At 40.0% G+C, this 124,374-nt stretch overlaps 7 protein-coding genes across 10 annotated transcripts; 4 read left to right on the top strand and 3 right to left on the bottom strand.

The window, feature by feature from the left end:
* Positions 1–8,422: 8,422 nt before the first annotated feature.
* LOC306833295 (alsin-like) lies at positions 8,423–39,674 on the bottom strand. Of its 4 annotated transcripts, XR_013780337.1 has the most exons (40): positions 39,450–39,674; positions 38,577–38,749; positions 36,934–37,094; positions 36,453–36,689; positions 34,619–34,809; positions 33,276–33,308; positions 32,988–33,173; positions 32,448–32,730; positions 32,195–32,282; positions 31,227–31,405; positions 30,083–30,239; positions 29,769–29,865; positions 29,620–29,697; positions 28,748–28,969; positions 28,165–28,336; positions 27,773–27,968; positions 27,184–27,249; positions 26,646–26,805; positions 25,552–25,683; positions 25,034–25,162; positions 23,176–23,246; positions 22,420–22,486; positions 21,610–21,788; positions 21,073–21,138; positions 20,765–20,863; positions 19,993–20,157; positions 19,190–19,301; positions 17,652–17,729; positions 17,351–17,487; positions 16,928–17,083; positions 16,704–16,818; positions 15,345–15,502; positions 14,509–14,607; positions 14,244–14,426; positions 13,600–13,645; positions 13,334–13,395; positions 12,989–13,138; positions 12,611–12,707; positions 11,624–11,820; positions 8,423–9,443 (listed from the first exon to the last, which is right to left on the bottom strand). XR_013780337.1 is itself a non-coding variant. In XM_079358454.1 (39 exons), exons 2-39 carry the CDS (start codon positions 38,591–38,593, stop codon positions 11,782–11,784), a joined length of 4,860 nt encoding a protein of 1,619 aa, XP_079214580.1. In that variant the 5' UTR covers positions 38,594–38,749; positions 39,450–39,674; the 3' UTR covers positions 8,423–11,781. The 4 variants fall into 4 exon arrangements, 3 of the variants coding, with proteins under 3 accessions (XP_079214580.1, XP_079214578.1, XP_079214579.1); XM_079358454.1 differs by having other exon boundaries at positions 8,423–11,820; positions 16,928–17,080; XM_079358452.1 differs by having other exon boundaries at positions 8,423–11,820.
* A 10,105-nt stretch (positions 39,675–49,779) lies between these two features.
* On the top strand, positions 49,780–54,383 carry LOC306833105 (frizzled-7-like). The gene has a single exon (XM_079358186.1). It carries the CDS (start codon positions 50,362–50,364, stop codon positions 52,066–52,068), a length of 1,707 nt encoding a protein of 568 aa, XP_079214312.1. The 5' UTR covers positions 49,780–50,361; the 3' UTR covers positions 52,069–54,383.
* Positions 54,384–57,525: 3,142 nt separating this feature from the next.
* Positions 57,526–58,730, bottom strand: LOC306832905 (olfactory receptor 5G9-like; the record flags this gene model as incomplete). Its single annotated transcript, XM_079357925.1, has 1 exon — positions 57,526–58,730. Exon 1 carries the CDS (start codon positions 58,450–58,452, stop codon positions 57,526–57,528), a length of 927 nt encoding a protein of 308 aa, XP_079214051.1. The 5' UTR covers positions 58,453–58,730.
* A 5,671-nt stretch (positions 58,731–64,401) lies between these two features.
* Positions 64,402–65,340, bottom strand: LOC306832906 (olfactory receptor-like protein DTMT; the record flags this gene model as incomplete). Its single annotated transcript, XM_079357926.1, has 1 exon — positions 64,402–65,340. The coding sequence occupies one exon, from the start codon at positions 65,338–65,340 to the stop codon at positions 64,402–64,404; it is 939 nt and encodes a 312-aa protein (XP_079214052.1).
* Positions 65,341–81,091: 15,751 nt separating this feature from the next.
* On the top strand, positions 81,092–90,769 carry LOC306832907 (olfactory receptor 4M1-like; the record flags this gene model as incomplete). Its single annotated transcript, XM_079357927.1, has 3 exons — positions 81,092–81,985; positions 89,677–89,743; positions 90,042–90,769. The coding sequence occupies 3 exons, from the start codon at positions 81,092–81,094 to the stop codon at positions 90,767–90,769; spliced, it is 1,689 nt and encodes a 562-aa protein (XP_079214053.1).
* An 8,346-nt stretch (positions 90,770–99,115) lies between these two features.
* LOC306832908 (olfactory receptor 10A3-like) lies at positions 99,116–100,081 on the top strand (the record flags this gene model as incomplete). The annotated part of the gene is made up of 1 exon (XM_079357928.1): positions 99,116–100,081. The coding sequence occupies one exon, from the start codon at positions 99,116–99,118 to the stop codon at positions 100,079–100,081; it is 966 nt and encodes a 321-aa protein (XP_079214054.1).
* A 7,896-nt stretch (positions 100,082–107,977) lies between these two features.
* On the top strand, positions 107,978–109,008 carry LOC306833302 (olfactory receptor 10A3-like; the record flags this gene model as incomplete). The annotated part of the gene is made up of 1 exon (XM_079358466.1): positions 107,978–109,008. One exon carries the CDS (start codon positions 107,978–107,980, stop codon positions 108,941–108,943), a length of 966 nt encoding a protein of 321 aa, XP_079214592.1. The 3' UTR covers positions 108,944–109,008.
* Between the last annotated feature and the right edge of the window lie 15,366 nt (positions 109,009–124,374).

Below are 124,374 nucleotides of genomic sequence, written 5' to 3' on the forward strand. Positions count from 1 at the left end.
CTTGTGATGTTTTACATCAAGAAAAGAAATTTTAAAAAGTTGAAGGGACTAATAAAACCATCCATTTGTGTCCAAATTCAACTAAATCATATTTGCAGTGTTTACTGTATTCAGTTAGAAACAGCAAAAGTGGCAGGAATGTGAGGGGGGGAAAGGATGTGTTGACAGGAAAGAAACAGGCAGTGCCAAATGCACAACACATTCAATCCAGTCTAAATATGTACACACCAGACATTCAGAAGTTCTACATCTGTTCAAACACTGTTTTTAAATGTACACATGAATGTGCCAGTATAGTAACACTGTTGTAAGTACAGAGAGACCTATATGTTCTCACTCTGAGTGAGACCAAAATGAATAGAGGCAGGGGTCTCTGAGGTAGTTTACTACTGCTCTGGGTGATAATTATGGAAAAGTCTTGAGGGCGACAGACAGAAAAGGTATGTGAACATGAACACATATGCACGTGCATCACAGCAGCAGTAACAGGAAATATCTGAGATGGAATTACGCCTGAGGAAAAATGCAGAGATACATCCATGAGACACCAAAACATAATGCACCCGAGCAGCCGTCTCCCATTGTTACATCAAAGGACGTCTATTCTTGGAAACCCAAACCTACAGTAGCCTCGTTATAGATCTGTTTTCGGGCTGACATTTAGAACTTCTGACCTAAATTCTGACTTGTTTACCATCAAGCTGCTGTCTTCACGCACCATGCAGAGCAGAAACATGCAGTCCAACACCGCACTAGAGGAAGGTAAACAGTAGTTAACTTTAAGAAAATAAACCAGAAACGTGAGAGATGAATTCAGGTAAAGAGAGACGAGGGTGGAGTGGTCGGAGAGGGAAGAAAATGTTTGATGTCTGCATGTGAGGGTGTGACATGAACAGAAATAAGCCCTGCAAGAAAAAATATTTTCATGGTGCTGGGTTGAAACTCATTACATCCTAACAAAACCTGATGTGTTTCTTTTTTGATTGCCAGGCTCATTTGCCTGCTGACCAACTCCCTGTGGCCTTCACACTGCTGTGCCAGTCTGAGCTGAATATACAGTAGCTCAAACATATCCAAAACTACACATCTCCGCACCAGCAGCTCTGCTGTGAGGTTTATTTTTATCTCAGAAAACAAAGATGTTCAATGTCATTGCTTTCAGAATCCAATTTCTGCTCACTCTCTGAAAGCCCAGTGCCGCTGTCATCACTGGGAAACAACACTGACACGTTTCCTGCCACATAAGCACAGGTCTTTAACAGCAGCCTGGAAAGGCAAACAGGCTTTCAGATGTATGACTGTGCACAGGCAGGACTTCCACTCCCCAAAAAACAGAAACGTTCCAATAAAAATATTGACTAATCGCTGCAACCCAAATACTCCAACATTTCAGAAATGATTGTCAGCAGTATTTTATCATCTTTAGGATAGGTCAGCTTAGCTAAGAATCTTTTGTAAGATGTAAGTTTGTACATCTGTCAGGTATAGAGACGGCATGAGTATTAACATTTCACACCATCTTAAAGGGTTTTAAACTCATATTTTTTATTTTATTTTACTGCACATCTCATTTTTTTTTTTTATAAAATGTGGAACAGGTTACTTTAATGTTGATAGCAGGTCACAAAACGGTTGCCACTCCATTACCTACACATGTTTCTTTATAATTGGGCCATGAAGAATTTCAATGCATACTGAAGGAGGAAAAAAGAAAGAAAAAAATCTCTCCGTTATTCAAAAGTTTGCTTTGAAGAAACTTTAGGGTCTTTTTTTAGTGAGAAGTTCAGACTGTGTTAGTGAAAACAATGCTATTGAAAATATGGAGGGACTACTTCTTTGTTCAGGATTTTAACTTCAACAGCACTCGAAGTCACTGCTTCTGCCAAAGAAAAATAGTCACTATTTGTTTCAACCTTCTTGTGCATATCACAAACCAACCAAATATGAAATGTAAGAAAGTATTTGGATGTAACTGTTACCTTTGCCCAGAACCTGGCTAACTTTTCTTTCTTTTTCCAATCTTTAAGCTCTGTTTACTATTAGGGTTGTAGCTTGAAATGCCATGAAGAGATATGAATGAGTTAATGAGATATGAGTGCTGCAGTTGAAAAAAAAAGCTGCCTGTTATTTTAATAATTGCTCATAACTTTATAAATTGTATTGTTTTTATTGCCAAAGTAATTAAACCAAAATGTTCACCTCCCTATGAGAAGAGAAGAGAAAACTCACTGTAAAGCGCTTCACTGTAGAGTTTAAAGGGATACCGGGTACTTCACCCATTTACATGAAGCTGGTAATTCCTCTCTTTGGGGACAACCGCTTGTCCTGCAGGGGCCAGGAGCTGTGTTTTTAGTTTCTGCTGCTGAAGAGGAAGGTCATCCCTCTTTGTTTGGATGATTAGGGCTCCCAGCCTTTCTTTGTTAGGGTCTTCTGGTGGTTATGTAGCTCAAGCTCGCGTCATATTGTTCTGCTGTATTGAGAAACAAAACCAGTGTGCTGCTTTAACAGCTAACCTGCTGTTGCTTTACTGACCGCACATTAGTTAAACAAAGCAGCTGCAGACAAAAAGAAGCACAATGACAGCAGGCTTCAAAACCGAGAGAAGAACAGGAGGAAAAAACATACATATGTACTTACAGTACTCGTGTTGTAAAGGCAAAGATGTACTATCACATGCTGTCACACGTGGGGAAGAGCCAACTGTGTAAGCGCAGCAGCCAGTAGACCAACACATTGAATGAGCCACATAGAGTCATGACAACACTTTCAATTCATACCTTCACTGATAATGTATTATCAGTTCAAACTGATATGAAAGACATTTTACAGTAAACTGTCTCAGCAAATACATTGAAAAAAAGGATATCCTCTGTCTTTCCCTCCCTGGTCTAGTGGTTTGAAGATTTTATTTTCACATGAAGCCTAAACCCATGTGCAAACTTTTCAGGAATGCATTGCATGTGACGAAGGGGCTAATTTGTGACACGTGAGAATGTTTTTTGACATGCGATAACAGGGGTTGCTACGAGAGATACATGGTTACTTTTCCAAAGATATTTTTCCTTTGCTCCTTTGCACAAAACCACTGTTAACACTCTAAAGTAAAGCTCACATCTGTAATTATAAGGTGTAACATCTTTACACGCACACTTGAAACTTGCTGCTTTTTGGCTAGTTTGTGTTTGCAGATGTGTGAGTGGCATTACTCTCTTTTCACTCAAGGGGTTTCTGGTGATGCCAACCCACAGCATCACCACCATAGGAGGGTCATCCTCCCGGTGAAAGTAGATTGGGACAAACACAAACACACACATTTGAAAAGGAGAAGTATTGTTGAATTAGAGTTTAGATTTTCCAGTTTTATTTAGTATTATCTCCTGTGCTTCTCTGTGTTTTCTCACATTCTTCAATTCCCTGCGTTTCTTCAGTGTTTCATGTTTTACTTTGTAGTTTTCAGTATTGTCTGGTTTCCTGCTCCTTGTGGTTCCCACCTGTCTGATTGTCCTCACCTGTGTAACCAGTCTCACCTGCGTTTGATTACCCCTGGCTGTGTCTATTTAGTCTGTGTTTTCTCCCCTCTGTGTCAGTTCATTGTGTGTAGTTTGTTGGTTGAGTGTCATGTGCTTGTCTTTGGTTTAGTGTGTGTGTTTTTGGTACTTTTCTCTTGTACCCTGTCTCCTCAGGTCATTTGGATTTTCACTGTTCCTTGTTTTGGATTTGGGTTTTTGAACAGTAAACTCCACTTGTCCTTGGTCTTTTTAGTTTAAATAAATCATTCTTTGTTTTACATGCAATTGGATCCTCCTCCCAGTCTTTCTACCCTTGTCCGTGACAAGGACACAGTCACTAACCCTCAACTAAATGCTCTCTCCTAATCTTGTGAAAATTGGCCAAAACACTTTCCTTTTCTTTTTAAGCAGAATTTCAAGAGTTATGAAAACATCTCTGTATGTCTCTCTATTGTGTTATTAGAAATCCTTGATTCACACTTGTAGACTATTAACATGGACAAAGTAAGCTTTTGGTATCTGAAGAGCTGGAGACGAGGTCAACCTAACAGGCAAAGCTCTGGCTGATTGCAGATAGTCCTTACATTGTGTACTATTAAAGACACTTTCTAATCAGACCAAAATTGTACTTTGTACCAGGCTGTAAACAAGTTTATTTCTGATGTCAAAACTGACATTGTAATATGTTAATGGGACTCCTGGGTCTTCCCCTTTAGCATAATTTTTTAGCATCTGAAGTGGCTGCTTGATCTGGCCTGGTGGTATTGATTATTTTCACAATTTCACCTGATTTAATGGTTTGCCATAGAAGTTCTCAATACTTTCTTTTTCTTCTTACTTTCTCTCTTTCTTTCACTGGATTGGTACTGCATCATGTTGATTTTTTAAATAAGACTTGTTATTCTCGACACCATCAATCGCTGTATAAAGTGGAAAGATACAAAAAGAAACATGCTTAAAGATAGTGACTTTGCTTATTTTTTCAAATAGAAAACTTAATGAGGAACCGCCATGGACAGGCAGAGGACATCATGTGGGAGCACGGCAATGGACTCCTTTTACAAATGACTGTACAATGTAACATTTCTGAATAGTAACTGACATCATACAAGCAAAACCACTTAAAAGTGCATTTACATGAAGGCCACACCTACCCTTGCTCACACTGATTGCACTGTATGCTAAGTAACCATCAGAGACAACTCATCCCATTCAAGTTAAAATCGTGCTAGCAGTTCTTGAGATGTCTACACTTGACTATAATTTTGATCACAGCTAAAGAACAGAAAGTTTTACTGAAGCATCGTCTTTAAAAACAAAACAAAAAAAACAGTCACAATAAGCAGCCCACCTGCACATACACAGGCTAAAAACACAGGGAGCTCTGAAGGGCCATCTCGGGCTAAGCTTGCGTTTCGTGTGAGGTTTGGGGTATCTTTGGTTTCACAAAAAGCTACTATGACTGCAGACTGTAGTGTAGGTGACTGAGAAGCTCATATGGCTGGCGTGTTTTCATGAGCTCATGTGTATGCATGCTAAAGAGTGATACAAGACACCCTGAGTATTCAATGAAAGGAGAGGTTAATGAGCGCATGGCGTGGGAACAGCTAGTTAACAGCTAATCGACTTGCTGACAGAAATCTCTTTGTCTTCAATCTTGTTCTTATGTTACTGGTGTCTTGAAAGCGACCAGATAACAAGTGGAGCAAACTTACAGGAAATAAAAGTAACTCAATTAGAAAATCATTAACAATTGAAATTAACATCACTATTGTGATAAAATATCAGAAAACAGCCTAGAGAATACAGATGAAAGAGTGGAAGAAGCAAACTAGTCTATTTGATTACAAAGTAGCTCCAACAGCAGCTGCAGAGTGTCTGTCTCACAGAGATTCTAATGTTTAGAGATATTTATATTCAGCTTCTTTTTAAATGTAGGTATCTTTCTGTTTGACTTGATAACAGTTAGCACAAAAGCTAACCCTAACCCCCCATAGCAGCAAAGTGCTGTCTATTGTCTAAGAGAGAGGAGGGAAATCTTTCTTTCTTCCTGTTACCCTTATTTTGTATTCTGGTCTGTGCTCCTCCTGTCTGTCTCACTTTCGCCTACATTTATCTCATCCACTCAGGAGTCATGAAGCTGAAGAATGGGCAAAAGATCAAACTGCGTGTGTGTGTGTGTTTGAAGCTCTGCCAACAAGAACCTGCTGACCTGCAGTTCTGACAGGCCCTCAGCTTCCTCTTTGGAGAGAAGCTGAGAGTCAGCTTTCAATGTAAGATACAACCAAAACATAACAAGTATGTTTGTTTTCAACACAATTCATGGCAACTTGGTGTAAAAAGTGCAGTTTTAAATCTACCAATCAAACCTGACTGTTGTGCCAAAACATGGTGTGTCAAGTTTTTTTTTAATGTGGCAGAATGTTGTCTTTAAATCATTAAAAGTACAACTCGATTAGAGATAATTAAATTCAATGTAAATAACTGAATACTTTAACGTCTAACAGGCAACCACACTTCTGGGAGGACAAACTAAGTAGATGAAGAGGATTAGATACAGTAGCAATGAATTAAGATGTAGAGAAGTATTTAGCCTCAGCAATAAAATCAGTGATCCCACACTAATTAATGAAATCAAAACAGAATCACTTCAGAGTTTTCTGAATTGGTGCCTCTGCCTCACTTACCTCAGTGGGAGCTGTGCCAGATGTGATGTGGACAGTCTCACTCTGAATAAAGCAAATGACTCCCTCTTGTGTCCAGATTACAACATTGCCACTTCTGCAGTTATCCAGATGCATGGTGTAATAAATATCAAACGCATTTTTTTTTTTTTTTAAAGGTCATCATTCACACACTGATTTACTTTACAAACTTGAGGGATAGTTGCACATTTTATTCTTATGTAATAATTAGATTAATATACCGTAAATTCCGTACTATTGAGCGCACCTGGATATTAGCCGCACCGGCTAAAAATAAGTAAATAAATGTATTTGTACATATATAAGCCGCACTTGATTATAAGCCGCAGGTGTCCACGCTATAACAAGAGCTATTTACACAGACGTAGGCTACCGGTAACATCCGCAAATACTGTAGCGTCCGTACGGACGTTAAAGGACGACGAGAGCGTTCAAATAATAACTTAATAACCCGATCACTGTCGGCCGTGACCACGCCGTTTACAGCAGAGAACAACACATAACTTGCCGTAACAATCCAACTCTCTCCCCCAGCGTTCTCTCATACAGCCACTCAACACGTTCTCGCTGGTGCATTCACTGACTCTCCACATAATCGGAATTATGAACACATTATCAACTACTGACTTTACAACATGAACCGTTACAATACGAAGCCTAGCCGACGGTGTCTGTAACACGGCTGATGAAAAAGATGACCGTAATATATTTCACAAGAAAAAGTCCATCCATTCACTGCCTCAGAATGACTTCATTACTCACTTCCTCAGTCTCTGTTGTCGCTGTCAGTGTCATCTTAACGTGCAGCAGCTCTGTTAGCTTCTTTGACAGCCAGGTCGATCGCCTTTAACTTGAAAGCTGCATCATATGTATTTCTCCGTGTGTTTTCCATCATGAGGGTGCGTGCATGAAGCGCAAAATGACTGATATTAAGATCCGACGTGACGAAGTCAAATGTTTTTGCGGCAGAAGCTCATTGTCCCCCATAAAAAATCCATGCATTAGCCGCACCGGAGTAGAAGCCGCAGTGCTCGAAGTGTGAGAAAAAAGTAGCGGCTTATAGTCCGGAATTTACGGTACTTAAAATCCACTCAGCTATTAAAATACTGACACACGTGGTGTTTGTATAATGAGATATTCTGTAGCTCATGAGCCAACATGTATTTACACATCTTTAAGGTAATGTAGCTCTGATACTAATTGGGTTTTCTTTCAGAGACTGTATTGCTGCATTTTAACAATGAGGTGAGTTGATGAAATCTAAGGCTAAAAAAAACAAAAGCTGTGATTTACAAACAAACAGGATTCATTATAGAAGCTCAGCTGACAGTCTGATGAACAACATAGTCATAATTTAAGTGTCCAAAACTATTTGTGTTTTGCCATGTTTAAAGATAGTGACGTGTAGCTGAACACCAAATCAAAGGCAATATAACTTGGATTAAATGTCTTCTGGGAAAAGAGACCAATTTAACTAAACTATCATGACAGGCAGTGACCATCCAGAAAGATGCTTTTGTTTTAGTGGATCACTGGATTATAGTTAATTATCCTTATATTTCCCTCAAGGTTCAATAAAGTATCTATCTATCTATGTTATTTTACCATACTTTATACTTTATTCAAGGTTAAGATTAAGGAGACTTCCTGTTCCTGTTTAGGTCACTACTCTGTCTTGAAGTTTGTCAGTCCTCAGGGGCCCCCTACTGGTCTGGTGCTCCAAGCATTTGGCTGCCTTGCCGGTTGACAAGCAGCGCCTCTGACTACAGTTCACGCTTACTGGCGGCTTCAAACATTAAAACACCCAAGCTGTTGTTTATTAAGCTTCAAAGTCACATACTTGGTAAGTCCTATAAATAACTCTATTATTTCCCTGAAATCCTATAACTGAAATAAAACACGCTGAAATACAATTGGCAACAGTGTAAAGCTTCTGTATGTGCATATATTACCACAATACTAAAATTCCCACAGTTTAAGTTATTTTCTTCTTTCTGCTTTCTGCTTTAAGTTTAGGCTCCTGGGATTGTGCGTACTGATCACTGATGTTTGGATGTACTTATTGTAATTTGAATTAGTGATTTTGAACTTAGCCGTGTCGGCTAACAGCACAGAGAAGACACAAGTAACTGTTGATGTTACTAACATTTGTGTCTCTTAAAATTATGGGTCAACATATTAACAAAAACAGTCCCATCATGCTGGAGCAGTAGTCTGAGTGTTTTATGTGAAGAATTTGTTCACAAAAGGGTAATTAATACAATCCATTAAAAACTAGAGATTTAAAGAAGAGTCAACATTTTTTGTTCAGAATTGATGTATTACCCCTTTTTTTAAATGAATAATTACAACACTTAATTACATTTCAGTGCTTAACTTATACATCAAAGCTGATGAACATTCTGTCCTCGCTGGTGCCGATCTTTTCTTTTTGTGTATGAAGTCACAAAAATATGCACATAGAAAAATATCACCATTCATTAATTCAGTTTATAACCTCAAATTCTCAAACCTCCAAGAAGTGTAAGAACAACATGACATGTTTTACTTGGCCCAGAAACTAACCACGATAAGTGTGAGGAGAAGTGCAGTTCACTCCCATGTGTATGCTGATAAAGAAACAGAATCTTCTAAGTTTCTATACAAATTACTTCTGACTATTTCAGATTTCATGTTTTTTGGATTGTATCTAAGGTTTGTATGTTTTGAATTTCCTTGCTTAGAAGTGCATAACACCATGTTGAAGGTACAAAAACATCAATAATGAACACTAATGACCAGGCTGCTCTCAAATGATGTAAAAACCTGTGACTGCCGAGAGGTAAGAAAACAATTGAACACTGTGTGTGACAGAGAATGGTTGGCAGTGCTGAAAATGTGTTTGATCATATAATAGTGAGCTGTAGACATGCAAATCATCCCTACTGTCCTTAAATCTACTGAACACTGTTGTGACATCTCTCCTTGTACCTTACCCTTATATTTCACTTTAGTTGATCTAAATGCAAAAAAACCCAAATATGACAGTTTTTCCCAACAAACACAAAACAACTCTGTCAGACTGTTTACATTCCACTAAATGTAAATTCAGTGTAAAAAAATTGTAGCAATGTTGCAAAAGGAAAAGGTCCTTATTTTCATTTCAATCCAGCTGCTGTGTTTCTGTCAGTTTGGCAAGCTTGTCGTTGGAATCTGAACTTCTGTTCGTCTGTATAAATTTGTTTAATTCCTGAGAATATAGAAACTGTGCATCAATAGTCAGTAACAACACAGCAAACATGTTGTGCTCCGAGTATGGCTCCTATCAAACAATCTAATTTTTAAAAAAAAAATTTTTTTATATACTTTATTAATCCCTCGAGGGGAAATTCGGTGTTCACTCTGCATTAATGGAGAGATCTCAGAGTGAGGTTGCTGCACACAGCGTGCGCTCCAGAGCAGTTTTTGGGGTTCGGTGCCTTGCTCAGGGGCACCTCGGCAGTGCTCAGGAAATGGACTGGCACCTCTCCAGCTACCAGACCAGTTTCCGGACTTGGTCCGTGCCGGGACTTGAACCGGCGACCCTCCGGTTCCCAACCCAAGTCCCTACAGACTGAGCTACTGCCGCCCCAATATAATGTAATAATGTAATTCTCAAGATACATTCATATTTGATCTGTAACACATCAGTGTTCGTTGATTTTGAACTAATGCTTCTTTAATCACAATCAATTATGCTTATTCCAGAATCTAGGAGTGAGACTCTGTGCAGTTTTCTGATACAAGAAAAAAGATGTTTAATAAATCTTATATTAATAATAATAAGTAACGATTAAAAAAAGTTAAACAATTCCCTTACAAGTGAGACTCCCTAGGAAACTTAGAATAATTACTTTGAAATGAAATAGACATATCAAGTAAACATAAATTAATCTAAAGTACCCGTTTACAATCCTTTTTTTTGAATAAATCTGCCATCAAATACATATAAGGTGACACGTGTTGCATAGAAATTTCCTATTTCTTCTTTACTGTGAGTGCAATAGCTCATGAGAAAATAAAGTGTTTAAAATGTTTATCTCCCAAAGTTAGGGAGTCCTTTAATTTCATTTCATTTTAATCTGGCGACAGGTTTAAAAAAAGATCCCACTCATCCCCATGTGTGGAGGCTATGGTCCTCAACAAGGGGCGGCCCGGGTTCAAATCCAGACTGTGGGTCCTTTCCTGCATGTCAATCCCCACTATCTCTCCTCCTATCTCTCCAACAAAGGAAAAAAAACGCCCAAAAATAGATCTTAAAATACGACAGACTGTCCTGACAAACAGGACTGTCATTGAAGTGAGAAGAGAAAGAAGTCTAACATTCAGCTGGTGGGCTGGTGGAGGGAGGCTAAACTATAAAATAAAAACTGTCAGTGCAACAATCAGCGGTCCCTCATCAGACTTGTTGATAAATGCTTGTTCACAAAAATCATAATCGCAATAGTACAACGAAGTATGTGACATATATGCTACATATGCATAGCTAATCAGTGTTTCCTCAATTTCTATATCTTAAGTACCTAAGTATGTCTCTCTGTGGTGACATATAATTCCCCTACATGTCAGTTTTAGACCTGAGACAAACTGCATCGTGAGTTGAAGCAGCATCAGGCAGTTTGATCTGTTGTTTAGGAAAGGGTCAACTTTAAACAGACCTAAAACTTCAATAAATAAAAATAACTCAAACCATCTCATCAAAATATTTAGTAGCGACGTTTTGAAGTCATATTCTGTAATTGCTTTTATTCCCTTTCATTACCTGAACTTGGTCAGCTCTTACTGATATTTTCCGCATTGAGATTAATGTGCTTGTAGAATTTCTCCCAAACTCTGCGATTGAGAAAATTCATGTTTTTCCTATTTGTCTTAATGTTCTGAAGTTCTGTCTAGTTAAACAAGTCAGTGCTAAAATCACGTCTTTAAAACTGCTAAAGGATGCCTAAAGTCTAAAAAAACCCCCACTATTACTTTCATCGTAATATTAAGCTATCATCCCTTTCTTCACTTTGTAAACTAAAAGCTTCTCAGACTCCACCATGGAAGTGTTTGGTCAGGTTTCTTTGTGTGGAGTGACTGAAGATCCGGACACAAAGTAAGCAGTACATGTTACTGAATGTGTGTGTGGATCATTCTTCAGATAAATGTAACTCAAACCTCTCTGGTGTTAAAACTAAAACATATGTGATTTTCAACACAAACTTTGATAATCACAAACCCGAGCTGATGTATCATTACAAAGACGAAGTATAAAATCTAAAGAAAACATACCACCAAACACATCGGTGAATAAGACATACCAGCTATCTAACATGTCCAGGTGAGGGTGATGCGTCTTCGAGAATATTCTTTTTTTTATAGAAAAGAGAACTTTGGCGTGTTTTAACAAACCAAATGGATATGCTGGGCGAGGATCACACACTCCTCCTGCCTTCCATTTGTGTATCCTCGCTGCAGCATCCTTCTTCTACGTGTGAGGAGACGTCTGGTTCCTGGCAGTGCTGGCAGTTCCTTTTTTTGTTGACAGTGTTCAGTCTCCCATTCTGCTCTTATGTCGTCGACTCCTGCTGAATCTGGATGAAGCAGGCCTGCAGCAGATTCATTTAATGATCATTTAAAAAAAGATGCAACAAGATTGTAAGACGTTTTAAGGCTTTCCACTCCTTAAAGCCCCGTTTCCAACAAGCAGTCCAATTTGGTTCAGTTTGGTAAGGTAAACTCTGATCTTGCTTGCTTTTTCACAGTCAACCGTAGCCTTACTTGATAAGTGGAGTTTAAGCCAGATGGAGATAGCCGAAAAATAGTGTGACATCATAGCAGCCCCACACAGTGCAGCCAGCTATTAATTTAAGTTCAATGAAGAAGAACGGGATAAATAAAAAGGAACCGTTTAGGGCCAGATCGGCACCATTGGCACCCCAACAGAAGGGTACCAAAAAAGTAGGAAGGTACGGCTCCCATATTTTGGTACCATTCCCAACTTGTGATGGTGGAAACGCAGATAAAAGAGAACCGAACCAAACTGACCCGGACCTACATTTGTCATTTTTAACTGCTGCCATTTGTTTGTTTGAAGGTCGGCAGGTACTTTATTGATCCCGAGGGAAATTTAAGGAGGAGGGGAGGAGGAGTTTTGTAAAGTTTTGTGAGCGCTAAGTGAATACAACTTACAATCACAGTGTTGCTTTGGTGTCAAATATGGGCAGAATGCCAGCACATGTTTTATAGCCAGCACGTTTTATCCCTACCTGGTTCTGTACCTCGGCAGCATTACAAATGAGGGTTCTCCCTCAATGTGTTTTCCGAGGATTTAAAATAAAATAAATGATGATGATGACATTTTGAAGTGGGGCTATGAGTGTGTTTGAGAAGGCCTACCTTCAGCGTGGTGAACATCAGTCCCAGCTCTCCATGCTGAACGTTGGAGTCCATCAAGTCATCTATCAGACTGATCTCAGCTCCCAGGTTCTTGACCCTGTGGAACAGAGCAGCGGAAACACAGAGGCAGCTAACTGTAGTCTATGATTAAATAAACAAACACTGTCCAAATAGTTCAACATGTCATCAAATCTGACCAAAACACATTGAGTTTAACAGTTGCTAAATGTGAGTGCAAATGAGCTACATTTGCTTTATAGAGAATAATTACTGACTTTAAATAATGAATGAATCAGGTTAGAATAAGTGTGTGTGTGTGTGTGTGTGTGTGTGTGTGTGTGTGTGTGTGTGTGTGTGAGAGTGTGTATTGTAACACACCTCGCCCTGAGCACTACATAGAGGAAGAGGGGCAGCAGATCGTCCATGCACCACATGAAGTTGTCTTTCAACATGGGTTTTATTTCCTGGGTCAACTCTTCAAACGTCTTCTGGATGACGAGGAGTTTGTCTGATGGAGTGAACGTGGTGCTGCATGTGGAGGGAGACATACATTTGTATTCAGTATAATAAAACAAACAGTCTTGGTAATGCAATGCAGGGTTCACGCGACACAGCACAATTTGAGTTTCAGGTTTTAATAAGGGCAGAGAGTATATTTAAAATGTGAGCAGAAGTTGTTAATCAGACAGATTTAGTGAGACGCCAGGTCACACGGATTGTTACCTGATTTGTTGGAGTGTCTCAAAGGCAGAAACAAAGCAGGCATCTTTACTGCTGGACACAATCTAGGATAAAAGTCAACAAAATCATTGAGACAGGACAACACAAAAGATGCAACTGCAAACTCGAAGCTTGTGTTGGCGTCATCAAAAAATCTAGAAGTCATGTGGGTGCTGCATGGTTGGAATGAAGGAAACTGCTGAAATGTAGTGCAGAAAATAAACATTGTTATTTATTATTGTTAGAAAAAGGTACTTTCTAAGCCTAACCTGCTTTTTCTCTCCCAGAATTGACATCCAGACAGGCCAGAACTTCCTACAGAGGAAAAAAATTAAAGGAAAAGAATGAGGCTTTGTACAACAAGATCCACCTAACACCAATTAGAGACTTAGGGATTAGGATTTGTCACTATAAAAACTGCAGCTGTCATCACATATGCACAACTGAAAATGACTGGAAAATTCAAGGAAGGCTGCCCTTGAAATCTTTCAGAGTTGCTTTTGAGATGCACACATTTATCTCACAGCGAGAGGCTCTACCTGATGTGATCAACGTGGAAGTTTCACGGGATTCAAGGACAGAGCAGAACATGTGTGTGTGTGTGTGTGTGTGTGTGTGTGTGTGTGTGTGTGTGTGTGTGTGTGTGTATGTGTGTGTGTGTATGTGCCCCGAACCCAGGATATAAACAACCTCTCACTTTTCATGGTGTACTACCCGAATACTTTTTTGCTGCGTTCTAATATCGACTTACCTGGAAATGTACCAGGGAGTAGGCGGGATAAATTCCCGTTACTGTAAGTCACAGTTAAAAATGTAGCTGTTTGCGTTCACACACGCAGATCAACTCAACATTTTCAGGAAGATTTCGGGAGTTTGGTGTTTATATGTGAAAACCCCACGTGTGTGTACTCACTCTTGCACGCCCAGGAAGCTCAGCAGAGACTGATCGGGCTGTTTGTTGAGTCTGAGGATGCGCTCCCAGTATCGGGCCTCCTCCTGCTCCTCCTGAAGGCAGTACAGGGTAAAGAGAGGAGGGTAGAGCTGAGGGAGCAGCAGAGGGAGGAGCAAAGAGGAGCAGCTCACCACCAAGACGCCGCTGGAGACAAAAAGAGCGAGATGAAGGTTTCATCGAGTGTGTCCGTGTGTGTTTGTGTGGTTATGTGTGTTCGGACACTCACCTCTGCTCTTCAAAGCTTAAGTTGTGTCTGCTTTCAGATTGAGAGGCAGGGGATTCTGGGATAGCACAGCCGTCAGCAGGTAACCCAGGAAATAAAAACCTGTTGGCAAGTACGATGTGGTTTAGTTAAATAATTAAAATGTTATTTTATACATACATTCATAATTAAACTGTGTAATTCTCTCATCGACAGAATGCTGTGTTAAGGTTGGGCTGTATCTATGCGTTTGCATACAATGTTGACAGTGAGTGCAGAAGTAGTCAGCAGCACCAGGCCAAAGACTACAAATCAGAATAAAATTGAAACCAAACCATAAAATATACAGTGGGGTAAAGCAGAGAGGGTTGATGGAAAGAGAGGGCGGGACACCAGCACCACTTGCCTTTATGTTACAACCTGCTCTTCCACTGTCCTTTATATTTCACAGACAGACCGTCAGCAGGGGATACACTAAAAATGTTCTCTTCTGATTTTTTGTTGTTTTGTTTTAATGGCGTTGAGCCGAACGGGGATGTTAAGACTGTATCTTTATACGCCTCACACTACAAGGTAATCTGGTAAGATAATTGATTCCGAGCAGCCTTGATTCGGAAACGGCCTCCCGATTGTCCGGCGGGAATCGAACCGCGCCCGATTATCCTGCAGCCTGACCCTGGCTTTAAACGTCATGCTGCCACAATGCGGTAACGCATTCACAGACAGGTAGACCTATTTTACTCCATTGCAAAATCAATGACAATGTACAAAGACGTAATGACTGCGGATTCACGGCGCTGTCGCGGAATAGAACCATCTGTCAAAAAGCTGTAAAGGGATGAAAGAACTTGAACACCTACCTCACAATGACGTAGAAATGTGTAAGGAAGGCCTGAAGTTCGTGGACGGCTTGCCTGAGCATCCTGCGGTTGGAACCCACTCCAATGTAACTCATCCTAAAAACGGTAACCAACGTCTCCACCAGCCAGCCCAGGGGGTGGTGAGGGGTTTCACAAGCCTGCCGCACGAAGAGGGACAAAAAACAAAGAGAATATTTTAACATTTCAGTAACCAAAAATCCTCGTCAATTATTTTTAAAACAAAACATGGGATGGTCTATTCCTGAACTGCTTTCATTCCACTCTATAGACTGGTATAGTTTTAAGTCCTAAAACCAGAAGGTGAGTTAGCATTTTAGCACCATGGGTTCCTAACTCTAAAAGTCAATGAGGATTTTGAATGGGTTTGTGTTTAGATGCCTGAAATAAGGTCTGTGATTAACACATGCTGAAGACATGTTGATGTTTTGTTAGACAAGATAAACTACGTTAGCTAAGACTCCACTATTGAATTTTTAAGTTTTTACGCGAACGTTAAACGGCGGATGCTAACGAGTAGCTAACTGAAACTACAGTGGTTGTCGCAGACATTACACGTCATCCCGCTGGGAACTCTCTCCCTAATACTCCTTACAGCCTCTAGTCATGTTTTTCAGTGTTCTTGCAAATACTAGGTTAATAAACAACTTATTAAGATAACATTTAGCTATCTTATCAAATCTGCTGATTAGATCAATGAAGCATAACTGTCGTGACATCATAAATAAACCCCACTATTACTTTCATCGTAATATTAAGCTATCATCCCTTTCTTCACTTTGTAAACTAAAAGCTTCTCAGACTCCACCATGGAAGTGTTTGGTCAGGTTTCTTTGTGTGGAGTGACTGAAGATCCTGACACAATCATAATAAACTGGCCGCAGTGTAGTTTGCTAGAGCATAACGTTAGCTTTTTACTTCTCTCGGCTGCATTAACTCTTTAAACTTCATATAAATTATGTTCATCTGTAAAGATTATCCCGCTGAACAAAACAGCTACGCATCAGAAATGTGTGTTTGACACAGAGCTTATTTTCTGCAATGATCCAAAATCCAACGCAAAAATCCCAGAGGCGAATTTTCGTAGGAACCACCGGCGCCATTTTTTTTGGGTTGGCCTATAAAAATACGTCATTACTATACCAGTCTATTAGGAATGTCACTGATTATAACTCCTTATGACACTATTGTCAAATCAGACTGCACTGATCAACTGTTATTTGTGTCCAAGTCATTATCAATCTATATGTAATACTGTATGTTTGACCCAAAACAATGCAGAGATGATTGAAAAGACAGAGAAATACACACAAACAGAGTCCATGTCACAGCCACTTGTACCTTGAGGAGGTATCTTCGTATGTTGTCATAGTTGGCGGCAGTGACCTGTTCTCCATACTGAGGAATAAACTCCAAAGACTCCAATACTTTGCGCTGAGACCTGCTGAGTGTTGTGCTACAAACACACACATCACTTATTGTTCAATATAGCTGCATGTGAAAGTATGGTATGACACCATTTCTGTTGTCCTGTTTGTGTTTGTACTGTATGCTATTCCGTCTACCTCTGTCTTCGTGCAGTTGTAATGGTAACAGCAATGTTCTCCCAGGCTGTAGACCTCTCTCCTGTCCCAGCAGCATCACAGCCGAGACGACGCCAGCATTCATCGAACACGCAGACCCACCGCTGCTCTGCAGGCACCACATACTGACCCAGCCTGCTTTATATCCACAAATAAACATTTTCAAACTCCAAACCAAGCCTAGCACTAGACAATACAAACACACTGTCTCTGTTTTAAAAAAAAATAAATTAAATTCCCAAAACAATATGCACAAGAGATGGGCAAACAGTTGGAAAAATAATACACGTTAAAAAAGATGATTAGACTCAAAGAAATGAGGAACAACAAACAGCTTTCTGATCTGGGTACTGGTTGCTGAATATGAGTCCTTCACCATGTTATTTGAGACCAAATTTAACTCACAGCATGCGGCTTCTCTCTCTAGTTTCAGGTTCTTCGTTGGCTGGTTTGGTGTACGTTCCAACGACCTTCAGACCTGTGGTCCATTCTCCACTGAACAAGCCCTCCAGGTTGTCCCCATTAGCAAGAGATAAAACACCCTAAAGAAGAACGATGGGGGGGTGATGAATATGTATGAATATTTACTCTACTGCATAAAGACTGAATGACACGACACAATACAGTAAGATAACTCAAATGAAGAAAAGAATGCTAGAGAACATAAAAAAAAACACAATTAAGAAGAGACAAAGATTCATTCTACCTTCCCATTGACTGTCCAGTCGTCAGAGAACTCCCCATGGAGAGCTGTGTCGTCATCTGACACCAACATACCTGGGCCCTGGTAATACACATAAACGCATCATTAAAGGAAGAATATGCAACATTTTACATATAAAGATGGCAGAAATCTAGAACCGTAATTTCTATTGAGCGCACCTGGATATAAGCTGCACGGGCTAAAAATAAGCAAATAAATGTATTTGTACATATATAGGCCGCACTTGTTTCTAAGCTGCAGGTGTCCATGTTGTAACATGGGCTATTTACACAGAAAGACGTTACACTTTTTAAAAACTTTTAATTAAATACGTAGGCTACCGGTAACATCAACAAATACGAAGCCTACTGGAAATCCTTTACTGAATAGTGCCTGTAACACGGCTGATGAAAAAGATTACCGTAATACAGTAATACATTTCACAAGAAAAAGTGCATCCATTCACTGCCTCAGAATTACTTCATCACTTATTTCCTCAGTCTCTTTTTTGTTGTTGCAGTCAGTGTGAACCTTACGTGGAGCAGCTCTATTTCCTTCTTTGAAAGCCAGGTCGATCGCCTTTAACTTGAGAGCTGCATCATATGCATTTCTCTGTGTGTTTTCCATAATGAGGGTGCGTGCATGAAGTGCAAAATGACTGATATTAAGATCCTATGTGACGAGGTCAAATGTGTTTGCGGCAGAAGCTCATTGTCCGCCCCCCAAAAATCCATAAATTACCTGCATCATTGTAAGAGCCGCAGTGTTCAAAACGTGAGAAAGAAGTAGCGCCATATAGTCCAGAAATAACAGTATATCCTTTGTAAATATCTCTCTGAGTCATGACTGTCGACAAAGCGTGAGTCCCACCAGCTGTACTGTTGTTGCAGCCGTGTTTTCGTTGTTTTACATGGATGGGACGAACGTGCATTACGCTGTTTTAGTCAATGACTAGAGAAGAATAACATAGCCTACTCACTGCTTATTTCAATGTCACAAAAGTGTCTTTGGAACACGGTCATTCTGTGTCAATGTATGTGCATTATGAAGCTATGAGTTATCCAAAGTGTTCCCACAGTGTACCACAGGAAATTGCAGCTCGAGCTAGGAAACATTTAGGCTGCTGCTTGCGCTAAATTGTGCTTGATTATGCTGTGTTCTAATTGATAACTTTAGAGCGGACGCTTCAGAATAGCGGAGGTGTCGCCAAACATTAATGCTGGTGCTCAACGGTGACATCTACTGGATCCGAAAGTTGCACATTCTTCCTTTAATTCAAACATGCAAAGTCATTTAATGTGGAAGCACTGTCACTGAAGCCATTCATTTTGTCTCTGACAAAGCAGGTGTGCAGATGTGATTACAGCTGGGGAAGAGAAAAGCACGACTTCCTCAGTGCTGCTGTGCATCAAAGCCATGGCACAAAAAGGTGACGTGATTCACCTTCTGTCATTTCGTGTCGTGAGTTTATTTCCCCACATTAAAAGACACGCCAGTAGTTCCTTTTCAATCTCTGTCGTGTACAGTCAGTATGAACTTACGCTCATCTTGTTTTCTCTGAAGGTCCCTTCAAAGTAAACACCATGCTGGGTGAGCACCACAGCGCTGCCATGCCGCTGTTCGTCCAACCACAGGCCCATGTACTTCTCACCTCTGGGAAGAACACAAGAGAGCAGTGACTCATGGCTGTCCTGTCTCTACTTTTATACTCACATTACATTCGGTACGGCCAGTGTAACAATGATGGAATATGCCCATTTTTTCATTTCATTTCAAATTTTAATTTGCCAGGAGGACATAAAGTCTAAGATAGAAAGATGCTGCATTACCCACCCAGGCTCAATGACCTCGGCATATTGATTAAACTGAGTTCTAGTCTTTGGCTCACACAAAATGTGAAGAGATGCAGGGAGATGTACACTTCCTTTATATTTGTCAAATTTAGCATGTTTGCTGGTTTTCATGTTCTGTACCTTTCTTCTATTGATTAAATATGTACTGATTAATTTATTATTGCTGTCTCCTAACTAAATACAAAAACTGACTTCCTGTTGAATTTCTTTAGAAATCTATGATATAATACTTTGTTTATATTCCATAACAGTCATGTTGAAGCTGAGTTTTTTTCACGTTTATATCATGAAAATAAAAATATTGACCTGAATTTTCTTTACTATTACAGAAAAATAAGAATACTCTTGGGTTTCCATGGTTACAGGCCAGCACAGAAAGCCATAAAGGAAAGTTGAGAACTACAAAAAACAAATTAACAAATTAAAAAAAAAAAAGAAGAAGATGTTAATCGAAATATTTCTGGTGGTTCAAACTCATTTCTTAAACGTACTTTGTGATGTCATCGTAGACGCCATAGCCTGTCTTCTTGTTGTGGACCCACTGGCCAATAAAAACGCCTGAGGAATTCTTGTTCAGTCTGCCGGAATTCAGCATCCCGTAACCGTGTCGTTGCCCATCGCAGAAACAGCCCTCATATACTTCGCCACTGGCATACCTAGGAAGTCCCCACAGAGAAGTGGCCTCAAACAGCATTTATGTTCATGTCCAGGCAAATCATTTCGAATACAGGTAAAAAAGATCTGTACCTCCAAAACAGCTCTGAACAAAATAACGAATGTTATTCTGTGATTATCAAATTAAAATAAATTGCTGCCATGATGCATTTAATTACTATATTTGACAATGTTGGATGTGGAGTAAGTGAGGAAATGACACTGCATTTTAAATCTCATTAAAATCACTCGTGGATTGGATATTTACAAAAGTCCATATTCCTGTCTTTCAACACTTCATGCCATCTGGATGAAATTCAAGCATTTAAACACTTTGATTTGAAGTTTGGCCAAATGAAAACACTGACAGCGTTGTGAGTTTATTTCCCCACATTCCACTGAATGATAACTTAACACTAAGGTTTGTTGATGTAGGACTCTGTCACCAGTTTCAGTCAAGTGTTGCTCAAGTGTTGCTGAGATCAAATCACCGTTTCAATCAACTGTTTCTCCATATCAGACATGACCTCAGTGACTCTGATTTGTTATCTTTCACACAAGATATTTCAAACTTCCTTCTTCACTCTTATTAAAAAGCAGCATACTGACTTGTACTTGCCGAAGCCATGGATCTTGCCATCTTTCCAGTTTCCTTGGTAGATGTCTGGCTTATTCAGCACTTTGTTGGGCATAATATAATGTCCAAAGCTTTAAAGAAAAGAAATGTACTTCAATGTTTGAACAAAGATTTCATCTCACCTGGTAAATCACGATGTCATTGGGTTAAAATATGATCAACTGATTTCACTGTTTACGTTCAATGCTGCCAGGACCGAGAGGCCACCACTGTTTCCAACAACTTTCAAATATTGAAATATTTTCTCCTGATCACAGGTACATATTTGGAAAGTACTTACCCATCCTCCAGTCCATTCTTGAAGTTCCCACTATAGACCCGTCCATCTGGCCACTTCATGGTACCTCTGTAAAGGCAATTTCGTTATTTAAACTGAACTCATTTTACACTCAAGTGGTTTTTATTTAGACATTACCATGTTGAGTCAAATTGAGTCTTATAAAGTCTGAATTTTCTAAATGTTGCAAACTGCCTGCTCGCATCCAGGCTGAACTCATTTACTCGCACAGTCCATCTTTGTCCCACAAGCTCCAGTGATTTGAGCTTATTTGGTAGAATGATGTCTGACTTTTGTCGTCTTATTTGAATAACTGTACTGGTGTTCTAATTGCTGCCATGATACATTCAAGAACACTCAGATGTCCAGGGGTTTACAGCAGTTTACTGAAAAACAATGTACGTACACTCTTCAACTCAAGAACACACAACAACACTAAACACACACAAATGTTCATTGTTAGGCACATGGTGTAGCAGCACACATGAGCATACAAGCATACACATAGACAAAAGAAGAAGCACAAACTTGTGTTCTAACCTGCCATGCACTCGTCCTGACTGCCAGGCCCCGCTATACTGGGCGTCTTTAAACCGTCCCTCTCCAGTGAACAGGTAGGAGGCCGTACGAGACATTGCTGTCAACCCTGGCGATGACCCCTGACCTCCACCGCCTACCACCTGATCCATCGCCTGGTTCAGAGATCGCAGCCACTTGTTCTGAAGAGAGAGAGAGAGAGAGAGAGAGAGAGAGAGAGAGAGAGAGAGAGAGAGAGAGAGAGAGAGAGAGAGAGAGAGAGAGAGAGAGAGAGAGAGAGAGAGAGAGAGAGAGAGAGAGAGAGAGAGAGAGAGAGAGAGAGAGAGAGATGACAAGTATGCATTTTTCAAGAAAGAATGGCGATGTGGGAAAGAAAATAAAAATGAGCAGAGAATGTGGAGAGAACACAAACTAATCATTTTGCATATAAAGAACTGAAGTTCCTCATGACCAAGCGATCTTTGGATCTTAGGTTCCAAATCGAGGGTGAGCCTAGGGTTGGCTCTTACCCCTGGACGAAGAGCTGGCTTGCTTTCTGTTCGACAGACAGGTGCCAACCAACAGCGGTTAGTTCGTGCTTGCTTGCTAGATAATCGTCCATTTCAACCGCTGTAATATTCTCAGGTAGGCCCAATCTGAGTATTCTGTCTACAAGCTGCAAAAAAAACATTGCCTCTGACTCTGGTCCCCAATTATAATAAGAATGTGAAGTCACATATAACATGATTGATCACAACATTTCATCAAGTAAGCTTGACATCTTTTCTCCAGTTGAAGAAAAGTGAGAAGTAAATGTGTCAAGAATAAATGTACCTTCTCCTCTGGTGTCGATGCTACCAGGGTGAAACTCTCCTCTGGACATGTGATTTTAATCGCATAGCTGCAGACACACAACACAAACAACAACAAACTTTATCTGAATGAAACCTGTCATACTTTCATCAGTCTTTTCAAGACTGACAAGACTCGACCTCTGTCGAGTGGAGATTTGAGCTTAAAATATATTATTTTATCAAACTTTCTTTAAATCCGTTTTTATACAAAATATAAAAAAGATCTCATTGTTAGATATTATCATAGTTTATATCTAGATCATGTGAAGAAAAACGATGCATTGTTTAAATTAGAAAATAAAAAAGGAGTAGTAGTAGTAAAAATAATATTCTGCCTTTTTATCAACAAAGAATTGAAATAATAAAATCATATTTCTTCACAAATTGATGTCAGTCTCATCATGAGATGATGTTGTATCAGAAGTTCAGTGTATCACTGGATCTCTAGTTCAAAGAGTGGATTGTTCCCATCGATGTTTTCTGTTTTCCTCATCTGCTTCAGCTATGACGCGGTTATTCTGCGTGTTTGACTCAAACGCCAGGACTCTAACATCTCCCTGCATACCTGAATGTTACTTACTGAAAAACAGGAGGGAGGTCTTATTGGTATTTGTGATCATAATTCATTGTGGCCAATAACATTAATGGCTTCACTGACTTCACAGTCACATCCAAGTGTTTACTAGTCACACTACTTTTGTCATTCGGTTTGGATTTTACAAAGCAACACACTCACAGTCCACTGCTGTCGTCTGTGACGGGTTTCACCCACAGGCAGGTCAGAGGGTAGACGTGATGTGTGGAGAACTGCAAGATACACACAGATCAAAAGTTTGTGTATTTAATGAACACCTCTCTGCATGCACAGGAAGATCATCCCTGTTACTTTAAAAAAAATATAAAACCTGCTGAGATAGAGTAGAAGAGAGGTTTTTTTTAAAAAGTTTGTTCCCAACAAATTATTTTATGTTTTTTTTATTTAATCTATGATGCAAAACATACATGTAGAGTGCTGGATTAACAATTTATCAGGGGTCTTGAACACACAGGGCACAAACCCAAAACCACAAGAGGGGAAAAAGAGGACATGTTTAATCACTTTGTGTTACCACACCACACCACACCGAGGAAGATTAACTATGACAGATGGAATACATTTGATTAATGAAATAAAGCACAAACGAGGGGACAGAGAAAGAGGTTTCTTTGTTCTGCTTTAAGAATAATAAAGTTGTCAAAGAGCTGGCCAATGTTTCTTTTGGATCAAATGTTTCTAAAGGAAGGAATGTAGCGGTGAGTTGCAGCCCTTCACACAAGCATCTTTACGGATCCAAGCTACTGCCTCTATGAGCTCGTTTATTTGAACCACCGATGCATCGAAACCGATACCCACATACACAGCAACCTTGTCTGTAGCAGCTAAAGCTCCGAATAAGCCATCAGGACAACATGAAAACATTTTTTAACACAGGACAGCAATGTTAACATAAAATAAAACAGCATTTTACACCTCAACACTAAAACAAAGTTTAAAGTTTGACTTTGTTCAGGTCCCTTATACTGATAAATAATGTTTAAGCCAACCTAAATAAATTGTGTGTGTAATACGTTTTTTAACCAGCAGAGGGTGTTATCCGCTTTAAGCGTCCCCTAACATGATTTAACAGTTAAAACCATTAATAACATGCTTACATCTACACCTGCATTGGTGTTTTAAGGGTTTGGGCTGATGATTCAAGTTTTTATAGCCAATTTTTCAATTTTAAAAAATGGGAATGAAAGAGCGAATTAGGTTAAAGATAAAAGTGTTTCGCTCTTCAATGCCACAAACACAGGATCCAACATTATACCACATACAGTGTGCATTTATTTGATTTAAGATTTGTTTTAAAAATGTTCTTCAGTCTCGCCTTCATATAAAGAAAAAATGTGCATTTTTCTTTCAGTAACTATAAAACATAAGTGTAACATTTACGAGTCTAAATAAGGAACAATAATGTGCATTTCTCATGTCTATATCAACATAAGAAATGTATAAATCATCCTGATAATATCATAAAGTGAACACATTATCATACTGAGCAGAGCAGAAAGTTTCCCTGAGCTTGGACTTCTACAAAAGTAAACAAAAACCTTTAACAGCCTTTTAACAAAATAAAGTCCTGTGTTAAAATATATTTGTACATGCATTGTCCTTGAAAAGGTATCAGCGTGAAAAAAGACGGACCCTGAATGCTGCAAGGCTCAGTGCAGGTTGGCTTGTTGGAGAGGGAATAAGGTAAGCTAATGTCAGATATACTCACAAGGCTCTGTGAGGGAATGGCCCCCTGGATGATTGAAAGACACATTCAATATTTAATATATACTTAATCTGCAGATATGGACGATATCCAGTAGCAGCAGGAAGACAGAGATGAACACAAAAACCTGTGGAAGCTTTGTCTGCTATTAAAAAGTCAGTATTTGTGTTAGATGGAAGTCCACTTATGGTTTAAAAAAAAAGCTTTTGTTGAGAAATGATGTACAACGTATAAAACAAACATACAATCATTTAGCTTAAAGTGCACAGATTATTAGGTCATCTGTGTGTGTACCTGTGTGTGCACCAGAGCGTCGTTGAACAGCATGAACCAGTGGTTAGAGAACCGCCCAGCATTCTGCAGAGTCAGGGATCTGTTGCTGCTCTCACACACCACACGACGTTTTGGCAGACGCAGAAGCTCCTAATGAACAATTATATACATATTGTAAAAAATAATAATAATAAAAAATAAAATAAAACTTGAGTACATTCTGAACTGCTAGCAAAGAACACTATTATGAACGAGCTGCCAGATAAATGTAATTTAGACAATGTACGCTTCATGAAATATCACAGTAATTAAAACAGACAGGAAAATATGACGAGTCATACCTCACCCTCTACACCACCTACAATATACAACACTTCTAACATTTTAGAGACCAAATTCTAACCAAAACGGGCGTTTGTTAGCAAGGAGCGCACAGACAAAACCTAAAGGGTATCAGAACTAAAACTCTTCCAGCTGTTTCTCATTGACACAGTTGAGTGGTAGCTTGTTCAAATAAGTCAAGACAGAGTTGTGCTCACAGTAGTTTTTCCTGGATGGGTCTTCCAGAAGAGGAGGGTGGCTTCAGCCACTTTTTTCCTCCGGGTCAGAGACAAAGACAGGGATTCATACTGACTACAGCCGTGTTGGAGGGACTGATACTCAGCAGTTAACTGCAGGAGAGAGAAAGAGAGAGCATAGGTGAGAAACTGGTCTGCTGTTTTGTTCCTTTTTACAAATGTTTATTTCCTCTGACCATACACAGTTCAACACAGATATACTTGAATACGTTTTCAACAGTCTGATTCTGTTTCAAGACACCAAAACATTTCAATCTCTTTCAATTTAAAAATTCAATTTTGAAAAAGTACCAAAGCCTAAGAAGGCCAACATCGAGATTTTGACCCCAGCTAAGAAGAGCAGGTGAAGAGAAAGAGTGTCGACATCAAACAAAGAGCAGAGAAGGAGGAGAGGATTTGTGGTTTCCTAACAAACTAAATAAAGAGAACCAATCAGCATGCACACAACTCCAGAGAAGGCTATGATTTAGTAACATATGCAGCTAAAGCCTTTCTTTTTACTTTATGCTAAGTGTCTGCTAAGTGACAAGCCGACATTACAGAAAGCCTACTGACCACTCTTACAAAGCTGTCAATTGTCATCCAGATTATTATGGGAGAAAGGAGACATTAGATTGTATATTTATTAGATAGAGCAATGACTTCTTAGATATAAAATAAAATAAACGAGTGATGACCTCTGCCAAGACTACAAAGTTGTTATTATGGAAGTAGAATTAGAATTGATGGTGTAGGAGCCATGTTCAGGAGTTATAAATGGTTTATCTATCTATCTATCTATCTATCTGTATTGTATAATGTATTTTTAATGCTAAATGTTTCAGATTGTTTTATCTAGTTACTTTTTTAAATATGACTTCATACATAAAATCTTGATTATATTTAAAAACCTGCTTATGTCATACTGTTTATGCTGCATCTTCATAAGCTCCTATCAAAAACCATGTCATGGAAAATGCTGCCTAACACTCAAGCCAACACAAAAACAGAAACATGAGCGTTTGAGGGAAAATACAGAAAGACGCACAATGACACAGGAGAGAGTTTCGCCTCACCACATCATAACAAGCTGCCAGTTTGAGCAGAACCCGGCTGTAGTGGTGGAGCTGCTGCAGAGGCCAGTATAACAGTGACAGCAGATCAAGATCCCGGCTGACGGACTGGTCTGATACACACAGCTGAGCCAGCATGGTCTGCTGAGAGCCTAAACACTCACTGAACAGAAACAAACACAGAGCTCAGGGTAGAAAACACTCGTAGCACTCACTCAAATCATCTTTTCAGTTGAAGGAAGCTAAACCAATCGGCATCTATTCTTTTCTTTTTTTTTCTCTGCGGAGCATGAAGTGACACACCGCTGCTCCAGCCCCTTTATATAGGTATTGGTAATGTCTCATTCATGTGCACTGTTAGGATAAAACCAAGTTAGGTATTTAAAACGTTTGCTATTTGAGCTTTATTTCCTTTGTTGACTGTCATGTACCAAAACACAAAGTCAAATTCATTGTATGTGTAAATGCGCATGGCAATTAAAAAACATTCTGATTCTGAGGTATGCCAACCCCTTAAGTGAAAACCCAAAAATAAACTTACCGAGACAGTTTCTGTAGTGAGTGGAATCCACCCATCACATGGAAGTTCCCGACTGAAGAACAGTACCTGAAGGCACAACAAAAAAAGATAAAGTTATTATAATAATAACTTTTCCCGGTTCAATTTTATTTGTAACCTTTGTTGCTTAGTGTCATGACACCATGCAACAGACATTCATGGAAATTAAACTAAATTCTAGATTTGGTTGTTAAATAAAAATGGTACACAGATACAGCAGGCTATTATGTGTCTTTGAGTTTATATGGCTTTGATACTGCGAGAAATACAATAAAATAAGATGTTAATTAACCAGACATTATGTGTAACTGTTAACTATGATGGCATATCAAGAATAATTTGAACCTTTTGAAACAAAGGTTGTATGAGAGAACTGTGGTTTCAGGAGAACTAAAGTGAACACAGTGCAGATGAGAGGGACCAAAAAATAAGATAAAAAGAAAAAAGACAGGGCGTATACACATACAAAAATAATCAGCAAAAAAATAGTAAAGAAGTAGTGTTGTAGTTGCAATTCATAAAATAAAAATGTATGGGTTAAAAAAACAAACCTTAACAAAGTTGGACTTACTCTTTATAAATCTCCACAAAGTGCTCAGTGTGTGTCAACAGAAGAAGAGAGGTGACATCCTGTTTTTGCACATCATGTAGAAAGTAGCTGAGTGAGGTTGAATGGCGAGCGATCAGGACGCTCAAACGAACGAAACTCTCACAGAGAGAGAAGAAGAGATGAGTGCATGGCTCACTTAGCGATGGAATGACACTCTCTGTGGAGGAGAGCGCACAAACATTCAATTTAACAGCACTGATAAGTTGATCAACTCATGCCTGTACACAACTCTGTTTACATTAAAGATAAAAAATATGAAACCCTCATTTTCAAAACCACGGCTGAAGCTCAGGTGGCGAAGCAGATTACACAGTGAGATATTTTGGAAAGGAGCCAGCAAGCACAGCTCTGACCTCTGTTGCGTAGTGGTGTGAGGAGGAGCTTCCTGGTGTCGCTCAACCAGCAGAAGAACTGTCTCTCTCTGGAGGCAAGTTCATGGATGGCTGAAATAAAACCCATTACGTTCTGGTCTGCCAACGCTGCACAGCTTGGACCACCACAACACACACTGCTAATGTAACCCATCTATAAACACAGACGTACCCAAAAGACAGATGTTAGGGTTATACAGTATGTTGTTTATTCAAAGTTAGTCATACAAGAACTACATGGGAATGTTGTTTCTCTGACAGTCCAGTATGTTTTAGTTTGGCCCTGTTGCTCTTAAAGTTTTTTTTTTTTTTAAAGATTTTGCTGCTTCACATTGATCATCACCTTCTGTTTTGATGCACAGCATGCCAACCCAAACAAAAAGAGTTAGCTGAAATGGACTGTTGTCTGTCTTTGCATGCATGTGCCGTGCTATCTGATTTCTGTTGATGACACAGATGTAACTGTGTAAGCATACCATAGAAAACATCATTTAGATAAGTGCTCCACCCATTTAACAGTCCTGTTCAAGGACAACAACTAGAAGTTATGATTTTAATAACAAACCTCCATGCAAAAGGGCAACAGGGTGGGTCTGACGGTGTAACTCTCTGCCTTGTTGGGTGACCTCTGGCTTGACCTTTGACCTTCGTGTGACGTCTCTTGCTGCACTGACACAAGCTGCTGACCGCAGTGCAACAGGACAGGCTGGACACAGTCTCCATCCGCCAAGAGGAGGGAGTGACTCTGACCAGCTGATATGTCCCAAACTCGAAGACCATAAGGTAGCTAAAGTTTCAGGTTTGGGACAAAACACATAATGCCATTACAGGCTATGTTGTTATTTCTTATTAAAACCAGTCAATTCAAACATTTCTTTATTGTGTATTCTCAAATAATACATGAAATAGAACATACATAATAGTGTCTTTCTTTCTGTTATTTTCTCATATGTGCTTTGATATTCATGTGGATTTGCCTATGTTTGCACAAGCAGAGTAGGGTTTTCCGGCACAGCTTCAACAACTACCAAGGTGCACGGATGAGGGTGACAGGCTTGAAGAGGTCAAAAAGCTCCAGCTACACTTCACTAACTTATCAAGACCGGCATGTTTTGGGCTTGTGACCTTCCTTCATCAAGGTCATCCAAACCTCAGGATCCTGATGGAAGCCACAGCCAAACGTGTCAGCTTGATTACATTTTACAGTACCGCAACGATCTTTATCCACAATGAAGAAGGATTATTTTTTCCGTCATCATTTTCAATATTTATTTATTCACCAACTTATTTGCAGCGTAAATAACTGACTCTATGTCAGTGAATAAAAAAGGAAGAAATAAGGACATTAAGAGATACAAATCAAGACAGCCAAATAAGAATATGGTAAATTTAATGCACTAATGACTGAAAAAATAAATAAATATGAGTATTCTGTACCTTGGTAAGTTGAGGAACAGTGACAGGACTGTTAACATGTCCAAGCTGTCCACACATATTGCTGCCCCATGAGTACACCTGCAAAATACAAGGTTATGGTTAGAACAAGGCCTTTGAGCACGTGCCTGTGCGTGATCTGTGTCGGTTACCTGACAGTGAGCAGTGACCGCCAAGGAATGGTGTGAGCCAGCAGCCACTTTGATTACCTCCTCACCAATTAAAGGCTTGACACATAAAGGCTGGAGTCTGAACACAAAAGTAAAAACACACATCTGTCAACTTAGTAATATTAATTCATTCCTGAAATATTTCGAGTTAAGACAGGGAATTTTAATCACAGTAAAACCTACTTGATAAAAAAAAAAAACAGTTTCAATTAAATGTTAAATCTAATGTTTTGAGGTAATTTTAGGTAAATTACTTTGTCTATTATTGTAAAACAGTTTCTGCATATTTATGAGACCTGGCAAGCTGATCACCGTGGCCCAGTTGCCCTTCAGACCCGCGGCCCCAGCTCCACACTTCAGTCTCCAGAGATGGAAGCCCATCTTTAGCATCCTCCGGTGCCGCAGCCTGGCTCCGACAAACAGAGGCACAAGGCCGGTGTCGTCTCGGAGACCCTTAAAGAACACCATGTCACCTTATGAGTTAACCCCAGAAAACAGTTCTGTCAATCAACTCAACAGTCGCCTACAGATGACATGCATATTGAAGAGTGTGAATGAACATCACCTATGATGTGAAACAACAGCCAACAGAAACTACAAATAACAGAGCAGCTGCCGGCAGAGAGAGTGTGAATCTGACAAAGTGAGGTGAGCTGGCACAGAATAGAAAATAAAAAAATAAATAAAAATCAGTGTTGCTTTCTCCTGTCAAGCAGTTTAATGCTATCTCAAAAAGAATGTTAGTATCTCAAGATAAGCATGATTGGCCTCTAATGCTGTGATCTTGACTTTTATAATATTTGAATTGAGCTGATAAGATAAGACTTAGAACACATGGTCAGTGTGTCAAACTAAGCGACAAACAGAGGCTGAGACCGTATCCACTGCTTCTGTTTGAGATAACATATATACTTTCCTTTCCTGTAAGTCAGACTGAAACTTCACATCGCAATTCGACGGATGCATGTTTCATTCTTTGGGGTCACAGTGAGCATTGTGGATAACATAACTAATTTTGTTTTAGAAGCTGCATAGCCCCCTTAAAAACTCCATAGCAGTAAGACATCAATATCCAGTGAGTATTTAATAAACATTAGGTGTTGGTGTCCACTCCATTTGAGTGGGAAAAGTTTTAAGTTTGCTTAAAAGCCAAGAGGAAGATGAGAAGAAAATCAGCATTATATACTGTACCTGTGCAATTAATATGAAGATATGGCCAACAGCCTTACTAAAAACAGAGGGACAAAGATGGCAGGCTCGGTCCAAAGAAGGAAAAGCGAAATAGTATTTTGCGCAAAAATCTTTAATGCATAAATGCTCTAAGTGCAGTTTTTGCATTACGTTAAGCTGATAACCTCCTCAATACTTTTGGTGGAGACATTAATATTCCCAAAATGAGCTGAAAGCTCTGCCCAGTTGTTCACACTCAACCATTCCTACCTCGAGTGGGTGTTCCAGGCAGCGAGCGTCTTCTGCTTGCAGCACTCCCCTTCTGATTTATATTTGTGAGACTTGAGCTCTTCTGCCCCTGCAGTCCCTTGTTCTCTCCTGCAAGGAAAAGGCGAACTTCTTCCAAACACACTGGGGAGGAGGAGTATGGTATGGCAACGCCGCTGTTGCTGTAGGATTTCAGATGAGAGAAGCAGACGCAGTATACTGCAGGTGAGTCTGCCTGTGCATCTGCATTCTTTGAATACCTCGAACAATATTCTTCTTCACCGCCTTGATTTAACATACCGTGATAGGAAATTACTTGAAATAAATTTTGAACAGCAACTTTAACCTTCTTTTTATACATTTTTTACACTTTTTTCTTAAATTATTTTTGGGCCTTTATTGCACAATTTACCAGTTTTGGATGAATAAAGTACATCCATCCATCTTTATTAAACATAACAGCTGAAGAGAGACAAGAAATGTTGGGATGAGAGAAAATGGGGGAGAACATACAGCAAAGGGCCGTATAGATTGTTGCGAGGGCTATAGACTCCATACATGGGGCACTTGACGTGACCACTAGGTTCTGGGGCTTATACATTTTATACACTTTGTTAAGACCTGAGAGAAACTGAACTTTTCACTACGTTATTGTGAGACATGTAGGTCGGAAATAGGGAAGGGGCTTCACAGGAACTGGTGACCTGAAGTTGAAGGTTCGATGCCTTTTTTGAGGGCATCTACTACCTCTGAAGAAGTTCAGAAAGAGAACTGGCACCTCTCCAGCAAAGCAGGCCTAAATTGTACAAGTCCATACCAGGACCTGAACCAGCTACCCACCAGTTCCCTACAGACTGAGCTACTACTGCCCTGTGTTTTTCTGAACAATTTTACAAAACCATGGATTAATTGCACTAACTAAAATTCTCAGCCCAACAATGTACTTAAATGATTATCAATCCAAGTCCTACCTGTTGGTTTGGCTTTTAATTTGTAAGTCTTCCTTGAAACTGGAAGATAAAAGATCAGTGGATGGAGTTGAAGAAACACAGCTGTCATCTGGAGAGAATTATGGGGGAGGGGGAGAATAAGACATAAGACACAAAGGATAAGAGAAAACATAAAGAAAACAGGCAAAGTCCGCTTGGAGAAGTCACAAATAGCAACAAACATTACAAGCACAAAATTACTAAAAAATACAATTAATATGACTGCATTTCTCACCCGAAGTGTAACTGCTTAATGAGTCTGTATCTCCTGGCCCTGTAATGTGGTCCCATGAATAACTTGAGTTTTTCTGGACACATTTCTGAAGCTCCATTTCTTCAAGGAGAGAAGAGTCCTTATTCCCGCTCCAGACAGGCAGGGAGCGAGATAAGTGGCTGCCATCTACTTCAGTGAGAGACTCAATGTGCTCATGGGGCTTAAGCTGGATGCAAGGGCTACTGCTTGCCGTCCTTCCACCATGTTGAGGCTTGGGTCTGGGGCTGCTTCTCCGTGGAGTGGTCTATAATTGCAAACCAAAAGGGATGTCAACACACCACAAAGGAAATTAATTTAGCAGATATACTTCCAGAGAGCAATGATCTGACGGCTGAAAAGCTAATAAAGCAACTAGATCACAGACATGACTGGTTGGAAAGTCGCCATCATAAATTCTACAGCTTATACATGCTGAAATGTTGCATCCTCTGGAAGGACACGGCACTGTTGAAGCCCTCATACACATTTTCCTTATTTACGTTATTTTTGGACTTTGCTTACCTCTCCTGACAGCTCCACCCCCAGGGGACAGTAGTGACTAGTTTCAGCTGTCAACAACTCCTCCCTCTCTGTCACAAAGGACTGAGTTGACTGGCCCTGCTCCCCTTTCTCGGGATTCAGGGAGTTGTAGTTCTTTGGAGGTAAACTACGAACCAGGGCCAGGCTGTGGTAGGCTCCACAAGCCACCTGTGAGATATAAGATAGATAAGACTGTTTTTCTGGAAACAGGACTAAGTATTTTTTGGATATTTTTGATATGTAGTCAAGGTCTCAAAAAAGTTTAACTACCTGAAGTACATGTCTGCCTGCCAAGTGCTCCACCTATGTAATAGCATGAATATGATTAGTAAATCCAAATATAGAGATTCTGTATATCTTATCCAAACACATTTCTATGAACCTCCATCCTGTCCCACCCACAGCACAACTTAAAAAGTTTCTATGGGTAGTTTAAAAAAGGGTAAAAGACAAGAGAGACGTAATGTTAGCAATTCAGACTTATTCAGCTGAATAATGCTGCATCAATTCTGATAAAATATTCAAACCTGATATAGGCCTTGGTATGCAAGTAGTAAATGGACTTGAGTTTGTAAAGTGTTTGTCTAGTCTTAACCTTGGGGAGAAAGTTCAGAATCGATGGTAATGAGCCATTCGGTAGGCCTACTTGTAGCACCTTGAGATTTTCTACAAATAAAATGTATTATTATTATAAAACTAAAACATACAGTCTTTCATCATGAGGGAGACTTCACTATCTGCAAACTGAGAGACACAGAAAAATGAGATACCCGAAACTCGCTAAGCTCCAAATATGTATGTGTGCCAGCAGACTTTATTCGTCGGCAGGTCATAACGTAAATTTAACAACCGAGAGACAGATTTGTGCTTCTGGTAAATAATATTAAAAAGTAAGTGTGTCCTTTAAAACTGTCAACAGGTTTAATATTGCTATGTTCAAGTGATGTAATGAAAACCTTTTGTGTCCGTGTGGCAGCGGCAGCAGGGGGGGTCAAATGTGTTCAGACTTTCACAGTAAGTTCTTTTATTTTAAAAAACAAAGCCATTCACTAACGGCAAGAGGCGGCTATTTTAAGTGTCCATCAGTATTAACTAGGGCTGTCAAGCAATTACAATTTTAATAAGGATTAATCTCTAAATCCCACTAGTAAACCCTGATTCTGATTAATCACAGTTTTAATCATGATTACAATTCCATTATTTGAAATTTATATTATTTTTGTACTGCCTTAAGTTGAGCGTACTTAACTTGCTGTTTGAATTCAACGTTACTTCAACATCAACATGTGACTGCAGGAGCTAGGACACAAACGCCTGACCTTCCAGTTGAGAGACGACCGACTATGCCACTGAACAACATCTGCATAGGGTCCATATGGGTCAAGTAGGGTTGCCAGATATTTAAATAGGACTTGCTGTCATTTCTGGGAGTATAAGTGATCTTTTCGAGTGAAATGTAGCCATTAATTTCCCAGAACCATTAAGTTATGAGAAGATGGGGAAACCATTTTCAGAGTTTGTGAGTTTCCCCAATAAGCAGATTTATGGACCCAGTTGGAAGTTAAAACCCGTTTGTTTTCATTTTACGTCAGAAGTCATGCGAGACAACTCACCTTCTGTGGTTTCCATACAGGGAAAGTACTGGTGACCAGGCCAAGCTGGCAGCCACTTCCCCACGCCCAAAGCTCGTTCTGAGCAGACAGAGCAAGGCTGTGCTCCCGTCCAAAGGCCAGGTCCAGCACCTTAACCACTGCTGGAGGAATGACCTCACTATCCACCACAGGGACATGGCAAGGCTCTGAAACTGACACAAGATATGTTTCTTCTACATAAGCTGGAGAAGTTCAGATACCATATTGTTTTATTATTATATCAATTCCAATAGCAAGATTTGAGGACTGGTCTATGCCCAGTACTGCTCCAATACCAGTACAAAACGACACATGTCGAGATATGTTTTACTTATGTCTGACATTGTGCTAGATATTACAGAAATTAAACTTTTGAAAAGCACAACACTGTTGTTGTTTTTTTGTCATATGGTTATTTACCTACAAACAATGTTATATTTAGGGGGTTCACAAATGATGGAAAAAAAAAAAAAGACCGCAATCCACTTGCATAACTGCAGATACAGGAGCTCATATTTGTGGCTATATAACTATCAGTGGCAAATACCAATGCTTTTTTTTTTGCAGCGCTGCAGACAGCGGACAGTGCCTCATACTAAAACAGTGTCACGGTTAACCCCAGAATCACCTCCTCTTTAGCCCTTTGTCCATAAAACTGGTTTATTTGTTTTTTTAAATACCTACACAGTATGATTTGGCTACAGAATATATTATGTGTTGAGCGAAGGAGGAGAAAGAAATAAAAAGAGAGAGCTGACACGTTGCACGGATATTGACAATGTCTGGACCTCACTGAGCACACAGATTTGAAACATAGTTTACATAAACCGTCCCATCAGGTTAGAGTTTCGTGTGCACTGATATACAAACCGTGGGCACCGATTTGCAATCAAAGTTATACTTTTTTTCTTCTAAGACACACAACAAAACTCCTGTATTAATGTTTCCCTTGTAACTCCGTTATCACAACGGGTGAGCCTAATGTGTTGTTATCAAAACGCAGCAAAAGAGTGAGAGAGATGGGTAATCCCAGTTTTCACATTAAGTACTAAGCCTGTTGTTGTGTCTTCTTAGCTCAATCATTATCTTGTACTTTGTAGGCAAAGGGCTATTAGAGGAGGTGATTCTGATTGACAACTGCTGCTGTCATGACGTTTCTTTGATTCAGCATAAGGCGCTGCCCACTTCATCCAGCACTGGTCGCAAACTGTTCCGTGGCGAAAAAATACTTGTGCCGGTATTGTTGTTTAAACTACTGTAAAGCATCCTTGGGTTTCTTTTAAAGGTGCTATATAAATCTAAACTATTATTATTATTATTATTATTATCATCATCAAAAATAATAAAATCAATAAAAGTCACAACTAAAATAATATTGTAGGTCAGATACTCTTTGCGAGGTGAGAGCTCAAATTCAATCTGTTTCCAGGGAACTTTTTGGAAAATATTTTACAAATTGCCTCATCTTAAAGAGCTGATCTCATTTTTCATTTGGCTGAAAGGTTCCCAAAGGGGTGAAGTCACATTCGGTTTAGATTCCAGTGCAGTTAGTTGCCTTTGTTTCCATATACATGAGGTGGACTGAGGCTATACTATCCAGCCTGGTGGGAAATAAATTCCCTGGTCTGACCTAAGAATATGGCCTGACAGACATGACTTACTGACTTGACTTGATAAGAAACTTCATGATAATAAATCAGAAGTGACACTGAGGCAACTATGCTTTGTGTTTGACATCTAAGTATTGTGGTCTTTTTTTTTTTTTTTTTTAAGGTTAACACGACAGTCTTAGCGAGGAGATCTGAAGTTAACCAACCTGTGATGTTTGATGTGAGCTCTGATGTCGCACAACTCTTATTCAGGCCACACTGTCCTGCAGTGTTCTCCCCCCACATATAGATGTTGCCCTGGTCACTTAAGGCTCCACAATGAAAACCACCAGCAGCCACACGGACCATCGTCTTTTCCAGCAATGAGACTTCCAGCACAGGAGCAGACACTGGGACACTTAGATCCCTCCAAAACAGCTCCCCAAAAGAATACACCTGACCACCTGCTAGACAATAACGACTGAGTAACAGCAAACATTTTTTTTTTTTTGTAACAACGACTTTAAATCATTAAAAACAAAAAATATAAAAATCAATAATCAAATGGAGAAATAAAACATTAGATGATTGAGCAGACTTTTCATACATTTTGTGAAGTTTAATTCAGCATTTAAATACCACTGTGATAATAAACTTAAACAACTTAGCACTCCTGTTGGCACTGAAAAGGTTTTGTAAACGACTCACCCTGTGTAAGCAGGAGTCCATGATGTTCACCCAGGGCAGTCTGCAGGACAGGCCTGGATAGAAACACTCTCTCTGGACACAGCTGCAAGGTGGGGCCCGCTGACTGCCAGATGTAGAGGAGTCCTCTCTTTTGAAGTGTTTGGGCCTGCTCTTCCACAGGGCTGACATTAACAAACACAAATCTATTGCTATCTTCTCTGGTTTTAACCTATTAAGATGTTACAATCCCTTCAACTACTAATTTCTGTGCAAAGCCAAAAGAGTAAAAAAAAAAAAAAATCTTGTAGTTTTAGTTTAGCTTTAGAAGCATATGTTCTTTGAAAGTTAAATCCCAAGTCATTTATTCATCAACCAATAAATGTTTGCACAGCACCAGCAGGCCCTGACATGCAGTTATATTTCCAGGGAGGAGAGAAACAGCTGCAAATGACTGAGCAGCAGCTGTCTACAAAACACTCCCACTACTAAGCTGGACGCATCCTGAAGAACTCCAAAGCAGAGGTACAACACTTAAAAGTCACTCTCACTATTTGGGTCTAATATTGCCAAAGTTAATGCAAAAGCCTCTGAAAACTTTAGCCAACTTATGTGGAACAGGTGAGCAAATATGTAATATGCAGAAAATCAGATTAACTTGAGCTTTAATTTCCAAATATAAGTAAAAAAATTAAAGGTAACATATTACTCTAATTTTCGAGCAGCTTAAATGGGTCCAAGAGCTTCCAAAACATGTGAAGTTTCTTGCTAAAACTCTACTCTGGTCTTGTATGTGAACGTCTTTAGTTCCAGTGTCTGTAGCTTTAAATGCAGGTAACCTGTATTTAAACCTGTTTTTGGCTTTGTTGCTTCATGTCCAGTCATTTCAGGTTAGAAGGCAGACTGAGAGAGCAGAACAAACAGCTATCTGTGGGAGTGTCAACAACCTGGGGGAGGGGTTACTGCCCTCTGTGATGTCATAAAGGGAAAATATCCAAATGGCCTGTTAGGGCACACATTTTCTGAAACGTGGAGCAGCCACATGATGGAAAGGATGGACTTTTCTCATAATTGGGAGGGTTTGAAGACAGACTACGGAGAGACCAATGATTTCTTTACATATCCGTATAAAACTTGCTTTGACAAAAGTTTTTGTAGCTGCTTAATGAGTTTGAATTGCTCATTCAAATCACAGTTGCTATATATACCAATATAAACTAGAGCTGTACCTTTTGTGAAAATCAGAGTCAATACCCATACAGACGTTTAAAATAGCAATTTAGCAGACTATTGATACCTTTTTTTTTTTTTAAATTCTCCTGCAACTGCCATAATTTTCTCCCATGTATGATTATGAAAACACATCAGTGTTTCTTAGTGGTGCCTTCTTTTGCCCTATAAATAACACTCTTCTAGGTTAAATTGATCAAACCCAACAGATAAACATCCACTAGAAACATCAATTCATGCCACATTGTTCGCAGATGGGCGAATGGTTTTCAATAGGGTGGGTAGGATACTGACTGAAACAGATGATAAACCAATGCATCAGTGCACCACAATAATCTAACATCTTAAATTACATTTAACAGAAACAATTAAATGAGCATCTGATTCAGTGATGTGTGTGTGTGTGTGTGTGTGTGTGTGTGTGTGTGTGTGTGTACCTCTCTCTGTTCTCCATCACTTCAGATTCTCCATTTCACAGGGCATGGAAGACATCTTTATAAACACGTTTCTCTCTTCTGTTCACTCCCAACAATTATTGTACTGAAGAACGCTCAGTCCTCTGCCCTGCTTTGACACATCTTTGGTCCATCGGGCTGCAGGTGCCTTCTAACTATAAAATAACAGGCTCACATTAAGCGTGATGTACATTACAAATGACCTATTAATGTCCATATACTGTATTCTCTAGCTCAGTATCAGCATAATACATGTTATTATTTTTGCATTTATACAGTAGATGTACCTAGAAGAGACAGTTCTTAAACCATTTAAAAACATATTTGACTAATTACTGTAAACTTATGATCCACACCTGTGATCCTAATTAAATTATTTATCAGCATTAAGTTAGCATTATTTTGTCAGACTATTTCTAATTTTAAGGAACTTTAATCTTCATTTGATAGTAATTTCATCCCATTTGTCTTAATACTATTTTGTAGTTTGGAAAGTTTTGTAATTGGACCCATGCTTTTGTGCTTAAGGTCACATTTAAAATGCATTTGTCTGTAGAGACCTCACATTAAACTTATGATGGTACACACGTATGGAGCTGATAGATTATCTACTCTTCTAGTCAAACAGAAGACATGTTGAGACAGTGAAAATATGCATACCTGCTGTAACTTAAGGGTCAAGAACAAATGTTTCAACGTTTTACATGAAACGTTTGCGAATTGTATTTGCCTCTGACATACAGTATATCCCTTCAGTGCCGAGTATAATCAAAACATCTAATGTTACGGCTAACGTCATAAACTGACGAACGCTAGCTCAATGCTAAAACTGCTAAAGAAGCTAACTAAACTTACCGATTGCATTTTTTTAACTTGGAAAAACGTGGGGAAAAATTAACGATGCCGAATCTCTCAATGGATCCCGACCACTGTGTGTTGCTGCCACGGTAGAAAACCAAATCTATGGCATGTTTTCGATATGTCAATCAGTGCCGCGGAATGAAAGCAGAAGTTGGTTTTGACAGTTCTGTGTTGTTCTGGGGTACAAGCTGTTCGATGGCAGCCGAGCAGGGACAAACCGTACGGCCGTGACTCACCTGTTGCTGCAGTGAGGCGTTTGTAGGCATACACTCTTAATATTTATAGTCTACACACTACAGTTCTGAGTACACACATCTGTTACCGTGTATTCCTACATGAAAACCTACTTTTTCTTAATTTGCATTCCTTCACACATACAAGCTAAGGCTTCATAGAAAACAGTATGTGTGTCCAAACATTTCAATGTTTGGTCTCAGTACAGGCCTTTTCAACTATCCTTCTTATTCTTTAAAAGGGGAAAATTTAAAGAACAAGTGAAGCGTAGGTGCCATTCTTATGTCTAACCTAAGCCTAATATTTCCATGGATTTAACACTCAACTTTTCACAAGAGGAGGAGTTTTGTTTTGTACAATGGTTCCTTAAAATAATTTTTATTCGATGTGAGTCTCACTATAAAGTGGCCTGCGTGTCTGGCAGTCCCTGTTTTGATTTTGCTTTACGTTTGTTTCTGTTTTGTGCATTAAACTACCACAAAAGGGATAGCTTTATTGTAAGACATGGTGTGTCTGCTTTCACATATAGGCTAGGTTTTAAGGTAGGTTCTGTTTTTTTTATTTTATTTTATTGTGAATCTATAGGCTGAAAGGTTCAACTTTTTTGAAGTCGTACACCAGTATATTGACCAGTAGATGTCTCTCTTTCTGAGCTCCATTACCTCTACCTTGAGTAATAGGGTCTAAACTACACTTTAGACCTAGTCACATGATTAGGCCTACTTACTGTAGGAATGCTTTTGTGTAGATAAAACATTAACATAACACAGCATGCACAACATAACATCCTTAGTATATTGTTTGATAATGTGCAGTTTATTTAGTCTCTCAATAAACATTCTTTATCTAAAGGCCTTTTTTTATTGTTGTCTAATATGGTGGTTTGCAGTCCTTGAGAGATCTACCTTTATGATGGTCTGTGTCTTCAGGCACTTTTAAGCCTGAGTGTTTGTTTGTGAACATGTTATTCGCATCACGTGCGATCATCACAGCACCTCTTGACCCTATAGTCTGGGCTTATTTAACCTTACGCTCCCTTTGGCATCACACTCTGTATCTCCTCTCTATAGGCTATATAGGCTTTATTTAGAACAATACAAAACATTGTAAGTCTATATACTTAACTATCCTTTTTGGTGTGCCATTTTTTCTTTCCGTATACCCTTCCCTTCACCCATGTTCGTGATCAGCTCTTGTTTGCTGTTTTAGTGTTTCTGCCCAGCAGGTTTTGGCTTCACCTTTTACTGCTTGCAGTAAAAAAGGAAAAGAGAAAAAAAGGGAAAAGAAGAGCAGGGAATCCAGAGAAATTGGCTCTTATATATTTGCCTTTGTTGAGCTGAAAATGAGACATTAAAACTTATAGCTGCTGGCAGTAGTTCTGTGGTTTTACTTAAAGCAAGCTTTTTCTTGCTAATCTGTGTTTATCAATCAGAACGTCAGAGGCATCATTTGTAGCCTCGAGATACATTGTTGATGTCATATTTTCGCATGAATTTTTAAATTCTTAAGCATTATATGATGACAGACAGTTCTTAAGTCTTAAGTAATATGTTGATCTCTTTTAATTACAGTCGTCAGGAACACAAAAATAGTGAGAAGCTATATTAAGAAAATGTGGCCCCTCATTTGTTAGCTTTGATTTAGAACAATAATAAAACAAGGACAAAATGATTCTGTGAAACTAGAAACTGTTACTGTTAACCTGGAAGCCTGCAAAGGTGACTGTAGCCAACACTCTCATAAATGGAGACACCAAAATATGAATCCATTTTATCATCACACTGGACACGTAGGGAAGTACATAAATGAAAAAAGGGTAAAACCTATGCAGGTACTGAGTAAGAGGTGAAAATGAAACATAAAATCCCTAATAACTGGCATTCAATAAATCGGTTTAATCCTTTAAATGTAAAATGCCTGTGTGCACACATGCACATGACTATACAAACACATGCAGAGCAACCCCATGTCGTGACCTGAGCAGCCAGTTTTCCCTGGTCCAAACCCTCATAAACTTCAATTGCTGCTGGAAACAACACACCCTGGATTTACAAGGCTGCAAGCAGTATGTGTGTGCATGTTTTTTAAGGGGGGTAAAACTGAGCAGATTTTCAACCAGGCTACAGCTACACAGCAAGTCTGAGAGAGAGAGAGCGGTTTGTAAGACCACAATGTCGTGAGGAGTGGAGGAATAAGTTACACACAGAGAGCACTCTTTGGCTCAAAGCTTCTAATGTATGTATAGAGAAAAAACAAACCGATAATAAAATTATTTTTTTTTACAAAGATAGCAATAACTTAAACAAACTAAATATTTTCTTCAAATCCTGGTACAGGATCTCTAGGAGCAAACAAATTTATAAAAACAAAAACCTTTACATGTGTCTTATATAAGAAATATATAACACAGTTGGCTTAAGTGTTACGTATCTAGATACAGACTAAAATACTTAGATTGAACTTTTGATGTCTAATTCACATTATTTAGGCACATTTTTACATTTACAGGTATTTACTTTATTCCAACAGCTGCAGAGTAAACACTCCAGCTGCCTTCAGGGTAATTTCCAACACAGTGTATAAACTGCATCAGGAAAGTGCAATTTATGCCAAACAAATGTCATCATTTCCCTGGTGTGCTCTCCACATGTGATTTCTCCAAAGTTTGCTTTTAGAACCTGTGAAAGTAAAGATATATGGCTTGCTGGCTGGATTTATAAAAATCAACAGTTATGGATCTATTTTCCTGCCTATAAGACTCACATATCTTCTAATGCAAGAGAAACAAAAATGATGTCTGACAAACAACAAGGGAGGGTTTTTTTTATGTATTTGTTTGTGGGGCGAATGTGTGTGTGTGTGTGTGTGTGTGTGTGTGTTTGCGTGACTGTAGGGAGCATATTTAAAGAACATTGAAAACACATGTCTGGAGCCTGATAAAAACATCTGAAGCACAGGGTGATTTGGCATGATCTTTAGAAACACACAATCACGCAAGCATGCTCTCTTGGACTGAAGAATTTTGACCCTCTGGGAAACTGAATAACACACGATGAGGAACTTTATTATAAAAGGTATGTTTTTTTGAGGCCTTCGTAATCTACATTGTCAAAATTGTTTTGCAAATTATAATAAATAGTTTGTTTTATTATATATAGTATCATGCAAATTGAACATTCACAGTGATCCAACTAAATGTACTGCACACATTCTCAAACCCAGCCAGAAAGCTGTTTTTTTGTTTAGTAATATAACAGAAAAAGATTGACATATGACAACTCTGCAGTAGATTATGTGATGAAAACTATTGTTATTATCCCTCTGTGCAGGTGTATGAAGACTGATGTTTCTGTCCTTCACAAGCAGTTATATATGGGAGTTATGCAGTGGCAGACTACTGAACTAGGATAATGATACAAAGTAGCCTTTTCATTTCAATTGAAGTTATTTTACTTTCTAAATAATACGAGTTTAGAGGGAGGATACTCAGAAAATTACATTGCATGTTCTCAATCAGCATTCACAATCAGCCATCTCAGGAGTTTGAGGTTACAGAAATATTCTTCTTAATTCACAACTCCCTTTGAAAGAATGTTAGGGATTCATATTTGGTTTGGCATCACATGTTTTTTTAAGTGTATCCTCCCTGAATGGTGTGATTCAAAGCGCAGTTATTAGGTGTGAAAAACATTGGCTTAGCATGGACATGACAGAAGAGGGAGTCGTAAAAAGAGACAGCAGTGACCATCTGGCTCAGGTCAAACTCCCACAGAGAGAGATGATCACAGTTGAGTGTGTGCATGTCTGTGTGTGTGTTTGTGTGCTTGAGTCTGTGTCACTGATTCCCCCCGCAGAGAAAGGTGACGAACACAGCTGTAAGTTTGACCTCAAACTGCAGGAGGCCTTCCCCCCTCCTGATCCTCTTCCTTAACCATGCTCCATGTTCCTCTCATGTAGCCATTTAGCTTTCTTTTTTTCCCTCTATTTTTTATTCCAGTCCCTTTAATAAACTCTCAATCGAAAAGTTACCTTGTGATGAAAACAAGCCATACACGGAAAATTCCTAGCAAAGCTTAGCACAGCAGCCATTGTTGTGTCACCTCCTCCATTACTTTGCATCAATTAGCACTTCAACTCAAAGACCTGTGTGTGTGTGTGTGTATGTGTGTGTGTGTGTGTGTGTGAGAGAGAGAGAAAGAGAGATGGGGGTGGGGCTGCTGGGCAGTGGGAGGGGAGTAATGGTTTATTGTGAACTGAAGTAAAGAAAGTAAAAGAGATTTAATGGGTGCTGAACTTAATCAATCAAATTTAGTTTTTACTGTGTCATAGTAAGGGTCCATAACATCTACTTTAGGTCTAGTCACCTTGTGTTCTATTGTATGAAAACTAAAACTAAATATGTGGTATGGTTTTTCTTTTGTCTATGTTAACCAAAAAACCCATAGTGTGATTGTTAAAAACTTAGTATACACACTTTTACCTCATAAATCACAATACACGCAACAACTACAACTACACATTTGTCATTTGTTTGACATGTGTGGTTATTAAGCTTCTCAGCATTAAGCTTCTCAGGTGCATATTTTTGTAGACCATTGGACTTGTCAACACCCAGAAAAGTTTTTAAATTTGCTTTTTGAAATCTAATTTGATAGGGGAAACCAAAAGGCAGCAAAGAGCCCAGGCAGGAATAAGGATTAGAGCTCATCATGCCATGTGAGAAACCAAGGTGCCTACAAATTCTGACAGACGCACCATTGATAGCATCAGAAAGGGCTACATCTCTGGTTTGGCAGCTCTCTGCTAACAATTGCAAGACCCTTGTCTAGAGAGTGATGACAACCACTGAGCAGACTACTGTAAGGGATCTCCATGCCTTTCAGGAGACTTGCAACACACGTCTCATCCCACCCAGTGCACAAACTGTTTACCCTGTGGCCATCTGGCAGAGAGTATCAGTGTCAGTGCAAGAGCTTGCAGGCTGGAGGAAGTGTTTTACTGTCAGTTCTTTACACTACAAACCATCTAAGGCCTGCACTAAAGCACCTAAGGACAACTGTGGCTCAGTGGTAGAGTCAGTTGTCTCTTAGCCACAAGATTGGGGGTTCGATCCCCAGCTCCCGCAGCCACGTGTCCTTGGGCAAGACATTCACTGTAATGTGCTCCCACTGCTTCGTCGCAGCGTGTCAATGTGTATGAATAGTTTGGTTAGTTTATACTGGTTGACACCTCTGTTCGCAGTGTGTGAATGGGTAGGTGTAACCTGTGGTGTGAAAGAGCTTTGAGTAGTCAGAAGATTAGAAAAGGGCTACACGGTACAAACTCAATAGTTCATGCTCAATTCTATTTACCGGTACCTAATTAGAAATCATCTGCTTTTATCTTTTTGCCATTATTCACAAAATCTGCTACAAAATACTACAGTTATTTTTTTTTTCATATTTTTTTTATATGCCCACTAGAGGGATTAGCCATAATTGAATGAAGTTTACGTGCATGCTGTTATATGTTCTGTTATAGTTATAAAGGTTCTGTGGGAGGTAATATGAGACCGCCTTTATGTTTGCCCCAACACTTTTCCTATTAAAAATCTATTTACAGCAGACATCACTTGCTCCGTTTAATCTTTCATCATGATCTCTGCTCTTCGCTGGTGCTATACACTTTGTTTACTTTACTGATTCTACTTGGCAAACTACGGAAAAGGAACCTACTTCCCCAGTGACAGAGGTAGTTAAACAACGGTTTTATTGAACTACTAATGTGGTTTACCTTGCTATTCATATGTTTGAAATGTTTCTGTGACAGCCAAAACAATGTTTCGTGAAATAAAGTCTCTCATACTCTTTAGATTGCAAACATGAAACAAGTTGGTTACTCAACTTACTTCCCTGGCCCATCTTGTCCTTTTCTACCCCAATAATATCAAACTTCTACATAATTACTTATGTATTATTGCACACATCTTACCTCCTTCATGTATAGTTAGCTTCTGACAAGTTGCACGCTGTGTGTTTATGTTTAACTGCATAAGGGTTTGTTACCTGTGAAAGAATTTATAGGCCTTCCACCAGTAAAAAAACAAAACAAAAAACTAAGATTTGTTGACAAAGACGAAGTCATAAATAATGAAGTCATAAGTAATTTAGAATCTATCAGCGAAAGCGCTTGTGCAATGAGGATAAATGCACTGAACAGATGTCTCGATAATTGTCCTTTCACGTAGACCGCTGTTTGACCGCCACTGCTCCATTGCTTTTTCCAATATGTTTCATATTTGATATTGTTTTTCTTTTAGGAGCATCACACACATACAGATCTTTTCATGTACCCACATATTAATTTCTCCATCTCTGATCACAGCTGTGAGGGTGGGGTTGTCATATTATTAAGATAATCTTCCACGCAAAATAAGGAGGACAAGCATCCTCATTAGCAATGACTTTTTTCTCATAATTATATGTTTTTATCATGATTACATGTTTTTTTGTCGTGATCATATTATTGAAATATTTGTGTTCTTGCATACAGCCCCTTCAAGTAATATCCAAACATTTTGGAGGGTTTAAGTACATTTTTGAAAGTGGCTAATGTGTCTATTTCCAGTCAATAGTTTGCAGCAACATTGAGTCATTGAGTATAAGAACTCCATTTATCTGTGTGAGAAGCATAATAAACATTACCGACATCCTCCTAATTCTAACCTTGATAAGATTTTTTCCTTTGTATAGTCCAACAACTTTTGCTGAATTAACTGCATGGAATTTTATGTCCTGACAGTTTTGTATGTAGTTTTGTAGTTGAGATGTCAGTCAGTGGGCTGCTTTTGGTATGTAAGTACGTACGTATCATTTATGTATGTACGTATATATGTATGGGTACTGGTCTGTGTGAGTGAGAGATTAGACCAGGACTGTAGGCTCTCTGTATAGCATTGACAGACACAAACCAGCTGCCTGCATTCCTCTCTCCCTCTCTCTCTCTCTCTCTCTCTCTCTTTCTGGCAACTTTTTAAGGTTGATGTCCCCTCCCCCTATTCAGAAATGTCCCACACATTCTTCTGTAATGCTATATATATACTGACCTGTAAGTCTGAAACATAAACACATGAAAGAAAACAGGTAGGTCTGGCTTAATAAAGACACATTAAAACAATTGAGTAAGCTTTTTCCTTTGCGTCACTGAAAATGTTGCACCTTTTACAGCTTGTTATGTTTAACACAAATGACTTTTGTGATGTCATCTAACCTCAGTCAGTCAAAGATGAAAGACATCCTTTATTCCCCACAGTAAACCACATCCCCCTCGCACAATGTGTATGTATGCTTTCTCCGTTATTGTTGCCATGACTAAGTGGATGCTGGTTTCACATTAAAGGCATATTTTTTCTTTAACATTATCGAAGAGAACTGGGTTAAGAAGAAGAACTGGTGTAGAGCAATGCATTTCACAGGCAAAGGAGGACCGAAGGCTGGTGGGGCTAGCACTGCTAATGTTAGCCACACAACACAACCAATTTGACATTGTTTACCCGCTGACGCTGTGTTAATTGATTTGAGCAGAATTGTAATCTTTGTTGTAAATATATGAACGTTAGACTTGTTAATTAGATTACATTTTAATTAGTCTGTAACTGGTTTAATATGAGCCTCTACATACCTAGTTTTTACTTGATAGCACAAAAATCAAACCCTTCCACTCTCAATAGGCCTTTTTACTTTCACACTGTATTCACAACAGCATAATATTGTTAGTGTCCCATGGCATGGCACTGGCATGGTGGCATCTGAACCCTAGAGATTAAGGACATGTAAACATAAAGCAAGAGTTTCATTACATATTGCCACCGCCAACCCATAACCTCTGATCATGGATCAGGGGCGGAACTACTTTACCCTACCTTTCTGCCACCGTACATTGCAGATGAGGTATAACATGGGTAAAATATTTGCCTTGAACTGACAACATGTAAGTGCCAAGTGTCTCAAGTACACCTGCCCAGGCTGAATCTGTTCTCTTGAAAATAGAGTAGTTCTGTTTGGTAAAATAAAATACCACTACAAAAACTGCTGAACACATAAACTGTGACCAACTCAAATAACTTCCATTTTTATATACAATTTAGTCCATGTAGATTTCAGCAAGATCATGAACTGACAAGGTGGCTTAAAATATTTAGCTCACACCTGAAAAACACTTTACCGTGGTTAGACCAACTTGGCCAGCCAACGTCCTCTAAACCTTCTTCAAATTTAAAAACCTCCTAGACCAAACAAAAAATCTTGTGTTTTTCCACCTCTACTCCACATTCAAATAGTTACTCAGTTTTGGGTTTCACGCGAGCTGAAATGCTTGGTGGTCACACTTTTGGCTATCCTTGAACTGAGCAAGCACAGTCAAAGCCTTCAAAATCTTTATTTTTTTTATTTTTTTATCTTGGTCTACTGTAAATATACTTGATGTTTGTGTTACACTTTTTTTTTCTTGAGCAGATGTCCAGATGCATCAGACTGCAGTTAAAACACTGACTGACTGTCTGAAAACCACCTAGGCTGCACACATCTGCTTGACTAGAGCAGACATTATTTACATAAATACACAGACACACAAACAAATAGCTACAGTTAAAATGGTGAAGTGCAACCATTTGACCTGTTGTGGCCACTAACTGCTGCACTATAGACTGCAGGAAAGGAGGAGGTTAAGAGGGATTCGAACCAATTTTAAACACCATCAAATATTTTAACCATTTTTTTCTTTAAATTAAAATAAATTGTTTTAATGTTCATGTAAGCATTGAATGTTGCAGAACAATGTCAAAACAATTTGATAAGAGTTTACTCATCTGAACCCTAGAGATCCTCTCGTAACCTGCAGTTTGTCTTGGTTTTTCAAACATTTTCAGTCTGCTCTTTTTGTTACTTTCCTGTCTGCAAAAAAATGTTTTGATCAGTTTCACTGCACTCATATTGAATGTAATCACTGTTAGCAGCTATTCTTTTGTTCAAAGCTCTTTAAACGTGAAGCTCCCACTGCCTATATCCCGATACAAAAATGTGAATATATATACTTCCCGAATAAAAGACAGTTTTGCTCTAAAATACCTAAACATAATGAACAACAAGAATATTTATTGTAATTTGTTGCTGTGCTTGTAGTATCACAATTCATTACTTTTTAAATTGACTTTAAATTAGAATTGAAATCTAATAACAAGTCGGATTTAATGTAGAACATATTTGATGAGTATACCATAGCCGTTAGTCTTAACCTGGGCTTGCACCATCCGGGTGTGATTTTATTTTGCAGAATATGAACCAATTTCTATATGACAGCGCAGGCCTACCATAGAACATAAGGATTTGGGAAATTAAACGTTTTATTTATGCTTAAAAACTTCTGATTAATCCACTGGTTAATTTTGATCAAACGTGTCCTTTTTTTGAGAGGCCATTTGGGAACTTTTCTGACTTTTCCCTTTAGTTCGATTCTCCTTACAGCTCTCTCTACTCCTCTGTTCCCCCCTGCCCTTTTCAACTTCTCTGTTCTTCCTGTCCCTTCCCCCACCCCCCTTTTATCCAAACTGGGTGGAAACAAGCCAAATGCTGCAGGGCCACCAAAGGAACCTCCTACAACCTCACACAAGGTTGTCTATGGTTAGATCGATCATGCTGTCAATCCAGATTACTGTGGCTTTAGTTGTTGATGCTTTTATTCTCTCCATGATCACCAGTGGTTGCATCTGATTCTTTGCCATAAAACTCTTAAAATTGCATTTAAAACAACAACAAAGAAAAACAGCTACTTTCTGCGGTCGAATGGTTAAGAAAATTAAATTTTTGCTTTTTATATTTCGTGATTACTCAGTGTTAACATGTTCTGCCCACTGAGTGACTGCGTTTAGAGATTCGGTGTGGTAAGGGAGAGAGCTCAACCTCACAGCTGCTGTGTTTTTTTGTTCGTTGTGTTATACAGGGCAAATAAAAAGAAAAAAGTAGTATATTGTTCCGTAAGTAATAAGTGTAATACAGCATTCTTTAAGGCTATATGAAGTAAAGACCAATCAAGAACGATTCCTGTAGGAAAACAAACGCTGGGATAGGCTGAGACGTGGCTCGGTTTCAAGGCGCCCTGCGTGCTGTCGAAGGGTCTTGTGAATGGAGGGGGTGCCTGGAAACCGGTGGAATCTGCGCTGAGTAAGGAGAGCGAGCCTCTGGTCCTGCAGCCGCTCAGCATGTGAATCGACGCTCTATGTAAAGTCAAGTCGAAATCGATGGAAATATATAATTTCTTTGAGCTCACGATGTTTCTTGTTTGGCTCAGAAGAAACAACGCTTAAATCTTAGTCGCACGGAACATTCGGAGTTTGAATTCATTCGCGCAGATGGGATTTTAAGTTTTTTCCCCCAAACGGATTGGACGTGAGAGCGGACTGCTTGGAGTCACTTACAAAGACCATGAAGAAGTCATGACACAGCGAACGTTTAACTTGAAGTTATTTTCGTGAAAAAAAGACAAAAGACGATTAAGGTAACTCCAACTTGATGAACTGGGACTAAAAACCAAAGTTGAGACAGTTCGTGTAGTTTTTTGTGTGCGTTTTTCGGTCGTTTTCAACTCGCCCTACTTGGATCAAAGTTTTTCTTTCCCTCCCCCCTCCTCCTCCTCAACTATGGCGTCGGCCAGGTCCACCGCTGGCTCTGTGTTCCTGCGGATCATGTGGCTGCTGTGCGGGCTCTTGCCCTCAACCACTTCTGCTCAGCATTACAACAGCGAGAGTGGAATATCTGTCCCTGAACACGGGTTTTGCCAACCCATTTCCATTCCGCTTTGTACCGACATCGCTTACAACCAGACCATCATGCCGAACCTACTGGGCCACACGAACCAGGAGGACGCCGGACTAGAGGTACACCAGTTTTACCCCCTGGTAAAGGTCCAGTGCTCTGCCGACCTGAAGTTCTTCTTGTGCTCCATGTATGCTCCGGTCTGCACGGTGCTGGAGCAGGCCATACCCCCTTGTCGGTCGCTGTGTGAGCGTGCACGACAGGGATGTGAAGCCCTGATGAATAAATTTGGCTTCCAGTGGCCGGAGCGGCTTCGCTGTGAGGCTTTTCCTGTCCACGGAGCCGGTGAGATCTGCGTGGGTCAGAACACATCCGAACCCAGCGGCCCGGTCTCATCGTCTTCCCCTTACGCGCCCGACCCCGTGACCCTCCCCCCAAACATCGGCCGACCCAACCAGCGCCCGCCTCAGCACAACCAGTACCACCAGTTTTCCTGTCCTCTGCAGCTGGAGGTGCCTTCCTACCTGGGCTACCGTTTCATGGGTGTGAAAGACTGCGGGGCCCCATGTGAGCCCACTAAACCCACCGGGATCATGTATTTTAGAGAGGATGAAGTCAAATTTGGCCGATTGTGGGTTGGCATTTGGTCTATCTTGTGCTGTGTGAGCACACTATTCACGGTTCTGACCTATTTGGTGGACATGAGGCGGTTCAGATACCCCGAGAGGCCGATCATCTTCTTGTCCGGGTGTTACTTCATGGTTGCCGTAGCCTACGCTGCAGGGTTTTTCCTGGAGGATAAAGTTGTTTGCGTGGATAAATTCAAGGATGACGGATACAGGACTGTTGCTCAGGGTACTAAAAAGGAGGGCTGCACCATCCTCTTCATGGTGTTGTACTTTTTTGGTATGGCCAGCTCCATCTGGTGGGTCATTTTGTCCCTGACTTGGTTCCTCTCTGCCGGGATGAAATGGGGCCATGAGGCAATAGAAGCAAACTCCCAGTACTTTCACCTGGCAGCATGGGCCGTCCCAGCTATTAAAACCATCACCATCCTCGCAATGGGCCAAGTGGACGGCGACGTGCTTACCGGGGTTTGTTTTGTTGGAATTTTCAACGTAGACTCTCTCCGGGGCTTCGTACTGGCTCCGCTTTTTGTCTACCTGTTTATCGGTACTTCCTTCCTGCTCGCTGGCTTTGTGTCCCTCTTTCGCATCCGCACCATCATGAAGCACGACGGCACAAAGACGGAGAAGCTGGAGAAGTTGATGGTGCGCATAGGCGTGTTCAGTGTGCTCTACACGGTACCGGCCACCATAGTTATCGCGTGTTACTTCTACGAGCAGGCCTTCAGGGAGCACTGGGAGCGGACCTGGCACATGCAAACATGTAAGCGGTTTGCAGTTCCCTGTCCGGTTCACAACTTCGCCCCCATGACCCCGGACTTCACCGTTTTCATGATCAAATACCTTATGACGATGATAGTCGGCATCACGTCGGGCTTTTGGGTCTGGTCCGGGAAAACTCTTCAATCATGGCGGAGGTTCTACAAGCGCCTTAGCAACGGTAACCATGGAGAGACAACCGTCTAACGTTGAATTGATGAAAAAGTTACTGAGCAACGGAGTTTGGATAAAACAACCTTGTAAATGAGGTCTATAGCTTTCATTTTTAATATTATTTTGGACACTTTTTCCAGTTGGATTTTTATGTTTTCCTGTTGTGACAACAATTCTAGCTTTGGACTAACAACTACAGTTGTCCTTTTTTTGTTCGTCTTGGACTGGCTGCACTCCTGGCTTTTTCATTTGGGTTATGAACTGGTCTGAATGGCCATACTGGTCTCTGGACTGTAACCCAAAGCCGGGCTTTTAATGTTGATTTGTTACTTTTGATATGAAACTGCCTACACATAAACTTCAATATTACAATTTGAATGTACTTTATTCTACTTCTTGTAAGGACATTTGTGGATTGGGGGGGATGAGCAGTACAGATATCACAGCTGAAGAAAAGAAGAGGCTTGTTTTCGAAACGAGCCCATTTGACTCTTGATTTATAAGGGATGCCTAGAATATTCATTGAACTTTAAGTTACTATTCGTTCCTTTTTCTTTTTTTTTGCTAAATACTCATTCGTCAATAACTGTCCCAATTGCAGTAAACAATCGTGGCTCTTCTAATAGGGACTAATGCATCGCAGTGCAGCTGTTGTGCCAAGTTGATGCCCCAAAAATGATCTTACTGTTTTTAAAGGGTTTCAGAAGTTTGCAGACTGTTGAGTAGTCGCTCCTGTATAAAATGATCTCTCCAAAGGTTGATGAAGTTATGTTTTGGTTTGCACAGCCATCCTTAAGGTTATACATGTGATTGTTTGATTCACCACTTAGTGACCTGTTTTAAATAGTGAGACCACACACTCTCTCTCACTCACACACGGACCTATCTGCATTGAAGAACAACAGCTCATTGTTTGTCTCTGTGTGTGGTCTCCAAAATGTTGGATCCCTTATCAAAAAGACTTTGAAGCTTTTAAGACATCCACTGCACTGTTTCAAGGATCCTGAATAAATCCATATGGGATGGAAGTGGTTACACAGGACTTCAGATGTTATTCTATCCTATCCTTTAAAGAGATGACTGTACATGTTCAAGCCTGTATTCTACCCTTCAATTTCACTTTAAGCAGACTTGACATTTAAAGTGTAATTTTTCTGTTTCTGTAAACAGGATTTATGTTTTTGGTCCTTAAAAGTAAAACATCAGGAAGGAGTATAAAGGTCAAAACTGAGCGGTGCTATTCTTTCACTTAGAAAGTAGTGGAGAAACGCTATGCAGTGTAAATCAGAGGTGGAGTGCTTATTCTAGGACTGTAGCTTTAAATTGAAAACAGAACATTACAACAAAACATTTATCATGTGTGTAGGTACAATTGAACATCCCTATTAGGATATTGTCTTGAGTTGTCAAGGAGTATTATTGTTTAAAATAATTAGAAAACTTAAACTTATTTCTCAATAAAAACAGGTTTTACCATAATCCTATTACAGCATAGCTCCAAGGGTAAATGTCCGCCGGCTTGTTCTGAATGAACAGAAATTTGAGTAGTTTTGATGTATACAGTAACTCTAAAGTATACGGCCATTTAATTGAGAAAACACTACATTTAAAATATGTGGTTTATTTTCCATTTTTAATCCAGTGTTATTTTTTTTGATGTGCTGGTATTTTAAATGCGTTTGACATTTTCATTTCTCTATGCTGATTTTATAGGGGAAAACTTAGCAGTTAATGTTTTAAAGTTGAAGACAGCATCTGATTGGCTTGAGCCTTTTCATAAACTATTTTCTTTACCAACACCATAAGGACAAATGGAAACAGACTGTAACAATGGAAAACTCGTAACATGATGACCTTTTAAACCTGGTTTTAAAGTGGTCAACATACTTATATTGTAAAAAGCACACTATGCTCCAACCTTTATAGGAAACTGTCAGCACAATTTCTGTTTAAGGAATGTTACATTTTCCATGCAATCGTACTATGTAGCTCAAGCCCTGGTTATAACTAGTATGTAGGATTGTGTCTGGGTACAGGGGAATACTTCATTATCCAATGATTCATCTGTCATTCATTTTGTTTATTCCTAACACCATGGTGAAATCATCTTCCAGGAGCAGAGGACGACAAAACTACACTACCAGACTGATTTGTTTGACTTGTAAATTGGTTTCAGAAGGAATATGTGTGTGTGTTATTGGAACTTATGCAACCCACCAAGTAAACACAATCTGTTTTTAAGACATTTTGTATTTATGGGTATTCTCATTTTTGTCTCCTTTTAACCCTTTTTTATGAGATAAACCTGTTGTATGTGTACAGTTTTAATAAAAGCAATGCGGTTTGTAGTGTTTGGTTCTGTGATTTGTGTTTACAACCCCTAGTGTATATTGAGTTTGATAGTACATTTTCCAGAACCAGTAGTTGACAAAACAAGACCTATCAGTACACATTCAAAACAAGTAGTTATTCTTGTAGGGTGAGACTGTTTTGTCAAAATATAAGCTGTTGTGAAATAATATCAGTAAAGCTAATAGCAGGGCTCCCCTACACATTAGACATTGCAAAGAGTTTTTTTTTTGATGGACACTTGCACAAATTTGTCCCTCAATGCTTTCAATTACCACCTAACACTGATTGGAATGACGGTGAAAATACTTGACACATGACTAAAGACCCAGAGCACACAGACGTCATTGTGATGCTGGTCAGCAGGGCGCTTGACCAACAAGTAAACAACAGAAGTACGAAAAACCATTTAATGTGACTGATAATAACGTCAGACCCTCTATTGGCTTCACTATTCTGGATCTAAATATATGTGGAAAATTGTCCACAGGTTTGCTTCTTTCATCATTAAAGAACAAGCCATTTTTGTAATGATAAAATTGGCTTGTACTTCACTTTGATTTTGGTCTGTCCTGTATTTTTTGAAAGTTAATCACCTAAAACATTTTAGCTCTAAATAGAAAACCGTTACTTATTAGAATAGTTTAAGGTCATGCTCTTCATTTACTATTAAAGCTTAAACCTGATAAAGGTTGCACATATTCACATGTTTACAAAGAAAAAATACATACCATAATTTAAAAGTATTTGCTATACTGTATTTTTAGTCCACAAACATGTCTGTTGAAATCCCACTGTAGATGAATGTTGTGAATTCATTTTTTATACTGCACTGCCCTCTGCAGGTATAGTACACACATTGTACAATTGTACACTTAAATACTAAGAAAGGAAAAGACTGAGAACAGGAAGGATGATGTCATCTTTTCCTAGTTTATCTAATGAAGTAAAAACACAGCGTTAAAAGAGGTTCAAGAGGGTTTTTTTTTTAATAAATAAGTCTTGTGTCTTTGAGACTATTGATATGACATTCACTATATTATACAAGCATGGCAAATGCTTGTATAATATACAAACAAAATAGTACTCTGGTTGACCTCAGATCACTTTTGAATACGTAGCTTTCACGAATGAACCATAGAAGTTATGTATGCAGCATCACATGCTATAATAAATGTAGACCGTGTGGCGACTTTTAATTGAGTGTTTTATAAATTAACCCAGTAAGCAGTATTCACTTTAACTAGGATTAAGTGTTTCCCATCTTTGGGATAGGAAAAGCAGCTTTACTTATTATTATTTCTGACATCCTAGATTTTTACATTACATGCAAAAAAAAAATAAAATTTAAACCGACCAAATTCTGATGTAAAAACATCAGAATTTGGTCGGTTTATTTATTTTTTTTAGATTTAGTGCCTTAAAAACCTTGGTTGTCACTTGATTTTTGTACTTTTACATTGAGCCCCACAGCAGTGTTTTATATAGCTAAAAGCAAACTCTAAGTACAGTTTTAGATCCTAAAAGAAAAAGATACAATCCCCAAACAGTCTTTCAGTTATTCAATTCTTTATTCTAAAAGTAAAAGCATAAAAGTATTGTAACATGTCAGTAAGCTCTAGTCAAAATCTCTTTAGTGCTATTTATGTTTACTATGATGTAAAATACAAAATATTTTAGGGCTTGGTGGTAGACTTGAAATGTTGGTGGATTCATCCAGTCTTCTTTGTCCAAATGTAGATGTATCTGTTGGCAAGAAATCGCCCCAAATTGCATAACCAGATGCATGTGAATGTAACCTACATGAATGAAATTAGTTAATAATGATGGGCACTCAACATTGCTTCCTCGACCACCAATGTGTGAATGGAGGAATGCAACATGCTAATGCTTTTTTTGAAAACTATAAAAGTGCCATGATAGTCCAGACCATTTACATTTGTAATAGGCCTATATTGTAATGTCGGCCGAGTTAACCAAACAAAAGACTATGATTTAACTGTTTAGATCTTCATCAAAGCAAAAAATGTTCAAAAAGCCTACCAGACAATGATAGCAAGTACAAGTGATTACAAAAACCTGTGGTTTGGTTTGTCTTGAAGTATAAACATTATGTGGAGGGTGAGCGCAAATCTCAGATTAACAGCACCATCTTGTGGCCTTTCTTTGGAAGAGGGAGTTAATCAGCTGGTGTTCTTCTTCAACATAAATGGATTAATAGATTAATTCTTCATTTATGATCTTTATTTGTGTTTTTTTTGTCTCGGAATATGGATAATTTTGAATATAAGTGTTCAATTGACCTAAATAAATTTCAAAAAAAGTTTTGTTTGTTTATGTGCATTATCAAAAGTAAACATCATCATCATCAGCATCATCATCTCCATAACACATAAAAAGCTGCTGCAGATTGCCAAGTGATAGATCCAATATGAAAATTAATTAATTTGAACAAAAACCAATTCACCTTTCAACCAAAATAAATTCGGAGACAACAGAAAATAAGTTGTTTAAAAAGTTTCATAGTTTCTTTGTCAATGTCAATAATGTTTAAAATCTTTTTTAAAAGTTAAAGTAAATCACTGCTTCTGATCAACTTTAGGTGATTGTTCAGTTTGTGTAATACCAAATACTGACCATACGCTATATTAAGATATTGACTTTTATTTGTATTTAAAGTTCAGTTTTTAAGACCGTTAACTTTTCGTCACAAAAAAATATGAAAAAATGTAAAAATTACACAAGATACTTCTGTTTTTAAAACACAATAATGTTAGCAGTTGCTTCTGTCGCCATCTTTAGAAAAACGTATGTGTTCTGTTCCTGCCTTTTACTGTTACTAACTCTCTTTTTAAATAGGCTACTTTACCATTTTAGCAGCTGCGTCTGTCACAATGTGCTCACATATCAAAATGAATCTTCTCTACTCTAAATATGAGTCAACATCTTGTACTGTAGCTATAAAGTTTTGTAAGAATCATTGCAATCTTTGATTCATTTTAGCCCAAAGAGCCCCTTACAATCTGTTCAACATAAAACATACATAAACATAAAAGAACTGTATACCAACTTTATTTAAATTATAATAATGAACTATTTAAAAACAATATTATCAAAAACAATGTATTTCTTCATACATTTTCAATATCTATTAAACAAAAATCCTTTGCAAGATTCTTTAATCTTCGGTAGCTTGAAACCATACATAAATGGTGTGACAATTGGTTGACAGAGGAGGAGATACACAGATAACACAACGCGTACATTATTTGGGAAATCTATCGCAATAAACCGAGATTCAACAAAGTGAAAAAGTGTGCCAAGAAACATGTTTGACAGTGAGATTATCTGAGGTGTGCAGGTATTTAGAGCTTTTTGCTTGTTTTCTTTAGAGGTATGCAGACACACAACTAAAATCTTCATATAGGAAACTGAAATCAGACTAAATGGGATGACAACAGTTAGAAAGGCAAAAAACAGGTCAGATATGCTGTTAAATACTGAAACAGAGCATGCCTGCTTAATTATTAAGTGGTAGTCACAAAACACTTTGTTAATGTCATTCCCACAAAATTTCAAACGGAAGGTGAATGAAAATGTGAAAATCAAATTAAAAAAGCAATACATCCATATAACAAGAATGATCAAAAACACTCTGTCAGTGTTCATAATCACATTGTAACGTAGAGGAAAGCAGATAGCAACATATCTATCATAGGCCATGGCTGCCAAATTGCAAAACTCAACAGCTGCACATATGTAAATGTAAGACATTTGCAGAAAACACCACGGCAGGGTTACTTCATGTGTATCTGATAACATCTGTGAGAGCATGAGAGGGTACAATGATGTACTGCCAGCTATTTCATTCGCAAATAAATTACATAGAAATATATACATCGGCTCATGCAATTTTCGGTCTACATATATAACAACAATAAGAACTGTGTTAGCTGCACATATGGAGATGTACCACAACAGCATGATGCTGAAATACAGGTATTTTAACTCTCCAATGTTACCATAGGCAGTGAGCACAAAAGACCGAATCTCAGTGGAGTTCTCCATCTCTTTCTGGTTTGATACAACTGCTCAAAGACGAAACAAAGAAGTTAGTAACAAAACCAATTCAGTAAAAGGATTAATTATTATTCTGGATCTATCTACTGTTGTTGTGTTTTTTTTAACTGCATTTAAGTTCTTTTTAAATCTTGATGGTCAACTGGTACACAAATGAAGATGTTGTTTCTCGGCTACTAATAAAAAAAAAAAAAATCAGCAATACAAAAACAAAGAACAACAAAGAAACCCAAGATTGTAATTTCAGTTTCACGCGGTTTAAGAAGTTGAACGTTTTTTCCCAATCTTAAAGATTAGATCAGTGCAAACCAGTGTGTAACAACAGGTTAACAAGTGTGCTTTTTGGTAAGAAAAAAAGAAGCACAATGGTTAGTGAGAAAATGCCAAGTTGTGGATATTGGTTATTAGACATTAATCATACAAGGCACACAGATTATTATTTACAATTAAATCATATGATCCAAAAACACTGGTGTCACACCTATAAGAAAAAAGGTGGCTGTTCATACCAACTGACGCACTAATGCCATGGCTTCCCTGAATTTTATAGCCCCATCTCCAATCCCTGAAGGCTAATGGCTAAACCCTTCTGGATTTGACATTATGCATTTAAAGTTTGAGTATGATTGAACTTGAGTGTACCAAATGGAATAGAAAAGGAGAATTGGGATTCCAACTGTCAGCATCAGACTGTGGTATATGGATTACAACAAGCATTATCACTCATTGTCATTATTTTCTTTCAAGTTAAGAGACCATCTTTTCTACATTATACTGTATAACTTTTCCACAATTGTTCCAGCCCGATACTAAAAATATCTGATATTTTGTGCACTTTAGTATCAAAAGTATGTACAAGAAAGAAACACGTTTTACATAATCTTACATTTATTTAGACTTTTAACACTGGTACTTAAATGCAACATTTTTAATCCAATAAAATGACAATTCATTTGAGCGATTGTGAGATGTTCTTTAAATAATGACAAAGCCCTGCACTTTTGTGACTAGGGTGCTATAATTTCTGTGACTAATTAAAAGCTTACATGTTCCAGAATGATGTTTCACAAACCTTTTCCAATCAAACTGTGACCATGAGAACATTTTATAATATATATAAAAAGTCAAAGAAACTCTTGCTGATATCAGAATAAATCTACTCCTTTATATATATATATATATATATATATATATATATATATATATATAGGGATAAATTAAAAGGCTTAAACATATAAGAGGGGATAGATTAAAAGGGTAAAAGCAATAGCATTAATGAAGCAAGATTTATAAATGAACGTCAGCCTTTAGCCGGTAGGCCGCGAGAAACTGATGAATGAACAGATCACTTTCCCGACTCCAACTGGTCCAGAATGCAGCAGCTAGCTACCAACCATCCCGTGACCTTGGATCCTCAGGTAGCTCCCTTCTGGTCACTCCAAAGTTAAAACTCAAATCTAAAGGAGACTGAGCCTTTGCAATCAGGGCCCTTGACTTTGTAACTACCTGAGGAGATTTTAAGATTTAAGACTTCACAGACTTCTTGAACTTTGATTGCCTATGAATTATTGGCGAATTTAATTTACGTAAGTTTGAGCGGCAGTCGACGGCGGGGGCCTCGGCGACCCGATCCCCAGACGCAGCTTCTGGCGTTTCAGACGTGGAATGTCACCTCACAAGGGGGGAAGGAGCCTGAGCTTGTGCAGGAGGTTGAGAGGTACCGGCTAGATATAGTCAGGCTCACGTCCACGCACTGCTTGGGCTCTGGAACCCAGCTCCTCGAGAGGGGCTGGACTCTCTACTTCTCTGGAGTTGCCAACGGTGAGAGGCGGCGGGCTGGTGTGGGCTTGCTCATAGCCCCACAGCTCAGCCGCCAGGTGTTGGAGTTCACCCCAGTGAATGAGAGGTTTGCGTCCCTACGCCTTCGGGTAGGCGACAGGTCTCTCACGGTCGTCTCGGCCTATGGCACGAACGTCAGTGCGGAGTACTCAGCCTTCTTGGAGTCCCCGGGAGGGGTGCTGGACAGTGCTCCGACTGGGGACTCCATTGTTCTACTGGCGGACTTCAATGCTCAAGTGGGAAACGACAGTGAGATCTGGAGTGGGGTGATTGGGATGAACGGCCTCCCTGATCTGAACCAGAGTAGTGTTCCGTTATTGGACTTCTGTGCTAGTCACAGTTTGTCAATAAGCACAGGGATGTCCATAAGTGCATGTGGCACCAGGACTCCCTAGGCCGGAGGTCGATGATAGACTTTGTGGTCATCTGACCTCCGGCCGTGTGTCTCGGACACTCGGGTGAAGAGAGGAGCTGAGCTGTCAACTGATCACCACCTGGTGGTGAGTTGGATGCGCTGGCAGGGGAGGAAGCCGGTCAGACTCAGCAGGCCCAAATGTGAAGTGAGGGTCTGCTGGGAACGTCTGGCTGAACCCTCTGTTAGTGAGGTCTTCAACTCCCACCTCCGGACAAGCTTTTTACAGATCCCGGGGAGGCTGGGGACATTGAGTCCGAGTGGACCATGTTCTCCACCTCCATTGTCAAAGCAACTGCTCTGAGCTGTGGTCGCAGGGTCTCTGGTGCCTGTCATGGCGGCAATCCCCGAACCCGGTGGTGGACACCGGAAGTAAGGGAGGCCGTCAAGCTGAAGAAGGAGTCCTATCGGGCGTTGCTAGCGCATAGGACTCCTGAGGCAGCTGATGGCTACCGGCAGGCCAGGCATTCGGCAGCCCGGGCGGTCGAGGAGGCAAAAACTCGGGCCTAGGAGGAGTTTGGGGAGGCCACGGAGGAGGACTTTCGGATGGCCTCAAGGAAATTCTGGCAAACTGTCCGTCGCCTCAGGAGGGGGAAGCAGTGCTTCACCAACACTGTTTACAGTGGAGGTGGGGAGCTGCTGACCTCAACTGGGGATGTAGTCGGACAGTGGAAGGAATACTTCGAGGATCTCCTCAATCCTACATTCACGTCTTCCACTGAGGAAGCAGAGGCTGAGTTCTCAGAGGTAGCCTTGTCCATCACCCAAGCCGAAGTCACCGAGGTAGTTGGCAAACTCCTTGGTGGCAAGGTTCCGGGGGTGGATGAGATTTGCCCTGAGTATCTTAAGTCTCTGGATGTGCAGGGGCTGTCATGGTTGACACGTCTCTGTAACATCGCGTGGAGGTCGGGGACAGTGCCTCTGGACTGGCAGGTCGGGGTGGTGGTCCCTCTTTTCAAGAAGGGGGACCGGAGGGTGTGTTCCAACTACCGGGGAATCACACTCCTCCTCCTTCTTTTCCTGGGAAAGTCTATTCCAGGGTACTGGAGAGGAGGATCCGGCTGTAAGTCGAATCTCGGATCCAAGAGGAACAATGCGGTTTTCAACCACAGAGAGCGGAGTCACCGCCGACGACAACACATGCTCAGGCGGTACGCTCAGAGCACATTCAACACATGCCCCCATCAGCCTCTGCCAAGGATGTCTGGCCCGCCCCTCCGCTTGATGCTTGATGAGGATGCGACGCCTGTTGCCTACCACACCCCCATTCCTGTGGCCATACACTGGCAGGACGAGGTGAAAGCGGGCCTCGACCAGGATGTTCGTCTTGGTGTGCTGGAGGAAGTGCCCGTTGGCACTCCAGTGACACCGCATGGTGATTTGTGAGAAGAAAAATGGGAAACCACGGTGCACTGTTGACTTCCAGGCACTCAAAAAGCATGTGTTCCGTGAGACCCACCACACACAATCCCTGTTCCACCAATCGAGACAGGTGCCCAGTGGGAAACGCAAGACTGTGTTCGACGTGTGAAATGGCTACCACAGCGTCCCGTTACATGAAGACGACCGCCACAAGACTACCTTCTTCACCCCGTGGGGGCGCTACCACTACCTCTTGGCCCCACAGGGCTACATGGCGTCAGGCGATGGCTATTCATGGCGGTACGATATAGGTGGTCGCTGACATCCCAGACAAAACAAAGTGTGTAGACAACATGCTGCTATGGGCCAACACAATTGAGGAAAGCTACTTCCAGGCCATACAGTGGCTGGACGTTTGTGGCCGGAACGGTATCATCCTCAACCCAGAAAAGTGCTTCAGTGCCCCCACAGTAGATTTTGCAGGCTTCACAATCTCTATGACTGACGTGCGGCCATGCAGCTGTTACCTGGAGGCGATTTCGAGGTACAAAGCACATACGAATCGATATACGACGACCTGGCATATCGTGTGGTGACACCGGCACCCGGCGTTACCCTACATGCAACACCTACTACTATGGCTGGACCCACCACTCCATCTCCAATGGTACCCCCTCTGGAGTGTGAGCCCAGATGTCCTTCATGCACCATTGCCAGCCCCCAAGGCCTCAGCTCCAGATGCTGATGTGTCGTTGGCGACGGGCCCACAACGATCCTCCAGAGAGATTGTGGTGCCTACATGGCACAATGACTATTCCATGGGCTAGCCCCACTTGAAGTATTGGTTCCGATGTCGTTGCCTGACTGTCATCATTGTCGCTTTAAAGGCAAGGAGGGAGATAGGGAATGTTGCACCACGGACATTTATACTGTCGCACACAATGCAACAGGAAGCAAACACACATTCGAGATGTGAGCTGGTACCGGCATTTAGAGTAGTTCATGACATGTTCAGTTATTGTCATTTCGCTGCTTTTCACAATAAAGTGTGCGAACAAATGGAACATTGTTCTTATTTAACTACCAGCAGATAGGAATACTTAATTTCTTGAAATACTTTCTTATATCCATTCTGCATTCACGTCCTTCTCCTAACGCGGTTGTATTACAGTCTGTGTTGTAGTCGCTCTGTGTACTTCATCTTCCACACACACGCTGAAGGAGTGCCAGCAAGGTCGCAGGGAAAACGTGGACTGGATTTTCAGTCATGTGAGCGTTCTCTATGTGAACAAGTGGAATGGATTGGATAACGACGCGCTGAAGTGAAGTGAAGAGAAACTGACAGATTCATCATCATATTTAAGTAAATAATGACAGGTTTTATGATTATTTATTTAAGCTCATATTTTGGCCACTTTATATTGAATTTGTCAGCACGTTTTATAAAAAAAAAAAACTAACAAATTATTTAGGGGGGCTTAAGAACATTTTAGGGGGGCTTCAGGCCTAGTTAACAAATTAGTTAACAGTTGATTAGTTAACAAAGACACACTGTACCTCAATAGAGGGGGTCACATACTGTACGAGTGTAAGGACTGGTCCAGACCCTACTGTATGAAGCTCTACACACATAAAACATGCAGTTTTCTTACTGTTTTATGAGCAAACACAACAATTTGCATTACATCTCTAAATCTTAAATTTTGGCTCCACTACAAGAATTTTAGATTAAACACTTGAATGTTGGTAAATGATACACTGCAACACACATCCATCAAAAAAGTTTATTAAAAATCAAATGTTATCAAATATCTTGCTCTTGTGTATGCAGGTTTTGAAGTTGATAAAGAAGGACTGGATCAAGCAATGTAAAAGAAGGACATAACTTGTTTTGTTCAGCAAAAATCTGTAAATTAAACACTGAATGTATGTTGGAAAACTTCCTTGTATCTGTATCCGATAATATATCACTGACATTTTTTTTATTTTTTTTCAGAAATCATGCTACACGTCCCACTGTCCCACACATCCCACAGTCATTTTCAGGAAACTCTTCCATCATTGTCAGTATAGTGTTAAAAATAAACGTGGAAGGGACAGAGATTAGTGTGTAAGACAAGGTTCAAATCACTGAATCCTGAACTTCATAAATTAGATAACATCTTTGTATCATAAAAACAGGACCATTTTGTAGTGCACAGTGTTAAAACACAAGATGTGTAGAACCCTGATAAATTATTTCAGATTAAAGATTCTAAACGATATTCTGTTTATTTTTTGTTCAGGGGCTTAGATACCCCATCTTGCTGATAACACTTTCAGAATTAAAATAACATTTGTTTTCTATCAACAAGAAATCTCTTAAATGAATGTCTTACCTTAGGTAGATTAAATCCATACATAAAAGGAGTGACAATAGGTTGAGAAAGGATGAGGTATACTGATAAAATAATGCGTATTTTGTCTGGCACTTGAGCACCATGAAACCTAGAATCAACAAAATGGAAAATGCAGCCAACAAACAAGTTTGAAACAGAGACTATCTGAGGTGTGCAGGTAGTTAGAGCTTTTTGCTTGTTTTCTTTAGAGGTATGCAGACACACAACTAAAATCTTCATATAAGAGATTGAAATAAGAATAAATGGGATGACAATAGTTAGAGAGGCAAAAAACAGGTCAGATATGCTGTTAAATACTGAAACAGAGCATGCCTGCTTAATTATTAAGTGGTAGTCACAAAACACTTTGTCAATGTCCTTCCCACAAAATTTTAAACGGAAGGTGAATGAAAATGTGAAAATCAAATTAAAAAAGCAATACACCCATATAACAAGAATGATCAAAAACACTCTGTCAGTGTTCATAATCACATTGTAGTGTAGAGGAAAGCAGATAGCAACATATCTATCGTAGGCCATGGCTGCCAAATTGCAAAACTCAACAGCTGTAGATATGTAAATGTAAGACATTTGCAGAAAACACCACGGCAGGGTTACTTCATGTGTATCTGATAACATCTGTGAGAGCATGAGAGGGTACAATGATGTGCTGCCAGCTATTTCATTCACAAATAAATTACATAGAAATATATACATCGGCTCATGCAATTTTCGGTCTACATATATAACAACAATAAGAACTGTGTTAGCTGCACATATGGAGATGTACCACAACAGCATGATGCTGAAATACAGGTATTTTAACTCTCCAATGTTACCATAGGCAGTGAGCACAAAAGACCAAATCTCAGTGGAGTTTTCCATCTCTTTCTGGTTTGATACAACTGCAAAAGGATAAAAGAAAGAAATTAGTCACAAAACCAATCTGGTATTAGGATTATTGTTGTTTTTTAACTGCATTTAAAGTACTTTTAAATCTTGGTCAACAGGTACGTAAATGGAGGTGTTTTTTACTCGGTTGTTATTACAAGGAATCTTCAGAAACAAATAATGACAAAGAAACATGAAATTGTAGTTTGATTTCATACGTTTTAAGAGGTTGAAAGTTTTCTTTACCAAACAACGGAGACAAATTTTAAAGACTAAATCACTGCAAACCAGTGCGTAACAGCAGGTTAACAAGTGTGCTTCTTCACTTGGTGAGAAAGAAGCACAATGGCCAGTAAGTAAAATGCCAAGTTGCACATTTTAGTTATCTGAAAGAAGTCAGGTGGCTGTTCTTACCAACTAACGCACCAATGCCATGCCTTCCCTGAACTTTATGGCCCCATCCAATTCTCCATCCCTAAAGGCTAATGGCTTAACCCTTCTGGATTTGGCATTATGCCTTTAAAGTTTAAGTATGATTAGACTTGAGAGTCCCAAATGGAATAGAAAAAGAGAATTGGGACACGCCACTATTATGCCCAATATTTTGTGTTTTTGACAAACCAGGTCAACTTTTTCCCACAAATTACCAAGAGTAACAGAGAATATAAGAAGTAGCTATATATTTAACAGTAGAGTACTGTTAAATATCACAGTACAACAGAATTACACCCCATAACATATTATAGTTTACGTTGTGTTAGGTTCTGAAGTCTCTTAAGCCCTGTTCCCACCTAGCGGTAATAGTTCGCCACCAATTTTGTGGCGTTTCCATAGACTAAAGCTGGGAAAGATTCCCAAATTACCGATCCGTACCATCCTACTTTTTTGGACCCTTCTGTTGGGGTGCCAAGAATATTGATCCGACCCTAAAAGGTGGAGCTAAACACTGCAGGTTGTTGATTGGTGGAAAGAATTGTCATTTCCCGTGTGACAGCGGCAAACACAACCCTGTCGAGTTTAAATATAAAGTTGATTTTTTTATTTGTCTGTTTTTCTCCTCGTGGCGCACAGTCTTCTCTGAAACGAGGCTGGATTGCTTTTTTTTTTGTAAAAAGAGCCGCATACCAATGACAAGGTCAATGAATTGCTGGATGGCGGGGTTTTTTGTGTCACGTTTTTCTGTTTTCTTGAATTTATTAGCGGGTTAGCTGTGGCGCTATTACGTAGCTGATTGGCATCCGGCGTACGCCGCCTAACAAATAGGGCACAGCTGGTTGTGGAAACACAAACAGGATCAGGCATTACTGAGCCAAACCGTACTGATCCATATGGGACTTTAGTATACTGTATGTGACGTCCTCTTTTTTTTTTTTTGCAAGTTTGGCTGGCTGGTCGTGTTTGGGGCTTATTAAATAACAGTAGCACAGGTGTGAAAAGTGACTTAAGCTGGCTAAAGACCTATTGTTGAAGCCCAAGAATGTGGGCGGGTTTTTTTTTTCAGTATGTAGCCACATTCAAAGACCTCTGAACATTCAAAGAAATCTGCCTATGAGCTGGCATGAGAGAAGATTGGAGTTTCCCAAACTGAAACAAAAGCGTGCGATGACAAGAAAGCGGTTAAACTTGCTGTGTTTTCTGTACGTGGTAAGGTATTGGTTTTGATGCCTATATATGGCTGGATCTTACCTGGGTGGGAAATTTTGTGGGCCCTATTCCATCCTTAAGAAAGTAAGTGATCATAATTATGTCACTACTTAGCAGAGATTAAAGACTAGGCTCTGTCACATAAATCTTCTGAATTGTTATGTTGACCACGACACTTCTTCCCAGGTGGTTTTGCTCACTCATGGTAATCCTGCAACATCTGAGGTTGAGGAAGATGGTGAGGATGATCAGGTAATATCTATTGTGAAACCTGATACACCAAGGCTGACAAACTCAACAGCAAGGACAGATCTCAGAGAACAGCTATCTTACCTGACAAGTGAGCAGATGGGGGATGTCATTATTTGTTGGAAGAGCATAAGGGGTTGTTTAAAAATACACCTGGATTCACCTCTCATTAAAGCACCTTTATAGGATTCATCCAAGCAAGTGGTTTCCTTCATACAGACAGCATATTAAGTGCTCCACAAGGGGAGCTAACACACTAATCACTGTCTAATTCACCTCATTCTGACCTACAGGCAGGAGTTAAAAACGGCTAAGCCTGTTGTAAGGACTGTAAAGCAAAGTCAAAGCAACAGTTACAGGCCAGCTTTGGTTGCACTGATTGGAGTGTTTTTGAAGCTGAATCAGAACATCTGAACAAACTCACTGACACTGTGACATAACAAATCAGCTTCTGTGAGGATGTGTGCGCAGACTAAGGCTGAACGATTTATCGTTTTCTGATCGAAATCGCGATTTCAGAAATGTGATGGCCAATGTCGTTTTTGGCAGTGCTTCTCCTGACTGACCCAGGAGCTGTTGTGTCACCTAATTTCCATCTGTCAGTGGATCACCACTTCCTGACTGACAGGAGTGCTGCTGAGGAGCATCATATCCAGAACCTTGAAAATCAGCACTGGCGCCCCCCAGCAGTGTGTTCTCTCAGCACTGCTCTTCTCCAGTCTAGACCAATGACTGCATCTCAGGGGAACCATCTGTAAAACTCTTGGAAGTTCGCAGACGACAACACTGCCATCGGTCTCATCCAGAAAGGTGACAAGTCTGCCTACAGACGGGAAGTGAAACAGCTGGCTCTCGGGTGCAGTCAGAACCATCTGGAGCTAAATCCGCTCAAGACTAGAGATGACAGTGGACTTCAAGAGAAGCTCCCACATAGACATAATCAGAAAGAAGGCACAGCAGAGTACTTCCTGCATCAGCTGAGGAAGTTCAACCTGCCCAGGAGCTGCTGAACATGTTTTACACCGCCATCATTTAATCTGTTTTCTGCCACTCCATCACTGTCTGGTTTGGATCTGCAAAAAAAACTAGACAGACACAGACTGCAACGGACAATCAGGACTGCAGAAAAGAAAAAACGGGCAGACTCCTCAAATCCTTGACACAAATTGTTCAAACTCCTGCCCTCCGGCAGGTGCTACAGATCACTGTATGCCAAAACAACCCGTCATAAGAACAATTTCTTCCCCCAGACTGTCTGATGAACGCTAAACAGTAAAAGAGTTTCAGACTTGTCGTTGTGAAATAACGCTGGAACTAAACTGTCACTGTGAATGTACATATATTGTTTAATTTAAATGATCATCTGCACACACTCCATGTAAATATGATTCTAATGCCAGCTTTTAATGTCTGAACTGAGTACATGCAACCTCTATGGAAACCACAGTGACATAATAGCACCATCTACTGTACAGCACTGTGTAAAAATGTCTGTCATTAAAGTTAGAATAGTTCATAAAACATTGCCAAAAATAAGGGCCTGTTTAAATCAAAACTTACCTTGTAGCATTTTCAACCTACAACACTGACATGTATGAGACAAGTCAGTGCAGCTTATTTCAGACAAACATTTATTTTAACCAAGTTACGGGCAAGATACAGCATTTACAGTAAATACTTGTCCATTATGTGTCCCTTTTAAAAAGTGCTATTTGTGGTGGCGCCGATAGCGCAGCGGCAGCGCGCGCGCACCATGTTGCGAGGCTTTGCTCCTCGTGTGGGCGGCCCGGGTTCGCGTCCGGCCTGTGGCCACCTTCCCGCATGTCTCTCCCCACTCTCTCCCTGTTTCCGACTCTATCCACTGTCCTATCAATAAAGGCAAAAATGCCAAAAATAAACCTTTAAAAAAAAAAAAAAAAAAAAAAAAGTGCTATTTGTTTATTTGCTGTTGATAAAATTCAATAAAAAAATTACAATCAAGATAGGGTCACAAAAGAAAAGCTGAAACAAATGTTACAATTGAAGTTTATTTCTTAGGACTTCTTTAGGAATTGAACACACACTTCAGTCTACAGAAGATATATGGCTGTAGATGGCCAGCTGAGGCTGGCTGTGTTCAGCCTGGTCCTGTGGATTGCTGCAGCATGACTGGTATTTACCATCTTCAAAAGCTTCACTTTCTTCAAAAATAATTTTCCTTTGATGCCTCAGTACAGGGATGATAATGTTTTTGCCATCTTTATCTTGGATTATGTTAAGGAGCCATAAAGGCAACGCTAATTGTTTGTTGAACCCTGCCCCCATTTTGCACCTGTGTTAGCGTGAAAATATAGAGCAGTTCCCTCAAGACATTGGGTAAAATGTGCAGGAATGTGGGAGCAGAACACAGAGAGGTTTATGTTGGTGCTTGAAATAACACAATGTTCGGCCTTGTGTGGGAATCAAATATTTAAAATACTAATGGATGAAGTCAGAGTCATTTCTGGGGGTTGGAGTCTCAACAATCGCTGTCCCCATGCTGGAAATGCTGTCTATCGATCCTGACTGTTTAATGATTCCGAAGGAGAGGAGCCTAATAACTTGAGGCTCTATGTCCCATAATACATTCATATATTATGTAACTATGAGCTCTTTAGGATAACAATGGTAGTCACCTCAGATTACCAAGGTATCATGGAAAGAGAGTAAATACACACTAGATTTGTGATTTTAGTATATTCTTTGTACAGAGCCATGTTCTATTGTCCTTCTTCTTCCTTACTAGAAAATTTAGACTTACTGATGTAACTATTGTCTATTGTGATGCAATCTCCTGGAGACACAGAAGTACATTGTTAACATCTTTTGATTAAGCCTTAGGGTCATAATTAGTCCACTTTGTCCATGGATCCCTTGGACATTAAAGTAGGCTTTGGGACTAGCAGACAAACATCCTATGTACTGACGGGAGGGCAATATTGTCAGTTCTTTATGCATGTATTTGTGATGTTGATCATTTGCAGAGCCCCAGAAGGGAAAATGAAAAAACATCTATGTTTGGACATCCTTATAGGCTAAATTAAAAACATTTGCAAGATCTTGCAAACATTTCCTAGGATGTCACAAATATTTTCCTTAATGTTCTGTTCCAGTGTGACACCAAGGGGCAAAGGGAACCTTTATTTTTTAAAACAGCCAAAAATAAAGGTACCCCCATGCTATTGACTAATGAACAATATTCAGTACCTTTACATGTTAGGGTTATTTAACAAAATTTTAAAAACCTTGTGAAAAAGTTAAATCTTGCTATAGCTCAAATGGATTGATGTAAAAAAAATAATTTGCCATAGGAAAAACAATGGAAACTTGCTATCTGTCCAATAAAAACAAGACAACCGTACCTCCAGTCTGAGCATATGCCAGACATTGAACAACTTGATGGGAGATTCATTATAGATATCGGCAAGTCACCAACCAGCTTCGTAAACTAGAAGCCTGCCTCAAGGACATTAAGTCCTGGATGACCAGAAACTTCTTACTGCTCAACTCAGACAAGACTGAAGTTATAGTGATTGGACCTAAGAACCTTAGAGAGACTTTCTCTGCCGATATGACGGCCCAGTAGTATTAGCGTAGCCTCTAGTACCACTGTTAGGAACCTAGGAGTTCTGTTTGATCAGGATATGTCCTTTGATTCCTACATTAAACAAATTTCAAGGACAGCTTATTTTCACCTTCGTAATATCTCTAAGATCAGACAGATCCTGTCACAAAATGATGCTGAAAAATTAGTTCATGCATTTGTTACCTCCAGGTTGGATTACTGTAATTCTATTTTAGCAGGGTGCTATGGTAAATCTCTAAAGACCCTCCAACTCGTCCAAAACACTGCAGCTCGTGTTCTGACTAGAACTAGGAAAAGGGACCACATTACTCCTGTATTGGCTTCTCTCCATTGGCTCCCTATAAAATCTAGAATAGAATTTAAAATCCTTCTGCTCACCTACAAAGCTCTAAACGGTCAGGCACCATCCTATCTTAAGGAGTTAATTGTACCGTACTATCCGACAAGAACATTACGTTCCCAGAATGCAGGCCTGCTTGTGGTGCCTATAGTCTCTAAAAGTACTATGGGAGGTAGAGCCTTTAGTTATCAGGCACCGCTCCTTTGGAATCGTCTACCAGTCGGGGTCCGGGAGGCAGACACACTTTTAAGAATAGACTTAAAACCTTTCTTTTTGATAAATCTTATAGTTAGGGCTGGCTTAGGACCAGCTCATAGTTATGCTGCTATAGGCCTAGACTACCGGGGGAACTGGCACCAAGATCTCTTATCTCTCTTTCCCTCTTTCTCTCCCAGCTTGCATATCTTATTACTGCTTGTCACTATCTTTATGTTCTAACCTCTCCTTTTGAGCTCTCTTAGGTTCCTTGAGCTCTCTTAGGTTCCTTGGGACTGTTGGTGAGGATGGCCTGCCCAAACAAACCCCCCCCCCCCCCCCCCCCCCCCCGAGAATAATTTTGCACGCCCAATTTTCAGTTCTTTATTTGTTAATACAGTTTGAAATATCCAATAAATTTCGTTCCACTTCATGATTGTGTCCCACTTGTTGTTGATTCTTCACAAAAAATTTATATCTTTATGTTTGATGCCTGAAATGTGGCAAAAGGTCGAAAAGTTCAAGGGGGCCGAATACTTTTGCAAGGCACTGTATGCATCTGATAGGTGTTGAGCACACCCTGCTTGACACTGTGTAACAACGTAAAAGGCCTGTGATATATTTAATCCTGCATTAGGTTGTTTCCCTCTCACCCCTAATTTACCAGGAGTTCTGGGTATAAAGTGTTTGGGTTTTTTTTAGACGGGATCAGATGACAGTTTGAGGGGAAAGTGGAACATGGCCTTGACCCTGACTGCAGAGGCTTTTTCGATTGGGTAGAATATGTTATATCAGAACTAATTTGTTTGTCCACTTCAATTGCTGCAACAGCTGTTGGTTTTCCATTTTCCTGGCAACATAAAGGGGTGCCTTAAAACAACTTACCTTCTGTTGTCAAACAAAAACAGTGCATTCCGGACTAGAATCCAAGAATAGACTGGTATAGTAATGACATTTTTGTAGGCCAACCCGAAAAAAATGGCGCCAGTGGTTCCTACGAAAATTCGCCTATGGGATTTTTGCATTGGATTTTGGATCATTGCAGAAAACAAGCTCTGTGTCAAACACACGTTCCTGATGCATAGCCGTTTTGGATAATCTTTACAGATGAACATCATTTATATGAAGTTTAAAGAGTTAATGTAGCCGAGAGAAGTAAAAAGCTAACGTTATGCTCTAGCGAACTACACTGCGGTCGGTTTATTATGACGTCATGACCGTTATGCTTCATCTATCTAATCTGCTGATTTGACAAACAATTTTACTGTACCGGCCGTGTGTAAGCATATGCTACTGGCAGCGAAACTGTAGCTTAATAAGTTGTTTATTAATTTAGTATTTGCAAGAACACCGAAAAACATGACCTGAGGCTATAAAGAGGATTAGGGAGAGAGTTCCCAGCGTGATGACGTGTAATGTCTGCGACAACCAATGTAGTTTCAGTTAGCTACTCGTTAGCAACCGCCGTTTAAAGTTAGCGTAAAAACTATAAAATTCACAAGTGGGGTCTTAGGTAATGTAATTTATCTCGTCTAACAAAACGTCTACATCTCTTCAGCTTGTGTTCATCACAGACCTTATTTCAGGCGTCTAACCACAAACCCATTCAAAATCCTCATTGACTTTTAGAGTTAGGAACCCATGCCGCTAAAATGCTAACTCACTTCCTGGTTTTAGGATTAAAAACTAAACCAGTCTAAATGGGGCAAGTTTTTTTGTTTTATTTAATTGAAATTGAGCTCAGCGGGATGATTTAATTGATAGGTTTTATTAATCTGGTTCAGATTTGACTTTGATTGTTTTCATTAAGATATGAATGATAAAATAAAGTCATTTAATATATTTTACTTTTAAATCCAATTATTTCATTCATACATTCCATGGATAGATTGATTTCATTGACTCGGATGATTAATTTTGTATTTTTATTCCTTCGGTTCAGAGTATGAGGAACATTTAATGGATTTAATAATTAATTGTTTAATAGATTGGATTGACATTTCTATGGTTTGTGAAATAGATGACATTGATTTAAATGTTTTAATGAATTCATTTAATTGTTACAATAATAATTTAATTGTTTCCATTTATTTCTTTCATTGATTTCATTGGTTAACCCTCGTCTTGTGTTAGCTTTCTGTTACCATCTCTTATGTTAACGGGTCGGTTTTGACCCATGTCTTAAATCAGCTGTAAAATACACTGAAAACAATTATCTAACATCCAATTTGTTTCTCATCTCTTGGTTACCTTGTTAGGCTTCCTTATCCATGAAAATATTGGTTTTAATATTTTTGGTGTGGGCCATTGGGCCTTTTTTTTGTCAGTATACCCCTCGATTTCAATTTAAAAAAATGGTAAAATGAACCTCAAGAGAATTGTATAAATAAATAAAAGGTTGTTGTGTTACCTGACTATTACTGAGGGGTATTAGAACACATCTCTTAAATAAATGTGTTTTATTTATTTTTTCATTTTAATAATTTTAACTATAGTAACATCTATGGTGTTACGGGTCAATTTCGACCCATGTATATTTACTATTATTTTTCCATTACTTGGTGGATGTGGGTCCACAACACAAATGCATTATATGCAGATACATCGAGGATGTTGTAAAACACAACACCTATGGCCCTGGGTTGAACATCAGTGGAAGAAGCTGCACTCATGTGTCCCAGACATCCCTGATGGGGGCAAGCTTGTCAGATCTTGCTCTGGTTGTCAAATCTGAGGACTCTTGATATCATATGAAAGGTCTGAAGTGACATTGTTGACTGGAAAATATTTCTACCTGTCGATGCATCCCAGAGACTATCAGTGGCCTTATTGCAGGATCTGTACACTCCAGCAAAAAAAAGAACACCAATATAAGCATCCAGGTATTCCTCATCCATGTCTTTCCACATGTCGCCATGGACTTTTTTTCCTTCAAGGTTTGTCATAGCAATGATGACTCTTTTTAGTGACAATGGCATAAATAGCTCAAAACATGTCTTGATGTCAGTGACTCTCGTCACAGCAAACCTTGAGATTCCAGGGGTCATTTTGATGACATTTGCAGCAGCTACCCTGCCATGTAAATCATGATGTAATGAGCTCCAACAGATCTCACCACTTTTGGACTTGAATCTTTCAGCGGGAGTCGCTTCACCACCGGTGACCTCCTCATCAGACTCATCAGATGTGTCTGTGTCTTCTGGATGATACTCCACATTGTCTTTCTCCTCAGAAACCTGTTCATCCGTATCACTATGCTGCTCTGTGTCCACTCCCTCATTTTCAGCAAAAATATTATCCAGAACTTCTTTCACTGTAAATCTTTTTTTCATTTTTGCATGCTGCAAATTGGAGATGTGCACTCTGCAAGTCACCAACTCTATACTGAATTGACCTCACATGTCTGGAAATGCCTGTCGTTGTTTGTTTTGTTTTTGTACTGGATAACAAGGTAAAATGAGAATCCCCTAAAGCTCACATGATTGGGAGAGGAGCTGGCTGTCAATGTGTGTTCAATTTTGGCTCTAATTATTGCTTTATAATCTTATTTTTATAACTGGGTCAAAACCGACCCTAACAACACCAAGGTCATAATTTTAACCAGAGCATTTTACAATTTAGTGAAAACCAAAAAAAATGTTTGATTTTGTTGAAATAGAGATTCCTGACAAAGTCAAAAAGCCTTGATGCAAAAAAAAAAAGTTACGTGGTTCTTTTATGCATTTAAAAACTAAAACGGGTCGGTGCCGACCCTAACACAAGACGAAGGTTAATGCAAATGAACAGATATGATTGATTGTATTAACTGGTACAGTCATCAGATTTTATTGATAAGTTCATTGATCAATTTCTTGAATTCATTTGATTGGAGGACATACTGGCTGCTGCACTGTTGAAAGAGAAACTGGCACTTCAACATGTTTGCTTAATGTCTCTGATAAAGTACGTGTTCTTTTTAAGATTTGAGTTATTAGATATCTTGTATTGTTGACATAAAGGAAAAGTGTGTTAAAAAGTGGTTCTATGTAAGCGCAGCCAATGATATGTGCTGATATATGTATCCATAGTTGAAGTGCGCACATATGTCGAGTGAAATGTGTCAATATTTCTCTCCCTCCTCAGAAAGTGTGAGATACAGGTCAGGCAGAACTGATGCCCCACAGTGTTTATTTCTGTACATATTTCAGTCTAGTTTGGAAATGCAAACTGACTCTGCTGACACGTTTTTATCCCAGAGTTAGCCAGAGAAATGTATCCAGGGTATTATCATTGAAAGAAATGTTTTAATGAACATAGTCTGGTGAGCTTCAACATGCTAAGCTAGCACCATGAGCAGATGAGGCTCAAAGTCGAGTAAACTGGTGGTAATGGCAAGTTTTCAATGAAGATGAAAAGAATTCTGAACTGTGGGAGATTAAATTCTTGGGCCATCTTTGGTTGCAAAGAGACTCTCATGAACCAACTACGAGGGGCAGAAGCAAATGCTGAAGCAACTCAATCTTTGGATGATAAAAGTTTGTCATTTATAATGCCAGAAACTGATGATGATGGGCAGATACTACTTAAGATACTGAGAGACTTACGCTGTTAAAGAGAAACCCTGCATAATCAGCCTGTACACTGAGCTGACTTTGTTTTAAAAGTCAAACGGCAAAGTATACATGACTTCGTCCAATGGAGACTTTGCGACGTGTAGTGGCAATCATTTAAGCTGTTTGCCATTCTAATCACACAAAGACAGACAACAGTTATATTGATGAATTCATAACTAAACTAACTAGCTACAAGGACACAACAAGATGAACGGAAAAGCATCTGAACACAACGATGCAAATAGAGCCAAAGCTGGAACTGCTCAACCGCTTAACAGAGAATATAGCATAGTGTGTTTCAGATGTGACAAAAAAAGACACAAAGTAACAACATGTCAGCTAAAATAGAAGGATATGGAAAAGTAAATGTGATAGTTGAAATGTAAAAATAAGAATATAAAATGCAGTCATAATATAATAAAAGGGGAAACAAAGGATAGAACAGAATGATGTTACAGATCACATAAAATAAAAAATATGAAATTTTATTATTTCATGAAATTCAAAGAAAAGTATGAAATAAAATTGAATATAATATAATACACCACATTGGAGTTTCACTGATATAACTCCCATCTGTGATGCAATGTCACAGAGATACAAAAATAGCCTAGAGTAAATATGACGATTAAGCCTCTGGGTCATTAGTTTACTACACTTCTGTATCCCCAGGACATCAACCCAGGATGGATTTTATGCTCTGGGACCATCGACAAAGTCCGTCTGCATTAAGAAGGATCCACTAATGTACTAAGGCCAAGAAAAACATGAATGCTGACCTACTACAGCCCCTCACGCACTCTCCGCTCAACCTCTGCTGGACTGCTAGACATCCCCACACCACGCCTCAGTACCATGGGTGCCCGAGCCTTCAGCTGCTCGGCACCCAGACTTTGGAACTCCCTCCCCCCCCACATAAGACAGTCAGAGTCCATCTCCACCTTTAAATCCAAACTCAAAACCCACCTGTTTAAACTGGCATACTCACTGTAACTGTTCACTTCACACTACACCTGTCTTTTGTTTGTTTTATGTTTGGTTTTAACCTAATGTACTCCTTTTATCCACTGTAAGGTGACCTTGGGTGGCTTGAAAGGCGCCATTAAATAAAATGTATTATTATTATTATTATTTGTGATTGAATTTTAGAGCGTTAACAAGACATGACTCAATTTTGCAAATACCTTGTTTTAGCAAGCATTTTGAAAGTTTAATATTTTAAGTCAAAAAATTATCCTTTGCTAATGTCACACAGCAGCAGTTATAGACAACATTTGGATAAGGGCCAGCTTTTTTCTTGGCAGACACTGTGGACTTTCAAATAAAATAAAAATGTTGGATTAATTGTTTAAATATGTTTCATTTTCTTCCAAATTGTAAATAAGTATTGCAGTGAGAACAGAGTCCAATATATTCACAGGTCTGGGCTATATAACATTTTAATTAGTGTATGCCTGGAAAAGTGAGGCTTGCGTTTTTTCAATTTGTATTACTCGTTAGCAATTGCATATTTAAGTATGCATGAAAGCATCAAATTCACAAGTGAGGGTATTACCTAACATAGCGACTAACAAAACGTCATCACTTTAGCTTTTGTTATCCACATACCTTATTTCAGGCGTTTCACCACAAACCCTTTTAAAATCTCCACTAAAGAACAGCATACAATAAACCAACAAAATGTTAAAATTAGAACTACCAGTTTTCCCTTTCTTAAATGTAGACAGGCTAAGGCACATGCTACATTTCAGTCAATAAAGACGCTTTCTATGGTAGCGAATGGTAATCAGAATTCAAATTAAAAAGCAAATCTGAAAATGAAAATGCATTAATACTTCCCCCATTTTCCCTAAACTTGATATTATTAGAAACCTGGTGGTATTTTTTGAATGGTTGTGCATCCAGCACTGATTTTTCCCTGAGAGGGGAAAGCTCCGTATTTCTTGACTGAAATGAGCAAAAATCGCCATTTTGCGTCATCCGTTGTGCTTATAGAGGGGGTGAAACTTCATTGCTAGTTCCTCATGTTTTCCACTCACTGAAGCTACAGACATATCACAATTACTTGAGTGGGACCTCACTACCAGAACCGAAAAGGAATGTCTGCAATGTTTCAACATCAAACATGATTTGGATGATGGGGAATGTCTTGTTGGAAGGTCGTTTGCTTGAAGAGAAAGGAAGACTTATTTCCTTTCATGTACGCGCAGAACGTATTTGATGGTTGGCTGTTGGCTGTAATCTTTGCAGTGTGTTCAAGTGCAACTTTTTGGCCGAGACAAAAGGTGCCACTGTTAGCCTTTGTTGCCACTTTGCCATCTGTCCAGCGTGTCAGGGCCTTGAGGGCATAAAGGGGCGAGGTTAAAACACACAGGCCTCTTTGTCATGCTCTTATGGATTTCAAGTGTGGAAAAAGGAAACTGGGTATAATTTAATGACTTTTTGGCTGTTAGGTGAACAGCTGTCACCAATTGAAAGACCTGAGGATGTAAAGATTAATCATGAGGCACTTTGCCTCATGATTAATGCAAGTTGCCATCGTTCACATTGATTCTTTAAAAAATGAATCGCCGAAACAGCGTACGAAATCAACACCAGCCAAGTGCCAAATGCGGGTAAATTTTCTGTTTGGTGAGTTCATTTCAGAGAGCTATCTGCTACAGAGCAGGCAAATGTTTGACCATAAAGTCATCAAAACTATGCTGTGAGTATTAAGCATGTTTTATTTAGCTGCAGCTACCTGCTCTTCTCTCTGCTGCACCCTGAGAGTCTGACACACCTACAGACACTTCAGTGCAAATGCACACACGTGCGCATACACACACACACGAGCGCGGCCCTTTTAACTTTTAGTGCATCAGCACACAGTTGTGCGGTGATCCATACGAAATGTGTCGGAACATGTAATCCGGTCAAACAATTGGCTCGACTTTTCTCCATTCAGTCTCACAGTGTCTGCAGCTAACATAACGATAGCAGCGTCCTCTCAGAGTCTCTGTAGTCTCAGTCTGTGAATGTTTCCACTAAAGCCCCGTTTCCACACAGCAGTCCGGTACGGATCGGTACAGTTTGGTATGGTTTGGTTCGATTAAGCCTAATCCCATTTGCGTTTCCACAGCCACCCCTTGCCCTATTTGGTGGGTGGCATGTAAACCAGATGACAGTAGCCACTATGTAAATAGCATCATATGATAGCAGCTAACCACGAACTAATAAATTCAACAAAGAAGAAAAACGCTACACAAACAAAACCAAAGCTGGAGACATCCAGCAGTTCACCCACTTTGTCACTCTTTATTACAAAAACTCAATCAAGTTTTGTTTCAGAGAAGGCTGTGTGAAGAGAAATACAGACATAAACAATCAGCTGTGTATTACAGTCAATGGTTTAAACACGGCGGAGTTTTGTTTGCCGACGTAACACGGGAAGTGACGATTCTTTCACCCAATCAACGGACTGCAGTGTTTAGCTCCATCTCTTTGGGTTGGCTCGACATTCTTGGCACCCCAACAGAAGGATCCCAAAAAGTGGGATGGTACGGATCGGTTATTTGGGAATCTTTCCGTCGCAAAATGCTCGCCATACCGAGACGACGAGAGCCGGACCGCTCGGTGGAAACGGGGCTTCAGACTCTGCAACAGCGCTGAGTTATAAACACTGCAGATAGTGAGAGCTGAATGCACACACAGCAGGATAAGTCAGAGTTACATGTCTAATAATGAGCAGGCTGATTATATTAAGTGTTTAATGTTGTCAAAGATAAATAAAGAGAGAACCTGTATTGTAGGATAATTATTATTCTATTTTGGATTTTAGTTTTAAGTCTTCAATGTTGTAATGCGGGGGGGGGGGGATCCAGTCCCTAATATGGTAAGCGTCAGCAGCTGTAAAGCAGAGGTGGTTGGTTGTAACAACCATGGTAGCATGTTATTGTATCATATCGCGAGTTGAGTGAATCGTTACATTCCTAGAAAGACCTGCCAAAATATAATTACTTTTTATGAGATCATTCTCTGAGTATTTTTTTTAAATCAAGGATTTATTTATCTTGCTTATGAGTGGACAAAGGTTGAAAATATCTTCCAACCATATATAAAACCTTCACCCTGACATTTTCAGTCAAAAATAAACTTACCTTGGGATTTACTGATTGTCAAGAGAAGCAGAGCAAGACAAAACAAAGCCATAAGCAACTTTGTCATAGACAGTTTTCTATATTGTTGATAATATGATTCATATGAGCGATCTGCAATGCACATCACAAAATCAATCTCTCCATCACCTCTTATATTTGTAGCAGATGGCACTTCTGTTTCTGCTTGAGGTTTCTGGCATTGAAGGCAGTTTTCCTTACCACTGTTACTTTGCTAAGTGTTGTGACTGCTGTGCTCATGGGCTCTTGGTTCTTTTTTCAAAAATATAACAAAGAGTGAGAACTGCTCTTTTTGTAAGTGTGTACAGATTGATACAGTTGGACTCTTCAACTTTGGGGTGGCTGTGGCTCAGTTGGTACAGTCATTGTTTCTCAGTCAGAGGGTTTGATTGCAAGCTGAGCAACATGACCGATATGACCTTGGGCAACACACATAACCTTGAATTAGTTACTTCTGATGGATGATACTACATAGCAACCACTGCCATCAGTGTGTGAATCTTATGAATGGGTAGGTGTGACATGCAGTGTAAAAGCACTTCGAGTAGTAAGATGTAGTATGAAGTAGTATGTATTAATTAATTCATAAAATCATGTAAAGATTCTTAATTAAAGTCTTTTCTCTTGATTATTTTACTTATGTCTGTTGACCATCTAACGTATACATCAATAACATCTGTTGTTTCATACAGTTTCAATACAACATCTTTACCATTATATTGTACACTGATTTTTTCCCCCTTGATTTGCTTCGCTGTGATGTAACTACTGTTGTGGAAAGGGAGTCTTTGTCTGTTATAAATTCCCACTTGAATAATATATGCATCACAAACACATTAGCCAACCTGCAGCGGACAAAATAAATAGGACATACTTCTAACTTACAATGAACATTTTAACATTTTCACAGCATCTATCCCTTCTTTTAAGTATTTGATATTTTCACACTTTCCTTACTTAGCAAAATATGACTAACACAACCAATATTGTTTTTTTTACTCTTACTGGCTTCAGTGCCACAACCAACTATAGAGTAACACTTTTTTCTCTCACTGTACTATGTTATTGTGCAATTCTGCTGGTAAATGTGGCTCTGATTTTGACCATAGCCTTGGATCAAAACCTTCATGAACCTATGTACATTTTTGTGTGTAACTTGTGCATCAATGGACTCTATGGTACTGCAGGCTTTTATCCTAAATTTGCATATGATTTGCTGTCTGATATTCAAGTTATATCATATTTGGGATGTTTTGTGCAATTCTTTGTGATATACACCTATGCAACAGTTGATTTCTCTATTTTAGCGCTTATGGCTTATGACAGATATGTGGCTATATGTCGACCACTAGAGTATCACTTGTTAATGTCTGTGCAAAAAACTGCTGTCCTGCTTAGTTTGTCTTGGATTGTTCCTTTCATTTGTGAGGTGATGGTTGTAAGTTTGACAGCCAGACTTAAATTATGTGGCTCCCGCATACAGAAACTATATTGTGAGAACTGGTCAATTGTTAAACTTGCTTGTACTACCACATCAGCAAACAGCATAGTGGGATTATTTATTATCTCCTTCTATTGTGGTCATGTTCTCTTTATTGTGTGTTCATATGTACACTTGGTAAAAGCAGCTATAAATTCTAAAGAGTCCAGGAAAAAGTTTACACAAACATGTGTGCCACATTTATTATGTTTGCTTAACGTTACAGCTGCATTACTCTTTGACGTTATGTACTCTAGATATGGATCAGCATCTATGCCCCAAAGCGTAAAGAACTTTATGGCGATACAAATTCTCATGATGCCTCCTGTTCTCAACCCCATCATTTATGGACTGATCCTCACTAAAGTTCGATGTAGGATGGTAACTTTGTTAACGATGGCAAGTCAAAATTGTAAATTTAAGCTTAAGATGTGATATATTCAATTGGTGCATTGTCTAGACAGAAATAATGTACTTGTATGTGGTTATAGTAAAAAGCAAACTTTACAGTGTCAACCCTCTTGTGTACTTTACTATTTAACAAGCAGAGCCAGTCTTACAAATAATTCATCAGAATGCTATAACACTAATGTTAAAATGTATATGTACAGTTTAATGCGAGGAGACATAACGAACAGGTAAATCAAAAATATGTTGTCAAACCATATTTTCGGACTGCATCAAAATGCTTAAATATCTGGCTCAACTGGTGCAATTTTTATTCCAGCTGAAAACTCTTCTAAAACTTAACATTTATAGGCTCTGGTTTATGTCAGATTATGTTTTATGGGCGCTTGATATAAGGGTGAATACCTTGTTTGGATAATGTATTCAAAGATAAAGTTTTCTGGAAATCTTTTTTGACAAAACTTTAATCTGCTTTTAATAACACTCCTTATCTAAACAGGAAAAATAAAGTATATATTAAGGGTGTCACGAGAAAAGATGAGACAGGCATTGCACTTGTTTTGTCCATAGGTTTTTTTTAATGTGTGATAAATGTTTCAAAATGTTTGTTGTTCTTGGTGGGCCACAAGAGCACATCACCACTACCTGAAAATAGAGTTAATTTATTTGTATTTTTTTAGTTATTGTTTTGTATATGTTCCGTTTATTAATTTTCTTGGTTGGATGGATGGAATAATTTTCCTCTATTGCTTGTTTTTCAAGGTGTTCAGAATGTTGAAGTGTTGTACAACCAATGGTTAATTTTGTTTATTAATCGTCAAGTCAATATCAGTCAAAATGAAGATTAAGAGTTTTGCTGTAATAGAACAGCCCTATGCAACAGTACTTTGGTGTAGTGCAGCTTCACTCTGCTGAATATAATTGTCAATATTTAAAATAAAGGTATTTTTCTGACTTGCTGTATTGTGTTCTCTGGATACAGCATTTTGTTTCATACAGGACCCACAAATTTACCAACAAACAATATTTTTTACAGATTCCCATTACCATTACTTCTGAATGTAGACAGTGTAAAAGTTAATAATCAACTCTTCATTTAGCACTCAAACTCAGTTCAAAAATACCTGATCTAAGACATTCAAAAGAAATACAGAGTGTTCTGTGTTCCCTTTATGTGCTGACTGTCACCTCTTAATGAACTTATTATTTTTGATTTCCTCGCAACAATCCCCAGCTCTGTCTGGGAACATCTGCTCTTATCTCCTGACTGTTTGTTTACTGACATACTACGGTGAGCGTATTGCATCTCTTCTTATTGTGTTTCGCTGCTACTGTGCTGATCGACAGAGCTAGCTTAGCTTTATCTCATGTAATGTTTTAGAACTGTTGTTTCTAAATCACTGCACACTGAGACTAACAGAAGTATTTAACAAGCTCTCTTGCTCTCTAGCGAGCTATCTGCTAAACAATTTTGTTTCATTTAAAACTACATAGTTTCAGGCTAAGGTGGGGTGAGGGTGTCTGAGTTAGAGAGCCGGCTCTCCACCTTTGAGTCAGAGCCACAGCCATCGTACACAGCAGTAGTTAGCCAGCCACCTGTAGCCGGTGCGGGCTAACATACTGTAACATTTCCCCCTGTAGCTCCTGAGCAGCTGAGAGGCAGTGACTGGGTTACTGTCCGAGGGAAGACTCCATAGTCAGAAACGTAAAGTTAGCGAAGTCAGCAGCAGAGCGGGCGACATGATATCTCAAAAAAGCTGCTGACAAAGACTAAACGTAGATTTGATACAATTATAATTCATGTCGGCACTAAGGACTCCCAACTACAGCAGTCGGAAATAACTAGGGTTAATATGGAGTCGGTGTCTAGTTTGGCAAAGACGACGTCAAACTCCGTAGTTTTCTCTGGTCCTCTCCCTAATCTGACCAGTGATGACACGTATAGCCGCATGTCTTCATTCAACCGCTGGCAATCGAGGTGGTGTCCAGCAACGATGTAGACGTCATCGATAACTTGTAGTCTTTTTGGGTAAAACCTGGTCTGCTAGCTAGAGATAGCATCCATCCTACTTTGGCCAATACAGCTCTATTATCGAGAAACGTAGCAGAGTTTATCAGTCCCAAACCCTGACAACTCATCAGAGTTCAGACCAGGAGGCAGAGCTGTCGTCTTACACACTTCTCTGCACTTCCTTTAGATCTGTTTACCTGCCACTATAGCTGACAGTATGACATAAATCCAAATGTAACTCTACTCTACTTATAACTGGAATTCTAATTATACTATAGATACTGTGTCTGTTTTCCGGCCCAAAATTAAAATTACGAATACGATTTTGAAAAATGCGGCCTATTAAACATGAGATTCTTGGCATCTAAATCTCTTTTATTAACTGATCTAATACCAGAGAATCGTATTGATCTACTTTGTTTAATAGAAACCTGGCTTTCTCAGGATGAATATGTTAGTTTAATTGAATACACCTCTCCCAGTCATTTTAATACTGACATACCTTGAGGAGCAGCTTTTTTTATTTCGGTCTTGTAATCAACCCTCGACCAAAGCTGAATTATACCTCTTTTGAAAGTCTTGCACTCAGTCTTTTACATCCAGTCTCTAGAACTTTTCAGCCAGTTCTAGTTGTTATAGTTTACCACCCTCCTGGCCCATATTCAGAATTTCTATCTGAATTTGCTGAATTTCTATCAAACATAGTCCTTAGTAGTGATAGAATAATTGTTGTAGGTGACTTCAATATCCATGTGGATGTTGTTAATGACAGTCTTAGCACAGCTTTCATGTCACTATCAGACTCGGTTGGCTTCACCCAGGGTGTAAACAAACCTACTCATCGTTTTAACCACTAGCTTATTGCATTGAAATTAATAACTTGAAAGTTTTCTAGAGAATCCTCTGATATCAGATCAATTCTTAATAACGTTTGACTTCTTCTTACCAGCCTTAAACCTTCTTAATAAAAAAGTGCTCTCTAGAAGTTTATCTGATAGTGCTGTAGCTAAATTTAAGGAAGCCATTTCAGCTGCTTTTGATTCAGTACCATATCCTAACCCAGTTGAAAACTCCTAATTACTTTAGTCCCTCTCAGCTGGATCAGTTTGTAGATAGTGTGGTGGATTCACTGAGAGTTGCTCTGGATTCAATCGCCCACGTAAACCAGAAGGTTATCAAATGACAGAGATGGTACATGGTACAACTCAGAAACCCGTGCTCTAAAATAAATATTGCATAAATTTGAAAGAATGTGGTGCTCTGCCAACATGAAAGAATCTTGTTTAATTTGGTAAGATAGTTATAATAGATATATGAAAGCTCTACGGCACACTTGCGCTGCCTGTTACTCGTCTCTTATTGAAGAAAATAAAGACAATCCGAGATACCTTTCCAGCACTGTAGCCAGGCTGACAGAGAGTCATAACTCCATTTTGTCATGAATTACTTTTGCCCTCAACAGCAACGATTTCATGATCTCTTATAATGACAACATTTTAAACATTTGAGACAAAATTAGTGATCTACTACATTTAACTGGTGCAGATTCTTCCTATAATTTGGATACAGCAGAAACAGTTCCAAATTCTCATACTTCTTGACTGTTTTTCTCCAATTAACCTTTCTGAACTAAACTTTTATTATTTCTGCATCTAAACCATCAACCTGTCTTTTCGATACGATCCCAACCAAGCTGTTTAATTCGTTCCCTTAGTTAGCGGCTCCATAATAGATATAATCACTGGTTTTCCTCTTGCTGTGTCACATCTTCTTTTACATTTTCCGAAGGAAATTAACCCTCAGGTAAGTGCTCCTTGTCTGTTCGATTCATGGATCATATTATTCTTTCCCACCAGAGCTTGACTGCTGGTTGTTCTCAGAGGCAAGTCTGTAAGCTTCTTTATCGCGTGAGGCCCACTTCTCTGCATAGCCATTGAAGTGTGTCCTTTGTACAAAGGCTTGGCAGTCCTTGAGAAGTCTTAACTATATGTGGGGTCGTAGTATATGTAGCAATAGTAGTAAAAACCTAGTATGATATTACACTCATTAGTCTAATATTAACATTAGCAGCTGTAATGATGATTATTATGGTGATTATAGAGGTTGAAGTTGAGCAGCTTCAAGATTCACTTAAATTATAATAGATATAAGGGTTAAAGTGGCTGACAGAACCTCAAGGTGTCAATTTCCCCCAGCATTCTAGGCCCACAGCATAACAGGGAGCTGGTCCATACCTGAGAACGTTTTAAGCCAGGTGTCTGCCTCCCGGACCCTCATTGGTAGATGATTACAAATGATATTTCAGATTAGGCACCATTCTTTGATGAGTCCACTTCCCCAGCATGGGGGCTCGTCTGCCTTCACATTACTGAAATCGTTCCAAGCCTGAGTACACTTGCCTTTGTACACAGTCCACTACAGCTACAGTAGGTGGTGGTATGTACATAGTTGGTTTGAAAATCTGCCATGCAAAAGAAAGAAGAATTGTTTGAGACGTTCTTTGCGACAATTTGACCGTTTTTGAAGCGAAACAGTCTGTTTAATCATTCAATCTTTATGTGTATAGCGTCAATTCATAACAGGTGTTATCTCGAGACACTGTACAAAAGCAGGTAGAGGACCTTATTCTTTGTTTGTCTATGCTAATTTGTAGCCTTGGAATCCTTTTTGATTTAAAATGAAGATAAAGAAAATGATGTGGATTTTTAATAAGAACGACCAACAGTTTGATCGACTCCCACTATATACTTAGGAATCAAACCTCACACATTAGGGCAACTGACAAAAAGAGAGACAGCACAAAGTACATAATATTACCTATACTCAATTACTTATAAGATAATTTGCAATAAATATACCTTTTTTTATTTACAGTTATGTATTCCTTACTTTTTATTTTTACTTTTTAAGTATAGATTTAAAAGGTCATATTGTTTGCAATGCATTTCTGTGTGCATTGTATTATTGAGGTACAAATGCCAAATTCACATGATGAAATCCAAGTGATGCAATTAACCATCTCCAGACTGACTTGCATATTTTGAAATGCTGATGAAAGGCTGCTGTAATTGGCGTCTTCAGAGAGACCTTCCCAGTGCCTTAGTTGAAAACAACAGACCTAAGGGAAAAGGCTTTGCTACAGCCAGCTAATTATGACTCTGGTCATTGTACTGTGGTTTCATGGGATGCTTTGACAAATTGTATAAAATTTTTCAGATTGGCATATTTTTCTCTCAGTGTGACCTTTATTAATCAGTAACCTGAAATCTAATGCTGTTTAAGAACTTATCTTCAATGAGCCATTTCTGAGAGGTGATTTGATATAGCCGTTGTTTGTAATCATTACACTGAGAACATGCAATGCAAGGTAGAGGGGGTCAACAGGCCATTAACTCTACACTCCTCTGAGAGCAATTAACAAAACAACAACACCCTGGAGTGAGGACTATTTCACACAAACAAACTTTATTGCAAGTACACCTTCTCACTCAGCATCTCAAAAAGGAAGCCAATAAATCTACATTTAAGTAAATGAATTCCTATTTTATTCAAATTAACTTTAGATTAATACGCAAAAAGGCCTTCTCTATAAATAACACCAAATATAGGTAGCCTACTGCAATACCGGCTGTTCAAATTCTCAAGGATATTGGGTATGCATAGTGCAAAATGTATTGCAGATCATTACAGACATCGACAATATGATAAATGAACTCTAGCTTGTATAGTGCTTTTCTCGTCTTCTAACTATTTAAAGCACTTCTACACTGGTCACACATTAACGCCACATTCCCACACTGTGCCCATCAAAATGTACGAATCCATTCATACACAGTTTAAACGCCATTGACCCGGCAGTTAGAGCAATTTGGGTTTTAGTGTCTTGCCAAAGGACTGTTCAGCATGTGACTGCAGGAGCTGGGGATTGAACCCCCAACATTCCAATTAATTGACAACTGAGCGACAGCTACCCTGTGACTATTAAATGTTTAAAAAGGAACCTTGATAACCTGGTTTCCATGCACCCTTCTTAATGTAATTGAAGACGCACATCAAAAAAGTAAACACAGGGGGTCGCCGGTGGCGCAGCGGCAGTGCGTGCGACCCCATGTATTGAGGCTCAGTCCTCACGCGCGGGCGGCCCGGGTTCACGTCCGGCCTGTGGCCCATTTCCCGCATGTCTCTCCCCACTCTCTCCCCCCTTTCCGACTCTATCCACCTTCCTCTCTCTATCATTAAAGGCAAAAAGGCCCAAAAACAAATCTTAAAAAAAAAAAAAAAAAAAAAAGTAAACACAGTGAGTAATCTAATCAACAAAAAAATAGTAAACTTAACTTCAAAAGAAGAAACTGAAACTGGTGTTGGCAGGCCAGGTAAAAAGCCCTTTAAGAAATTTTCAAGCTATGCTTCTCAAATGATCTGTGATCTACAGGTATATGAAATTAAAACTTGCAAGCGGTGATGAAGGGCCCAAAGCACCTTGTGCATGTCAGCGTGTGTTGCGACCGCAACGCGTGGCCAAGCAGAAGGCCTTACAGTTTGATTTGTGTAAAAGTCAAAGTTTGACAGTACGCGTCGCCAGGTCATTTTAACCGGGGCTCCGAATGTTTTGAGGATAGCCCCGGATATAATTTCTACAAAAGTCTTGGTAACATTTGTATAACAGTCAAAATTTGAAAACGTCCAATCTATGCTCCCTGTCAGGTATGTGTGTGTCTACTTGCGCAGGAGTGAGTGAGAGACGTTGCGTCAGCGTATCAGACGGTGACTCAACTTTCAGCGGGAGATGGTTGTATTTACAGGCTTTAGAGATGGCAGACAAGAAGGGAATAAAACAATTAAATCTTTATGGATTTTTTCAAAAGAGACAAAATGGTAAGCAATAGCTGTGAATTTGTGTGGCAACGTCTCAGTGCTGATTAAACCTCCCTGTTTATTTATATTATGAATAATATTCAACAGTCAGTCTTTATGAGGATTTGAATGGAGGTGCATTTCAGCTAGAGGTCGTCTTATCCAACAGCAATCTTCCTTTGTCTTTTCGCAGTTTTTCTTTTCAGATATCCATAAAGTAAACTGAAGCTCAATCATTATGCCATAAAGTATGTAGGCACTGTGAAGGTGTACCTCTTTAAAATAGGCAGATCGTCAACTACAAGTGTAATTATCACAAGCCTCTGAAGTTTTTTTTCCTCTTTTTTTTTTACGGACATTTATTTTAGAAACAGGATAAGCTACTGGGTAAAGATCATAAAAAAACACCTTATATCAAGAAGATGTAATGTGTATGTAAACTTGATGTTTCAATACAAAACCTATATTTCTTCATAAAGTAAGAAAGACAAATTAAAAATAATGATTTGAGACAGTCAAAAACAAGGCATTTAATGGTTAACTGGTATATTAAATGATCAAATAAATTAATTGAATATTGCAAAGAAGCACTCAGCTGTACATGAAATTGCATTGGAAATGAATTTTTGACCAATGTTGTGTATTAGAGGGGGTAGTTCTAGCTAGTGTATAAAAGGGTTAAATACAGTATTTTGTACTATTAAAGGAAACATTGTGCTCAAAACATAGGACCGGCTGGATGGTATATAAAACAGGTTATATGAGTAGTTCAATTCAAGTTGATTTTATGGTTTTGCAGAGAGTAGTACAGATGAGCAGCAACATACTGAAGAGCCAGCAGCAGCTGAGTCAGGATCAGGAAACTGGTAATAACTGTTGTAACTTTTAGGGTATTATACAAACACAAAAATACACAATAAGTAAATTATTTTAAACTATTTTAGGGCACTGATGTCATTTTAGATTATAATTTTTTTAACGTATAGCTACAAAATGTGCTTTTATTAAACATCTTTGTCGCAAGTACCACATATTAATCATATAAAAAGTATGTGATCATTATTTCCTACATCTGCTCTTCTGCATCACAGATTTTTCAGGGAGGAAAGAGGAGGACTTAAATAGTCCAAAAATAGGGAAATGCAAGGAATATCCTCTCACCAGCTTGGGACTACAGAGAAGGTCCTTCCAGAGCAAGAAAAGATTCAACACAGAGAGCAACACAAGATTCAACACAGAGAGCAACGCAGGATAGAGCAACACAGGAGAGAGCAACACAGGATTCAACACAAGAGACAGCAACACAGGGGACAGTAACACAAGATTCAACACAGGAGACAGCAACACAGAGAGCAACAAGGGACAGCATCACAGGAGAGAGCAACACAAGATTCAACACAGAAAGCAACACTAGGGAGAGCAACACAGAGAGCAACACAGGAGAGAACAACGCAGGAGACAGCAACACAGAGCAATACATGAGAGAGCAACTCAGAGAGCGATACAGGAGAGAAACACAAGATTCAACACAGAGAGCAATACAGAAGAGAGCAACACAGGAGAAAGCAACACAGGGGACAGCAACACAAGCAATCAACACAGGAGAGAGCAATACCGAGAACAACACCAGATTCAACACAGAGACCAACACAAGATTCAACACGGGCGCGAACAACACAGGGGACAGCAACACAGAGCAACATAGGAGAGAGCAATACAAGATTCAACACAGAGAGCAACACAGGATAGAGCAACACACGATTCAACACAGGAGAGAGCAACTCAGAGCAACACAAGATTCAACACAGGAGAGAGCAACTCAGAGCAACACAAGATTCAACACAGAGAGCAACTCAAGATTCAACAACATAAGATACTTTAAATGCAAGTAAGATGCCAGGGTGTATTAAAAAATGATCAAGAGCATGGGTTTTTTATTTATTTATCCATGTCTGGGCTAAGCCCCCAATCTCCTTAAACCCTAAAAAAGCCGCTGTCGGTATGCTGTGGCCACGCCCTTTTATGTAGCACAACGGGAGATCTTCAACTTGTCTAGAACACACTGACATTGAGTTTGTAATGATCTGATGAACAAGGTCTTGGCTAAGTATGTTCCAACAGGAAGCTCATTTTTTATATATTGAAAAAAATATGGCGGGCTTCCTGTTTGGTTTTGATTATGGGTGCAAGAGGATTTTTTGTAGGTCCTTTACATTGTTAAGATACAGAAAAATTGTCATGCATGTCAAAGAAAAAACTTCTATTTCCTTTTGGAAAGGTAAAAAAGGGGTGCACCGAGACATCAAAGTTTGATGGTACGCCATGGCCACGCCCTTTAAAGAAATAACTTGCGGAGCACAACGGGAGATCTTAAACAATTCTAGAACACACTGAGACTGAGTTTACAATGATAGGATGAACGCTTTTGTCTGTGTTTGTTCAAATAGGTAACCTGTGAAAACAGAATTTCAGCCATTTTTTCTTTCATTCAAAAAAATATGACGGACCTCCTGTTTGGTTTTGACTATGGGTGTAGAAGGCTTTTATGTAGCTCCTGACATGCCGAATGAGCATAACAAATTTCATGCATGTACAACAAAAAACCTCAATGGGGAGGCCTTTTTGAAAATGTCAAGGGGGCGCCACTGAGTAATTTAGCCACGCATACTTATTATACCAAAATGGCTAGTTTTATTTTTTTCTGGAATCATATTTGTGATGTTTGATGAATATATGACTATATTAAGCCCCTTTACAAACTACTTCCTGTTTGTAACGAACAACATGTCCGTATGACCACGCCCTTTGACGAAATAAAGTGCGGAGCACAACGGGAGATCTTCAACATGTCAAGAACACACAGACACTTAGTTTTGGTCAATCAGATAAACGCTTTTGTCGGAGTTTGTTCAAATAGCTAACCTGTGAAACTCGAATTTGAGCCATTCAAAAATATGGCGGACTTCCTGTTTGGTTTTAACTATGGGTGTGAGAGGATTTTATGTGAGACCTCACATGCTTGATGTGCATAAAAATTTTCATGCACGTAGGACCAAAAAAACTCTATAAGGAGGCCTTTTTGAAAATTTGAAGGGGGCGCCACTGAGCCAATTTGCATATATATATATATATATATATATATATATATATATATATATATATATAAGCATAGTATACATATTTTAACGTTTATGACCATTTTGGCCATCTCCTTTTAATATCTTTTTTGCTTTTTGTACAACAAGTTAACAAATGCCTCTTGAATCAAATTTGCTTACTTAAATTGTAAATTGGGTGTGAGAGGATTTTATGTGAGACCTCACATGCTTAATGTGCATAAAAACTTTCATGCACGTAGGACCAAAAAAAGGCCTTTTTAAAAATTTGAAGGGGGCGCCACTGAGCCAATTTGCATTTATATATATATATATATATATATTAGGGATGCTCGATATTGGCTTTTCTACCGATATCCGATATTCCGATATTGTCCAACTCTTAATTTCCGATACCGATATCACCGATACCGATATATGCAGGCTCTTTACATCAAAACTGTTAGGTAACAACAACATAAAATATCTCCTGTGGAATTAACACATTATGCCTAATTTTATTGTGATGCCCCACTGGATGCATATGTGAATGAAACATGGCTTTCCAAATGTACACACTGAGAAAAATAAGAGAACAACTTAAATTATGGAAAAAAGTGCCATATTTATTTAGTGTTAGAGAGAAACCTCAACAACAAACAGCCTCAAACAACACCACAGACAATATAAAAAAAAGGAAGAGGCATATCTTCAGTCCATTAGTTGTAAACAAACATAGTCAATGAAGGACTGGCCATAACTTGTCAAATAATATACTCAAACTGGGCTCAATCTCTTTTGAGAGTAACAAAATCCTCTCTCCTGATGCCTCCAGTACTCCAAAGGGCATCCTTTCGAGGGGATGGCTTCTCCTAGGTATGCATGCACCTAAAGAAAGAATAAAAAAGAGAGACAGGGAATAAATATATAATAGAATTCCTCCATTTCTTTAATAGAATTTCTATTATTTATTTTTCTTTGAAGCACTGACTGCCAAATAGTTATTGTATTCATTGCATGTAATGTATATTTTTAATGTGACGCACTCAGCACAGCAGATTAAATTTAGTTTGATGATTAGAGTTAATCAATTACTCACCTGCGCTGTCTCGCTTGTAGGTGCTTGAGCTGCAACTTCATTCTCTGCAAGGATTTCTTGGTACAAGGATTTCAGTTGACTCTTTAAGTGACAACGGTGTGGTTTTCTTCGGTTTCGGCTGTTGCTTCTTTTCATCACTTTGCTGCGCAAATGTAGCAACTCCGCGTGATTCTTCTTGACATGGGTTATTAAAATTGATGTATTAAAGGAAGACACCTTGTTTCCTCCTCGCAAATGTGGGAAATTACCTAGACGTTCAGGAGACACCAAATGAACAGAGGTGTCAGAGAGCCACAGGAGGGCCTCCTCCTTCGCAGACAGCACCATACGAATGTAAATGTTATTTCATTATCACAGAGTCACTGTCTCCAGACAGACAGAATACACTAAACTTCAAACAACCATTGTAATGTAAGATCACCATTTGTTTAAGTGTAAGGTCACCTCCCCATATCCCTCGGTATTGTATAAAAGGACTTGAAATGTAAGGGTTAGACAGAAGATGCTCTGGCCTCTCCTCCGTGCTGCACGTATTAAAGGGATCTGATTCAAGCACCGCCGTGTAGTTCTTCTTTTGAGAATTAGCAACTCTCCACCTCGTAAAAGGGGAATTTCCACGACATTTTGGCGACGAGTGAGGGAATAGACGTTTCCGCTGATTGCTACCTGAGACTGAACTGAAGGAGCTGCCGGCCGGGGAAAATTCCGCTCCGACAAACGGAGATTTTGGATCCCACCTGACGTCAGATACAGGGTGCAGACAGCGGGCGCTCTATTTAAGTGATGTTATGGAAAATTTTACTCCATGTGTACTATATGTGTTGTACGAAGGTCTCATAGAATCTGTCATATGAAATGTATCTGAAATGTCTTAGAATACGACATGCACAGCATATTGGGTGTTTTGTTTCCCATCAGTTTGTTCCCTTTATTCTGTTTCTCACACTCTGTACATGTGGGAAGAGTCACCCAGGCTCTTTCTCACTGGACTCCATCTCCTTCTCAGCCTTGGGAGATGGTAAATAGTCATGTAGTCTCTTTTCTCACACTAGGGGATAGATTGTGCCCTGCCAGGTGGGCAGTGGCTCTATGTGGCGTGATGGGGAAGTGATCTGTGTAATGTGATGGAAATGTATAAGTGTTCATGTTTGCCTTTTCTCGGGGCCTCTTTCTCTCCTCACCGTGTGAGAGAGGGGTCTTCGAACGCTTATCTTGCCTTCGAATAAATGTTCGTTGAGACCAAAAAAAAAAAAAAAAAAAAAAATTCCACAACAGTGAGTACGGCGTTTGAATCATTTGCTCAATTTGTAAAAGCCTAGGTAGCTGAAACGTAATTCCTTTGTGGTGGTTTCAGTTATGCATTGGGTCCATATAAAGCTGTGTGTTTATGGATGCCATGAGAGCTCATTCGGAGCTTGTTTTTCCCATGTAAAGCCTGTGTGGTCTTGGGATGTCCATGTTAATCCTGTGTGGTATTGGAATTTTTATGTTGTGTGTCAAAGGCTCAAGTATAGAAGCATTGCCCATGAAAAAAACCTGTGTGGTCTTGGAGGTTTACGTTAAGTCTAAAAACGAGAAAAGTTAAGAAAAAGAAAAATGAAACTAAAATATCTAACAAACAGCACGAGGCTGTCTGCACTTAAAGAATAACACATGCGAAACAACGATTATTATATATATACAAGGCCCCACTACAATAAAATGGGCTTATGAGAGATAATAAAAACTAAAAACTTTGTTTGCGACATTCAGTGTCTGGCATGCAGATTGTATGCTATTGAGGTGCGTTGCTATGAACGAATGTGTCGTACAAACCACCTGGCTGAATTAAGTTGCGCAAAGTTTTAGTGTATGTTTGATAAGATCCAACCATACACTGTATAGGAAGATCAGTGTGATTGTGAAGTTGTGTGAGTGATAAGCCCATTGAACGTTTAAGCACATCTGTCCCAGTGAGTCACTGAAAACATGAGAAAACAAAATGGGGAAAAATAAACATTTATATCTGATTTTTAATTTTTCTGACAGGCTCTGCTGAATTAAGAGCAGACAAATGGGGAATATATGATTTAAAGATGTTCAACTTTAGCAGTTTCTCACACATGAGATGTCTTCTATTAAAAGAAATTAAACACAGAATGTTTTATGATGGCGTTGAGTATGTTAGAATAAAAGGTAAAAATGAAAGTAGGGAAGAAAAGATAGACTGATTATTTTGTTTTTTCAAAATTAGTAGAGATTGAAAGTAAAGAGAATGAGGTTTTAAGTAAGAAACGAAGGACAAGTAGAAATGTAGGGTTAGATTTTAAGTGACCTCCTCCTGCTGTTTCCACCTACAACTCTTCAGCAACACCTTCTCCACAGGAGGTCAAGCACACCAGACGAACTCTTAGAAAGAAGGGGGGCCGACCAACATACCCGGATTTAAAAGCCTTCTTTCTGTCTCCTTAAGCAAGTAACTCTGTTTCTCCCAGAAAGAATTTTTACACAGGCCATGTCAACCAAACAACATGAAGGAGGTTGCTGAGGAAACACCTGAAAAAGACTGGAGATTGATGGGCCACAGAGTCCTGGACAGAGGTTGCCACCAAAAAGCAAAAGGAGAAGAAGACTGGGTCCATATTGAACTGAAAGTGCAACAGCACTGACTCCAAAAACAATGCTACAAGAGGGAAGGAGATGGGAATCCTGAGTTTAATACAAGATCCAGAAGAATACTGGTCACATGTACCACCTGAAGCTGTCTGTTGTAGGATTCCTCTTGACACAGCCAGAGGAGACAGTGGAGGAAGGTCAGAGTAGTGAGCAGCACATACAGAGACACACACACACACACACACACACACACACACACACACACACACACACAGAGAAACACTGATTCGACTGAAAAAGAATAAACATAGCAACTAACACTGTAATGATAATTAAAATTTTAAACAATCTTGAATTTTAGAAATATAATAGCATATTATATTGTTTTCCAGTCAAAATTTAATTTTAGACGAGATAAAAAGATATCCATTTAGTCCTGAGACTGTTGAAATCATTGTTTTATAAATTACGGTGCTATTGTTGAACTTTCTAAATCTCACCATACCTCCCCCATCGTGCCTGAAGAAAAAACCAAATTGGGGTTGGAATTCATTAAAATACTTAAGGGATGTAAATAGGGGTGGTCAGTATCCGGCAGATGTCTGTAACACCTATGTTAATCAGCTTGGGTTTTTGGTTGTTCTAACAAATGCAAATTCTAGCATTCTTCTTTCATCTTGACTCACAGTTCTGGGTTGCTTTTTCACTATCAATGGTGCAATTTATTCTCGGAGATAGACACCATAGGGTGTTCTTCTCAAATTTTCACTATGGATTGAAATAGAGCTGAGAAATTAGTTTTTATCAACCATTGTGTATTAATACACTTGTTCAGTATGCTGACAGTGTCTGTGTATATGTTTCCCTATGCAGAGGCATTGTCAAGCTGAGACAGTGTTTGTTGTTTGTCCATTTTTTGTTTTCTGGCAGAAAACGGTCTTAAAATTTTTGCAGGACAAGTTTGCAAACTATTTTTGTTTTTAAAAAATGCATTATTTTACTCCGGAGTTTCATAAGTTTGGTCCTGATTTACGTCCACAATCTTGGATGTTAAAAAACTGAAAAAAACAAACAAACGGTTGCCTAATTGGTTTCAACAGGCTATTGTTGTCCATGGATTTTATAAAATGGTGGAGATCTCCCTACCCCCACACATGGGGGTAGATATTTGGCCATGACTGACTTTTTTGACTTGAACTCCTGACACAGATAAAGCTTCAACTGACTTGACACAAGCTTTATCGAGTTCCCTCTGTCTATGACTACCAGACACTACCAACCTTTTTAAATCTTTTTGTGCACTCATGTGATTTTAAAATGAAGAACAGTCTTAACCTTACTCTTTACAGCTCAAGATGGAGAACCACACCCCTGTCTGTGTCAAAACCAAGAGATGCACTCTTTGACACTCCTTTCATTAACTTTGATTTTGTTTTCTTTATAGATGTTTCTGCTATGAGATCCAACAGATGGATCTCCTTGTGTCTCATCTATGTACTAACACTGCTAACCTGTCTGCTCAGGCAGCTGTACTATTGTCTTCATTCTAGGAACCGGGAAGGATTTCACAGTACATACTGACTTTAAACATGCATTTCATCAGCATGTAAATGTCAGCTCATACAGGTGCTAATGACCCAGAGTCACTGGGATTTGAAGCTCCTAAGACTGCTGCTCTTTCACCTGTCTCCCCCACTCTACAAATGTTTTATCTGTCCAAAATGATGTTTTTACCCCTCAAAGATACCTCTGTGCGTCAAAAGTTTGACACATGGTCTTGACCACGGCAAATTAATAAAACGCATGATTTTACAAGGTTAAAAATGCCATTTAGCTAAAACGCTGCTTTTCATCTGTAGTGACGTACAGTTGGTGTGCCATGGTAGATCTTCAATTTTCAGAAAATGGGCTACACAAAGCTCTAAAAACCTTTCACCTGTGCCTTCTAGTCAGTTGTAAAAGTGCGGCTTCGTCACTGAGTGCAGGCGCTGACACACGTACACGAAACATGCGCACACCAAACTTTTCCCTACGCCAATGCTTCTAATCACGCTATAAACCACACCATCATCCTCCTTCCCGTTCCATAGCGCTATACCAAAGGGTGCACACTTGAAAGCTGTATTTTGGTTTTTCATACATTTATATCAATTCATAGCGCTCGTACCATTCAGGGCGTTAAGTATGCACTCCACTGTGTCCCATTTCTGTGCAGAAGCGGCCTCTTTCCGCCAGGTAAATAGGCAGATGTGGCGCGTCATAATGGTCACATGACGTAATTGATTGTTGAAAGGTTTTTTAAACATTATCTCCACAGAAAAAATGCTGTGTTATAAATAAAATATTGATTAAAGAGGATAAGTTAGTGATGAGGAATCCTCAGGGATGTGAATGGTTAAAAACTGTTAATTTATGGGAAAATGTACATTGTTTAAAACGTTATGCAAATCATAACACCCAGTAGGAGGGGCCTTTTCCTTAAAAAGAAGGCTACTTGAGATCTTGGGGGCAGTCCACTCCTACTTACAGAGAAGGCAACAGCTATTGGAGATTATCTTATTGGCTCTATTGGCCCTAACTTTTAGAGAATTCGACCAGCTCTTATTATGGCCGCCGCTTAAATGCTTCCAGGGTTAAGGTAAAAAGGATAGTAAAAGGAGATAAAATGGACATTCTGAACGCACCCCCAGAAAAAGCAGCGGCAGCCATCTTGTTTCATGCCTTGACACAATAAACACAAGTCTTTCCGCATTTTTCTTGTAACTATTAGATTTGGTTGTTACCTTATGCTATATCAAGATTTTAAATAATCTGAGGTATGATCAATTGCAACCTTGGTGTTTTCAGATAAAAAGCCAATTAAAATACACCCTTCTTATGTTAGGCCCAAAATAATGCACATTCACCTATTTATTGTAAATCTCACTTTCACTGCAAATAATAGCACAGAGGCTTTTCTCTGGCTAAGTTCAAAGATATGAACTTGGAAAAATAATGTTGGACTTTAATTTTGTAGCTATTTTGCACAATTAGGAGCAAAAGTGCTTGTTGAATTAAATGCAACAAAACAGTGCTTTAAAACAATCCCTATGACCCCCACTGTTAATGTATAGAGGATTTTGTTGTTGGTAAAACACTTAAAACTTAAAGCTGTCAGTCACAAGGTAAATCTTTTCCTATCAGAAACTCGAAAAGTTTCCTTCACTCTCCAGAGGCTCACTGATGTGATGACGTCAACCAAGTTAGAGTAGGCCTACATAAACGACTTAGAGCACAGTTGTGGTTCATATTTGTGTTTGAATCATGCTGAAACTCACACACAAAATACAGTATGCTTGAGTTTAACAGAAGATTACTTTTTGAGATTGCTGATTATACAACCTGCGGTAAGAGGTCTAAGAACTAAATACTGACTTTTTTCAAGGAAGGAAGGCATTTTGGTTTAGAGAATGGAAAACAGAACGAACCCTTTTTACCTTAACCTTACTTTGTTCATGAACATTGGACACTACCGTTATCCATCCTTTGTTTTTTGCCTTCTTCTCTACAGTTTTATTGTGTCTGCAAATCTTGCCATGATATTGATCATTTTAAGGGAAAGGACACTACATGAGCCAATGTATATTTTCATTGCATTTTTATCTGTCAACTCTCTGTATGGCTCCACTGGTTTCTTTCCTAGATTTTTAATGGATATACTGTCTGATAGTCATTTAATCTCTCGTCCTGCTTGTTTCACTCAGATCTATATTATTTATACATATGCATCTTATGAACTCACCATACTGAGCATCATGTCTTATGATAGATATGTTGCTGTTTGTCATCCTTTACATTATCACAGAAAGATGAACTCTAAAACAGTCTATATGTTGGCATTTTTGGCTTGGGTCAGCCCAGCCTGTAACCTCACAATAACACTTAATATGATAGTCAGGCTTCCTCTATGCGGAAACAATATAGAAAAGGTGTACTGTGCCAGCTGGAATATTGTCAAATTATCATGTATTACCAATGCTGTTGATAATCTTTTTGCATTGTTGGGGGCAATAACAATAGCTTTCCTTCCTTTTGGTTTTATACTCTACACTTATTTGAGAATTGTAATTGCTTGTTGGAAAAAGTCAACAGAGGTCAGAGGAAAAGTTTTAAACAGTTGTTTACCACATGTTATATCATTTGCGATTTATTCTTTAACATCATTTAGTGATACTGCCCTAAGTCGACAAAATCTTGATAAAATAAATCCATTCGCTGCCATAATTATTTCTTTAGAATTTGTTATCATTCCTCCAATTCTTAATCCTATAGTGTATGGCCTAAAATTACCAGAAATTAGAAGACACATTATCAAGATATTCTGCTGTAAAGGTAAAATTAAAGGAAAAGTACGAGATTCTTCATTGGCTGTTTAATTGCTCTGCATCAAAAGTAAGGCAGTCTGAGTCAAAAGACAGAGTTTCTCACAACATTGATGTTTGTCTTGAAAATGATGATGCAAGATCTTATTGAATGATACAATCTTTAAATTGAAACATTGCTGTGTGCATGCAACCCGTATCATTTACTGGTTTATGCTTTAAATATGAGCTGCTTATATGATTTACATTTTCTAAAAATTGTATCTCGTCTTATAGAAATTGTGAAGTTGTCACACATCATAAGAAAAAGGAAAGCTGAAAAGAAATATGTATAAAAGCCACTCTAAATTTTAAAGTAAAGTGAAGTTTTTATAGATTTTGTACATGTTTCATTCTTCCTTTAAGTTGAATTGACGAACTTCATGTTTTATATTATAATAAAAACACTGCAAGCTTAGGTTGGAAACTATTTTTGGAAGTTGAAATTATTTTAGAGCTCCTAATTGATCACCTTGGAAACTGCTGATTGTAAATTATTGTACCTTTTTTTTTTTTTTTTTTGAAGCATTGCAGTTTAGGTACCAATACTTCAACTGAGCTTTTTTCGGGATAGGCTACATTTACTTTTTCTTCTCTATATTTGTCAGAAAAATGTACTCACTAGAATAATACATGTTTTTAATCTTCTTCCTGTTCAGTGAAAACCAAACGGGTCAGATGATTTTGAATGTTTAAAATAAATTATAGGAACCATTGTACATTCATGGTTGGGAAAATTATATTTCTTTAATCAAATAAACAAAAGAAACCTTTTTGTTTTGGCAAAGAAAAGTACACTTTGAGAAGATGTTTTACAAACATAATAATCTGATTATAATCTTAAAGAATATGATCCATTGTTGTAGAATAAACTATTGAACAGTCAAAATGAACTCAAACAGTTTAACTGATGTAATGCCGTGATTATGGACCATACAGAATATTTTTGGCTGGAATTTAGGATTAATATTAAAGGTGACATATTATGAAAAAATCTCTGTTACAGTGTTTTTGAATATGTTTGTGGGTAACCTGAGTGTCTGTCAAACCACCAAGTTGGAAATAAATCCATCCAGTCCTTTTGTTTGTGGTCTGCATAAGTCTTATCACACTGAGACAATTGCTCAATATGAAATGTTCTGAACTTGTGACATCATACGTTGAATTCTGGTAAAAAAAAAAAAAAAATACGCTGCCCTCCCCTGTTTTTTCCACCATATGGACTCCATCTCTAGCCTACAGCAAAAGTTTGCACATGTCTTCTATTTTTGTTGTCGCTACAGGAGAGTGATGGGGGGGGGGGGGGGGGGGGGGGGGGGGTAGGGGCACATGTGTCTCTTATTAAATTTAAAGAGACATGTGCCAAATGGAGTGTTCTCTGAGAACCTGTTTACACAGAGTCACACAACTCCAATGGTGCTTGATTTGTGTTATATTTTGACCAAAGCACAGCAAGCGTTTCATTTAGACCACAGGGGACTGTTTGAAAAGGTGGAAAAGGGCTATGTCTTCTTTAATATATATTAATCATAATCTACATTTTAGTATTTTAGTATTTGTGAAAAAACATTGCTACTTATAACAACATTCCTTGTGTGTGTAAGCATACATGACCTGATTCTGATTAAACGCTAACAACTGAATGCGACTATATAAAGATAAAATAAGTGTTTGTGTTCACTAAAGTAAGGTTTAAATGGATTACAATAATTTATGCATTATTTTGTTCATCTCACTATAGTGTTTTAGCTAGTTATGCTGGGACTTACTTACTTTAAAATAATAATTTGTTGTGAATTTCCCCCCAACAATACTTAATTCTAATATTACTGTTATTTTTTGTAATTATTTTAAATCTCAAAATTACCAAACATTTTCAAACATGGAGAAACAAAGACTGGCAGAAAACAGCAAAAAGAGATATGTTACAAATATTTGCTCAACAGACAGGAAATAATTTAATAAATAAAAGACGCAAGAAAATAAAAAATAAGACAATGGGCCACATTCACGACACTGAAATTAAAAACATTAAAATAAATAATGAACCCAAAAAAATTAAAGGAAGTGTTCACAAGTAATATCTTACAACAATTCAATGTACTAAAGTAACTTCCTTAACCCACATTTTTTTATTTATTGCAAACTATTATTTTAATTTGAGCAAACCAATTATTTTAAATTGTGCCAATTTCAATAATTAATTAGCTTTTAGTGAGGTAATGAAAATAATTAATTCAGGACAACCTTAAGGCGAGACACCAGAGGTGAATAGAGTAAAAAAAAAAACCTCAAATAGTCCATGAGCCAAGACCCTACATCTGGCCTCCCGCAATCGAACGGGTGGGCAATTTCCAGTTTGTTTTTTTGACTTGCTATACGTCTCTAGTTAACAGTTTGGCATGTTTCTCCCTTTTATCAAGACCCTACTGTAGTAATAATAGACTCACTTCATGCATATATAAATGAAAATGTGAAAAAAATGAGAAAATACAAATGATTTATATATACGTTTTTAGTGTTTATGAAATTGTATGTTTAAATATGCAAATAAGGTATTATCTAATGAAATATGCCCTAATGTGCATACATTTTGGGGATATAAATCTGAACATTCGATAAAGCCAGGTTTAAAATATTTTTTTTATTTTAACATATTAAATACAAAGAAATTTACTAAGGGGATTTTGGCTATTTCTTTTTATCACTCCATAAATCAGAAAACAGTATCAACAGACCTAAAAAAAAAAAATCAATTTTCGCCACGTTTTTAGGAATAAACTGTTACATAAATCAGGCTATGAAGGATTTATCAACAAACCCCTTGGTAAATCCTTGCTGAATATAACTAAGAATAAAACTGGAAAGTTTGGTGTGTGCAAGTTTGAGAAAACGGTATTCAAAGATTTATAATGTATAATTCCACACATTTCTAAAGGAAAGCATTGCTAACAAGCAAACCAACTAGTCAGTCCATTGGTGATAACAATGTAGACCATGTCTAGCACATGGACATTAACTGAATAAAACAGCACTGCCATGTAAGACCTTCAACTCTATACAAACTCAAAAAACCACATATACAGACACACTCATTTGCCACCACAATTGAAACTCTTGTCCGCTGAAGACAAAATGCTCATACAGAACACAAAGTTCACCCATGAGTGTTTACAGGCTAATTATCCATGCCTGCTCCATATGTAGGCCCCTATGATGAACAAATATTAAAACATTCAGTGCTCATTTTAATGAAGCTTAGCGAAAGTTCAGTAAGGAAGACTTTAAGTGATCCACAATCGGGTTTCTCAGTCACCCTTTTCACGCTATCTCATTTCCGCTGTCATTCTCGAGCCGTCAGTTTGGGCTGTCCGTGGGTTAATCAGCTGTTCTGTCACCGGACCTCATCTAACCAATAGCACAGCGTTCCTCCTTCGTTTTCGGCCTATCATCGTTCAGCTCTCCTTTTAAATATGATCCTTTTTTTCCCCTAGTTCTTTCAAGCTGGCTTTGTGCGCCCCTCCACCTCACTCCATCAATTGTTCTCCAACTCGGTCTCATCAAATCATCAGTCCTCCACCACCAGGGTCTGGACTCCATGGGGGGATCTATCCTAATGACGAGCAGAACTTCATCACTAAATCGCATCTTCCACCCCATAGAGTCCAAGCGCCAAAACATTCTGTCAAATCTCATTCTGTCAATCACTTTTTCACTGTAATAAATTCATTCTTAATATCCCTTGTCTCTCCTGATTGAAATATTGTTTGCTAGTTTTCTGTCCACTTTTACGGAGAAAATGGTCTTAAAGCATATATATTTTAGCGTTTATGGCCACTTTAGCCATCTCCTTTCAATACCTTTTTTGCCTTTGGTACAGCAAAAATTTACAAATGCCTCTTGAATCACATTTGTTTACTTGAATTGCAAAGAACCTTTTTATAGAGTATAGGTGTGACTTTGACTTTGCTCTAAACATTATTTGCATTATTTTGTAATCAAACAAATCATTGAAAAAAAAGTTTAATTCAGAAAAAGGGGATTTGTGTGAGTATAATGATCTGTCTTATTAATAATGTGTAATAGTCATTTTTGCAGAACTACTGAATTTATCATTTTAAAGATAAATCCCAACAATTCCACACATTAAGATATTATAGAAGTATTAGTAGATCTCTCTCGATGTACAGGATATTTAAATGTTTACTTTACTATAGAGTTGATATTTATATGTTCATTTATGATCAATGACTAATTCAATGAAATTCAGTTTATTTTGGAAGATGACACTGCAAATAAATAAAACACATGATTTTACATTGGTAAAAATGCCATGATTAGCTAAAACACTATTTTTCATCTGTAGTGACGTAGGTCTGCCGTAGTAGAAAATAGTCAGAAAATAGTTGTCAGAAAATGGACTACATAAAGCTCTAAAAATCTTTCACCTATGCCTTCTCGTCGGTGAAATAATCCTGATAACAAAAAGGTTGGAATTAAAATATAATATACAAGATAATACATAAGGCTATACTCCTGTGGACCCACAACCCACAGAGGAAGCCGTAGGGGTCGGGTGCAATGTGGATCGGGCGGCAGTCGACGGCCTCCACGACCCGAACCCCGGACGCAGCTTCTGGTGTTCGGGACGTGGAATGTCACCTCACTCGGGGGGAAGGAGCCTGAGCTTGTGCAGGAGGTCGAGAGGTACCGGCTAGATATAGTCAGGCTCACGTCCACGCACTGCTTGGGCTCTGGAACCCAGCTCCTTGAGAGGGGCTGGACTCTCTACTTCTCTGGAGTTGCCCGCGGTGAGAGGCGGCGGGCTGGTGTGGGCTTGCTCATTGCCCCACAGCTCAGCCGCCAGGTGTTGGAGTTCACCCCGGTGAACGAGAGGGTCACGTCCCTACACCTTCGGGCAGGGTCTCTCACTGTCGTCTTGGCCTACGGCCCGAACGGCAGTGCGGAGTACCCGGCCTTCTTGGAGTCCCTCGGAAGGGTGCTGGACAGTGCTCCGACTGGGGACTCCATTGTTCTACTGGGGAACTTCAATGCTCACGTGGGCAACGACAGTGAGATCTGGAGGGGGGTGATTGGGATGAACGGCCTCCCCGATCTGAACCAGAGCGGTATTCTGTTATTGGACTTCTGTGCCAGTCACAGTCTGTCCATAACGAACACCATGTTCGAGCACAGGGATGTCCATAAGTGCACGTGGCACCAGGACTCCCTATTCCGGAGGTCGATGATAGACTTTGTGGTCATCTGACCTCCAGCCGTGTGTCTCGGACACTCGGGTGAAGAGAGGGGCTGAGCTGTCAACTGATCACCACCTGGTGGTGAGTTCGATGCGCTGGCAGGCGAGGAAGCCAGTCAGACTCGGCAGGCCCAAACGTGTAGTGAGGGTCTGCTGGGAACATCTGGCTGAACACTCTGTTAGCAAGGTCTTCAACTCCCACCTCCGGACGAGCTTTTCACAGATCCTGGGGGAGGCTGGGTGCATTGAGTCTGAGTGGGCCATGTTCTCCACCTCCATTGTCAAAGCGGCTGCTCTGAGCTGTGGTCGCAGGGTCTCTGGTGCCTGTCGTGGAGGCAATCCCCGAACCCGGTGGTGGACACCGAAAGTAAGGGAGGCTGTCAAGCTGAAGAAGGAGTCCTATCGGGCGTTGCTAGTGCATAGGACTTCTGAGGCAGCTGACGGGTACCGGCAGGCCAGGCATTCTGCAGCCCGGGCGGTCGTAGAGGCAAAAACTCGGGCCTGGGAGGAGTTCGGGGGGGCCATGGAGGACGACTTTCGGACGGCCTCGAGGAAATTCTGGCAAAGGAGGGGGAAGCAGTGCTTCACCAACACTGTCTAAAGTGGAGGTGGGGAGCTGCTGACCTCAACTGGGGATGTAGTCAGGTGGTGGAAGGAATACTTCGAGGATCTACTCAATCCCACCGTCACGTCTTCCACTGAGGAAACAGAGGGTGAGTTCTCAGAGGTAGACTCGTCCATCACCCAAGCCGAAGTCACCGAGGTAGTTGGCAAGGTCCTTGGTGGCAAGGCTCCGGGGGTGGATGAGATTCGCCCTGAGTATCTTCAGTCTCTGGATGTGCAGGGGCTGTCATGCTTGACACGTCTCTGTAACATCGCGTGGAGGTCCGGGACAGAGCCTCTGGATTGGCAGACCGGGATGGTGGTCCCTCTTTTCAAGAAGGGGGATCGGAGGGTATGTTCCAACTACCGGGGAATCACACTCCTCAGCCTCCCTGGGAAAGTCTATTCCAGGGTACTGAAGAGGAGGATCCGGCTTTTAGTCAAACCTCGGATCCAAGAGGAACAATGCGGTTTTCGTCCTGGCCGCGGAACACTGGACCAGCTCTACACTCTCCGGTGGGTGCTCGAGGGTTCATGGGAGTTCGCCCAACAAGTCCACATGTGCTCTGTGGATCTGGAGAAAGCGTTCGACCGGCTGGGATGAGGATCAGCACCTCTAAATCTGAGGCCATGGTTCTCGACCGGAAAAAGGTGGCTTGCCTTCTTCGGGTCGGTGGGGAGTCCTTGCCCCAGGTGGAGGAGTTCAAGTATCTCGGGGTCTTGTTCACGAGTGGGGGAGATGGAGCGTGAGATCGACAGACGGATCGGTGCGGCATCTACAGTCATGCGGTCGCTGTATCGGTCCGTCGTGGTGAAGAAGGAGCTAAGCCGAAAGGCGAAGCTCTCGATTTACCGGTCAATCTTCGTTCCTACCCTCACCTATGGTCATGAGCTTTGGGTCATGACCGAAAGAAAGAGATACAAGCGGCCGAAATGGGCTTCCTCCGTAGGGTGGCTGGGCGCACCCTTAGAGATAGGGTGAGGAGCTCACCAAGGAGGAGCTCGGAGTAGAGCTGCTACTCCTTCACATCGAGAGGAGTCAGTTGAGGTGATTCGGGCATCTGGTCCGGATGCCCCCTGGATGCCTCCCTAGGGAGGTGCTCCGGGCATGTCCCTCCGGGAGGAGGCCTCGGAGTCAACCCAGGACATGCTGGAGAGACTATGTCTCTCGGCTGGCTTGGGAACGCCTCGGGGTGAGGGAAGTCTGGGCGTCTCTGCTTAGACTGCTGCCCCCGCGACCCGGCCCGGATAATCGGCAGAAAAAAATGGACATAAGGCTATATAAGATTATTTTGATGATTTTACAACATCAGCATCACGTTTATCACCTCTGTGTTTAAGATTGTTCAAAGTTGTGAAAGGCAAATTATTTTAGTGGTAACTTACATGATCTGCATCCCTTTTACTGTTTTTTTAATGAACAAGGTTTTATAGGCCTATTACAATTTCTCGAATTAAATCAACATCAAATAACAGCAAAGCATCTCCACTAAACATGATACAAGAATGTCTAAAAGCAACATTCACCTTCTTCACATACATTAAATAGAAAGAAAGAAAGAAAGAAAGAAAGAAAGAAAGAAAGAAAGAAAGAAAATGAATACATGAATGAATGGAGCTGTTTTGCACAATTAGGAGCAGAAGTGCTTGTTGAATTAAATGCAACAAAACAGTGCTTTAAAACAATCCCTATGACCCCCACTGTTAATGTATAGAGGATTTTGTTGTTGGTAAAACACTTAAAACTTAAAGCTGTCAATCACAAGGTAAATCTTTTCCTATCAGAAACTCGAAAAGTTTCCTTCACTCTCCAGAGGCTCACTGATGTGATGACGTCAATCAAGTTAGAGTAGGCCTACATAAACGATTTTGAGCACAGTTGTGGTTCATACTTGTGTTTGAATCATGCTGAAACTCACACACAAAACACAGTATGCTTGAGTTTAACAGAAGATTACTTTTTGAGATTGCTGATTATACAACCTGCGGTAAGAGGTCTAAGAACTAAATACTGACTTTTTTCAAGGAAGGAAGGCATTTTGGTATAGAGAATGGAAAACAGCACTAACCCTTTTTACCTTAACCTTACTTTGTTCATGAACATTGGACACTACCGTTATCCATCCTTTGTTTTTTGCCTTCTTCTCTACAGTTTTATTGTGTCTGCAAATCTTGCCATGATATTGATCATTTTAAGGGAAAGGACACTACATGAGCCAATGTATATTTTCATTGCATTTTTATCTGTCAACTCTCTGTATGGCTCCACTGGTTTCTTCCCTAGATTTTTAATGGATATACTGTCTGATAGTCATTTAATCTCTCGTCCTGCTTGTTTCACTCAGATCTATATTATTTATACATATGCATTTCATGAGCTGACCATACTGAGCATAATGTCTTATGATAGATATGTTGCTGTTTGTCATCCTTTACATTATCACAGAAAGATGAACTCTAAAACAGTCTATATGTTGGCATTTTTGGCTTGGGTCAGCCCAGCCTGTTACCTGACAATAACACTTAATATGATAGTCAGGCTTCCTCTATGTGGAAACAATATAGAAAAGGTGTACTGTGCCAGCTGGAATATTGTCAAATTATCATGTATTACCAATGCTGTTGATCATCTTTTTGCATTGTTGGGGGCAATAACAATAGCTTTCCTTCCTTTTGGTTTTATACTCTACACTTATTTGAGAATTGTAGTTGCTTGTTGGAAAAAGTCAACAGAGGTCAGAGGAAAAGTTTTAAACAGTTGTTTACCACATGTTATATCATTTGCGATTTATTCTTTAACATCATTTAGTGATACTGCCCTAAATCGACAAAATCTTGATAAAATAAATCCATTCGCTGCCATAATTATTTCTTTAGAATTTGTTATCATTCCTCCAATTCTTAATCCTATAGTGTATGGCCTGAAATTACCAGAAATTAGAAGACACATTATCAAGATATTCTGCTGTAAAGGTAAAATTAAAGGAAAAGTACGAGATTCTTCATTGATTGTTTGAAAGCTCTGCATCAAAAGTAAGGGAGTCTAAGTCAGACTAACACAGGGTTTCTTACTGCATTGATGCAAGACTTTATGGAACGATACAATCTTTAAATTGAAGCTTTGTTTTGAGCATGCAACCCGTGCCTGTATCATTTACTGATTCATGCTTTTAATACGAGCTGCTCATATGATTTACAGTTTCTAAAAGTTGTATGTAATGTATAATGTATAAAAATATCCTGTTCAGTGAAAACCAAACAAGTCTGATGATTTGGAATGTTTAAAATAAATTATAGGACCCATTGTACATGGTTGGGAAAACTATATTTCTTTTATCAAATAAGCTTTTTTGTTTGGCAAATGAAAGTACATTTTGAAAAGATTTTTTTACAAACGTAACAATAATCTGATTATAATCTTAAAGAGTGTGATCCATTGCTGTAGAATAAACTATTAAACAGTCAAAATGAACTCAAACAGTTTAACTGATGTGATGTCGTGTTTATGGATACTGGATATTTTGGCTGGAATTTAGGATTAATATTAAAGGTGACATATTATGAATAAAACACTCTGTTACAGTGTTTTTGAATATGTATTTGGGTAACCTGAGTGTCTGTCAAACCACCAGATTTGAAATAAATCCATCCAGTCCTTTGTTTGTGGTCTGCATAAGTCTTATCACACCGAGAAAATTGCTCAGTATGAAATGTTCATCAGTGAATTCTGGTAAAAAATAACACTCTCCCCTGTTTTCTCCACCTATAGACTCCATCTCCAGCCAATACAGCAAAAGTTTGCACAGGTCTGCCGGGAGGTGGGGGGTTGTCTATACAAACATACGCCAAACGGAGTGTTTTCTGAGAACATGTTTATACAGAGTCACAAACCTCCTCTGGTGATTGATTTGTGTTATATTTTGATCAAAGCACAGCACACGTTTCATTTAGACCACAGGAGAGTGTTTGAAAAGGTGGAAAAGGTGTCCTCTTTAAAAGTATTTGTGAAATAACATTGCTAATATCAAACTAAATACCTTGTGTTATATAACCATTTATCAAATTACTGTACTGTTAAAGCTATATTCTTAGACCAATGTACCTGCTCTAAACTTGCAGCACTGTATTGACTGTGTAGCCTACTGGGTATTCTCATTTTGCAAAGTTTCAGGGACACTCTGTTAACCAGAAATTGAACACACGAGCATCACGTCACTTCTGCTAAAACTTTTGCTGACACAGCACACAAACGTTCTAGAGGAGGCATCTAACTGATAATCCAGTGACTTCTGACATTTGGGGTCTATCCTCTGGTTTTGGTAGCTGACCTGCGAGTGATGGACCTCTCAGATAAAATAAACACTGGGTATCTGCATTGTATTTCATTGCTTTATTAAACCTTCTGGTTTGTTCAATTTGGCCCAGAGTGTCTTCTTTTCCTTCTCTGAGAAAACCAACACGCGCAAGGTGACTTAAAAAACCCCAGAACAACTTGCAGAGTAGAATAAATTGAAGCTAGAATATATTGGTGAATCTCAAATTTGTGCTTTAAACATTCTTATGCACGGGCAAAGCATATATTTGTGCGTACGCACTGAATGAGGCCCAAGCTGAGTAATTTAATTTGATTTTTAGCAGAGCCTGACACTGTCAGTGTATCTTTTGGTCATTTGGTTTTACTTTCAGAAACCGGTATTTAAAAATAAAAAAAACAAAAGGGGGTTATTTTTAAAAATACAAAAATCAAAATTGAAATACAAGGATTTTTTTCTTTACATGGTGAAAAAGGGATGAGAAATTTAAAAATGATTAAATTTTCTATTTCATACAATAAAAAATAAAATCACTAGAAAACATAAAAGAAAAAAGGGTTAGGGTTATCCCTGTTTTTTCATATTTTTAATTTTTATTGAGAGTGCCCAAAAAGGAAGAGTGTGGCCGTATATTTTAACAGCTTGTTATATAATAGACAGACAGACAAGAGGTGTGAGTACAGTCATTAAACAGTCAATGCAGACAGTTAGGGATGCAGATTAAAATGAAGGTTGAGCCATTAAAATGCTCAGCAACATAAAGGAGCAGTGATTAGCATTAAGTGTTCAAAACAATAAGGTGAGACCAGGAGTGATTAGGGTGATTGTCATTAGTACCCAACTATTGAGGAGCAGATTACCTTAAAACGTCAAAGACAATAGAGTGAAACTTGACCTAATTAGGGTGATCATGTCAACCATTGCAGATGTAGCATATACAGGAGGGTGAAACCAGACATAATTAGCGTGATTATCGTTAAAGTGACCAGTGCTCAGTAAGGTGACTATCGATATGCATTAAAGTGTCCAACTGGAGGCTGACTCTGAGGTCAGCAGTGCAGATGAGGAGTGAGAAAAAAGTGAAAAATGAGTCCAGGGTTCACCGTGTGCTTCTTCCCTGCCGTGACAGTGAAGTGTTGTACAGTCTTATGGCCAGGGGGACAAAAGAGTTCTTAAGTCTGTCCGTGGAGCACGACTGTGACAGCAGTCTGTCACTGAACATGCTCCTCTGCCCGGTGAAGGTGCTGTGCAGAGGGTGGTGTGTGTTGTCCATGATGGAGAGTATTTTGTCCAGAGTCCTCCTCTCTGCCACTGTCACCAGAGAGTCCAGCTCTGTACCGACCACAGAGCCAGCCCTCCTCACCAGTCTGTCCAGGCGTGCTGCGTCCCTCTTCTTGCAGCTTCCTCCCCAGCACACCACTGCGTAGAAGAGGACACTGGACACCACAGACTGATAGAACATCTGCAGCAGCTTTTTGCAGATGTTGAAGGACCCCAGCCTTCTCAGGAAGTACAGACAGCTCTGTCCCTTCCTGCAGGTAGTGTCCATGTTAGGTGACCAGTCCAGCTTGCCATCCAGTTGCAGCCCCAGATACCTGTAGATCCTGACCACCTCCACGTCGACCCCCCCGATGGAAACAGGTTCAAGATGTGGTTTGTTCCTTCGGAAGTCCACCACCATCTCCTTGGTCTTGGAGGTGTTTAGCTGCAGATGGTTAGCACTGCACCACAAAGTCCTCGATCAGGCTCCTGTACTCCTCCTGTCCATCGCTGACACAGCCAACTATCGCAGTGTCGTCCGAGTATTTCTGCATGTGGCAGAGCTCGGAGCTATACTGGAAGTCAGAGGTATACAGGGTGAACCGGACGGGGGAGAGAGGGAGGGGGTGTGCCTGTCCCTGGGGGGGACAGGTCTTCTGCATTGTTGTTTTCATGCCCTCCCAGACCTCCCTCATGTTGTTCTTCTGCAGCTTCTTCTCTACCTTTCTTCTATACTCCTCCTTCGCCTCCACACGCTTCAGCTCTGCCTGGTCTCCCTCCTTGAATGCCCTTTTCTTCCTGTTAAGGATCTCCTTGACATCGCTGGTAATCCAGGGCTTGATGTTTGGGAAGCAGCGCACAGTTTTAGTGGGAACCACAACGTCCATACAGAAGTTCATGTAGTCAGTTGTGCAGTGTGTGACCCCCCTCATGAGGCCTACCGCCAGCAGCTCAATGTCTTTGCTGCACGTTGCCTCCTTCACAGTAGCATGTCCCTAGTGGCACCATCTGGTGTTAATAAACAGCGTAAGTCCTCCTCCTTTCTGTTTGCCGCTGCGTTTAGTGTCTCTGTCCGCTCTCACTGTAGTGAAGCCCGGTAGATCCACGTGTCAGCCAGGTTTCTGTGAGGCACATTAAACTGCACTCTTTAAATGTCTGGTTGTTCCTCACAAGAGCAGCCAGCTCGTCTGTCTTGTTGGTAAGACAGTTTACATTCCCCATAACTATCACCAGAACTGAGGGCTTGTGCTTCCACCACTTAGCCACTAGCCTAGCTTTTACCTTAGCGCCGGCTCTGCAGCCTCTGTACCACCGTCTCAGCTCCTCAGGTATCGGGTGAACGGCTTGTCCTGCTGTCTGGAATGAGAGCAGCTATTTTCCCAAAAACACGAAAAAGTATCCCCAGGATATATAAAGTTATACACTGTAAGTGTACTATAAAAACTCTAAAAGTAGAAGTTGGCACAGAGCCAGAACAAACTAATAACACATCAAGACAGGGACGGAGCTACTGAGGGGGCCTGAGGGGAAAACAAGCATGAACCTGTTGACTGTGAAGCGTAGCCAATCAGAAATCGAAGTGATGTAGTGGCAAGGAAACACCAGGAGCAAAACAACAACTCACCTCCATAGCATCATTTTGCAAGTACAGTTCATGCTCCCGTAGTCTCCACTCTTTTGACCAACGCCTCTACTTTTAAAAACGTGTTTTTTCAGATAAAAACACAGCACAAACGATCCCTATTGCACCTTCTTCCTCAATTTGTTAACTCTGGAACCACCTTTGATCTCAAAAGCTTTTGCGAGATTTCCCATCTGATCGGGGGATGTTCGCGAGTGAAATCGATTTGTGTGTGATGTGTTGATGTTGGCGTGCGGCCACACAATTGTATTGGTCATGATCGGATGTTGAGAGGTTTTCTGCCAATTCTCTGGTAGCTGTGAACAAATTGCCGCATGCAGGGACCCCTGAGAAGAAGCCATTTCGATATGGGCCCAGGGAGGGCAGACATCTGACAAATCGCAGTGAACCCAGAATAAAAGTTTGACGATATTACAGGCCCAATAGTAAAATTGAAAATTCGGTAGAGCTAATCCGCCTTCAGATTTAGGGAGCTGAAGAGTAGTCTTCTTTAAACGGGCTGGTTTGTTATGCCAGATAAAAACCATAAGTTTTCTATCCAGGTTAGCGAAAAAAGACTTAGTAAGAAAAATGGTGATATGTTGAAAAAGGTACAAAAATTTCGGAAGCACAACCATTACAATGAGATTGACCCGGCCCGCCAGGGAAATGGGGAGGGAATCCCACGTGGATAAATCTGATTTACATTTATCCAGAAGTGGCTGAAAGTTCCTACAGAAAAGTTCAGTAGTAGAGTTTGAGACAAACACACCGAGATATTTAAATCCCTCTTCTGCAATTCTTAAAGGAAACACAGATCTGGGGAGCAATCTCACTAAGTCGTTTACAAAAACTAGTTCACTTTTCTGCACAGTTGGCACAGAAGCAACTGGATTGCCGTACGACAGTTTAATTCAAAAAATAAAGTTGGCATCAAAACCAAATTTCTCTAAAACATAAAACAAATAACCCCATTCCACCCTATCAAATTCTTTCTCCGCATCGAGCGCAACCACAGCCTCTGGAGTGTCAGATGCAGGAGAGAGAACTACATCCAACAGCCTTCTGGTATTAAAGAAAGGGTGCCTCCCTATTGTGAAACCAGTCTGATCCGGCGAGAGAATAGAGGACAGCACCCTCTGAAGACAAAAAAGAGAGAGAACCTTTGCCAGAATCTTACAATCGACATTCAACAGAGAGACAAGAGACATAGGATCCCTGTCCCTCTCCAGACAGTACATCGACAAAACCGTGTCCCCGAACAGGGCACATATGAGTGAGAACCCAACACAGAGGGCCCCTCCTAAACATTTCACCTGCAAAGCAGGACATTAACCATAACTAGACATCACAGAATGCATAAAGCTACCTACATTGGAAGTAGGACCCTCATATAGACAGAACAATAACAAAACAGGTAAGGGTGGAAAAGGCAAAGTGACCCCACTTCCATAACTAATAAACACCGGGATAAACCCGAGACCAAAAGCCAGAAAAAAAGGACTAAATCGTAAGCATCTTCCTCTTGTTCACAAGAGGAAACAGGCTGACATGTCCAGAAGTACTACGCAGCAGGTTAACCGCTGCCAGCTTAGCGGCCTAACAATAAGGTCCAGCCCTCATCAAACCTAAAGACCAAAATCTAACATGCTAACCCGAACTATAACTCCCCCACATTAGGGTTAATGACCGTCGAAGTTTGTCAGATATCCTGCTATCGGGAAGATGCTAAGAAATCCATGGCCTCCGAGACCGAGGAGAGTCTCTTCTTACCTCTGTCTTTCAGAACTATGAAAAGCCTGGCCGGGAACAACAATGCTGGTTTGTAGCCAAGGTTATAGAGCTCCGACATCACCGTGTGGTATTTCTGGCATTGTTCCCAACCTCCGGCGCGTAGTCCTCGTAGATGGCGATGGGGGAGCTGTTATATTATTTTTCTCTGTTCTCCGGGTCGTGCATTTGGGTCCTATTCTGAACCGTAACAGAATAAATCTGGCCAACATGGACCCAGATGCTAACTTTAGCTCCCTGCGTCATGCTATCTCCTCCCAGGGAATCATGCTCGGGCAGCACATCAGGCCCTCCGTGGTATGGTTGAGTCACTACAGGCGATCTCAGCAAGCCTCAATCGGGTGGAGGCTCAACTAAACCCCATTCAACCAGTCTCTACTTTCTCGGCTAACCCTGTTGTCTCCTCTCCCAGTCAGGTCCAACCTCGTGAACCGTTCGTTCCGCCCCCGAGAGATACAGCGGAAGATTAAATCTCTTTTATTCCAGTGTTCACTGGTTTTTGAGACCCAACTGCTCACCTATGCTAATGACCGCTCTAAGATAGCGTATGTTCTGGGTTTGCTGTCAGGCAGAGCGAGAGCTTGGGGAACTGCTTTCTGGCACAACCCGCTCACCAGCCATTTGAGTACAAGCGTTTTTCTGAGGACATGATCTCTGTGTTTGATCACCCCGTGGCTAATAAGGATACTGGCAATCAGCTTCTCAGCCTTAGTCAAGGTTCTCATAGCGTGGCTGAGTACTCCATTGACTTCCGCACATTAGCAGCAGAGCTAGGTTGGGACGATCAGGCCCTTCAAGGGATCTTCTTAAAAGGGTTAAATGGGGCGGTGAAGGATAGTTTGGTGGGTCGTCCAGAGACGACTCATCACTCTAGCTATCAAAATTGACAACCGCATCCGAGATAGGAAACGTGAAGTACCTCGGGTAACCCCATTAAGACAGATTCCTCCCCTTGACACTAGTCTAGTTCAGAGAAACACTCCTCGTTCCGAAGACCCACCAGAAGTCCCTATGCAGTTGGGACGTAATCGGCTAACTCCGGCTGAGAGAAACCAACGTTTTCAATTTAGATTATGTATCTATTATGGCGAAAAAGGTCATCGTTTGATTAACTGTCCTGTCCGGTTAAACTAGCCCACTCACCAGTCGCAGCCGGGGTTCTGGTGAGTAGAGCCGCAGTTCTTGATTCTCCCCATAGACGTCTAAATTTGGAAGCTAACCTTTTGGTTAATGGTAAAACTTTGACTTTGCTAGCCCTTGTCGATTGTGGTGCTGATTCTAATTTTATTGATTGTGAGTTAGTTCACCAAGCTGGAATTCCTGTTCTTCCCATCTCTCAGGTCATTAAAGTAGATGGTTTAAATAGCCATTCACTGGCACGGATTGAGAGTGAAACCCCCCCGCTATCACTTTAACTAGCAGGTAATCACCGTGAACTATTGGCTTTCCATATAATGCCCTCTGCTCATGCCCCCATCGTTTTAGGTCTTCTGTGGTTGCAATTGCATAATCCCCAGATTGATTGGACAGCTGGTAAGATTACTAGTTGGAGTGACTTCTGCCACGCTAAATGCCTCACTTCGGCATTCCCCTCGTGTAAATCTCTTAGTGGTTCAACTCCTTCGGTACCCCCTGACTTGTCTTCTGTGCCCTCAGTTTATCATCATCTGGGGGAGGTGTTTAGCAAAGAGAAGGCTCTCACACTCCCTCCTCACAGACCTTATGATTGCTCCATTGATTTACTCCTGGGTGCCCCGTTTCCTACCAGTCGCCTTTACAACCTGTCAGCTCCTGAGCGAGAGGCCATGGAGAGTTATATCACGGAGTCTCTCAACTCAGGTTTCATTCGTCCTTCTTCCTCTCCACTCGGCGCAGAGTTTTTTTTCGTCGACAAGAAGGATAAATCCCTCCGGTCGTGCAGAGGCCTCAACAACATCACTGTGAAAAACAAGTACCCGTTACCACTCATCAATTCTGCCTTCGAACCCCTTCAGGGCACCACCATCTTCACAAAACTAAACCTCTGCAACGCCTACCATCTCATCCGTATCAAGGAAGGGGATGAGTGGAAGACGGCGTTTAACTCTCCCCTGGGTCATTTCGAGTATCTAGTAATGCCGTTTGGACTTACTAATGCTCCTGCAGTGTTTCAAGCTTTAATCAATGACATTCTGAGAGACTTTTTGAATCACTCCGTGTTTGTCTATCTAGATGACATTTTGATTTTCTCCCGCTCTCTAGAAGAACATGTAGGACATGTGCAGAAGGTTCTGCAAAGACTTTTGATGAACAGACTTTTTGTAAAAGCTGAGAAATGCGAATTCCACACAACATCAGTCTCTTTTTTGGGATATATCCTGGAGAGCGGACAGGTGAGACCGTATCCTGCTAAGATCGAGTCTGTGATGAAGTGGAACACACCAACATCTCGCAAACAGCTTCAAAGATTCCTGGGCTTCGCCAACTTCTACAGGAGATTAATTCGCAACTACAGTCAGTTTGTAGCACCCCTTACTCAACTAACCTCTCTCACTGTGCCTTTTGTGTGGTCTCCTGTAGCGGAGAAGGCTTTTTTGGACCTTAAGACAGGGTTTTCGTCAGCGCCAATCCTGGTGCAACCGGATGTAAAGAGATAATTCATCGTGGAAGTGGACGCTTCAGACATTGGTGTGGGGGCAGTTTTGTCCCAAAGGTCTTCCAGTGACCAAAGACTCCATCCGTGCGCCATCTTTTCTCGCAAGTTATCGCATGTGGAAAGGAATTACGACGTCAGAAACCGAGAGCTGTTAGCGGTCAAACTACCACTGGAGTGGCGACACTGGCTGGAAGGGGCAGAAACACCGTTTGTGGTATGGTCTGATCATAAAAACCTCTCCTACATTCAGACTGCTAAGAGACTTAACTCTCGTCAAGCCCGGTGGGCTTTGTTTTTTACTAGGTTTCATTTCACGGTGACTTACAGACCTGGGAGCAAGAACATCAAACCAGATGCTCTCTCTAGACCAGGGGTGCTCAATACGTCGATCGCGATCTACCAGTCGATCGCGAAGGCAGTGTGGGTAGATCGCAAAGCATTATAAAGTAAACGTCAGCCTATCGTCCGTCTTCACTATGAAAAAAAAAATGGCTCAGTGCTCCGCGCCTCCGTATTTGCCTCTTAAGTTTCGTTTCATTAAAACCGAAAGTAAAGACGGTCGCGATGTGACTGTATTTGCTGAATGAATATTAAAATATGTAACATAGTGTTAAAAGGCTGCATCAATCAAGTTATCATTTGTTGCAGCAAGAAAGGCAGAGGATCATCAGGTAAAGAGGAGGAAAGGTGCGAACTGTAATAAGCTAAGAGAATGAGAAACATAGTGAAGGAGCCTACAGATGAAACAGATAAAAAAATAGATGTAAATGTAGCTTAGGCTGGAAAACGGAAGGATATGCAATGAATCGGAATATTTCAAGACCATGTTAATCAGTTGTTAATCATGTTGTTCAGTCACAGTATGAATTATCCATCAATAATATTATTTGGGTGGATTAAGTAATAATGTAACTAAACATGGCATTACAGTTAAAGTAATCAGTAATCATGACTCAGTAGTATACTTGGACTTTTAATTTAAAAAAATTCAACAGAGGATGAGACAGACCAGGACCCAGTTACATACAAAGGCCAGAGTCATTCTCTCTCTCTCTCTCTCTCTCTCTCTCTCTCTCTCTCTCCACAACCTATACCAAACACTTAATATACAGGTATAGAGCTAAATTCTAAATATATGTTTTGCACGTTTATATTAGGTAGATCATTTTGACTTGGTCATTTTATAAGTAGCTCCCATGCCGAAAAAGTGTGAGCACCCCTGCTCTAGACAATCTCAAGACAATGAGAAAGACAAAGAGACCCGAGTACTCATGACACGATTTTACCCTCATCATGCCTGGTGACATGGGAAATCGAGTCGGTGGTCCGCAATGCTCTGAGGGCTCACCCCGATCCTGGTGGGGGTCCAAATAACTGCTTGTTTGTAGCTGACCTAGTTCGTTCACAGGTTCTTCAGTGGGGACACTCATCTAAGATCGCCTGTCACCCTGGTGTTTCTCGGACTACTGATCTCATCAAGAGACACTTCTGGTAGCCATCATTAAGGAGTTTGTTTTGGCCTGTTCCGTTTGTGCCCAGAGTAAGGCATCTCACCATCCACCGGCGAGTCTGCTTCATCCCCTCCCACATAACGATGGACTTCATCACCGGGTTACCTACCTCTGAAGGTAATACTGTCATCCTTACTATTGTTGATCGTTTTTCCTAAGAGATATGAACCGCTGAACGGTTCATATCTTTAGGTTGCATAGCATCCCGTCTAACATTGTTTCTGATCAAGGGCCACAGTTCCCGTCTCAAGTCTGGAAGGCTTTCTGTCAGGCCCTGGGAGCTACGGTGAGCCTCTCATCTGGATACCATCCGCCATCCAATGGCCAGACAGAGAGGGCCAATCAGGACGTTGAGGCCATGCTCCGTTGTGTTTGCGCTCAGAAGCCTGACAAATGGAGTCAGCATCTGTCATGGGTGGAATATGCCCACAACTCCCACACGTCCTCGGCCACAGGTATTGCAGCTTTTCTATGTACTCTTGGATACTTACCTCCATTGTTTCCCAGCCAGGAACCAGACATTGCCGTTCCCTCAGTCCAAAGCCACCTGCGGCGGTTACGCAGGACCTGGAGGGAGGCGCGAGCTGCCTTATTAAGGACTAGGGAGCGTAATCAAAGGTTGGCAGACCGCCATACTCCCGGTCAAAAGGTTTGGCTAAATTCTAAAGACATTCCTCTTAGTGTTTCTTCCAAGAAGTTGGCTCCCCAGTTTTTTGGTCCCTATGAAGTGTTGGAAATGGTTAACCCCTCTGCTGTGTGTCTCAGACTTCCCCCTGCACTCAGGATCCATCCTACATTCCACGTGTCTCAACTGAAGCCGGTCAACACTAGTGAGTTGAGCCCTCCGGCCGTCACCCCTCCACCCCCCGACTCATTGATGGCCATCCGGCCTTCACTGTGAACAAGATCTTGGAAGTTCGCCATAGGGGGCGCGGGTTTCAGTTTTTAGTTGACTGGATTGGATATGGACCAGAGGAACGGAGCTGGATATCCTCACGGAGGCCATGGATTTCTTAGCTGGATATCCTCACGTCCTCACGGACAATCTTCTCCTTCACCTGGTATCTGTGCAGCCGTATGCTAACAGGCTTCGGCCTCTGGTCTGGTTTTAGTCTATTAGTGAGCGTCCGATGGGCCCTAGGAATCTAGGAAACCTTGACCAAAAAACCTCCTTTAGAAGTTCGGCAAAGACTGAAGATGGATGTGGTCCCTCCACGGACTCCAAAAACTCGAATATTATTACGTCGGCCGCAAGACTCGAGGTTGCTAACTTTAGCTCGTAGCTTAGCACTTCTCTCCGTTAGCTCAGCGCATGTAGCCTCCAATGCTAGTAGCCGCTCATCCTGCAGGTTAGCGTTTTTCTCGAGTGAGCTAATCTTCAGAGCATGGTCTGAAACCATAGTACAGACATGATCTAACTTTGCCTCGAGTGAAGAAATAAATGACTTGAAGTCCGCAGCGAGGGCCTGGCGATGTTCCTCTAAAAGGTTAGCAATAGCCGGCATGCTAAACTCGGCGTCCGAATCGCTGGAGGAGCTAGGTTTGGCCCCCGGATCTTTCGAACTCTGCCTGGTCGAGTATGTTGACATTTCTCTTAAGTTTGCAACTAGGAAGCAATGAATCACTCAAGTACAGGTAAAACTGGTAAGCATATGGGTAAAAAAAAAAAAAAAAGATGGAAATGTGAACGGATGCTGGAGAGAGAATGAACTTGTGCTTACTCCATCTCGCCCAAATGGAAAGTCCCTATGATTGTTCATTTGAATTTATTTCTTCCAGAAGACTCTCCCTCTCTGAAAGAAATTGTTTGGAGCATAGCACTGCATTACGTGCAGACACACATTCTTATTTGGTACCCATAATCCCTTCAGTGCCAGCTCCGTTACTATGAGAAAGAGAGAAAGTGTGCATATGTGTAAGAGAGTGTCAGTGAAGGAAGGTGTGTATGTGTTTATAATATAATACATAAGCACCTTTCAGGAGGAAACACAAGGACTGTACAACCATCAAGTGTTCATGTGTAATTATTTCTAACATAAAAAGTGTTTGTGTGAGTATTCCTAAAAAGAGTTGCAGAAAGAAAGGGAGAGATATTGGTATGACCAGAGCCATGATGCTCACAGCTGATTGGTTAAGGACGTTAAATCACAGCAAACAGGCGTGTCACAGCCTGGAGTCTCACTTTAATTTTCCGATTTATAAATAACTGAATTAAACAGGGGCTCAAGTTTGATCATACATGACTATAAAAACTTCAAGTAGGGCTGAAAGAAAAGAAAACTTGCTGTTAAATGTGTTTCTAAGAAACGTTAGTTACGATGACATAACATATATGTATTGTTCAATCTTACTTGTGAGAGATAATTCATGCGATCTGTTATCAATACTGCACCGTTTATTGCAATTAAAAGCACAATATACCAGCATAGTGACTCCCTCTCGATTGATTCCTATAGACTCTGGTACTAGCGTGGAGCGAAGAGACCCATCCAATATGGAGGTGACGTTTCATGCATTCCAGCACGTAATGAGGCGTCTACGTATATTAGGTCGGTGGCCACACTGCATATTTCCAATGATCGAACACATCTTTGAAAACATATTGAAGACTTTGCAAAACTAGCTTATTTGTCTATTAAGATGGACAGACACAGAGATGCACTCCTTTCAGGAAAACATCAGACCTTCATCATCAGGCTTCCAGAATTGATCAATTGTGAGCTATTAACTCAATTGTCCCCTGGAGAATAAATTTGTTTGTCTGTTACAATAATATCAATTGAAATGTAGCAGATGTTGGTGCACACACCCGAGGATGATTTCAGAAGGAGTTCATGGAGAGGGAGTGCGTTTGAATGGACTTGAGTATCCCGGTTATGAGCCTTATCCCGGTTTTGATCATATTCAGGATATCACATGTATATGCACACAGAGAAACCTGGTTATTCATAGGCCTGTTTACATGATCAAGATTTCAGATTCAGATTTATTGTCCTTTGCAGGAAACTTGCTTTCACCCTCGTACGAGGGACACATAGACAGACAGACCTCAAGATACATAAAGACACACATTACATCCTCCACCATACACATTTAACACAGAAAACAGAAACACACATTTAGCGACGCAGTCTATTCAGTTTTGTTATGGCAGAGGGGATGAAGCTCCTGCTGAACTTCACCCTCTTCCAGGTCAGGGACCTGTACCGGCGGCCAGATGGGAGAAGCACAAAGTATGGGTTTAGGGGGTGACTGGGGTCCCGGGTGATGGAGAGTGCCCTGAGTGTTGTGGCTGTGGTGTTAAGGTCAGAGAGGATGGGGGTGGGGAGGCCGATGATTTTGGCAGCTCTATGTGTGATTTGTGTTAGTCTTTTTGTGTTGGGGGATGACAGCATGTTGAAAAAGCAGGGGGAGCAGGAGAGGAGGATGGGTTGAAGTATGCTCTTGTATAGTGACAGTAGGAGGTGGGGGGCAACTGAGAGGGCTCTCAGTTTCCTAATGGCACAGTCTTTGCTGGCTGCGTTTATGGATGTCATGGATGTGCGATTAAAAGGTGAGTTTATTGTCTATTGTGAGTCCCAGGTATCTAAACGTGTCCACCATCTCCACGGCTTCTCCGTTGATACTGATGGGGTTGTGGGTGGGGAAGGGGTTTGACTTGCGTGTGCTGGGGGGGTGATAACCAACTATTTGGTTTTCGCCACGTTGGGGTGCAGGTGGTTATCAGAGCACCACTGTGTGAGGTGGGAAATGGAGTTGTGGTATTCGGTCAGTGAATGATCTAACAGCCCAACTACAACAGTGCCATCGGAGTATTTGAGGTAAATGTTTGTGGGTGAGGGGCTGATGCAGTCGTTGGTGTAGAGGGTAAACAGGAACGAACTCAGCACACGTCCCTGGGGGGAACCGGTGTTAGTGATGGCGTATGATGATGTCACGTTCCCCACTCTGGTTGATTGTGGTCTGTTGCTGAGAAAACTGTGAACCCAGTGGATGAGGAGTGATGGGATGTTCAGGTGATGGAGTTTCCTGATCAGCAGATGGCGCTGGATGATGTTAAAGGCAGAGCTGAAATCGATGAAGAGAAGTCTGGCGAAATTACCGGGTGTTTCAAGGTGTTGGAGGAGTGTATGAAGGAGGCATGCCACAGCATCCTCTGTCCCCCTCCTTGCCTTGTAGGCAAACTGGTATGGATCCAGGTGTTGCTCAACAGATGGGCGGATGATGTCAAGGACCAGTTTCTCCAGGCATTTCATTGGAATTGAGGTTAGTGCGACCGGGCGGTAGTGGTTGGGCTCTGAGGGACAGGGTTTCTTGGGCACCGGGATGATGATGGATGTTTTCCACAGGGTATTCACTGTGGCCGTCCTGTAGGACTCCAGGAAGAGCGACTGCATGATGGGGGCGAGTTCCCTGGCACACTCCTTTAGCACCCGCCCCTGGATACCGTCTGGCCCCGGGGCCTTACCAGGCTTACATCGAGCCAGCTCCCGACGTACCTCTCCCTCGCTAAAGGGAGCCTGGTGCATTGGCTCCGAGAGGGGTAAAGTCTCCAGGAGTGCTTTGCACTCCTCAGAACAGTCCATGGTATCGAAACGAGAATAAAAAGTGTTCAATGACAAATGTTGTGGGGTCATTTATTGCAGCTGCCTTGGGTCCAGGCCTGTGAGTGTTCTCACCTTCTGGAAAGCATGCCGGGTATTCATGGAGCTGAATTCTAATTCCAGCTTATCTTTGTATTTGAGTTTTGCTTTGTAAATTTCGTTCTTTATCTGTCGTGTTGAGTTTAACTGAAACCAAGTCCTGTTGTTGAAAAGCCTTCTGCTTATCCTTAAAAAGGTGCTTGATATGTGGTGTAATCCAGGGTTTTGAATTTGGATATTTCTTAAAGATTTTTTACTGGGATTGTTGTTGAAATAATAGTATCCAACAACAGATAGTACTGATACTTGATCGATAGTTGATCAATCACTGCTATACCAGAATAAAAAAGAAGCGATCTTACCAGAATAGGAGGATGAATTATCTGGTCAGTCAGCCCCGCCATGCGTATCTGTCGCGGGTGAGGAGATGCAGTGGGAATCTTTGGTCTATCTTTCAGCCACTTTCGCAGGCATTCAGCGCTCTTTTCTTTCATTATCCAACACTTTTAAACTAAACAGACTGAGTGTAGGCTAACAGCAGCTGCAGCAACACTAAAAGCACTTAGGCTATTAAAAAAAAACTAAAATACAATAAAATACAGAAAAGCAACATAACCTTTACATGTTACATGAAAAAACCTTGCTCAATCGAATAGTCAAGATAATATTATGGC

This window comes from Symphodus melops, assembly GCF_947650265.1.
Source record: "Symphodus melops genome assembly, chromosome: 12".
Taxonomy (NCBI): domain Eukaryota; kingdom Metazoa; phylum Chordata; class Actinopteri; order Labriformes; family Labridae; genus Symphodus; species Symphodus melops.

Coding starts and splice junctions, on each gene's coding strand:
- LOC306833295 (XM_079358452.1), bottom strand. Junction 30,240..31,226: donor GCCTGGAACACCCACTCGAG/GTAGGAATGGTT, acceptor GTGTTCTTTAAG/GGTCTCCGAGACGACACCGG. Junction 27,250..27,772: donor TTTGTGGAGATTTATAAAGA/GTAAGTCCAACT, acceptor TTGTGCCTTCAG/GTACTGTTCTTCAGTCGGGA.
- LOC306833105 (XM_079358186.1), top strand. CDS start 50,362: ATGGCGTCGGCCAGGTCCACCGCTGGCTCTGTGTTCCTGCGGATCATG.